General features: G+C 41.5%; 2 protein-coding genes across 9 annotated transcripts; one reads left to right on the forward strand and one right to left on the reverse strand.

Annotated features, from left to right (window-relative positions):
• The first annotated feature begins 862 nt into the window (after window positions 1–862).
• Window positions 863–46,851, forward strand: LOC113153565 (growth factor receptor-bound protein 10-like). 3 transcript variants are annotated; one of them, XM_026347252.1, is made up of 17 exons: window positions 863–1,047; window positions 3,667–3,774; window positions 10,780–10,873; window positions 19,886–20,147; window positions 20,840–20,963; window positions 32,050–32,206; window positions 34,423–34,538; window positions 36,134–36,208; window positions 36,607–36,744; window positions 36,967–37,077; window positions 37,912–38,010; window positions 38,284–38,361; window positions 39,416–39,532; window positions 39,702–39,768; window positions 39,864–39,951; window positions 40,145–40,238; window positions 41,499–46,851. In XM_026347252.1, exons 2-17 carry the CDS (start codon window positions 3,724–3,726, stop codon window positions 41,643–41,645), a joined length of 1,818 nt encoding a protein of 605 aa, XP_026203037.1. In that variant the 5' UTR covers window positions 863–1,047; window positions 3,667–3,723; the 3' UTR covers window positions 41,646–46,851. The 3 variants fall into 3 exon arrangements, with proteins under 3 accessions (XP_026203037.1, XP_026203038.1, XP_026203039.1); XM_026347253.1 differs by lacking the exons at window positions 863–1,047; window positions 3,667–3,774; window positions 10,780–10,873; window positions 19,886–20,147; window positions 20,840–20,963 and adding an exon at window positions 30,480–30,648; XM_026347254.1 differs by lacking the exons at window positions 863–1,047; window positions 3,667–3,774; window positions 10,780–10,873; window positions 19,886–20,147; window positions 20,840–20,963 and adding an exon at window positions 31,321–31,920.
• An 8,776-nt stretch (window positions 46,852–55,627) lies between these two features.
• On the reverse strand, window positions 55,628–121,320 carry LOC113154898 (triple functional domain protein). 6 transcript variants are annotated; one of them, XM_026349327.1, is made up of 63 exons: window positions 120,996–121,319; window positions 105,816–105,866; window positions 95,818–95,892; window positions 93,627–93,741; window positions 91,882–92,074; window positions 89,479–89,583; window positions 89,126–89,322; window positions 88,346–88,595; window positions 87,479–87,601; window positions 86,831–87,022; window positions 85,453–85,584; window positions 84,262–84,492; window positions 83,434–83,556; window positions 82,305–82,496; window positions 81,667–81,836; window positions 79,817–79,991; window positions 79,389–79,584; window positions 77,975–78,141; window positions 77,704–77,823; window positions 77,389–77,580; window positions 77,152–77,301; window positions 76,946–77,060; window positions 76,468–76,583; window positions 76,235–76,357; window positions 75,940–76,134; window positions 75,706–75,821; window positions 74,863–74,929; window positions 74,596–74,705; window positions 74,176–74,245; window positions 73,845–73,934; window positions 73,654–73,746; window positions 73,444–73,555; window positions 73,118–73,308; window positions 72,781–72,882; window positions 71,677–71,706; window positions 70,263–70,405; window positions 70,035–70,134; window positions 69,609–69,852; window positions 69,309–69,416; window positions 68,808–69,001; window positions 68,541–68,711; window positions 65,688–65,783; window positions 65,287–65,435; window positions 65,104–65,170; window positions 64,862–64,965; window positions 64,712–64,781; window positions 64,534–64,623; window positions 64,365–64,457; window positions 63,061–63,111; window positions 62,892–62,969; window positions 62,534–62,725; window positions 62,117–62,297; window positions 61,767–62,033; window positions 61,169–61,677; window positions 60,093–60,340; window positions 59,680–59,815; window positions 59,534–59,561; window positions 59,267–59,429; window positions 58,942–59,063; window positions 58,771–58,849; window positions 58,454–58,654; window positions 58,221–58,359; window positions 55,628–57,731 (listed from the first exon to the last, which is right to left on the reverse strand). In XM_026349327.1, exons 1-63 carry the CDS (start codon window positions 121,063–121,065, stop codon window positions 57,174–57,176), a joined length of 9,330 nt encoding a protein of 3,109 aa, XP_026205112.1. In that variant the 5' UTR covers window positions 121,066–121,319; the 3' UTR covers window positions 55,628–57,173. The 6 variants fall into 6 exon arrangements, with proteins under 6 accessions (XP_026205112.1, XP_026205111.1, XP_026205117.1 ...); XM_026349326.1 differs by having other exon boundaries at window positions 59,680–59,818; XM_026349332.1 differs by lacking the exon at window positions 120,996–121,319 and adding an exon at window positions 108,633–108,660 and having other exon boundaries at window positions 59,680–59,818.
• Between the last annotated feature and the right edge of the window lie 3,227 nt (window positions 121,321–124,547).

The raw sequence follows: 124,547 nt of genomic DNA on the forward strand, positions 1-124,547 counted from the left end.
AAATTCATACTCTGTGGACAACTGATGAATTTCACATTATTAATTGTTTTTTGTGGGGAAAGTGAGCTTCAAATATTGCTAAAATCCTGGCTAGGTTTTAAAAATCCCATTACGCCTGACAGTCTCTTATAGCAATAAGTGGTGAGATAGAGACCTTATCGCACTCAGTTATTTATAACTCCTGGTTATGACTGTAATATGCCTATAGGGACTCCACAGGTGTAAGTATGTGATTAGATTTGACGTGAAGGATATACTGGGTGCTGCAGGCTGCAGAGCAGGTACACACTGTAAAGCTGCAGCAGTGACACCAGATGGATGCCTTGACACTTAATGATTGTGTCATTTCAGCTCCCAGTGTGGAGGCCTCCTCCAAGTCAGGTCTTGCACGCACTGCAAAAAGTGTCAATCTTCACATTCAGTTTGAGTCTTTAAAAGTATAATACACTGATATCCAACTCATTCATGGATAAAATGCATAGTTCTTCCACGTTTTACTAATGCTTGCAGCTGTGCACTGATCAGCAGCTTGCTCAGATCTCAAATCTCTTTTTTTTTTTCAGCGTACTGTTGTGAACAGGGCGGAGCGGAGAGAGGAGGTTTCCTTTGGAGAGAGAGAGAGAGAGAGAGAGGGAGGGAGCGTGTGTGTGTGTGTGTGTGTGTGTGTGTGTGTGTGTGTGTGGAGAGAGTGAGAAGAGTCAGCTGGTCGGAAAGTGCAGCGTGAGACCAGTGCATGTGTGCGTGTGTGTGTCTGAATGAGTGCCAGTGTGAGTGTGGTTTATGTGTGTGTGTGTGCGCGCGTGTGTGTACGTGTGCAAGGAAAGCACTTCGGAGGAGGGCTGGGGGGGGGGTGGTGGTGGTGGTGGTGCTGGTGGCGGCGGCGGCTGCTGCTGCTGCAAGGTGAAGACAACAGAAGAGAGCGGACAGTTTTTTGGGGGGAAGCAGTTTGCGCGGAGACCCGAACGAGGACGGTCGAGGCGCGCCGAGGGCTGCTCCGCCGTGCGTCCTGGACACGATTCCTGAGCTACGGCCTGCTCTTTGATAACAGTAAGCACTTTGCCTATTTGTTTTGCAAATGAATATCTCTCTAAACTCACTGTCAACTATTCTTCACGCAGTCAATATTGCCGTTCAGTCGCTTTTGAACTCCCTTTAATGACGTTTGTATCGGCAGAGATGGCACCTTAACTGACATTCATTCGATACGAAGTGGGTAGTGTCCGTCATTTGAAGGCTGCAGAGCGTGCATCACCGGAAGAGAAGATGTTCTTGCTTTTGCACAAAGTTATTCTCCAACAGTACATCACCGCAGGCACGCCGCTGGTGATAGTGGACTAACTCCTCAGCACACCAAACTCTGCTCTAGATACTCCATCAGTGTCAAAAAAAAAAAAAAAAAAAAAAAAAAAAAAAAAGCCCCTGCAGTGGCTGTTTCATCTCCTTACTCCTTATTCCACTAATTCCAACTTTGTCAGGGAGTTATCTGAACCCACAGCACATAAAGAAGCTACCGCATCAAGGAGGATAAGCTGGCTGAGTGAGTGTGTGTGTGTGTGTGGGTTGATGGTCTGTCATAAAGCTCCATTAGCTGTGACTTAATGTAGGCTAATCTCTGCACACTGCTAGGCTTCCCCCCTGCCCCCCCATCCTTCCTTCCTGGTGTATAAAGAACACTAAAAGTCTGTTTAGGATCAGGTAACATCGAGGCCTGCAGAAGACAGGGAACGCCGGCGTCTTTCTACCGTGTGTGAGCTACAGGTGCAGATGGATGGCGTATCACCTTTTCCCGTCTTGATGAGTGAGAACTTATAAAAACCTGCAAACGTGCTGTCGGTGTCAGGATTTGAGTCAACCTGTTCTTGGAAACATGTAGGAGTGGGTGCATATTATCCCCAATCTCACACACACACACACACACTCGCACGTGTGGCATTATTAAGTTGCTCCCTGCCCCATTTAATTCTCTAGATCTCGCTGTATGACCAGTAAAGCTGAATTGCTCCCTTTCTCTGTAGGAGGAACCACAAATGTCAGCAAATGTCAAGCACTTGGAGCTTTGGCTTTGCTTTCAGGCTTATTAGCTGCACACACAATCAGCTGTGCTTGCCCTTTTGGCCAGCACTTTGATTGGTGTGAACACACACATAAGCTTATGCAAGAACATGTGAAATATAAAACCAGCCACAGTAAGTAGAAAAAAAAAAAAAAAGTGTGTAATTATCTGCAACTGAGAAGCTGCACACACATTTAGACGCACATTCTCAGTAAGCAGAGTGACCTAAAGATAGCAGAGCCCCAGTTGAAATAGTAATTAGTGGGGTGAAAAGAGAGGGAGACGACTGGGGGAGGAGGAGGACGAAGAGATATTGTTTGAACCATCTGATATCTGTTATATAATGACCTATACAATGGAGACATGCTGGGAGAGAAAGTGAAGAGAAACCAACAGAGTCAAAGAGTGAGAGGAGCTATTTAGTGAGAGGAGAGATGCAGTGTTCAGCCTGTGTGTGTGCATGTGTGTGTGTGTGTGTGGATTCGGTTTGCCGAACCTTTGTTGGAAGCAGTATCAGTTGCAGCGCTTCCCTGAAATGTGTATGTGGGCTGCAGAAATATCCATCATAACAAGTCCATTCTTTTGTTTTCCTCTTTTGTAGAGTATTCTTATTTCTCTCTGTTCATGACTAGGACATCTCTGAATTTGTTCCTCTCCTTAAAGGGCCCGGTCGATTCGATTTTTGATGGTGATCTGGGATTTCCACCAGCAGGCAAGGATAAGATGTTCCGTACAAAAGAATGAAACAAATGGAGATAGAAACCTGACTCCAAAAATGACAATAAGCCGGGCCAAGGAACCCATTTATTAGTCATATTTAAATGGATGGCGCGAGTTTCGGGGTGTAACTGCAAGTTACTGCAAAGGCAACTTGAATTGAACAAGGCATTTTATTCAATAATGCAGGAAAATATATTGATTCCCTCCAAACAGCATATAAATGGATTGCATTGCAGTGCGTGTATCCTGTTTCCAAGCACACACTTGTGCACAACTTCACCCTGCTTACTCACAGCAGATAATGCTGCACAATGCAGTGCAAATAGTCGACTCCTATTTCAAGTTGCCTCAGAAAGCTCCCCCTCCCACCCCTCCCAACCACTCTCCTCTCTCCCTTCCCCCCTTTTTCCTTCCCCATCAGTCTGCAGGTGGTGAATGGTCATGTGTTGCTAGCTTGGGGAGGGTTTCTTATTTAGTCTTAAGCCCCAGGCTTTGTTTGGGAACTGACTTGTGTGTGGCTGTGTTTACATTGGATTCGGTGTGCACATGTTCATCTATGCATGCACATTCATTTGCACAACCAGGCTTTGTTTTCTCTGCAGCAGAGAGTGGAGTGTAGGTTTATAGTCATAAAGAGCATACCATGTAGAGACTGATTTTCCAAAGTTCTTGCACATTTAGCACAAATTATAACTCTCACCTGGAACGTTGAGTCTGTTTTGTGAATTTTCTTCAGAATTCCCCTGATTACAGTTTTTTTTTTCCCTCATCATTCAGTTAATTTTGTGAATCTGTCTTTCCTCCTCTACTTGTTATCAATTTAGCCATGGTTGTTTTTTTTCTCCTACTTCCATTCAGTCTGTTTTCTTTCTGTGTCTGTGCTTCATATGCAGGGTGCCGGTGAGACCAATGGGTGTCATCCCCTACTGAGGGAACACTGAAGAAACACCATGGCCTTGGCAGGATGCCCTGACTACTTCTTACATCACTCAAACTACCAGGTAATTCTCGTAGAACTTTGCAGTCAACATATTTTTTTGTTTTTGTTCATCTCTGGCAGCTTAAATAAAGCCATAAAACCACTATATAGGAGTTCATAGCTTAATTGTTATCTGCTCACTGCACAATGTCTGTACGTCAGGGTTTCATACACTTTACACTTGAGGTGTCACTTTTTGTTTTGCAAATGTTTGCTATACAGTGTATTCACTCATATGAGCCGATATCTGACTGTCCAGCATAAATTAGACACCATTTCTTGTTGGGGACATTTTAATCAGACAGATGTTTGCACATAATACAAACACAATAATAAGGTAGGTGAATTGAAGTCTCGATGTGCACACTTTGCCCTTAAGATCTATCAGACTGTGCATGATTGAATGTCTGAAATAATATGCAGCCAAAGTAAATATAAATTAGTTTAGATGACCTTATGCTAAAAGGATCCATCATAAACTAATTACATGATTTCTGAGTCACATAGGCAACATGCAATGGCTGGAGACATGGAGCTTACGTGATGTCACTACATCCTGTCCCCTTGACAGGATAAGTAGTAGCCTAATCATGCCAAAAGTGTAGAAAAGGCTAACTTTCAGATGTTATTCTAATAAAGAGGCAGTTCACCAATACTATACTGGTTTCGAAAGGCTGATAGAGCTTATGGATGAAGTGTGCCCATCTACACACAGCTGTCTGCCTTCTTTGCGTTACGTAGACCTGAACGTTATCCATTGATTGACCTTATTACCATGCATTTTAAGATTGGATCCACAAATCTGTCAGATGAAAACATAATTTGTGATGGCCAGTCAGATATTGGAGTTCAGCTACAATGTCATGTGATTAAATATACTCTATCAGACAGATGTTAGGCTAACATTTGCAATTCGGGATGTGGTGCCCAAACAACTACACAGATTTATGTTCTGTTCAGTTTAATTATCTCGGTAATCTACTTGTAGATGTATAGTGTATGAAATCCTGATGTACAGTGGCTTGATCTGAGCTCTGGAGCCAAAGTCTGTCCCGGACAGACTGAGCTTGAAAACGGCCATAATGTGTACGCACAGATTACTTAATTTGTGCTCTCAATTTAGTTTATTTTCACCCCAGGCCACCTTCTGAACTCTGTAGCTAAATACTCTTCTATATTTATAAGTTAGTATGGTTCTATGTTTGTCAGTTCGATTTGTAGCATACCCCAAATGCATACTCTGTACTTCCTAAGAACAGTTGCCTGCTACACTTGGACACTAAGTTGATGATGGTGTGAAGCAGGCACTTCATGTCAAACCAAGAGCTAGCAGAAGCAGAAATGGTTTAAAATGCGTTTACAGTTAACTCTCCATGTTGCTGTCACATTGAGTGACACCATTCACATCACACCTATTAATTCATTGTTAAAGTAAAAATATCCATAAGAACAGGTTTGGAAAAAGGGTTTCGGTTTGGCTCGTGGTTCAGGAAAAGAGTGTGGTTTGAGTCCTCAAAAGCATAATTACGCAAACCTTTCTGTTTGTATCGTCATGTGTGCAGTGGCTTTCTGAGCGTACTTGCTTCACAGTGGTCTGGTTCAGTGAAATATGGCATCTCTGCAACACAACAGACCCACTTCCACTGTCCAGCTCCTGCAGAATGAGCCCTTTGTTTCGCAGCTTGGATTTTCTCCTCTCCAACCCTCCAGTAACCTAAAGAATTTGGCTAAAGAGCATCGTGGAGGTCTATAAATAGAGTGCTAAACAAACAACAATAACAAGCTGTGGGCTATGTTGTGTGACAAGCCTGAAAGCATGGGATTGATGGTATGACGTCTCACTGGGTCTGAGGAGACGATGGAGGTGACGTAGCCTCAGCTGCCTTATTCCTCTTAGTGGAGTTACAAAAATGCAGCCCCCTGCTAACCCAAACCGTGGGACCGCTGAGCCCCTGTTGAGCTGACATTAAGTTGGATTGGTTCATGTTAGCTTCCAGGAAAGGGTTTTGCACCAGTAAGACTGCAGTGAATAGTGAATTGAATCCCCATAGAAAACAACATTCCTCCATCCTGCATCTAGTGGAGTAAAAACAGAGTTTAATAGTTAGATGGAGAAAAGTGGGTTACAACATTTCTGTGTGTATTATATAAAGCTTGCCAGTTGACATGACACAGCATGGCGTGCACACACACACACACACCCAATGGAGTCTGTCTGCAGGCAACAACTATAGGTTCAGTGTGTATAATTTAGTTTGTATAGATAACGAGCAAATGAGCCCTCTTTTCTACATACTTATATAACGCCATACATAACTCTGGGCATGTTTGGGAATCTGGGCAGTGTTCCAGACCTGTCTCCGAAGTGTGCATGTGTGCGTCTGTCTATCTTTGTAAGAACTCTGGATCCGTGCCAGAGATGTCTCAGCTGCCAGCAGCTCTCATTTTTCCTTCTCCCTTTTCCCCTTCCATCTCTGTATGTATGAGTGTGCATTTGCAGTTGTGTGTGCGTGCACATTCACTGCTGAGCTCTAAGAAAAACCACAGTCCACAGTCTCGAGGCTCCGCTGAGTTATGACTAAAACCAGTCAGGAGTGCATCGAGAGTGAAGCGTTTAACAGATCCTCTTCTTCGAACACCAGGGTTTGTGCCAGCATTCCTGAACGTGTCTATTTTATCTCCGGTTCTTTCGTTGTGTTTTTAGAAATCAGAGGTCAGCGCCTCTATGTGTCAGCCGCCACAGTGAGAGGCTTCTGCTTTCGAGGAAGCACAGCCTTTAATGATGGTAAAATGCCTTGATGATAATGCCGTGAGCGGCAGAGTGAAAGGGGAGTGTGCTCATGATGAAAGAGGTGTCAAGAGTAGTTACGTGATGTCTATCAATGGACAAGTTCAACCAGCATTTATCAAGCTGATGAAGATAAGGGATGACTCTTCAATTTTCTACACTTCTGTAAAGCGGATGCATGGTAAACACGATCACTGCACTGCAACAGGAGTGCACTGAGAGGAAATCAAAGCAAGCCATCCCCCAGAAGAGATGAACAAGCAAGAGGAAAGGACATCGCTCAAAGGCAGCGCTAACAAAATCACTGTATTAGACCCTCGGGAAGAGCTTCAGTATCTGATTTGTTAGTACACGTGATAAATATTAAACAGATTGTTCCCATATTATGTTAAAAACAATATTCATGCTTGTAGTGTCATTGAGAAGTTTTAGCCCTGCAGCCAACCTGCCTCTATGGGTGCAGTGTCATTTCGCTGTTGGCTGGATTACGATGTTTTGTGCAACATTTCAGGCCTCCCTAAGAATTGATGTTAATAACTTCTCTGATCCCCTGTCTTAACATGGAGCATCATGATAGGATAAAAATTGGAAATTTGCCCAAGACTTGAATTTATGTCAAAACTCCTACAAACCCCAATGATGTCAAGCTTTACTTTGTATTTACATGGTATCCTACTTATTAAACATCTGCATGTTATTTGTTATTAGGAGCATGTGCTGACATATAACAAGGCTGTAGTCTTTCAGTCTTTTTCATCTTAACCAGAAGGTAGTTCATTGAACAACTTTTGCACCATGGCATGCTAACAACATCTGGACACTGTTGACCTATTTAGATAAGATGAAGAACATTGAAGTTAGGTTTGTGTTTAAAGGGCAACATAGCATTTTTTTCACCTGGCTTTCTGTGGTCCTACTTTAGGAAGTACATGTATATGAATGACATTAAACTATCCTGTGTATTCTCTATATTAAAATATCCCTCTGCTTCTAGGTGACATCACCTAAAGAGGCTTTTCAGTTCAGATAATGTCTTCTGCAGCAGCAGGTCAATCACGTATACAACTTCCATAGTATGAGCAAACAGTAATATAGATAATCAATACGGAGAAGGTTGAGGGAAGTTTAATGCTAATCATAATCATGTAGTCACCAAAGTTTTTATTTTGATAATATCACTTTGATGTGAATTTTTCATCAAAATCATTCTCCTGTGGCAGAAAAAACATACCATTTAGCTTATTCTACCAGTATTTTAATGAGCACTTTATAGGCCATGAATTAATAATCACTTACAGTAGTGACTGAGCTGTTGTGGTTTTATGAATATTTAAATATCTGACCATTGACTCACTCTTGCATGCAAACAGTTCTCACCCTTCCTTAAAAAAAAAAAAAAAAAAAACAGTTAACAAAACTAAAAAGATTGCGTGAACCTGATGAACTTTATAGAATCAATCAATTGAAAACGTCAAATAAAGTCATCGAAGGATTGTATAAACAATTCGATGCTCTTGTTGTTTGAATGATGGTCTTGTAAAAACCCAAAACTGACTCAAGCGGTCATAAAACCACAAAGAGAAAGCCTCTCTTCATCTACTGTACCACTTATACCCTTAAGGCTAGTATTATCAAGAATGTCATTTGCGACTATCATCGCATTGTGCGAAACATCTGGGAATTACTTTTACTGTGAAACCAGTGCCTAGTTTTACAAAAAAGAGCCACGACTTGCACATTTGTCTTGTCACCTAGCCACCAGTTGAATGCTGAGGTAGCATCTGCACTCAGCTGTATGTTTATGTGTCAGGCTATAGAGTCAGAGAAAGTGTGTTACTTGGAAGTTCACTTCAATGAGGTTTTTATGGGGAATGTAGCAGTTAAAGCTGACTCTTTTACTGCATGACTGCTGCACGGGGGGGGAGGGTTACTTGTAGCTATACAGTGGCAAGAATAAGTATATGAACGTTTCACGGTTTTCTGCATTAATTTGTCACAAAATGTGATCTGATCTTCATCTAAGTCAAGAGGATTAACAAATATAATGTGCATAAATTAGTAACACAAAAGAAGATCAGATCACATTTTTCCAAATTAATGCAGAAAACCATGAAATTCCAAAAGGTTCACATACTTTTTTTTGCCACTATAATAATGCTGCTGCTACTGATGTATGTTAGTAGAACTAGGACAGTGTTCTGCCTCCACACAGTGTACACTAATACACTTGAGTTCAGGAAGAGGCAATCCCAAACCTGTGTTGATCCAGAAACTGTCTTTTTATTAGGCTACAGCTTGCACCTTATGGGCAAAGACTGTTAATAACAGCTGACTCTGTAAAAAAAAATCCACCTGTCAGCGGTTTTACACTAACATGTTAGAACTTGTTTGTAAAAATTTCTTTATGGGTGTAGTAGTCGGTTTTATTTTACCAGGCTAATGCCTTCATTCTTCTTCTCCTTCAGTGAGGAAAGTGTCACAAAATCTTGCGTGAGGTTGAAGAGCCGTGCGTGCCAGGTTTATGCCTCACAATTTTTGAAACTCTGCAACCTACTGTGTGCTGCTGCTGCTGTAAATTTGACATTAACTCATCAAATATTCCCTGTACTTCCAGTTTTTATGTGTATGTACAGTATATATATATTTAAATACACTGCCCATCCAAAAGAAAAGTCACGCACTAATATTTTGTTAACCCGCCTTGGTTACGGCACACATTCACCGTGGCATTGTTTCAATAAGATTCTGCAATGTCACAACATTTATTCTCGTCCAGAGTTGCATTCATATTTCACCAAGATCTTGTGTTGATGGTGTCGGACGCTGCACAAAGTCTTCTACAGCACATCCCAAAAATTCTTAATGGGGTTAAGGTCTGGACTGTGGTGGTCAATTCGTGTGTGTAAATGATGTGTCATGTTAGCTGAACCACTCTTTTAGAATTTCAGCCCAATGACATCCTGACATTGTGGTATTGGAATATGCCCGTGCCATCAGGGAGGAATAAATCCATTGATGGAATAACCTGGTCATTCAGTATATACTAACTGCAGCAACCCCAGATCATAGCACTGCCCCCACAGGCTTGTTCAGCAGACACTAAACATCATGATGGGTACATCACTTCACCCGCCTCTCTTCTTACCCTGATGTGTCCATCACTCTGGAACTGGGTGAATCTGGACTCATCAGATCACATGACCTTCTTCCATTGGACAGTTCTAAACTCAGTTTTAGTAGTTTCATCAATCTCCTTAGATGTTTTCTTTGCAAAAGGGGTTTAAACAAAATTTGGTCATGCAGAATCAGTTGGAAAAGATGAGCTCACTTGTAGCTTGAGCAGATTTTAAGATGTAAAAGTGAGCTTATCAGGTTTGTTTCTGTCTTGTCTGTGAACTTAGAGTTATCAATGCTGTTTGCATGCTGGTTTGCATGTTTCTGACATGATGGTAAATGAACTAATGGAGTTCTGTAGATTGTTGTATCTCAGCTAGTCAGCTCTAGCTGAAGCCTGCAGGCTTTCTCTGTCAGCCCACAGGCCCTGCAGCCAAGTTGCCTTCCTTGGAAAGCTTTTAGCTGCTGCTTCTCAGAGCTATAAATCTTACTCCGGGCATTTATGGATGTTTTCGAAGCACAGAGGGGAGCTGCAAGTGTGTGTATGTGCATACACGCACAAGAGGACCTCTGACCACGAGCAGTTCCTGGAAGCAATGCTTCTGCGTTCTCCTTTTTCCTGGAAAAGGAAAGATTGAAACATTGTTTGGCTTTTTTCCCCTCCCTTTCTCTTCCGCAGATTTCTTGCCTCTAGGCTGCTTCAAATTAGACAGTGTGCGAGGAGCATGACAGTGTGTGTGTTTATCTCCAGATGTGTTAGATAGTATACAATGAGAGCTGGTATGTATCTCTTTTGTGTTTAGTTGGTTTGTTTGTCTTGAAATGCAATGATCTGTTTCACATTTGAGAGTCTGAAATCCGTTAGTGTGCAAGTGTGTGTGTCTGAGAAAGAGAGAGAGATAAATGTTGGGGGGGGGTCACAAAGTCATGTTGCCTCAGGGTCACAGTGTCAGTGGTATCTGAACTTGAAGCCTGATGTTCCTTGAGAGCAGAGGGATGAATCCACCCTTTGTCTGACCCTCTGAACTCTGTGAAAATAACATGTTGCCTTAACCTTCCCTAAAACATCTGACATCTTAAATCTGCATAGTCATCACCTTTTTCTTTCTTTCTTTTTTTTGACAGGAAAGCATGGACCGCACTTCCTCTCGTGGGCCTGAGGAGCTGATTGTTCCAGGCTTTCGGCGTTCGGCCAATCAAAATTTACCACATCACCATGGTAACTCTACTCTCTTGAATATGAACATAGGAAATGCAGCCATTAATCCTCAATCTCTTGTGTTGTAAAAATGGACTATGCTGTCTATATTTCATCTTGTTCCTTTTTCTGTTTTCCTTTCATAGTCATAATCTATGTGCTTAATGTTTTTTTTTTTTTGTCAATTTAAGCTTAATGCTTTTCTAAGAAATTCTCCCTCTGTTAACCTTCATCTTCATCTTGGGTATTGTCTCCTTTCAAGTGTTTTTTCCCTTTATTTTATTACTACTCAGCACTTTTCTGCACCTCCACCTAATACACACACACACATTCACAAGCCTGCTCCCACTGTAGTCCAAGACATTCCTTTAGCCATCATGGAACATCTTGGGAATCCTTTTGGAAAGTGGCCAACTTGAGGAGAGAATTTGATGGGACGTCTCCATCCCCAACCGTTTTTTCCCTCCCTTTTGGTGGTTAGTGGTTTAGTGGATTGTCTGGTGGTCATGCTTGTGTGAGAGTATTGTAAATATGGCTTTGTGAGCATGGGGTGAGTGGATGGGGTGTTTATATAGGCCTGTAGGTCAAACAGTGCTCAGCATAGGACGTTTATAGTAAGTAGGCCATAGGTTTGTGGGGCAGGGGATTAAGTAGCAGAACGTATAGAGATTGATACTTAAATGCAGACGGTGACACCACGTACAATCCAAGAATAATTAAAAGAGGTGAGTATATGGATTCCATTTCCTACCATTTCTACACCTAGGAGGATGGTATTTCTTAATGCAGATAATTAATAAAGCTTAGGTGATGAGGCATTTGGATTTGATTGATCAGTTCATTAGATTTAAGAAGGAAGTGCTTCTTTTTAATGCTGTGAGAACACAAAGTTGACATGAAAGAAATAGAAGCAACTGTTAAGTCACTTCACATAAACAAAAAGTGACAGTGGGAAATAAGTCTTGATACCAACAGGTGGTGGTATTGTGTATTTGTCATTTGAAAAGGGAGAGCAGAAGAAGGACTTGGTACTGTGGCTATACAATCCTTAAACAAAGCAACATTTTGCTTACTATTTTTTGATGATTATAACTCAGTAGTTGTGCAGCACTGCTGAATGTATATATATGAAATACTGCATATTAGGAAGAAATCATGGAAAGACTTTATTTATTATTTATCTTAGCGTGCAACCTATGCCACTATGCAGCCACTGTAGAACTTTGTGGTAACTATGGTAAATGGAAAATCCCCAATTGGAGTAGAAGATGACGAGTCAGGTTTAGGAGAAAGTAAATTACCAACCTTAATCCTAAATAACTCAGACTGTACTGAATTAAACCACTAATTGATGATACCAACAGCATAAGAATAAGTAATATGTGGAAAATAAGATGATAACACTGTGTTTCTATAGAGGAATGAACATTCTCAGCCCGAGAAACCCTAATTTCTAGTGCTAAAAAGGACAACATGCAGTATAGTTATAAAAGAAATAGTCAGTCTACATTGCTTCAAGGTGACTGCTTCAGTCATAAATCATCGTCAACCAGCGGACATTTTCATAATATGTTTTGTAGAAAATAACTGATCGATGGCTAAATAGAAGTCAAAGTCACCTGGCTAAGGTTTCATTTTGACTTTGCACTGCAGAGAAACGTCACATCTACCCCAATGATGGATGTGTAGTATATTTAGACCATGGCAGGCTTAGGTTACCTGCCTTTCACTGAAGCCAGGCTTGGTTGTTGGTGATCTGATGACCTGTCTTAATGTTGTATTCATGTAGGTCACCCAATGAACTATAATAGATCAGTAGTAGGTGCAGTAGTGTCACCTCCAGAGTTGTTTCACTTCTGTATTAATTGACTACTCAGTAGACCTGAACACTTTAGTTGGTTACTACCGATGCTGAGCCTTAAAAGATCTGTATCTTACATCACAATAATGATTATTAAATGGCAAAAAACATTACTCATTCACTTAATTCGACAATTTTTACACTTCATGTTAAGTGATTAAAGTCTAAGGCATCACACTAGTTTTACTTTCACTATTGTTTAACATTTAACATCTCCACAATTAAAAGTGCAGATATGCTGGCAACACAATGCATTTGCAATGTAAATACAAAAAAATTTTAAAGGAGCTGTATGTAGCACTGACACTAAGCATTTACTGGGTGCTGTATTCTAAAATAAAATACTTGAGATGAGTGTGGCATTAAACTTTGATACTAAGTGCGTTCACATGCACTCAAGAAATTGGGAAGATTATTAGGAAATCCGATTATACACTATATTATCAAAAGTATTGGGATGCATGCACATAAACTTTAATGGCATCCCAGTCTTAGTCCATACGTTTTGATATGGAGTTGACCCACCCTTTGCATGTCTCTGCTCTAATGCATCCCAAAGGTGTTCTGTCAGGTTGAGGTCAGGACTCTGTGCAGGCCAGTCAAGTTCCTCTACCCCAAACTCGCTCTTTCATGTCTTTATGGAACTTGCTTTGTGCATTGGTGCACAGTCATGTTGGAACAGGAAGGGGCCATCCCCTAAATGACTCAGACTGTACCTTTCTACAAAGTTAGGAGAATGAAATTGTACAGGATGTCTCGGTATGCTGACACCTTAAGAGTTCCCTTCACTGCAATTAAAGGGCCAAGCCCAACCCCTGAAAAACAACCCCACACCATAATCTCCGCCCCACCAAACTTTACACTTGGCACTTGCAGTCAGGAAAGTACCATTCTCCTGGCAACCACCAAACCCAGACACATCCATCGGATTGCCAGAGAGAGAAGTTCGATTCTTCGAAAATGTCTCCACTGCTCTAGAGTCCAGTGGCAGCGAGCTTTACATTACTGCATTCAACGCTTTGCATTGCACTTGGTGATCTAAGGCTTGGATGCTGCTGCTCAGCCATGGAAACCCATTCTATGAAGCTCTATACACACTGTTTTTGTGCTAATCTGAAGGCCACACAAAGTTTGGAGGTCTGTAGCGATTGACCCTGCAGACCCAGCTCTGTCACTTTACGTGGCCTACCACTTTGCAGCTGAGTTGCTGCTGCTCCTTCCATGTTTTTATAATACCACTAACAGTTGACTGTGAAATATTTAGTAACAAGCAAATTTCACGGATGAACTTATTGCACAGGTGGCAATCTATCACGGTATCACACTTGAATTTACTGGGCTCCTGAGAGCAACCCATTTTTTAAAAAATGTTTGTAGAAGCATACTGCGAGGCCATGCTTGTGATTTTATACACCTGTGGTCATGAAGATGGTTGGAACGCCTGAATCCAATGGTTCGGTGCCGCTCCAGGTAATGATCACCAACTGAGTGACGAGTGTCGACAGCCTTTGTTATGCACATGTGCTCATATAAAAAGCCGATTAGAAACCCGGTGACATGTTTACATGGCAGGTAAATGAATTCAGCTTTCTCGAGAAAGCCAACTGTAACCTGGTTACTTGAGTGCATGTAAACTGACTGATACTGTATTGCATTTGTCTTTATCGTTTCCTCATATACAGATCATGATGCTCAAACACCCTACGTGGCAAAACTGGTTTCTCTTTTAAGAGAAATAGATGTATTGATTGATGAATAGATTCCATATTTCCACTTCACAGAAAACCTGTGTGAAGAACATCATACAACTTCTGTTGATGTAGAACAGAGCTGAGACCCCTTTTTTTGGGTGGATCATGAATCAGGTGAGAACCTTGACTGAAACGCCAACAAATTCCAGCCTTCAGTTCACTTTGCGTCCTAATGAATCTGGTATCATTGGCTGGTTTAAGATGTTCCACTTGTCCTTTTCTTCTGCGTTTCATTCCATTATTGCATTGGTAGAGATTACTGGCACTTGCCAGAGATTACTTCATTCATCTTACAGACCGATTTTCCCTTTCTCCCTTCCATTGGTCCAAAGTAATCTACTCCATTGCTGGTGAATGGTGGTAGATCGAGATCGACTCTCACCTATGGAAGATCTGCCCTCTTTTGTTCCCCTGTTCTCCTATTGTAGCATCTACAAAAGCCACAATGGCTAATGATTATCCTGAAAGCTGAGTTGGCTTTAGCAATCTAACATGTCTTCATAACTATGGACAGCGTGTGACTTTGTCGACCATGATTCAGATTTGCATGTAAATGCTAAGGTGGAAGCATAGCAATGTGGTGATCCTTGGATGTCTGGCCTCTTCAGGCATTACTTTTTTGGTCGGTTTTTCTCCAGTTCTCAACAATCCAACCCCATAACTGTATCCAGTTGATAAATACTACTTTGCTGACTCACTTTTCCAGACAAAAAAGCACAAATCTCTTCATCCTCTGTCCATGAGCAGTATGTGAGGAGACATGTGCAATACCTAATAAAACTGTGTGTACTTCATAGAGATGATCTGTTTTTATGGTGCAATTGTAATTTTCTGCTTTCCATTAACAATTAGGGCCTTGTGTTTAGGAGCCAAATAGGTTCATAAAGATGAAGTGCTGTTCACAGATTTTCTATTTTATCCTTCCCTTTTCAAATAGGAGCTCATGCAGATCCTTTAGAGCCTATAACACTGCCAGTTCAGCAGTGGACGCAGCTGATTCTGCTTTCCAATCAAGCCGCTCCCTTATCCTCCTCAACTGCTGTCCTGCTCCTCCAAGGCATGCCTTTCTTTTAAAGCTGCAACATTAACAACAAGTGCAGCTCTATCTGCCTTGATCCTCGCTGAGAATTTTGATTTACATGCTCTTCATACTGTTTTGATTTGAACTTTTACTACCAACATTAGTTGTGTGCACTATTATCATCATCATCAGCATTAGGTGCCAGACAGTCATTACATGAAACCCTAATCTCTGCATCATCCATATATTATATTCATTATTAAACATAATCTTTGTTTGACACGCTTTGCATGAAACCTGGCCATGATTGTTTGATTTATTTAACTGTTCTTATTATACCAGTTTGCAACATATCTAATATACCAGCCAGTGTGGTAGTAAACTGACTGCAGTTTACTACCACACCTTTCAGTTTGTATCTTCATTTATACCAGTAAAAAAAAAGTAATACACTAACATTTTGTCAGCACCAATAAGCTTCTGCACACAGAACATTTATTCTCGTCCAGAGTTGCATTCGTTTTCGCCATGATCTTGTATTGATGATCGAGAGTTGGACCGCTGTGCAAGGTTTTCTCCAGCACATCCCAAAGATTCTCAATGGGGTCTATCAGTGTGTGAAAAATGTGTGTCATGCTCCCTGAGCCACTCTTTCACAATTTCAGCTGGATGAATCCTGGCATTGTCATCTTGGAATATACCCGTGCCATCGTGGAAGAAAATAAATCCACTGATGGAATAACCTGGTCATTTAGTTCGGGGCAGTGTGTGTGTGTGTGTATGTATATATACATATACTCACACACTGCCCCAATATATATATATATATATGCTACCTGCTAAATTAGCCAGCTCAGCATCTGTCTCAGCTTGAAATCCTTCTAGGCTCTAAAATGTCTCTATCTTTCAAAGGCATATCCAATATTTACCTGCGTTTTTTCTGTTTGTGGTCATGGGGATTTTTTGGAATGTGTTTTTTTTTTTACATTGGGTAGGATCTCTCTGTTGATCCTCTACTTTTGCTTGCTTCAATGGCTGCAGCCTGCTGTGTTTGCCTGCCAATTTGTTTCATGTCTGGCAACCCATGGTGTTGAAATATTACTGGGCAAATGGGCAGTGGGTGGGATCGCACAGGCCAAACCATAAACAGACTTTCTGTGCTGGAACGAATATTTCAAAGGAGAACATACTGACTGTAGCATTGTTGTCATAGAAGCCAATATTTCTGCATAGCATGCTTCCTTAATCTTTGACTTATCATGGTCATTTGAAAAATTTAAAATCGTAAATATCATGCATATTGTTCTTTTAAGTATATTCCTGCAGGAAAAGCAGTTTATTTGCAGTAAAAATGCCTAACGTAACTTTTTTTTATTGCCTCTTAAGGAACTCTGTTGAACTTTGCCCCTGAAAACGAAACGTCCTGCTCTGTTTTCTGACCTCCAGACTGCCATCAGAGATCGATGATTGCAGGTTGTTGTGGCCAGGGACAGAGTGCACTCTTTTAGTGTATTCTGGGATCTTACAGGAATGAATTGGCCCTGGTTGTATGGTAGGTTTTGTCGTCAGATGCTAGCCAGACTGCTGCAGCAGTTCATCTACATTCCAGGAGGAGGAGAGGGAGGAGAAGACATTTTCATGCGATATGTCCTCTGGCTTCTCCAACTGAAGCCAACAGTGCAGTGCGGGCCAAGCCAGCAATGGGAGGAGGGAGAGGAATGCCAATGATACCATTATTGTCCTCTTAAAGCTGCTCTAGGCTACATTTTTATGTAGTCTAGTCTATCTAGTTATCAGCCTAAATCACAAAGTGGACCTGCAAAAGAGAAAAACTGCACAAGTGAAAACCCCAAAACTTACAATAATTGTGATTATGATGAAATATTGTTTTTAAGTGTAGGTACTTTTCTTTGCATAGACAGTGGTGAATTGCAGATTTGAAATATGTGCAGAGAAGTCTACACTTACCATCGATAACTAAGCCAACTAACCTCTTTGCACTTGAGAGACTTCTCAAGCACCTAACACAGAGTACAGTTATGGCTGATGGGAATGCCATTAGTTTTCCAAGTATTCAGTTGGAACCAAAGCACTGGACAAATGCCTGTATTGCATGGGAATTAGCTGTCGAGACATTTACTCATAGCCACAAATGCTAGAAAAAACTTGCCCAGAATCTGTTGTAAAAGTCATTAGAATGAATCTTCTGGGAATTAAAGTAGACATGCAGCCAGCACAACTAAACAGCACTTGATAACTTTCAGTAACTTCCCTAAATCTGTTTTATTTATTATTTTTTTTGTTTCTGTGCCAAGCATGTCTTTTCTTTTTAACACCTTAAAGTAAGGGTGCACGATCTAGCTATGATGTTCATTGCGGCTGTAGATGACGACCTGACAGACACCGTTGTCTCTGGCATACTTGGGTAGAGAGGGGCAGAGTGTTTTTGCAATCTGCAACCACACTGCTAGATGCCATTAAATCTTACACACTGCACCTTTAATTGTATTGATCCATGATATGAACTGTAAAGTCGTTCATAGCTTTTTGTTCCGGTGTCAGTTTAGGAATAGCCATTCATAAATTGTCTGCATGTTAGCCTGTATCATTCTATTGGTTCAGTGTAGTAGTGCATATTTACATTATTAATGCTTTTTCAAGTGATCATGAATTTTGAAAAGTAGGAGGATGATGTAAAATGACATTATTTTTGTCATGAATGTTAAATCATGATTCTTGATATTGAAGCCTGAGGCGTCCATCTTTGGCCTTCAATATGTAATAGGAATTTTGACATTTTGATATATTGTAGAGGGAAACACATGCGTAAATAATAAAATCAGTGATGGCTAAATTTAATTTATCTGTCTCTGTTTTTAGTATGATGCATGCAGCCCTGCACTGTCATACTGTTAGGATTTACTGGGACAATTGAATAAAATATAGACGCTAATGTCATCAGTTCTACCTGTGTTTCCTCCAATTACTTGACAAGTCAAATTAAGTGTAAATAATAACCCTATCTGACTGTCCCCATGCACGCTCTTGTTCTTTTCCAACTGTGCACCGCCCTCTCTGTGTACCCCATCCCATGTCCCACTTATGAACCTCAGCATCACATGACCTTGTGTCCCAGACTGTCCTTTGTGTGTGTATGTGTGTCATACATACTTCTTTGTGATCTGAGATCAGACGCGCTTACTCCTGCTGTTTTTGGTGCAGCAGCGTCTTTTCTGCTCGGTAGGCTCAGGGTGTATGTTTCTGTATGTGTGTGTGTGTGTGTGTGCGTGTCTGTACATGTAGCACAACACATTGCTGTTTCTTTTATTTCTCCTGTATAATTACATGCAGATGCTCATCAGCACTGCATAGCGTACATGGTGTCCTAGGCTCCTCTGCGTGGGTGTGTGCACACATGTGTGTGGATGTGTTTGTGTGTGTGTCTGTGTGTGTGTGTTTTGGTGCCATACTTTGTCCTGATCATTTGGCAACATGTGCCATGAACAGGCTGGTGAATGTTCCCTGAGTGCTGTAATTTCTCCCTACAGGAATTTCAGGAATTCTGTATGTGGTGTTGGGGTGGGACGCACATAGGATCAAAGCGCTTTGGACCCACACATACACAGAGATAGCCCACTAGTACATGTTTCTCCACTAGATGTGCACTTGAGCTTGTTAAAAGTTTAGATTTAGATAATAAATTGCTGCAGACCTGCAGAGAGCCTGCTTATTCAACATCGAAGATTTGAAAAATAAAGAGCAGCTCATAAGAAGCACAGAGCGAATCTCACAGTAAACCCCGCAAATGCGACTTCTGTTAATTAATAACAAGATAAGTTAAAGACAAGCACTGACTGACGACTGCCTGGCTGACTGGCTGTCTCTTTCACTCTGATTTGGTTTGGTCGGTTGCTTGGCCTGTGGGTGACTGTTTGTTCCAACTTCCAGTGCCTGATAGACATCTCAAGCCCTCGAATGACAGGTTTCACATAATCTGACCAATGGCGAGCCAGTCAGTGAGTGTACTACACAGACACTGGAAGAGCTCCAAGTCAATGTGAAATCCAACACGAGGAGGAATGAAACTTCAAAACAAGACTCTGTGTTCTGTGTCTGTCTCCCTGCTCACATACTTGATGGTTCAGGACCACAATGTCTCTTTGGTAATATACAGTTAAATTAAAGTATATTCAGAACATTCAGACAATTTGGTTTATATACTAACTTACAGAGAGTTACCAGCCTTCATAGACTAATGTATATGAAGCCTGATGCAAAGACCATCAGCTGGTTCTTGATCGTTTTTAAGTAATGTGTCAAATATTGGTATCGACGGAGGTGACACCTAGTGGATATTTGCTGTGCTGCAGCTATCACTGTCACTCCACCTGTTTCCACAGATGATGATGTGGACCTGGAGCAGCTGGTGAATGACATGAACTCGTCCATGGAGAGTGTGTACTCAGGAGTAGCACAGGCAGACACAGCTCTGCTCTTGAGCAACGGGCATATGCACCCTACCCACCATCACCACCACCATGTGCACACTGCCTGCCCAGGACATGTCCAGGGCCACCGACGTCACACCTCGCCTCTGCCCCCTTCATCCCCCTCCAGAGAGAGGCTGCGGCAGTCTCAGCCCATGCACATCCAGGCCGTGAGGTAGACACGCAAAATGACCACACACAAAACCTGCAATGCATTTATTGTCCTGTTTTATTGTTCAGGTTAATGACAGCTGAAAGCACTGTGCTTGCAAAAGGTAAAATAATTTACTAAAAACACAGTTTTCTATGGAAAACTTTTCGACAAGTTGCTTGCCGCTGTCTTTCTTGTTCTCACTCAGCCTCTTTCTTACCAACATTTGACTAAAGAACAGCAGATCTTGGTGCTGAAAGTTGGAAATTATAAATGATGAGGATGAGATACTATTTGCTGGTTTACTGGTTCATACATGATGGTAATTACTTAGATCATTTATTTTTATGACTGTTGTTTAACGGTGCAATTACCACAATCACATGAATTGAAACATGTCCACTTGGTTTCTTAATCACTGCAAATTAAGTGAATAGTTTATGAATAGTTTATGCTGTTGCATCAACAAAAATAAATCATAATTTGGTCAGTGTTAAAATGGAGAGTTGACTGGAAGTCATTAAATCTTTACAAGAACCTTTGGCCCTACATTGTTTTTCTTTTACATCCCGAAATCTCAAAATGTTTTCTTGAACAAAGTTAGGCAATGTTTTATTCTAAGGCTAGAGGTATACCTTTAATGGGCCTACACTAACTGTCAGTCTTTTACTGCTTAGCTGGAAAAGTGACATTAGTGTGTGTGTCTCCCCCTGCAGGTGCCTGCAGGAAGAGCATCAGCTACGTCCAGCCTCTCTGCCGGCCATCCCGAACCCTTTCCCCGAGCTCTGCAGCCTAGCAGGCTCCCCCGTTCTCAGCCCCATGCAGACCTCCAACAACCACGTATGTACACCTAGTCCACCTTAGCTACACCAAGAAGCACTCACTGAAATTATACAAGGTGCTGAATTTATAGCTCATTTTACTCTTATTGAAGTTAAACAATTACACGGACATGACATCACGTGTTGCTACATATAGAATGAAAATAAATGCACGTGACTCATTTGAGTGTTACTTTTTACTTTGTGACTGATCAATACCACTGTGGTTGAGAAACATTTTGCACTCCTCATGGTATTTGTTGTCCTTTACTTGACCACTATCACGAGAGAGGCAATGGGTGCGTGTGTATGTATGCGTGTGTGTGTGTGTTTGGAAACCAGCTGACTGGCCTGTTATGTTCAGGTCAGAACAGCATGTGTTGACTTTGGCTGTGGACAGCCCTTCCTTCCATTACACAACAGCTCACTCTGGGTTATCTGACTGTATGTGTGTGTTATTGTGGAAGCATTATTATCAATCACATGTGTGCAGACACACACACACACAGAATGACAGATGTGTTTTGCCATGGAAGGAGGTGAGCGGTATCTCCAGGATGCTGCAGACAGAGTGCAGACTTCCGCAGCGGGGCTGGGAATACGGCTGGGAACGTCTGCAGGTCGGATCTCTCTGAGCCCTTTGAATCTGTCCACCGACTCCAGCAAGACAAGCACCCTTTTCCGGTTCACACGCTTCAACCATGACTCCTTAGCGTCACTGTGTATATGAGAGAGTGTGTGTCACAGCCTTGCCCTTCCTTCCCGCGGTAGAGCCTCCTGGCTCAGGAATGTTCCATCCTTCTCAAAGATGTTTTCAGGATGCCCACCCCGAACAATAAAAGTTATTTTAGATGCACACTCACTCACTTGCTCTCTCTACATGCACACACACACACAAACACACACAGGTGGCATTATTCAGTTCACATGCTCAAATGCACATGTGATAAGGCAGAGAAAGCAAAACATTAGACTTGCATTGTGTTGACATCATCTCTCAAGGCCTGGAGTCAGACAGCAAGTTTGCCCTTTGTACAAAGAACCCTTTTGTGCGTGTGTTTGAGTCTGTGAGAGTTGAATAGATGTTGCATCAGCCAGTACTAGTTATAAAGAGGAAATGCATATGTATTTTGTTGATACTATTGTATTGAGCCAGTTTTAACTGTTTGAGTTGTTCTTAAAAGGTGCTCTATTGATAATTCATCACTCTTAGTTTTATGCATACAGATTTTTTTAAATATATTATTTGCTTCCTTATTTTATGGCAATTATGGAGGTTGAAGTAGTCAGGAAATTCTTGCAGACTCCTTAATGGCGCAAAAACAGGAAGATGGTAGTATTCTTCCAACGCGAACAGCGATAAAATGCTGGAAGCAGTAAAAGGCACATGGAAAAATCACTTCCAACATTCCATCGTGTTTATAATTGTCAGCAAAAGAAAAATTCCTTCTAGCTGAAGTAGCAGAGGAGGTGGCTGCGAGACAGGGAGACAAATTTATTTCAAGGTGCAAGTGCTACATAATTACAGAGTTGTTAATTGGTATCATTTTCTCAGTATTTATATCCAGATTTATTGAACAATATAGAACATTGTGGTTTTTGTATCTGATGCAAATTATCTGTGAGATTTTAAATTTAAAGTGGGAAGTAGTATTAAAAAGTGTCCAGTGGCAACAACAAATAGCTCTACTACTCTTGGGTTTTATTTGTAAAGATTACATTTGTTGTTAAAAAGCACACAGCAAAGTTCAGAGAGCTGTCTACGGGAGCCATTTCAGATTTGAGACAAGAGGCAAAAATCAATTAGAGACACTGCACAAATACTCAGAAGATGTATCTTAATGTATCTCAACTTTGGATCTAGTTGCATCATCATCTCTTAATTTCAATGGATTCTTTAGTTCATGACTAAATGGCTGCAAAAGTCATGATATTCATTCTCCACAGCTATACTTCTATAAAATCTTCTCTGACCAAATCAAGTTCAGCAAAACCAGTGGCAAACTCACAGAGGTCAGTGATTCGGTTTGCATGCTGTGTCATGTAATGTCATATGTACAGTAAGCTAACAGAAATGCTAGTGAAGGTTGAGTACAGCATAAATATGCATGGGTGACTGCAGGTTAGTTTAGTTATGCAGTCTGAGGAGTGTTTAGGATGTCTTATACAACTATGCAGACGAGACTCTCAGACTTGCCGTGAGTTGGTCTACAGACATAGTTGCATTGTATTTGCATTGGCATGGTTTTATCGTAGGATCTCTCTCCCTCCAGCTGTGGAGTTGGAAGTTGGAACATTCTTCACTAAGCTCCGTTTTTTCTCAAGGGGATACACAGCTTATATTATGAGCCTGGAGAACTGTGTATGTGCGTGACATGTTCTTGGCCTGTGCTGCCATGATAACATAAAAGGGATTTGTCCTGAGGGTATTATGAACAATCTACCGTGAATAGATATTATGACGCTGCATCTATGGCACATTTTGGAAACAAGTTTAGGGGCCATACTTATCTCATTGTAAATATCATTTAACTCTTTAAATGGACTCTGGGTGGTGCTGAAGCTAATTCAATAGTCTTGACGACAGTTGAAGATGAACTCTAATAAAGGCCATTTCCCACACAAATTGTGGCAGACTTACACCATACAGTTCAGTCATGTTACCAAGGCTTTCACAAGGATTTGGTCAGGTCCTGTCTGTCAGCACTGGGCAAATGGGTTTGCTTTGGCATCATGACTGTGGCTGTAACGCAACTGCTGTTTTTATTTGTGTCCAGAGAAACAGCATCATGAACATTAGGGACAGCAAGAAGCCCCAGTGGTTAAAGAGACTGTCTCTCAGCCAAAGGAGTCAGGTTCAAGCCCCATTTGTTGGCAGGCATCCATCCTGCTGAAGCAGCTTTGAGCAAGATGCTGATCCCCATCCAGCTCTGGGTTCACTGTTCTGTAGCTTACTCTAACCTCTGACCTCCCTGGAAAGAGACAAGAGAAAAGATTGTTCATATAAAAAAATGGATGTGAAAAACTCTGTTTCTCATAGTTTGTTATTCAGTCTGTGCTCTGATTAATGAAATATTTGGAGCTTGCGAAATTTTACAAAAGTTATAGACAAACAAGAATCATACTTTGGTTATGTCTACAGTCTGTGGGGTTGGGTGTTTTTCTTTTCTAGCTGTGCCTGGGAAAATAATGTTCACTTTGGTCCAGGTTGAAATATCGAAACAGCTGGATGAACTGCCATGAAATTTAGCAAAGGCATTTGGGGTTCCCAGAGGATGCACCCTAGAGACTTAAATGATATTCTGACTTTTTCTTTTGTAGTTTTGGTGGTCCCCTTAATCTAGTGTCATCATCAGGCCAAAATTGTGTGTTATGCTATTTAGTAAATGTTAATATGCCATTAAGTTATTCAGAACTAAGCCTCGTTCTTAGTGTTTGGCTAACTGACACCTCAACATCTCCGCTGACATTTAAATATGAAGTGTTTGTGATTTGGCCAATACAGCAAAATATAGAATGATGGTTACATATGTGCAGCAGTGTGCCATGAAACTAAATTTAAGGCTAAATCTAGGAGTCACACACTCTCTCTGTTTTGGACTCCCACCTCCCCCTTCTTCCGTGGTCAGTTGATCTACTTCTGCACGCAATAGTCTCCTGACCCAGTGCAGTCACATCAAGTGCATGTAGGTGTGTGTATGTGTAAAGATGGCAGTGAAAGGCTGTTCGCCGGAGTAGGCTTTTAATGATGTGGTTATGTAAGCTCCATTGTTACGTCTTACACAGATTAACATGCTTTACTGTAAATTGAAATTTAACTGGGTGCAATTCAACAAAGTTAGACACACAAGTCTCTGAATACATGGCTCTCTCTCTCTCTCCGTGTGTGTGTGTGTGTGTGTGTGTGTGTGTGTGTTTTAAAGATTTACAGGGCTTTTTAGTTAGTGCTGAGTAGTAAATGTTGTACATGCTGTGACAATGTGATGACGCAACTTTGTAATTTCTCTTTCACTTGTTTGACAAACACATGGCTGAATGTGTTGTCTGAGGATTATGTGTGCCATTACTGTCAAACTAGACCTTGACAGTAGATATACATGGGTTTTCAGTAAAAACCATACAAATGTCACCAGATAGTGCTGATGTTATCAAATATCCAGGTGATTTTCTTCCAGTTTAAGAGGCAGATATTCTGATTGTCAGGGTCTGATTGCAACACTGATGGAACCAGTGTAAAATGTAGCTCTTAAATGGACATTAGATTCAGATTTCATTCCTGAATCATCACATTCATTGTTTCTTGGGATTTTATCAAGTGAAATCAATTATACGTTCTCATGTGACCAAACTACGCAGCAGGAATTAATTACACTATGCCATGAGGGATGGAGAATTTAGCTTTTCCTGCACAGATAAATTACATGAAAAATTATGTGTATGGGATATGGGCTTGGAAAAATAAATTACTGTGTGAACTTGCCTAATAAATCTACCCAAGTTCCTTTTTTAATTTGAATATCTGGCAGGTCAAAATTTTACTTCTGTTCTGTTTTACTGGATCAATTTCACTAACATCCACATGACTTTATTTAGTCCTGATTTACGGGTGAAGTCAAAGGATTCCTAGAACTGAGTGCTGCCTACACTGTGTGTGTTTGTGTGTGTGTGTGTGTGTGTGTGTGTATGTGTGTCATGCCGTGTCAGTCCTGGATTGTGGACATGCAAGCCTCTCTGTGAGGTTATGTGCTGGCGCACCAATGAGGTAAAATTGAGTTTGGCCTGTCTGCAGAGCTAATCAGCTCTGTCTGGCTTGAAACCTGACCACTCACAGACATGAAAGACAAGTGATGCTGTAATACCCTAGACCAGGGTGAGACGAGTAAATAAAGATTACACACAGCATAAGTTAAAAGTTTTTTAAGAACTAGAACTTGCCTAGTGATTAGTGCATCACATTCACACTGTTTGTGAAATGCTTCTCAGGATCCCTCAGTTGGGGGACTTTAGAGCTCAAAGGGTTTTGATGGAATTACACTTTCCTCTGCCTCCCTTATATTAAAATAAGTCCATGCTTCTAGCAAAAAAAGATCTCAGCTAACATCATCATGAGTTTTAAAGCTCAGATGATCTCATCCTACTACAAAGGTTGTAGCCTTTGTTCACCTGCGGCACCAGTAATCCTCCAGATGACGACATCTAAACTGAAAAACTCCTCCAGATGATGTCAGCTAGAAGCAGAGAGTAGGAAGAGGGAAGTTTGATTTAATGCACATGTACTCTCTAAACCAGGAACTAAAGGAAGCAAGTTGAAAATCTGTTAAGTTGTTCCCTGTGTAAAATGGTTACAGAGTTGAATGGAATAATGAGCATTTCATAAAGCCTACCATACATAACCAGGAAAAAACAACAAAAACAGGCTTTTTTAAATAATTTGTTTGTAGTACGTTAACACTAAAGCTGTGTAATAAACCTTTTTTGATTAACAAAGGCAAAAACACGTTTCTGTAGGAGTCAAACATGTAGAGTGTTGCATGAGTGTGCAATTCATCGGCGGGCAGCAAGTAATGTCCACTCACCTGATGTAGACCTAAATATGTATATGCCTCATGATGAAAAGAAGAAACCACATTTTTAAACCAGGCTACAGTAAACATGGCTGACTGACAAATATGTGAACATATTTTGAGTCCTAGTAGTGATTTTCAGTGGATGAAAATAGAGCAGTGAGATGTATCCCTTCCTGTAGTTCAATGTCTGTAGCATTGTCTGTCATGGCATAACGAGGAAATCTACTGTAGGAAACAAATACCAGGCTTGGTCTCTATCATACTTTAACATACAGTGGGAACCTTTTGGAATTCATGGTTTTCTGCATTAATTTGTCATAAAATGTGATCTGATCTTCATCTAAGTCAAGAGTATTAATAAATACAATGTGCCTAAAATAATAACACGAATAAAAACCTCCATAGTGCTAGTGGAAAAAGTGTGTGAACTCTTGGAATTAATAACTGGTTGACCCCCGCCCCCTTTGGCAGCAATAACCTGAACCATGCTCTTCCTGTAGTTGTGGATCAGACCTGCATATTGCTCAGGAGGAATTTTAGCCCATTCTTTCTGCAGAACTGCTTTATCAATGTCATAATCCTTAGTTGCATCACCTGACTTCTACAGAGTTTCATTTGACGTACAGACATTCTAAATGGTAAATCCTCTGTACTTATATAGCACTTTTCTACCTAATTGGTACTCAAAGCACTTAACACTGCATCTCATTCACCCATTCACACACACAAGCACAGGCTATGCAGCTGATCTTACTCACCGGGGGCAACTTGGGGATCAGTATCTTCCCCAAGGACACTTTGGCATGTGACATGGCAGTCGAGAATCGAACCACCGCTCCTATGATTGGCAGAAAACTGCTCCACCTATTGAGGCACAGCCACCCCATTCTCACATTACTGTATGCTGCATAATTGTTTGATACACTTGGGAATTCATCTTCCCCTCAATCACTGCAAGCTGGTCAGGCCCTGATGCAGCAAAGCAGACCCAAATCATGATGCTTCCTCCACCATACTTTACGATTGGGTTGATGTTTTCATGATGAAATGCAGTGACCTTTTTATGCCAGATCTAGTTTTGAGTGTTCTTTCCACAAAGTTCAATCTTAGTTTCATCAGTCCACAAACCATTTTGCCAATACTGCTGTGTAGTGTCAATGTGCTCTATGGCAAACGTCAGGTGTGCAGCAATATTCTTTTTAATAAGCAGCTGCTTCCTTTGTGGTGTCCTGCCATAGACACCCTGCTAGTTCAATGTTTTACCGACTGTAGACTCATGAACACAGATGTTTTCTTTGATGTTTGTCTTTGACCGTCACTCAGGGTTGCTTCTTTACCTCATTAAAGAGTGTTCGTTGTGCTCTTGGGGTCATTTTGACTGCCCACCCACTTCTTGCTAGAGTAGCCACAGTCCCAAAGTGTGTCCATTTGTAGATTGTTTGTCTAACTGTAGACTGGTGAATTTCTAAAGTCTTTGACATTACTTTGTAACTAATTTCCAGCTTTATGTAAATCCTCTGATAGCTTTTGGTCAGGCATGGCTCACATAAGCGTATTTTTCTTGTGCTCGTGTTTTTTGTCAATCAGTAGCTCTAGTCCACACCTCCAAACTAATTTTCTTAACTTATGCTAACACCTGACTGCATTTAGATTTTTAGAGGTTATTATCCTAAGGGTTCACATACTTTTTCGTCTCGCTTTTATGGTTGTTCTCAATAAAGACATGAAAGATCAGCCTTTTTTGTGTCTTCAGGCACATGATATTTGTTAAATACATCTTGATTTAGATGAAGATCAAATCAATGAAAAAATAATACAGAAAATCACAAAATTCCAAAAGGTTGACATACTTTTTCTTGCCACTGTATGTGCGCCAATATTTTAGAATGATGCACAATCAACAGTGAACATAAACCTTTTTGTTCTGTTTTAGACTCTACAGTTATAGTGTACAACATTATCTCCCCCTTCCACTCTGATCTGATCTGTGGAGGTTGTGTTACTATGGCAGGGGTCTGCTCCGTCTTAAAACATCCAGTTCACTTATTGTGTGTGTGTGTGTGTGTGTGTGTGTGTGTGTGTGTGTGTGTGTGTGTGTGTGTGTGTGTGTGTGTGTTTGCATATTGCCTGATAGGTTTAGGGGCCTATAAACCTCTTGGTCAAGTGGGCCTGACCCTGGTGCAGATTACTGTGTTTGACCTCTGACCCCCTACACACAGTGCTTGTGTGTGTGTGTCTTTGTTTATATTGATGCTGGTGTCTGTCCATGACCCCTTAGTCTAATATGCTGCAGCTCCAAGTCCTCTTTAAGTGTGTGTGTGTGTGTAGGCATAGGAGACCGATATCCCTGTACAGTTCCACCCCTCACCCTCCACTGGTGGAGAGAGAGAGTAGGGATGCGGGGAGGGGGAAACAGAAGGAGGAGGAACAGGCCACGGTGGGTTAAATTACATCATGTCAAGATAAAATCAAGTAAAGGGATACATAACTAAGAATCTTTACACTTTCCATGTTAAAACCATTATTAGAACGTTCGAGAATAAGTGAATGAACACATGAAAACAGAAGAAACTGATGGAAAAAGAGGAAAATGTGTCCTGCTGACTCCATAGGACACACAAAGGGGGATTGTTATTTCCCCTTTCACCAACACTACTGTCTTTAACATATGCTTAGCTCGTACAAGATCCATCCTCACACGCACATGCACAAATACACACTCTCAGCAAGAACCTGCTGTTCCCCAGGTGGCCACAACACTACCCCATGAGATTGTAGGGAAAAGTTGGGCAGCAGAGTGAAAAACCTGCTGGAGCTGGTTGTCATAGTTTACATTTTGCCTTCCTCTTTTGAGAACGCGTGTGTGTGGCTCATAGTTCTCTGTATTAGGGGCCAGCTGGGTGCCTGTGCTCTACACATGAGCCTGATTATGACTCAGTATTGCATTACTGACATTCCTCCATAGGTCTCCCCTTTATTCTCTTTCTCTATTCCTCTCCCCCCTCCCTTCTTTTCTGCCTCTCTCTCTCTCCCTCTGTGTCTACCTCTCCTGAGGCTGGGCAGATTTGCTGAGCAACCACCTCCCCCCACCCTTACCCCTCCCTTGACCCCCTTTGCAAGGCCCAAATGCCCAACACGTGATCCATCCAGCTTCGGATCAAATCACCCCACCGTTTCTATTTTTTTATTACGACATCCAACTGCCTTCTTTCCAAACCTTGAAACGCTCAGTGTGCGTTACACATGTTGCTTTGGTCCTAACACTCTCGTATAGTATTTCACATACAGCTGAGGAGGAGAAGAAAGAGGAAGAGGAGGAGGAGAAGTGGGAAGGAAGGAGGGGGCAGAAATTGAAACCGTCAGGCAGCTCAAAGAAAATGTCAGTGGATGCATAAGAATAAGGGATCTGTGTGTGTGTGTGTGTGTGTGTGTGTGCGTGTGTGTGTGTGTGCGTGTTCAGTTATTGGTTTAGTAGTTTGAGCTTGTTCCCTTTGTCCATGTGCACGTGTGTGTGGATTTGTAGGCGTGCTTTAGGGGGAAAGACTTACTTTTTTTGCAGCAGCATCGGTAGAAAAGAGCTGACAGTGTTTTGTGGGGGCGAACATTGGGTTGGATGGGGATGAGGGGGTTGAGGGATTTGAACGCAGCCCTGAAGATAAGAGCGTAGAGTACGTGACAGGTAGCAGCTCACCGTTTAAAAATCCCATACTGGGTTAATCCAGTGTGAGGAGGGAGGAGGAGGGAAGACGAAGGAGGGAGGAGAGGAGCCGCGGTTCATACCACTCCTCGCAGCTCAGCCTTTATGCTGCCCAGCACAAGAAGAAGAGGCAGGCTGTCTCTCTTTCGCTCTGTCTCTCTTCCACTCTCGTCCTTCCTCTGTCACTTCCTCCCTCCTCTCCCCTCTTCCCTCTTGCCTGTCTTGCATTCTCCTTGCCAATCTGTCCCTCCCTCTTTCTCTCTCTCTCCCTCCCTGACTTCCTTTCCTCCCTCTCCTCCTCCTGCCCTCTCCCTCTCTCTCTCTCTCTCTCTCTCTCTCTCCCTCTCTCCCTCTCCCTGTCTCACTTTGTCACTGGAGAGCGTCTCAGTGTGAAAATGCCATCCTGCTCTCCAGACTGTTGCCTCTTTCAGGCTGTGGAGGTAAGAGACTTGTGTCTGTGTGTTTGTTTCTTATCTGGACGTCTGTCGTGAGATCTGTGTGTGTGTATGTGTGTGTGTGCGCGTGTGCGTGTGGTTATCAGTTTGCAGCAATGAGGATCTTTGCATCACCCCCCCCACCCAGCATTTGTAAAACTTTTCTCCAACAAAACTCATGCGTCATGCGTTTACTTTTTTTTTTCTGACGGGGGGGGCGTGTTGGAAGAGAGGAAGGAGTCTTCGGGCTTTGCAGGGGCACGGAGCACTGTGACGTTTTTCTTGTTGCATTCTGAGTCTGTCTTTGCGTCGCTGTGCTGGTGCCTCTGTGTTTTGTGTCATTTCTAGGCCACCGTCGCAGTTGGTTTTTGCCGTTTTTCGCGTGTTTCCACTTCTCTGTGCCATTGCCCAACTTAATTTTCTGTGCCCAGCCCCAGGCCCTCGCCCATCACCAGCTTTGCGTCTTCTCTCGTGTAACAGTTGTTAGCTGGTGGTTTTGAGCGAAGTGCAGGGTAGCAGAATCCCTGCTGTGGACGGAATATGTTATGTACGTGGGTGTGTGAGAATATACACACAAACATACACACATGCTATATATAGAATATCTTTTTTATGTTTCAGTGTGTGTATGTGTGTGTGTGTGGCTTCGGGCACTTTTCGCAGTTCATTTTCTCATATTAATGAATGTGTTTGCGTGTTACGCCGCATGAGAGAGCGAGCTCTTGTGTGGTGTGTGTGTGAGAATCTGCTCATACAGTGGTGTGAAGCAGCTGGTCTGTGGTTATCTGTACAGCAACACACTCAGAAGACAAAATCACACACAGTTTACATGTTGCTTTGGGCACTTGGCTGAAACGACTCAAAATGGCGCAACAATGGGAGGTACTCCCGCTTTGAACTGTACCCGCTTGCTGCTCCCACCGGTGACATTTTAGGGACAAAATGCAACATGTGCAAACGCACCATGTTATTTCACTGTCCAAGTGTGTGAAAATTAGTTTTTTCTTCCTACTTTTACGATTGTGGATATTCCTCTGTGTGACTGAAAACGTGTCATTGTGGGTTGTGCGCAGACAGGTTTACATGCGTATTCGGGGACATGCGTGTGAGTAAGTTTGGTTGAGCTGTGGACAACAGGGTTGAGCTGAGAACACAAGGGTTATCTGACTGTTTTTGGACGTCATCTTTGTTTATTTTAGCGTGTCGCATGGCCGGGCGACAGAATAATGTGAACAGGACGTTTCGAGGGTGAACTTGTCAGAACACCTGGTTATGGAGGTAAACGTAGACGCACATCTATTACGTTTTTCAACTCGGGACACATCACGCCGTAGACTTTTTCATGCTTGTGAAAACGCGATTTTCTTACGTGCACATTGCCATCATTATTCTCATGTGTGTTTGCAGATAGTGAAGGTGTGGAGCGAGGATGGGGCCGGCAAAGTGGTGGAAATCCCAGCAGACATGACAGCCAGAGATGTCTGCCAGCTTCTGGTCTACAAGAGTCACTGTCTGGACGACAACGCCTGGACACTGGTGGAGCACCACCCCATTCTTGGCCTCGGTAAGGATTTGTGCATTGGGGTGTTTATGTACATTCAGGTGTGGTTCGATTTTTTTTTTTCTTAGAGGCCAACTGGAACTAACATTTGACATTATTAGGTTTATTTTTCCAGAGGACTAATTTTATATTTATAAGATTTATACCTGCCTCAAGACATCAACAACATATAAAGCTCAGGAGTATGTTGCTGTAAAAAAAGTAATGTAAACCCACTCATTTGCTTTGCTTTCCCCCGCGTATGTTGGTCTGTACTGTTTCTTGTGTGTGTGTGTGTGTGTGTTCTGCTAGTTTGCAGGTGTGTTTCAGGGTTGTTTGTATGCGTCTGTGTCTGTACCCCTTTTGTGTATCTCTTGATGGGTGGAGACTCTCTCTTGTGTTGGCCCTTCAGTGTTTATGTTCACTTGAGCTTGGCACGAGAGTTTGTATGCCTTCTATAGGCCTCGGGGACTGAGGCGCGGTGGTCATAGGATTAAGCATTTTTCATGTTCTGCTCACATGCCTGCCCCTTGCCAAATAATTCACCAAGGGCGGGTGGAAGGAAAAGGGAATCAAAGAAACACATTTCTAGTGTTTTGCTTCTTCACTTTAGCTGCGTCTGTTTTTGAAGCTTTATGTATTTCTTTTTATTTTTTCCTCCGGGTCCGTCTTTGTCCTTGGTTAGGCTTTCCTACACCCAAGTTGTATTTTTAGAGTCAAAGGATCGCTTTGTGCTTTGCTGCTTGATCTGGGTTTCTGGAAAAAAGTGCACTGGAGAGATGGAATGTGAGGTGAGGAGAGGTAGGGAGTGAAAAAGAAGGAGAGAGGCAGAGAGAGGGGGAAGGGCAGAGAGGCCTGGACTAAAAGCGTCATACCAGAGCTGCAAGGAACCAATCGTAGGTCTCTGTCGGACGAGCCCCTAGCCATGCTAGCCAATCAATTTTTCCATATCCCTCCACAGGAAATTCCCCAGCCTGTAGCCAGCGTGCTCACATATAGGGAGCTGAAGCATCTCCACCTCTGAAGTGCAGCTAGAATACTGTTTCTTTAGCAATTTCACCACAATGAATGCACTCAGGTAACTGTGCGTGTGTTTTCACACAGAACTGGAACATCTTGTCGTGATCAATTTCTAATTAGCCTCACTCTGAGATTATATCCCCTGAACTTCCAGAAAGAGGAGAACACGCACGCACACACACACACTCACACTCACACTCATAGAGAAAGTAATTGAACCTCTTTGGTGCACGGTGAGCAGGTTAGGCCTGTGTGAGCTCTTAATGTGGGGTTGTGTGTTTGTCTGTGGCTTGTACTTTGCTTATGGCTTCCCTGCTCTCAGCAATCAGCCTAAATACATGACATCATCTTCCTGCAGTGCCCCCCCCCTCGCTCCCCCCCTCTATTTCATACCACTCCACCTTCAGCTCCTCCCTCACATTGCTTCTTTTTTTTTTTTTTCACAGCCCCTCCTCATTTACCTCTTATTCTCTTGCTCGCGCCTTGGTATTCAGGGATTTATGTTGCTGTATCCGTATCATTGTATATATACTAGAATAAACAGTGATGCAGTGGTAAATAAAAAGGTGGAGAAACTATGACCTCCACTTAATGATACTGAAATCCAGCATAGTCTCAGCACAGTTCTGAGCTTTCTTCTCAGTATAGGATGTAAGTATGCTCAATTTCAATTATCATATGAGCATGTACATGTACTGCTTACTATGACCTCTCTATGACCTTCATGAGTGAAAAGGCATAAAAGACAATGCACAGATTTTTAGGACATATGGCATCAGTTTAAACACATTTTCACTTGGATTTTATGTTACACACATCAGAAAGTTGTAGTTGTGGTTAGAGGACACTGTTCACAACCACTTAATGTAAACAAGGTCCTTTGGTGACAAGGACATTTCAGAATGTGCTTTCAATAATAAAAATAGAAGAGAGAAAAGAGGGGAGAGCGAGGTAATGCATGCAAAAGAGCTGCTTAATATTCTGAAGATGGTAAATTTTATTTATAAAGGAACAATGAACAATGGAACATGAGTTTTTTTTTTCTGAATTTGACCTACTGTGGATATTCAAATCTTAATAAATGAGAGTTTAACCAATGAATAATAAAAAATCCAACAGCCGTGCAGAGTTTACAGTCTTTGCTTTGCTTTTAAACCTGTCACTGAGGACAGCTCAAAGATGTGATGGCTAACATAGTCTGCCTGTGTCTCCTCGTACAGAGAGATGTTTGGAGGACCACGAGCTGGTGGTTCAGGTTCAAGCTTCTATGAGCAGCGACAGTAAATTCCTCTTCAGAAAGAACTATGCCAAATATGAATTCTTCAGGAACCCCCTGGTGAGTCTCTCACATCACTGAAATGACCTTTCTGTGACTGGTTTGATTTAGCACGCAGCCCCACACATACACACTGTCACATACACACACAGATGGGGTTGAGCCACTTTTCCAGGCTTGATAGCTTTGAATTAGGACTGCTGGCGAAATTGCATGCTCACATTCAAAACCTTCGCATTTGATTGTTCTTCTGGTCCTCTGTAGGTGGGTCGCGTTAGTGCAGAAAAGCAGCGTTTATGTGTACCTCACCAATGAACTTCCACGTTGATCCACACTGGTCCAAACAGCAGTTTTCCACAGACAATCATTTTTAAAAGCAATGGCTATAAAATAAAATTATTTTTTCTGAGCATGACAATTCGAACGAATTGACTCTTTTTATTATCAGAATTTGATCCATTTGGTTCAAAATCATTTGGAAAGTCTAGAGCTATGGGATTATTTATTGAGATATTTAATTCCCATTTGTGCAGGGAGCCAAGATGTGCGATGATCGTGCTTATGCTCCATGGGTGCAAAACACAGAAACATGAGGAAATTCTGTCATTTTTATTGCTGGAATCCAGAAGAATGATTTTTTTCCTCTTCTGAGCAACTTGCATAGGAACGAATGAGCGCCAATGTTTAAATTTGGTATCCAGTTCTCAAAATACATTTATGTATTTTCTACATCTAATACAAAATAATTTCACACGAAACCACAAATGTCAGCTTCATAGTGACAGATGAAAAGGCAGGGTTAGTGTAAGGAGGCCTTGCATAAGGTCCCCTACTAGTGGAAGGCCACAGCCAGTACTTGAACCCCGGTCTCCCGCATGGAGGGTACTACTACACTATCCAGCCATTTCTCTTAAATCATACTGTAATTGTGTACCATAGCAACAAATTATATCATAAACATGCCGTTTCTTCCATTAACAAGACGGATGGAAAACCTACTTTTGCTTTAACTTTAAGCCTTTTTTGGATGAGAGTTTGAGCTAAATTACAAAATGCAAAGCTGTTCATCATTTTAAGGACACAAACTTGCCTTTGACAGCCAGCGAGTCAGCGTTAGTTCTCTTTGCGTGGCATCTTTTGCTGATGTAGACTCAGCGTGGGGCTCTGCTGTTACGTGCTGGCTGAGTATACGGTGACATTACTGCCGTGGTGATTTAGGTAAGTGTCAGTGCCAGCAGGTGACCTCAGCTCTGTGGTAATGAGTACAGTAAAACACCAGAGTGCTGGCCGCGGCCTGTCAATCACGCTAAGAGTAGCGCTGCTGGCGAAAGGAGATTACATCAGCGGGTGAGATCATACTGCATCTACTCCCAGGCTGGATTGCTTTCTAGATCTCTCTCTCTCTCATCCGCCACTTTGTCTCTGAGTCCTTGTGCTCATCAAACACACACACACACACACACACACACACAGAAAGAGAATCGTATTCTGCATAGAGAAACACTACCCCACTCTGAGCTTGCATGTGCACTAAGTGGTTTCTAGTAACCGCTCTCCTTTTCTATCTCTCTCTTTCTGTCTCTTATCTTTTTCTTTCACTCATTGTTGGTCTCTCTTTCCCTCTCTCTCTCTCTCTTTGTGTTTTTCCCATCCAGAACTTTTTCCCTGAGCAGATGGTGGCTTGGTGTCAGGAGTCTGACGGCTCAATCCCTCAGTCACAGCTCTTACAGGTGAGGGGATGATTCACTGAACGTGCACATTACATCAGCAGCCCTAACCCCACTAACATGTAGGGACTTGATTCATTACGTAGCCCCTAAGTGTTTCCTAAATCCTTATTTCCTCTTGCACGAACAGCAAATCCTAGACACAGGGAAAGCAGCCTTTTTTTAAATGTTTTTGTTTTAATTTTAATTGAACAATTTTGACCAAATTACACACATGTAGCATCTAATATCTGCTCATTGCATTCATTCAGCGCTGTTAGTGCCAGATTTTCAGCAATATAGAATACAGAACCTAGCTCATAACAGTATTGAGGAACATGTCGTTTTCGGCGATGGTAGAAGCAGACGCACAGTTCCCCCTGTGGCCATATTCCTAAAAGATGCTCTTATTTTTTCTGCAGAACTTTCTAAACTCTAGCAGCTGTCCAGAGATCCAGGGCTATCTGTACATGAAGGAACCTGGACGCAAGTCCTGGAAGAAGCTCTACATGTTCCTGCGGCGCTCGGGTCTCTACTACTCTACTAAAGGAACATCCAAGGTGATAATATTACTGCTGTATTGACACTCGAACGGGTGCATAGGAAACTTGGTAGATTATTACAGTAGCTGACACACTTTTGTTATGGCTGTGTCTTATTTTATGTTTTGTTAAATGAAAGCAGAAGACATGTCGATCATATCAAATAGCTGTTTGCCGTTCCATTGTTGCTGACAATCCTGTCACTCCCCCTTCAACCTCTGCCTCCCTCTGACTGAACAGGAGCCGCGGCACCTGCAGCTGGTGTCAGATCTGGAAGACAGTAACATCTTCACCATCATCACGGGCAAAAAACTCCACAATGCCCCCACAGACTACCAGTTCTGCATTAAGGTAACAAACAGGAAAACGGATTCACCTGCTTTTCCTCTACATATATTGTATCGTAGGTGTGTAGGTGTGTGTGTGTGTGTGTGTGTGTGTGTGTGTGTGTGTGTGTGTGTGTGTGTGTGTGTGTGTGTGTGTGTGTGTGTGTGTGTGTGTGTGAGAGAGAGAGGACATGGGGTTTAAAACTACACAGTGGGGGTTCAAACACACTCTCAGCACATTGTGTCTCACACCAGGAGTTATCTGTGGTAGGTCACCTGCTGATCTAGGATAAGCCAGGATGGCACAGGGAATCTGGCCTGTCTGACCCTGTCTCCTCTCTCCTACACACTCACACACTAGACGACCAGCGTGTCAGATGCTGTCAGCAGGGGTCACAGTGCAGATTGTGTAAGGGATTTTACTTGGCAGCTGGGGGTGGCTGGATTGTTGCTATGGTGACATGAATGAATTTGCTGGTAGGGGTTGCATTTGAGGAGCAGTGTCTCTAATGTCCTTGTTACTGGTGGAAAGGAAAGAGAAGCACCGAAGCCTGTAGCTGAAAAAAAAAAAAAAAAAAACTTTTCTGCTACTTGTGTATTTTTGAGTACATTCTGAAACTTATAACTCAAATTTTAATTTCTAGTTTTATTCTGCGGTAAACAATTAACTTGAAATTTCAGTGGGGGGAGAAAACAAAATTCCAACCTGTGTTACAGAACACTTGCAGGCTTGCTTTAGCATTGTCACATGTTTTCAGGTCTCTGTATGCAAAAAAAAAAAAAAAATTCCAAAATCACATGTTCGTGATCTGTGCCTCATTAATTTAACGTCCCACTGTGTCTTCTGTTTGGTTGACAGCCCAGTAAAGTGAGGAGTGACTGTAAGGAGCTAAAGATGTTGTGTGCGGAGGATGAACAGAGCAGGACTTGCTGGATGACTGCCTTCAGACTGCTCAAAGTAAACCCTTTACTATTATGTGTGCAGGATGTAACTTCTTATTGTTTGCTACGAAAACAAAAGCTTTTCAGTGAGAATCATCTGTTGCATATTTTACCTTTTAACCCAATTCTGTACGGTGTACAACTACACAATTAACCCCAATGATAGTTAGCACCCCACCTTAAAGTTACGCAATAGTAATATTCCCTTTTCTTGAAGGGTCAACAGAAATAACATTTCCAACATTTTGGATTGTGACATAATGCCGTTTCTTCTCTCCTGTCTTCACAGTATGGGATTGTACTGTATCAGAACTACAATGCCCCCCAGCAGAGGAAAGCTAACCTTTTGCCTCTCTCGGCACCCGTGGTGAGGATCTGCTCTCTGACATCACCTTCTTACAACCCCAGTGCCCCCCCCCCTCAGCCAAGTCTAATCCAGATTGATCCATTAATCAGCTGATGGTGAATTGGTTCTCTCCATAGCCTCACTTTTCTAATGAGGCGACACCACTGGCAGGATAATTTCATCAAACAATTTGTTAAATGCAGAAATGAATTTCTATTTAAACTATTATTTGTAAACAGCATTATGTAGTAAAAGGCTTAGGGTCCATATTAAGGTCAAGCTGCAAGTACATCGAACACATAACATCTTATCGCAGAGTTATTTTAAAAAGGTGGGCATTTACATAATACTCAGCACAGCAAACAGAAACCCGTGTTACACCAAAGCTAATCACCTTACAGCATGAGGTGTAGAAAAAGGTGTCATAAGCTCCTTTGAACAGATTGAATTAAAATTAGTCACACATCTGCAGAATCCACACAGTTAGAACAGAGTTAGCATATCTAGTGCATACTGTATGTAAACTTTATTGTGAAACATAAAATACAATATACATGAGATACAAGTATAATCACAAATCTTAGTATCTTAGTATTACTTCATTACAGCCAGTTAAGGCTGTAATGAAGTATGTGCACTCATATGTTCAAGGAAGCACAGTAACATTGGCTATCGACAAACGGTTTAATTTGATATGAGAGTTCTTCATAGAGGTGTTAGTGTTTTTTTAAAAAGATAAAAGATAGTGATTGCTCATAATGAACAGAGTTGGGCTTTGGTTGGGTTTATTTCCAGCTATGGGTGCAGTCTGAATAATAAATTAAAAGGAAAACCTGAATAATTTCAGAGCCAGAAAGCCTAGAGAGTCTTGTGCTTTTCCTCAGAAGGAAACTTGACTGAAGTGGGTCTGTGTGCAGACAGGATTTGTCATGCCCCAGTGAGTGTGTCTGACTTGTTTGAGCTTTGACCCTTCTTTACCCCCCCCCCCCCTCCCCTTCACCCACCTCCTTGTGTTCCTGTCTCCCCTTTCCACTCCCGCTCCCTACCCTCCCATCCCTGCACCATCCCTTAACAGCGGAGTGTATCGGAGAACTCCCTGGTCGCCATGGACTTCTCCGGACGGACCGGTCGCATCATTGACAACCCCGTCGAGGCCCAGAGTGCTGCCGTGGAGGAGGGACAGACTTGGAGGGTAAGAAGGAGTTAAGCCTCAAATGTGCTAAATGGTAAACCAAGAACCCCATTACTTAGTTTTTACCAGGTGTTAAGTACTTAAGTTAAATAAAACTGGGCTACATTGAACACATCAGGTTTGATGTGATTTTCTCTCATGGTACATGTTGGTCATTTCTTCCACTTAGAAACGGAGCCAGCGTATGAATGTCCTGGGTAGCCCCAGCCCTTTGCACCCATCTTCTCTGAGCACAGGTACTCTTCACTAAGAACACTATCAATCAACATCAGCAACAACCTAAAGATCAGCACACAAAGTGGCTGTGATCATATGTTTGTGTGTGTTGCAGTGATCCACAGGACACAGGTGTGGTTCCATGGTCGCATCATGAGAGAGGAAGCCCACAAAATGATCATACAACAAGGCCAAGTAGATGGGTAAGATAGACTGTGTTGGGTGGAAGCGTGTGGACTGTTAGAAAACAGCTCCACTGGATTAAGAAAACAGCTCCACTGGATTAAGATAAAATAAGGTTTTCTAAGAGACACACTCAAGTAAAATCACTGTACTGGAGTTTAGTAGCAATGCTGTTTGTATTTCATACTTTCATGATCATGTTCTTTGTGCCAGGTTATTCCTGTTGCGGGACAGTCAGAGTAATCCCAAGGCATTTGTGCTCACCTTGTGCCACCACCAGAAGATCAAGCACTTCCAGATCCTACCGGTCAGTGATATAACACAACATGACCTCAGCATTGCAGGAAATCTGTCATCGTCACTGTTGAAAACCACTCAAAGTTGGCAGATCCCTGCTGTGCTCTCACAGAAAATTACACATCAAATGCCAAGATTCAAAATCATCAGGGCATCAAGATTAGCTGTTCTTACATACCGTGTTGTATCCTAGTAACTAAACTACGGTCGTAGCCTCAAAGACCAGCTGGACATCAAAGGTTTTCACACAATTTCCCAAACCACATCCTGCCTTATTTAAGATTTTAAATTCGTTTTTTCCTTCCTTGCAGGCAGCCATCTGTTTGCATTTATTGTGTTTAAGTACAGAAATCAACATCAAATGGCTTAAAGGGCCTGTTCACTCAAATTAGAGAAAAAACATATTGTCTCTCTTACATTTACATTTGGATGTAACACTTTTTTCGGCTTCGGCCTTGGCGACTTACAAGTGAGGTACAAGGCAAGCAACTATCTAAGTCAAGGAGAAACCTAAAAACTTAGAAGTAAAGTGCTCTAGGGAGATCTGTTTCCGCTTCATGAGGTTTTAAGTGCAAGATTTTGTTTTATCGATTTATTTATTTAATATTTAAGTGCAGAGAAAGTTGCAGAAGAGTTCTGTTTTCAGCATGTTTGTGAAAGTTGGGAGTGAGTCTGCTGAGCATGCAGAGGTGGGTAGGTCGTTCCACCATTATGGAGCCCCTGAGCTAAAAAGTTTAGCCTGGGAACCTTTGAGGTGAGGTGAGGTGAGGGGACCACAAGACGTCATTCACTGACAGAGTGCAGCAGATGGGAGGGATTGTAGACCAGAATGAGGGGGTTCAGGTAGGCAGATGATGTTTGAGTTAACCAATTGGTTGGCATGGGTCAGGGCTTTGAACCTAATGCGGGCACCTACAGGAAGCCAGTGCAGAGATCTGAAAAGTGGTGTAACGTGTGTCCATTTTGGCTGATTAAAAATGAGAAGTGCTGCTTCATTTTAAAATCATCTGGAGGGGTTTGATAGTGCATGTTGGTAGCCCCGTCAGGAAGACATTGCTGTAGTTGAGACGAGATAAAATCAAAGCCTGCACAATGGCTCTGACACCTCATCTAGTCATGGAGAGAGTTTTGGTTTTCAGACACTGCCGTGTGAAGATACTCTGTATACCTTGTGTACAATAACAGCTGTACACTTTAGCATGTCTTATTGTAACGTGATTGCTAACTGTCCTCTCTTGTCTCTCTCTCTCTCTCTCTCTGGGGTCTGAAGTGTGAAGAAGACGGTCAGGTGTTCTTCAGCCTCGACGATGGTGCCACCAAGTTCACCGACCTGATCCACCTGGTGGAGTTCTACCAGCTCAACAGAGGAGTGTTGCCCTGCAAACTCAAACACCCCTGCACCGCCGTGGCCTTGTGACACTCCACACCCCCAATCCTCTATCCCCTTTTTTGCACACCTCTCACCCTGAGACCCCGTCCCCCCATCTGCCCCTCCCTCACCAACACAATGAGGTCGAGGAGAGAGAGAAAAGTCAAGTTTTGGGGATGAACAACTCGGCAAGATCTGACATTGGAGGTTTGCTGTCCCCAATGCGCTGTGCTTTTCTCCGCCTTACCGCCGTTTGGATGCTTGAGAGAGAAACGCTTGGACAGTCCAAGCATTGCAGATAGCGGACCCGGCAGTCGCCCAACTCCTGCAATGTTGCAAATGGAGACTTGGTGGATTTGTCATTGCCGTTATGACCCTGGATAAAGACGATAGATTGTGAAAACACAAAACGGCTAAGATCTGTTCACAGGAGTGCTGAGGGTCTCTTGGATAGACCCTCTCCCTCAAAGTCCCTCACCCTTTTTATCCCAGAACCTCCCCCTTCCTCCAAGCCTGATAAGCTGTGGTGCCTGCCCCACCCTCGCCCCCTCACTACTGAGGCAGGCGGGGAGCGCCACCCTCTGACTTCCTCATCGATCATCAGGGATGGACGGGAACCTCTCTGGGTCTTATCAAACTTGATCTAGGAGTTTTCTCAACCTGTGCAGTCCAGTCTGGATAAGCTGACACCCTGTCCCCGCCCCCTAGCACCCAAGTGGACATGACGTAGCGTCTCCGCTGTGTCCCATCCCACAGTCCCCTGGTGCAACCCGATCCCGCCTCCACACTAGCTCAGAGAAAAGTCGAGAGAGAAAAGAGAAGTAGCTAAAGGCAAGATAAGCAGAGAAGTGGCGAGGATTTGCTGAAAGGACAGAGGAATGTTTGTTTATCAGGAAGGCTGTCACAAGCCTCTCTTGTAGAGTTGATTACTTGATGTCATTTTAATGCTGTTTTATTACTGTTGATTAAACGCAGAACTAGTTTTGCACTCCTGGGAGGACAGACGACAGCTGTTCTCTCTAGCTAAATGAAGCTGCCTGCTACCCGTTCGTTGTCCTCCTCCTTCTCCTCCACCACCACCCCCCCTCTGAAAAAAGCATGCATGTGAATTTCCACCAGCTCTGACTGGATTACAGTGGCGTGGGAGCAAACACAGTCACGGCTGATTGTGCATTTCCTTTCAGAAAGGTTTGGGAACATCTTGACCTTACGCGTGGTTCATACCAACGTTACCACACCGTGGTGAAAACCAACGTGCTCATGAACCGGCTGCAGCATCTCAAGACTGTGAGGAAGAGGGGGAAGATGGTTGAATCCTGAAAAGCGTGCCCACCCCCAAGCTTCTACCATTTCAGTCATTATTTTAAATCAAAAGGGTTGCATCTATTGGTGAAATTGTCTTTGAATGTCATTTTCTTTACTTAGTCTGTTCTATTCTCACTGCTTGCACATTGTAATTATCTTGATTTGATAAGGATGGGTTGGAGCTGTCATGTTTGGATTCAGACCACTGTTCCCCCACTCCAGAAAAGACAAATCAACAAAAGCACTCCCATCATTTTTTTTTTTATTATTAATATTTTAAATATGGAATTGAACAAATGACTTGAAATGTGAACTCAGTTGACTGCATATCAACACACAGCTGAATGAGTTTCACTCGCCTTAAGTGAAAATTGTGAGCCTTGAAATTGAAGCTATATTAAGATGCACATACAAGATTTGAAGAGGCTGGACCAATATTTACGGTGTCATAGGATTACGTTAAAGCATTAGTGCAACATGGAAGTACTATTAATAATTTTCTCGTTAGTTAACAGGGAGATCAATGCCACTCTCATGCCTGCATGTTAAATATGTTGCTACCATCAGCAGCTAGTTAGTTTAACATAAAGGCTGGAAACCACAGGAAACTGACTATCCTGGCATGTTTTTGGAAAAGACTATAAAACTGTTAAGACATTTTTTATGAGTAACACAAACCCTAAAAAATGTCTGTTTTTATTATCAAAATTTCATCCATTCACAGACTTGACAATGATGCTAATGAGCATAGGACCAAAAAGAAATGTGTGAGATATCAACTTTCATAGAATTAGGCACCATCATATAATCCTGTTTCCAGTTATGCTTAATACATCCAAGGCCCTGGAATTGCCAAAAAGGTAACATAATCCACATGCCAGCACCTCTAAAGTTCACTAACAAGTCATATTTTATTTGTATAATCCCTACAAAAAACAGCTTAAACAATTTCTAATCATCAGCTAATCACTGTAGCTTCATATTTGGGTGCAGAAATATAAGTAGTATCAATCTCATGTCATCTAAGTCTTGAAAAAACAATTTTTATTTCCCAAAATGACAACTTCTATATAGTAAAAATCTACTTGAACATGGACAGAAAACAGCTACTGATGTAAGTCTGCTTTTCTTGTTGGGTGACGTGTTTGTCTTATTTCAGCAGCTGTCAAAATAGTCGAAATATCATGTTCATATATATTCAACAGCTGCATTGGAGTAGTTGTAGTGTCAGTCAGACAGTAAGGGCTTCATTGTTGAACATCTATCTTCCAACAATCATGCAGAGAGAAGTGCATAATAGTAAAGCTAGAAAGCAGTTTTAGTACCAGCATTACACCATCAAACATGTTATGAACTCTATACTAGTGATCATGACAGAAATTAATAATATGATCGTTATTTCAAGCAAAAATGCCAAAAAAAAAAAGACAAGAAATTGTTTTTTGTCTGACATAGTAAACTGAATATCTCAAGGTTTTAAACAATTAGACAGACAAAAAAAAAAACAATATAAATAATTGCAATGGATATTTTTATGTTAATTTATACACCAACACTCCAGATAATATAACTTTGCCAGCTCTGTGACAATATTTGCTTACAAATAACATTATCATGCCCCCTTTTTAGTTGCTGAAAAAGATTTTGGGAGATGAAATGAAAAGGAGGAAGGGCAAGGTATACTAGGAAAAGATCACCATATAAATGACTTTAAGAATAGACATTTGGATTTTTTTTCACTTTGGTGCCCCCTAGTGGCAACAGTTAAAAATGATGCTCTAAGTTTCAGAATAAATAACAGCACATAGGCATCATCAATTTTCACTGGACTGGCTTACCTTTTTTATACACAAAAATGTTGCTGTCAGAACAACTACATTTCCACATGCTATATTCACATGACAATTCTATGCGTAGCAGCTTTAATAGATCATATGAGTACATGCTCTTCTTTTAATAAGTCTCTCAATGGCCTGCCATCTCCTAAAAGAAAATTAAGCATCATATTTGTAGGAATGTACAACATGAAAAGATGGTAGACATTTTTGAAGTCTCCTCGTCTTTTCCTTTCCTCCCCTGCTGTCGTGTGACCCAGCGAATAAAAAGCTGCAGGCATGTGACCTAACACCTGCTTAGCCTCAGCCTCTGCTCCTTCACCCAACATCCATCCTGTGGCAGATTCACAGGGTGAAAGGAAGGCCTAACTAAACTCTCCCTAAGTACAAGGACACACAATCCACTGCCGCCAGTGGTCCACCAATCACCTGACTTGACTGACTCACCAGCTCTGTGCTCCACCAATCAGGCCTTTTCTAGTCAGCCAGGGCAGACTCTCTCCAGGGATTGGATAATGCTTGAACCCCCCGCCCCTCTGTCCCACCTGTGTCCAGCCTGTAAGCTATGACCCTGTGGTGAATGTGTGTGCGTGTGTGTGTGTGTGTGTGTGTGTGTGTGTGTGTGTGTGTGTGTGCGGATGGCCAGACTGTTATATTCACAATTCAGGATTGCTAACTCTGCTGGTAATCATACTTGCCTTTTAGAGACAGTAAGAGGAAGGTTGCTTGCAAGTTGGGTAAAGTCAAGCGTTGCCATGGATTTAGAGGTGACAGGAGTTTGGCCAGAGGTATCCCAGCATTCCCAGTTGGGGTTCTTTCCTGTCTGTCAAAGAGGAATGCGAAGCCACATCACTATGGGTCAACGAGAGACGAATAACCCTCCTCTCCTCCTCCTTCTTTTTATAATCACTGTGCTACAATGCAATTCTATACACAAGTCCAAGTATATGAAAATACCAGTACACAGTATCATTTGTTTTCTAAGTATGTGAAGCTATGGAGAACACGTAGATTTAACACTGTACCTAGGTCACAGATCACTATGTATGGGGCGTTATGCTTTTGCTCATAACTCCATTTAAAATGAAGAATTTATTTTGTCCTTTTTTTCCATTATTTGATTGTGTGTTTTTTGACATTATTGTGTTTTTTTTTTTTTTTTTTTTTTTCTTTTTTGGTTTGCCAGAATATACCACAGTATATACAGTATTAAATTAAGCTGTCTATTTTTTTTTTCTTTTTTTTAACGAGATCAAACTGGATTTTTGACACGTGTCAAATTTCAGACCATCATTTATGTGTATAAGCTGACAGGCTGACAGAGCCTTCAACTCTGCCAGTGTCCAAATCTGATGTCATTTTCTTTCAGAACTTTTGAATATCCCCTCTTATCTGTCTGCCACATCTCATTCCACTCATTTACTTACAAGAAAAGCAAATGTTTGGATATTAATCTTACACACATACACACAGACTCACACAGTGGGTTTTCATGGAGAGCACACAGACACTGACACTTAACCTCTGGGGATATTCTTAGCAGCTTTTGTACCTTTCATTACGAGTAGTGCAATTATATGCTATTACGCAAAAGGATTGTTCATTTCACTATGTCCATTTATGCTGATTTTAAGGTGCATAACAACATTTTTTAATCCTTTTTTCTTAACTCAGCCTATTCTTTCAGCAGGTGCCTCTTGCTTCTGAACAGTAACAAGTCCTTAGTTGCCATCTATCTGCTCACTGCATTCATGTACAGTTAGTTGTGACTGTGAAACATAATACCTACCATAACACTTCTTACTGGAAGTAAATAATAATGTCAGGACAAAAAAATGCAAACAAGTCCTGCTGACATTGGTGACTCACAGTGTATGTGCAAGTGAAACTGACTCAGTGTTGGTTGTGTTTTGAAGGCATCATACGTCAAACGTTAAATGAACCTTTTTTTTTTTTCTTCAGATAACCCCACTGTGCTTTGCTTCATTTTATCTGTACAACTCCTGGATCTACATTGTATCCTGTTCAGGTATTTTTGTACAAATAAGGGACTGATATATTCTCTGTTTATTGGAAATTAGAATAAAAGACAACATTGCTATAAACCAAAAATGGCTAGAGTGGTGCTGTGCTATCTTCTCATTCCTTGGGATATCTTCTCTCCTAAATATTCTGTCATACCATGTGGATCAGATCACAAATAAAACTCATTCAGACAGTCAACCTATCGCTCATATGCTGTATTAAACCATGTTATTACAAAAATACTGGCAGTATTTAATTTAATTTAATAATATCTATGAAACATATAAGATAAATAAAATTGTATATTTAATTTAAAATAAAATACAATTTGGTCATCATTGGTCTTTTAAATTACAATAGTTTATAATAATGTTTGTATTTTTTATTGTATTATTATTGTATTCATTTGGATTAATATGAATTACCTGCTCATGGGAAGAAATACAAAAATTCAGGGACCCATATAACATAACCATAATAAAAACCCGACACATTAAAAATAAATATATCTGTTTCTGCAGTAGAAGAAGTAGTCAGATATTGTGTATTTTATAACCTAAACTACCAGTACTACAATGTAAAAGTGCCCCATTATAAGTAAATAAAGGTAGCCTACAGAAATATCAGCAAAATGTACTTAAAAAGTACATATTGATACTAATACTATATACTGTATGACATTATTAGATCACCTCTCCAGAAGGTCACAAGGTACATCTGAGGGGCTGTGAGATGATGATTGATGCAAAAGCTTTTGATTATATGAGAGAGACAGGAGAATAGCCTGTCTGACGGCTCTATAGCAAGTCTGTTTCTGGTCTTTATATTTTATTTATGTCTTTAATTTTGGTCATTCTGTGTCTGTTTCTACTTGTTCTACATATCTTTTTGGATAGTTTTAGGTCATTTTGCTTAATATTTGGGCTGTTTTGTCTCTATTTGAGATTTTTCTGTATCTCGTTGTGTTCATTGACTGAGCTGGGAGACAAATAGGAACACTCACAGGCCCTCGGGTCCCTGGGCCTGTGCCCTCAGTAGGCCCGCTCAGTGATCTGTTCGTATGCCAGAGGTTACAAGCCCAAGCTGGGAAAACACAGACTGGTGCTACTCACATGAAAGTGCTCTGTTCCATTTAGTGTCTGAGGAAAAAACCAGCAGAGCCAGCAGACTATGCAGTATAATAACAGCTGGAACTGGATCTCCTAAAAGGAATAGCACCATCATTCATGTCCAGCTGTGACACAACAAAATGTCGGCCATGACAAAAGGCCAACAGAGTGTCTTTTATAAGATTTCTTATCTAAAACATAAAAGTTTAAAGTAATAATAACTAGTGTTTTTCTCTACACTAGTAATAAAGTGAAACCCCCCGCCCCCCAGAAAAGTGGATTTAACTAAGCAAATAGGTAAGAGCCTCCCACTGGATAATTACAGCATGGATGATTATGTTTCAGCTGGCAGCAACTTATTTAATCCTAACTAATGCAGGGAGTAGCTTCTCATTTCTTAAACAACTAGGTAAGAAGACACATCCTGTGGCCATGGAGAAGATGTTAATCTGTTTCAGAATGGTCAGATTATTGGCATCAAACAAAGGAAACATCTAAAGAGAGAGATGAACTACTAACACTGGGTTAAGAACTGTCCAATGGAAGAAAGTCATGTGGTCTGATGAGTCCAGATTTCCCCTGTTCTGGAGTGATGAGAGCATCAGAAGAGAGGGGGATGAAGTGATGCACCCACCATGCCTGGTGTCTGCTGTACAAGCCTGTGGGGGCAGTGCTATGATCTGGGGTTGCAGCAGTTGGTCAGGTCTGAGTTCAGCAACGTTATGTGTTTAAATAATGAGATTTTTTGACTTATTCCAAGATGACAAAATTTGAAAGAGTGGTATAGGCAGCATGACACATCATTTTCACACATGGATTGGCCTCCACAGAGTCCAGACCTCAACCCCATTGAGAATCTTTTGGATGTGCTGGAGAAGACTTTGCCCAGCGGTCCAACTCTCCCATCATTAATACAAGATCCTGGCAAAAAAAAAAAATAATGCAACTCTGGACGAGAATAAATTATGTGACATTGCAGAAGCTCATTGAAACGATTCCACAGTGAATGTGTGCTGTAATGAAAGCTAAAGGCAGGAACAACGAAGTATTCCGTCAGTGTATTTTCAACGCGCTCTGCACAGCTGGGCGGCCCATGCTCTGCGCATGCCCGTCGCTGCACTGCACACCTGTAACCTGAGCTTTAATGAGAGCAGCCACCTGCTGCTGCTGCTGCTGTTCACTTAGCGTTAGCATAAGCCCGCTGTCGTTTAGCTGGACTGTGGAGACGGAGGACGAGTTTTCACCGGGGACAGAGATTCACCCAGTTGCACAGCGAGGTATGTGTTTCTTGTTTACCGGAGGAATACTGTACTGCGCTAAAATGAGGAGCGTGATGTCCCAGAAACCCCGAACCCAGAAAGGAGCCTCCACAATATTGACAGTGTGTCTGTTCGTTAGCTTCTCTCCTCGGGCTCCGTGTAAAATCCTCAGCACTCTGCTGATATGGTCATGTCTATACATCCCGCTCTGTCTCAGTCTCCTCATTTCTGCTCAGTCTGCCTTCGTCTCCTCTCTTCTCTCCTCTGTCTTCTCTCCTCTCCTCTCGTCTCCTCAGTCTTCTCTCCTCTCGTCTCCTCAGTCTTCTCTCCTCTCCTCTCGTCTCCTCTGTCTTCTCTCCTCTCGTCTCCTCAGTCTTCTCTCCTCTCCTCTCGTCTCCTCTGTCTTCTCTCCTCTCCTCTTGTCTCCTGTGTCTTCTCTCCTCTTGTCTCCTGTGTCTTCTCTCCTCTTGTCTCCTGTGTCTTCTCTCCTCTTGTCTCCTGTGTCTTCTCTCCTCTCGTCTCCTCAGTCTTCTCTCCTCTCCTCTTGTCTCCTGTGTCTTATCTCCTCAGTCTTCTCTCCTCTCGTCTCCTCAGTCTTCTCTCCTCTCGTCTCCTCAGTCTTCTCTCCTCTCGTCTCCTCAGTCTTCTCTCCTCTCGTCTCCTCAGTCTTCTCTCCTCTCCTCTTGTCTCCTCTCTTCTCCTCTCGTCTCTCCGTCTTATCTCCTCTTGTCTCCTCTGTCTTCTCTCCTCCTCTGTCTTCTCTCCTCCCCTCTCATCTCCTCTGTCTTCTCTCCTCTCGTGTCCTCAGTCTTCTCTCCTCTCGTCTCCTCAGTCTTCTCTCCTCTCGTCTCCTCAGTCTTCTCTCCTCTCGTCCTCTCCTCAGCTCATCTCTCTCCTCTCGTCTCCTCAGTCTTCTTCTCCTCTCGTCTCCTCAGTCTTCTCTCCTCTCGTCTCCTCAGTCTTCTCCCTCTCGCTCCTCAGTCCCTTCTCTCCGCTCTCTCCGTCTCCTCAGTCTTCTCTCCTCTCCTCTCGTCTCCTCTGTCTTTCGTCTCCTCTCCTCTCGGCGCCTCCTCGGTCTCTCTCCTCTCCTCTCGTCCCCAGTCTTCTCTCCTCGCGTCTCTCAGTCTTCTCTCCCTCGTCGACGCAGTCTTCTCTCCTCTCGTCTCCTCAGAATCTTCTCTCCTCTCCCTCGTTCATCCTCTCCTCAGTCTTCTCTCCTCTCCTCTCGTCTCCTCTGTCTTCTCTCCTCTCCTCTTGTCTCCTGTGTCTTCTCTCCTCTTGTCTCCTGTGTCTTATCTCCTCAGTCTTCTCTCCTCTCGTCTCCTCAGTCTCCTCTCCTCTCGTCTCCTCAGTCTTCTCTCCTCTCGTCTCCTCAGTCTTCTCTCCTCTCGTCTCCTCAGTCTTCTCTCCTCTCCTCTTGTCTCCTGTGTCTTCTCTCCTCTCGTCTCCTCCGTCTTCTCTCCTCTTGTCTCCTCTGTCTTCTCTCCTCCCCTCTCATCTCCTCTCGTCTCCTCAGTCTTCTCTCCTCTCGTCTCCTCAGTCTTCTCTCCTCTCGTCTCCTCAGTCTTCTCTCCTCTCGTCTCCTCAGTCTTCTCCTCTCGTCTCCTCAGTCTTCTCTCCTCTCGTCTCCTCAGTCTTCTCTCCTCTCGTCTCCTCAGTCTTCTCTCCTCTCGTCTCCTCAGTCTTCTCTCCTCTCGTCTCCTCAGTCTTCTCTCCTCTCGTCTCCTCAGTCTTCTCTCCTCTCCTCTCGTCTCCTCAGTCTTCTCTCCTCTCGTCTCCTCAGTCTTCTCTCCTCTCGTCTCCTCAGTCTTCTCTCCTCTCGTCTCCTCAGTCTTCTCTCCTCTCGTCTCGTCTCCTCAGTCTTCTCTCCTCTCGTGTCCTCAGTCTTCTCTCCTCTCGTGTCCTCAGTCTTCTCTCCTTTCGTGTCCTCAGTCTTCTCTCCTCTCCTCTTGTCTCCTGTGTCTTATCTCCTCAGTCTTCTCTCCTCTCGTCTCCTCAGTCTCTCTCCTCCGTCTGCCTCAGTCGCCTCTCCTCATCGTCTCCCCTCAGTCTTCTCTCCTCTCCTCTCCTCAGTCTTCTCTCCTCTCGTCTCCTCAGTCTTCTCTCCTCTCCTCTTGTCTCCTGTGTCTTCTCTCCTCTCGTCGTCTCCTCCGTCTTACTCCTCTTGTCCTCTGTCTTCTCTCCTCCCCCTCATCTCCTCTCGTCTCCTCAGTCTTCGCTCCTCTCGTCTCCTCGTCTTCTCTCCTCTCGCTCCTCAGCTTCTCTCCTCTCGTCTCCTCAGTCTTCTCTCCTCTCTCTCCTCTCCTTCTTTCTCTCCTCTCGTCTCCTCGTCTGCTCTCCCTCCTCTCGTCTCCTCAGTCTCTCTCCTCTCGTCTCCTCAGTCTTCTCTCCTCTCTCGTCTCCTCTGTCTTCTCTCCTCGCTCGCCTCAGTCTTCTCCTCTCGTCTCCTCAGTCTTCTCTCTCCTCTCGTCTCCTCAGTCCTGCTCTCTCTCGGCTCGTCGCCTCAGTCTTCTCTCCTCTCGTCCCTCAGTCTTCTCTCCTTCGTCTCCTCAGTCTTCTCTCCTCTCGTTCCTCAGTCTCTTCCTCTCGTCTCCTCTGTCTTCTCTCCTCTCGTCTCCTCAGTCTTCTCTCCTCTCGTCTCCTCAGTCTTCTCTCCTCTCCTCTCGTCTCCTCAGTCTTCTCTCCTCTCCTCTCGTCTCCTCAGTCTTCTCTCCTCTCCTCCTCTCCTCAGTCTTCTCTCCTCTCCTCTCGTCTCCTCTGTCTCCTCTCCTCTCGTCTCCTCTGTCTTCTCTCCTCTCCTCGTCTCCTCAGTCTTCTCTCCTCTCGTCTCCTCAGTCTTCTCTCCTCTCGTCTCCTCAGTCTTCTCTCCTCTCCTCTCGTCTCCTCTGTCTTCTCTCCTCTCCTCTCGTCTCCTCTGTCTTCTCTCCTCTCCTCTTGTCTCCTGTGTCTTCTCTCCTCTTGTCTCCTGTGTCTTCTCTCCTTTCGTCTCCTCAGTCTTCTCTCCTCTCCTCTTGTCTCCTGTGTCTTATCTCCTCAGTCTCCTCTCCTCTCGTCTCCTCAGTCTTCTCTCCTCTCGTCTCCTCAGTCTTCTCTCCTCTCGTCTCCTCAGTCTTCTCTCCTCTCCTCTTGTCTCCTGTGTCTTCTCTCCTCTCGTCTCCTCCGTCTTCTCCCTTGTCTCCTCTGTCTTCTCTCCTCCCCTCTCATCTCCTCTGTCTTCTCTCCTCTCCTCTCGTGTCCTCAGTCTTCTCTCCTCTCGTCTCCTCAGTCTTCTCTCCTCTCTCGTCCTCAGTCTTCTCTCCTCTCTCGTCTCCTCAGTCTTCTCTCCTCTCGTCTCCTCAGTCTTCTCTCCTCTCGTCTCCTCAGTCTTCTCTCCTCTCGTCTCCTCAGTCTTCTCCTCTCGTCTCCTCAGTCTTCTCTCCTCTCGTCTCCTCAGTCTTCTCTCCTCTCGTCTCCTCAGTCTTCTCTCCTCTCGTCTCCTCAGTCTTCTCTCCTCTCCTCTCGTCTCCTCAGTCTTCTCTCCTCTCGTCTCCTCAGTCTTCTCTCCTCTCGTCTCCTCTGTCTTCTCTCCTCTCCTCTCGTCTTCTCTGTCTTCTCTCCTCTCGTCTCCTCAGTCTTCTCTCCTCTCGTCTCCTCAGTCTTCTCTCCTCTCGTCTCCTCAGTCTTCTCTCCTCTCGTCTCCTCAGTCTTCTCTCCTCTCGTCTCGTCTCCTCAGTTCTCTCCTCTCGTCTCGTCTCCTCAGTCTTCTCTCCTCTCGTCTCCTCAGTCTTCTCTCCTCTCGTGTCCTCAGTCTTCTCTCCTCTCGTCTCCTCAGTCTTCTCTCCTCTCGTCTCCTCAGTCTTCTCTCCTCTCGTCTCCTCAGTCTTCTCTCGTCTCCTCAGTCTTCTCTCTTCACCTATCCTCTGTCTTCTCTCCTCTTGTCCCCTCTGTCTTCTCTCCTCCATTGGAGGATTGTATATGGTGCAATAGCCACGAACAGATACAGAGAGCGGCTAGATCCCAACTCAGAGGACCAGTGTGGTTTCTGCTCTCAGACGGAAACACTAGAACATATATTTATTGAATGTCCCAGGCTTTCCGTACTGTTTAACCTTGAAAATTTGGTTTTATGGTCTTGGGGAGGATCTTTCTTTAAGCTTGTTTATTTTCTGCCTAAAATACTGTGCAGAAAAAAGACTATATACACGGTTCTGCTAAATTGGCCGGTATTAAGGAGGTGGTGTCGGTTCTGGTGGGACTGCTTAAGACCAGACATGCTTATTATCAGCTGACATACAGTTTAGAGGCTTTTAATCACAGATGGACAGTGGGGGATGTTTTATGCACTGCACTGGCAGAAAGTGGGGAATTTAGAATTTCCATTAATAAAAATGTTTCTTTCTTTCTTCGTTTTTGTTTTTTTCTTTATAAACTGATGATTTGATAGAGGTCGTATTTTTGGATTGTCATATTGTACATTAAAGTTCCACTGTGCATGTACTTGACCCACAAGCCCGACTGTTTTCTATACTCCTTCATATTATTCCTTTTTTCCCCTCTCCTCTTTCCACTCACCTCAACCGGTCGAAGCAGATGGCCGTCCAGGTTTCTTCAGTAAAAGGGAGTTTTTCCTCTCCACTTTAAACTGGTGCTCCTCTAGGGAAATTGTTTTCTATATAATATACACAGTAATATATATGTTTTCCACATAATTCTGTAAGTTCTTAAACCTTACATTGTAAAATGCCCTGAGATTAAATGTAAGAGATGCTACTTGTATTAAACTATCCTTTGTCTTTCCTGTATTAAAGTTTGTCTCTGCTTCTAGTTTTTCCCTCCAAGCTGAAAAGTTTTTCCACTTGAAATATTGACACTTTACTACAGGAATTGCAGAATTCAATGTAATGCTGTTTAAAATACACTGGTTTCTTAGTGAGGTACTTGCATTTTCTCTTGAAATCAATCGATTGTTAAATGACTTGTTAAAAACTGCTTTGAGTCAGATTAGTTGAAATATTTACGACTGGGTGGTAAAATCTCAAACGACGTGTTAATAACATGCTGTTGCTTAGTAGCTACAGTATGTTGTACAAGAGAGGGCTCTACTGTATATAAGGTAGATTACCTCTGTACATTTTGTACACTGATCAAGCTGTCTGCAGATTATGAAATATCCTGATTTTAAACACACTTTAATGACAAGCTTTCACTATTTGGGCAAATTATGTTTGTCTTTGTTTGCACAGAGATATGGCCTCAGTGTGAGATGTGAAGGAGCTGAATCAAGTGGTTACAAAGAGAGAACAAGCGTGTCAACAAAATGATTGTGGACTAGGTCAGAATTAAAGGTAAGAAAAATGATTTTGTGTGTTTGTGTATAACTGGTCGGACAATCATCCATTAGAGAACACTTATGTCATATTAATAACGTGCAGGTTTATTTTCCATAGATCCAAGGTCAGGCCACCCTAATGTCTGTTAGATAAAATTAGGTCAACAACTATAAAACACTATGTGAATATCACAACCTCGATTATGCACATAAAAAAAAAAAACTACTACATTCGTCATCTTCCTGGTGGCTTGTGAAGCTCTCCTTCACTTATGTAAGCAAAGAGCCACTTGAGGGCAGTACAGACCATATTTCTGACTAGAACTTAAACGCAACAGAAAGCCACTCTAAAGACTTGAGTACTCGCACAGTTATTAGGCTGCTGCATCATAACCTTGTACTGTTTTTATAACAGCCAGTAATCATTTCTAAAACTGTCACATATCATTGTTAATGTTGGTCTTAAAAATCCAGGATCAGTTTTCCTTTAATTGGCAGGTGTGAGTGAGTCTAACCCATTCGCTGATCTGAAAAGAGCCAAAGAGGGGGCAGATTGTCAGCAACATGTCACTCAGTAATGAAAGGTGTAGGTGGAAGTCAATTGTATCTCTATAAAAAAAGTAGCTGTTAAAATAAAACAAATAACACTTAAAGAAACAAAATGTCAAACATGGTGCATGTGTTTATCGTGTTTAATTTTCAAATAACTGATGGCAAAACGAGAATATTTACAAGAAGGAAAGAATGTATGATCTGTACAAAAAATATACATGCAAAGATTAAAAAACAAACAAACATAGCAAACATGTAATTTATGAAACAAATGAAACTGAAAACAAACAATGGAAAAAACTAAACTGAGGTATCCAGTCCAAGTTTCCTTGTTTCCAATGGCCTGTGCACACCTTTTAAAATAAATTAAAAAGTAACCGACGACTGATTTTAGGTTGGATCAGTTTGAATGTGACACATTCAAGCCCTATACTGGATTAATGTACAGTTTGTTAGCTATAACATAGCTGTCTTAACCTAAAAATCACTCTTTAGTTGCTCGTACTGTGTAAGTTTTTTTTAAACAGTCATTTATGGAAGTAATATTTTGGCATCTGTACATAAAGTTGGAACATCATTTAGTAAATGATGCTGCATTCTGTAAATTACACAAGTCTGTGACTTTCTCTCAGCCCTGTTTTTTTTTTTTTTTAAATTATGGGGCCCAAGAGATGAAAGATGTTCATCCCATGTAGCAACTAGTGTAAACAGTCAATTCATAGATTACCTAACTCAAGTGAAATATAATCACAAGAAAACATTTATTAAGTACTATAAAGCTAGAGCAACTTTGGTGTACCAATACTACAGAGGCATACAGTACAAAAAGTGTTAAATTATTTTTGATCAAACCATGATTGTGGATTGTGACCTCTAACACGGCCTGGCCTGGAAGTCGTAACACTCAAAGATCAAAAAAACACCAACTACCAGCAGTGCTTGCAGTACCAAGTACATGCTTTTCTCTACATTTATTACAGATACAACAGATGTCTTCATAAATAGTTGCATAAAATGTTAAAGCCGCAACATTGCACATGATAATCAAACATAACATACAATGAGTGCATTTACAGTAATTTGTCTTCCTCTGCCTCCACATTCACTCCCAACTGATTGGCAATCACTGCTACTACTGAGTCTCTAGCAGTCTCTCGTCCTGCCGTCCAAAAGCAAGAGTTCAATGTGAATGTGAGAGCAAAGAAGTCAGAAGTCTATATACAAGATAAGGCTTAAACATCTCTGCGCAACACAAGTTTGTTCTAGGAAAAGCAAACAATGGATGTCTATTGTTTCTTCTCAGATTGGACATTGCAGCATAGTTACTTGCAACATTGTCATCGTGGTATATTAGATTAGGTACATTATGTAAGCACAGCCATCAAAAAGCTCTGATCACATATAGAAATGTCTCAAAGTCAAGAAGCTCAGTCACTGTCTACAGAGTCCAAAGTAGCACAGCAACTTTCATCTGATGCTCATTTTCTACATTTTTCTTCTTATGGAAATGTAGACACAGTACTTCTGCTTTCTATACATTGTTTTTATAATAAAGACTGCTTCTCAAACGTATGTGAGTTACAGATTTAGTGTAAAAGAGCAAAAACACAATGTCTGTGTCCCTCTAGCAAAAAGAGGGAGGGCAGCTCTTAGCGCTATCACTAGCTTTGTTGGCATCACTTTCTCTGGAAAGCTCTGCATCTGTGCAGTGGTGTCAACTGGCTCTTCTGATCAGCTTTAACTCTTGCAATGGAAAATAAATAACTTTTTTTTTTGTTTTGTTTTTGATTTTTCTTCAGTTAAGTACAAAATCTGAGTCGAAATCAGCAAGCAGCAGTAGACAAGGGCATCCGTTATTTTATGTGAGTGGTGAGAACTCTGTTCTCATGGACTCAAGGACTGATTGGCTTAAGACCTCAACAGGCCTAAACTTAATTGGTGAAGGGGCTCCAGGACTTCAACATTAACATTCTGTGAAAGAGGATAAGATCAGCATTTGTAATTCTCTTCCTTTTGCATCTACACCGACAAGATCCTTAATTCCAGAGGAACTTGCAGCCCCTACAGCCCCAGCACTGGACAACTAAAATATATCCAGAAATTGTATTTTTTCTGATCTGATCACATTTGGGAGGCAGTGTGGATTAGAGGTTGTTTTAGAGTTGTGAATCTCTCCTCATTCCTCAAACTCTGGGCTGAAGGCGACTTTGGATGAAATTCCTGATTCCTCCAATTGGCCGGGCGTCAGTCTGGTGTTTTCTCCTGTCTATGAAGGAGATGAGGCGGGAGGTGTCCAGGCATCCCTCTGCTCTGACTGGGCCATCAGCCAGGCCGGCCTGCAGCCATGGCTCCTGGAGGCAGAGCCCGGCTGGAGGCCTTTTGCTGGGATCATACCGTAAAAGCAAGCAGACAAAGTCCCGGGCTGCCTGGCTGACGCCCTGGAAGTAATCCTTGGGAAAGCTGAAGTCCAGACGGCAGATGTTCAGACAGGTTTCCTCATTGCTCTCATCGAGGAAGGGGGAGGCACCGCTCAGCAGCACATAGGTCACCACACCCAGGCTCCACAAGTCAGAGGTCAGTGACACAGGATCGCCAAGGACCAACTCTGGGGAGGCAAACTCAGGACTGCCCAGCAGAGGGTGAATGTAGTGGGCACTGTTGAGCTGGACAGCATCACCAAAGTCTGTGAGTTTGACCATTGGCTGGCTGCTGGCAGAATGGGCCACCAGCAGGTTCTCAGGCTGGAACAAGAGCAAAGAAAAAGTCCAGTATCTGCATCAGTCTTGATTACTTAAATATTACTTCTTTAATACTATGGGTAATATCATGTTTGACTCATTGTGGAAAGTAAGAGTGTCCAACTGCAAGCTGATCCATTCAAAACTTTAAATGCACAGTGTGACCTCCACATAGAAAACCAAACAGAATCTTGACAGAAAATATTTTACTTTATAAGGGTCAAAGTTTAGCTTCAGTTCAGTGAAGACAGGAAGCATGCTACTTAGAGGATGACAAGAATGATCTACCAGCACCTCTACAGCTCATTAACTAATAATTATCAGTATGAGTCTGCTAAAATCATATTTGTCTCAAGGAGTACTATTAGACTTCTCTGTCTAGTCAGATTCTGTTGCCTATAAGAGGCCTTAAACAATGTACAATATATATATATAACGTAAAGTATTAACATTCTACTCAGTTACATGTATAACAATAATAACAACACTTACTTTAACATCCAGATGTGCTATCCTGCAGTTGTGAAGGTAGTGTAAAGCTTCTAAAACATCCCGTAGGTAGCAGGCCACTTTCTCCTCTGTCAGATTCCCCCAGCTAACAATGTAGTCCAGCAGACGACCTTGATCTGCCCTAAAATTTAAAATACAAGTGTTGAGAAGGCTTATAAAATTGAACTACACGTTCATAAAATTTTATTCCAAAACGTGACCTCTCTTTTACTTACATCTCCAGGACCAGGACGTAGCTGCTTGGGGTTTCATATGTGTCAATAAGACTGACTATGTGAGGGTGTTGGAGCCTCTGGAGCAGATTGAGTTCCTGAGTCACCCGGTCCCTCCTCATCAGCTTTTTGTTCACCTGTTTGACAGCTACTGTACGTTTAGTGCCCTGGTGGTCACAACGCTTGACAACAGAGAAACGACCCCTGGTGAGAAGAGAGATTTCAGATTACAGATTTCAATCGTGTCAGGTTGAAAACACTGATGGGGGGAAAAACAATCCACTAATCTAACCACTTTAGTATTAAGGTGGGTGTATTACCTTCCCAGTTCAACCACCTCAGTGTAGTGAGACTCAAAGTTGTCCTTCCAGCTCACTCGGATCCCATCAGTGGACACAGCTGAGTATGAATAATGTTCATAGATGGCATCAACAATGTCAAGTAATCTTTACAGCAATGAAGTTGTTTAAGTTGTGTATCTGTACTCTCACCTATTACTCTGAGGCTAGCTGATGACATTATGCTGCCAAGCTCATTTGTGGCAACACAAGTATAAACACCATCATCCTCAGAGGCAACGCCAATTATCCGCAGCGTCGCTTCGCCCGTATCACTGGAACACACATTAAATTGCACCCAATTTGAAAATTAAAAACCTTCACTATTAACCATCGTCTTTGTTGTTAAAACAGTGAACTGTGCTGCGGCATATTACAGAATGTCATTAATATTCCCCTAAAAATCTATTCTGTAAAATAGAGCTTTTCAACCCTAATAACAAGACACTGGCACAGTGATATTCAATTGTTTTCTTACCTGTAGGCGATGTTGAAGTGACCATTACTGGTGAGGTTGCTCTGGTTGGGCCCTTTCCAAGTGACAGTGGCCCGGGGGCGACCACAAACCTTACACCTGAGGGTGACGCTTTCTCCATTGTCACATGTTACATCACTCAGTGGTACTAGAAACTCTGGAGGAACTGAAAGGAAACATAGGAAAGATTATTAAATATTTGAATTCAACAGTAACTTTTATAAGACACACTTTTTGTCTTAGTACACCTAATCTGCTGTTAGAACTCACCATCATAGATGTAGTTTGGGTTTAGAAGCTGGAATAAAAGAAGAATATGAGATGTTAAAAAAATGTAAAGATGTAAAAATGCTGAAGCAATACAAAAGCATTGTATTAGAGCAGCATTATACAATAAGATCTGTAGTGATGCTTACCTTTACAGAAACTTTATTAGCAAGGCCTTCTCTGGATTTCCTGTAACCATTTTCCAGCTTGGTGTCTTTCTTTACCTCTTTGTCTTTCTTTTCAGACTTCTTACGGATGCGCAAGGATGTGTGCCAGGATGACTTTCTACTGGGAGAGAATATTTGCAACCAGTAAATAGTTTGGATTTCTAATAAAGGGTATGGGTTCTAACTGACATGGTAAACAATGGGATTCCTCAGCTTATTATTATATTATAGTATTATTGATATACATAATACTGTTCACTGCCCATAACTGTTAACTTCAGTCAACTACATACCTCTATGTGAATGGAGTAGGAGTGTTAAAAATGTTTCTGTAAAAATAATGTTTCTGTAAAAATAGAGTTGGACCAAATGTGTGAGAAATTCAGAGTTCTTACTTGATAGATCCCTCTGGGCAATCTGGGACGATGGCTGAGGTGTGCCCCAGCACAAATCCGGGGATCCAGCCCTCAGCAGCGGGGCCCTGCTCAGTAGCCGCCCTAAATACCAAGAACATGTTTTGCTGGTTGCTGGCCAAGATCTGGACCACCTCACCCTGTATAACACTGATCTCATCCTCCTTCACAGCCATGTAGTCCTGGGTCACCAACATGGTGGATACGCTACTGCTGCTGCTACTTTCACTCTGCACCAAGGAAGGAAACATGGGAAAAAAAGGGTGAGAACAAACTCATAAATTTAACGTTAAAGCTATATTCTTTAAAAAAATGTTGATACAATAGTAAGACCAGATATTTTAAAATCTCTAAAACAAAATTCAATAAGAAAAGTGAATTGCTTCTGGTGAGAGAAAGAGAGAAGTAGCAATGAGGCAAAAGATACACTGAACACAGTTGAACATAGCTGGCTGTCCAATGAAAACCACCTTTGTAATAGAGTAGGCTGAAGTGCAAGAAAGACTACGGCTGATTCCTTTTGCAAAAAGGCAACTGGGTAAAGAAAAGCAGGAAGAAGATGATTTCCATTTCCTCATCTTTGCTCTGTAGCGACAGGCAAAGACAAGACAAGGTGCATTAGATTGACTGAGAGGATTTCAGTGCGTTTGTAGGTGAAACCACAAATGTTGGAGGTTAGTTGCAAGAAAAATAGATTTGAGTAACACGCCATGAAGACAGGGGGAGGTGGAGGACGGCCAAGAGGAAGTCAAGTGTTAGTATAAGCTTTGTTAGGACTAAGAAATCTAGAGACAGTCTTGAAAGGGAATCGCTGAGGAGTGAAACAAGGTCCACTAGAGGGGTTTGGAATCTGAAACCATGTTGACAAACAGTGGAAACCTTTGATAGTGATTCTCTAAAAGCTAGAGAAAATTATGTTTAAGAGCAGTGAAGGTTGTCAGAGATATGTAGTAGGGGACAGATTAGTAGCACTGACTGCAGAAGGACAGAAGGCAGACAGGTCTCCTTCTGCCTCTTTGTTAGTTGGAGCAGCACTTGGTAGCAGGTTGTAGTCTTACCCCATTACTGTGGGTGGACTGGATGGACTGCTCACTGGCTGATGAGCATGTACTCATGCGGTCTGCCTCCTTGCTGTGTGTGGAGTGTCTGTGGGTTTGGTTCGCAGATCCAGAACCAGTCTGTATCTGGTTTGAATTCTGTCGGACCAGACTCTCTCCTGCCTCCCCAGGAAAGGTGAACGAGCCAGGCCGGCTGGCTGGGGAGCCTGGCATGGAGCTCCAGAATCCAGATCCGGACTTCTGCCCGGGGCTGGGAGGAGGAGGAGGGAGAATGTCCTTGCCAAAAGCTGGAGTGGCCAGCGGGGAAGCCATTGGGGACACGGCTCCTGGCCGTTGTTTGGATGTAGGTGTGGAGGGCAGAGGCCCAACCGTGGCACGGGGAATAGGGGCTACAACACTGGCAAGAGTGGGGGTCTGTACTTGGTCCTCTTGAATTTGGATGGGGCGCTTGCCCTGTGGGCTGCCCCCTGGAGGGAGCAGGGAAGGAGGAACAGGTCGAGGGGACGAACCTGGATCATAAGTGGGCAAAACTCACACCTCAGTGACATCTTTCATTGTGCTATACAACACAAAGCTTAGAAATGTAGATGTTCCATACCTGATATCTTGCTGGGGCCATCTGGGTCGGCCCCAGGGTGGTGGCGTAGGGGTTGGGGCAGACGGGACGGCTGGGGTATTCTGGATGGCCGGCGAGAGCCGGCCTGGGGTCCTGAAGGGATGGAGCTAATTTGGGAGTTTCCACTTCCAACTGTAGAGGGTGCATTGGATCCACTGCTGCCTCCACTTGGAGCTCCCATGCTGCGCACACATGATCCACTGCTTGCCCCTACATGGTTCCTCTGATACTCTATTGGTGAGGTCAGAGCTGTGATACAAAAGAGGCAACAACAAACGTGTAGCAAATACTTCCTCATATAAATCATCATCCCTGAGTGATTGTGTGCGTACCATTGAGGAAGTTTCGTTGACTCTCAAGTATCTGGCTGATCTGAAGGGTCCAGACCTCACGCACCCCTGGGTGAGAGGAATGAAGCACAAAGGACTCCACGGTGCCATTGGTTGATCGAGAAGTGAGAATGAACTTACAGGGATCACCTTCCACATTCTCTTCCAATCCCAAACAGCTTACCTGCAGGATTAAACAAATTAATTATCTGATAGAAATTAAATCTCAAAGGAGATGTGTCCTCTTTAAAACCAAGTATTCTTTCTAAACTTTTAACATTATTTTTTCTCATTCCTCATTTATATAACTGTTCCATTGCATAGAGCTTAAGACATCAACATTTACAACGACAGATTTTCATACATCCTTCTCTGATGTTAGTGTAGCAGTGCACACTGTTGCCCCCTTGTATCTATTACCTTGATGCTGTTCTTGTAAAGGAAGCCAGGTAAGGAGAAACCTTTCTTCTTGTCGAGGGGTTCGCTAAAGATAACTAGCTGTTCAAAGAGGAAGACTCTTCTCTCCTTCATCCGGCCAAGCAGACCACCCTCTGGGTCAGACACCATGAAGGTATCCTGCAGTAAAAGGCGTCCCTGAGCCACAATCTTTCCCTGGAAAGAGAGATGAACAAAATGGAAAAGAAAAGACAGGAAAATAAGGTGTTGGAAAGAAAAGGGATAGAGTATTGAGTTAGCTAAAGACAGGTTTAATACAGGCCTTTAAGAGTATGTATGCATGTCTGTCTTAATGTATTGCATAATTAGTGAAACCTCTTACTTCGAATCCCTGAAGCCGGCCAACATTCATCATGTCATTACACCTTTTTGGCACAATGCACATGACCTCCACTGCTTTCTGTAAGAGTCATAAAATGTCCAATATTGATGGGATTCCTGAACATGTTGTACTTACTATAAACTTTTAAGAGCTGTTGTTCATAGCCTACCTCCAACTCCACAGACTCCAGCCCGGCTTTTTTAGAGTGTTTCAGGAAATCCTAAACAGAGCAGAATATTGTATTGAAAGTAAACAGACTTTTACAATTTACACTTTAACACCAGTGTAAGTGATGGTGTTATTGCAGAGATGTACATTACCCCTCAAAAGTTTGGGATCACTTGCCAATTTCTTTGTTTTCCGAAGAGAAACACATTTTCATACAATTAACATACACTTTCATCCTTTTCACAAACAATTAATTGGATGATTTTTTTAAAATTATCTACATTTTTGCATAGAGGCCTATTAATAGCAGTTATTACTCATCTGCATCAGTCTCCTGATATGACTGCTAATTCAAGGTAATTATTTTAAAAGGCTAATTGATCATGAGAAAACCCTTTTGCAATTGTGTTGCACAGCTGAGAACAGCAAACAAGGCTGGATTTTAGGTTAGTTTAGTATCTGAACATCAGCAGTTGTTGTTTTACAGGTTACAATAGCCACCAATAGCCAGAAAGAAAGAACTTTCATTAGAGACCTGTCAGTCTATTGTTACTATTGCTACTCAATGCTAGAGAAACTGAATCTAACAGAGACTGAAAAAGGAGTGGGAGGACTGATACACAACTGTGCAAGAAGACAAATATTTGTGTGTAGTTTAAGACAAGGACATCTCACAGGCCTCACAGGTCCTCAACTGGCAGCTGCACTAAATAGTACATGTCAAACACCAGTGTCAGCATCAACAGTGAAGAGGAGACCTCAGGATGCTGGACCTCATAGCAGGAATGCCAAGAAAAAGCTATATCTCAGACTGGCCGATATAAACAAAAGACTGAGACCTTTAGTTAAGCATGGTGGAGGCAGCGTGATTGTCTGGGTGCTTTGGAGGTGGCAAAATAAGAGATTTATACAGAGTGGAAGGGAACTTGAGAAAGGAAAGCTATTTATATTAATTTATCTATCTATTGCCAGCTAGAATGCCTAATGTCTGCCAGGCTGATTGGCTAATTGCGGCAAAAGGGTTTTTCTGTTTATTTTGTTTGAAGAACACATTCATCATTTCCATTCAAATCATTATTTATAACTCTGACAATGTCGCCATGTCCTATTCTTTTGCTATATTTCCTATTCAGACTAATTTCATGTGTGCTTCCCTGGAAAACAATAACACTTCTCAGTAATTCCACATTTTTTAAGGACAGTAGACATTTAAATAAATAAGTGATATACTATATGATAATATGGATGCCAGAAAGAATAACAGAAGCAGCTCTGGCACTTGCTGCGTTACCGAAGCAGACTAACCTTGAGCAGGAGCTGGTACTTCATGATCCTCTGGACTGGCTTAATGAGCAGGTCTGTGATCTGCAGCCTGTGTCCAAGCCGCTGCTTCAGGTCCTAAATAGAACCAGGTGTCAGTGGAGAGACTGGCAACTACATAATGTATGTCACATGATTTCTGAATAAGGCTTACTTCAAAGTAGGTGTCAATGTACTCTGAGACGATGTGCTCTGACTTGGGCTTGTTTTGACAGTAAACTACATACATGTTCAGTCTCCGTTCCTGGATTCAAAGAGCACATACATTTACACCATGATCAACTGTATACCAGCAGAAAGAGCAGAAGAAAGGAAACTGGTTGCTGACGAACCTGTTTAAGAAAGAGTGGACCTAGTTTGTCTGGGTCCTCCAAACATTTCTCCAACTCACAGAGGAAGAAGCTGGAAAAAAAAAAAACAGGAGAGGGAAATAAGCCACTTCACCAGTGAATCTTTATTCTCCACATGTGCATACCACCTACTCTTTGTGCCAGTCGTAGATCTGATGAATGTTGCCAAACACAATTTTGTCTTTCCCCTTCATATCATCAGGGACACCTTCCTCCTTCATTTGGCTCATGTAGCCCTTAAGATTGAGAGAGAAACACACATTTACAAGAGGGTATCTGTAAAGTTCTGCAAATTATTTAATCAAAAAATCCACTAAATAAACAAATAAACATTAATATTTTCACATCTAATAACCACTAGTTAGTCAACTCACCTCCACCACCATGCTGAGGTCTCTGACGTAATCTCTCTCTGTCTCCACCAACTCAAGCAAAATATAACTACAGCACAGAAAAAAAGATCTTTGCTTCAGAAACCATGGAATATAGAATGCCATTGTAAAAGTCATCGTAAAACACCTCAATGTGTGTAGCACCAATAAAGCCAATTAACATACTGTCTTTTCTTGAGAATGCTGGTTCTGCGTTCATCCAGCTCTTCCATGGGCGAGGAGGAGGAAAGGAGGGAGTTATCAGACGGGTTGAAGGATGGAGAGCTGCTGTCTCCTTGTTCTACTGACAGAGAGCTGGGTCTGTCCTCCAGAGCCTACACCAGGAGTAAAGGTGGGGGAAAAAAAAAAAAAAAAGAATGTTGACTAATGTGAGTAAATGCTTAGATTGCATCAGTTAATATAAATTCTATGCATTATATTTGATGACAATCTATTCTCAAGGAAAAATCTTAAAACAAGAAAGTGGCAATAAGTTTTGAAACAAATGATCCCTGTTAAGTCAACAAACATTACAATTTCAGATCTGACACATGATTAGTGTGATCTTGTTTTCTCTATTTTCGTACCATTTTGCTTTTGACCAGCTCCTCTATGGCGCTCACCAACTCTGCAGCACTTGGTGTCTCCGAACTGGATGGACGGACTGACAGGCGAGAAGAGGTCTGCACGCAAATAAAAACAAGTGAGAGGAGAGAGAAAGAACAAGCAGAAGAACCTAATTATCTATGACATACAACAAGCTGTTAACTATAATTTTGCTGTTTGGCTGCTTTGAATACAGCCAAACACTTATAACTGATACAAGCTTTAAATAATCATTTAAATACATATATTTTTTACCTTTTACATTTAAAAGAGCAATTCCTGAATATCTGAAACTAATATTCTTATGTTTTCTGTGAGAAATGCAGTGCTAATTGAACCCATGAATGTGAACCTACAATTGTCCATAGATGGAACAGACAAAAGACGAAATTGTTTAATATTAATTTATGGTTAAAGGTTAAGCTTTGATTAATTTCAAGTTTAGCTTTAGTTAGTTACTACTTTATTTATGAGTGCTATTGTAAGGGAATGTTTTGTTTTAGTAATTTGTACAAAGTTATGCTTCCACTAGTGAAACCCCAGTGCCAGGGGTTTTATAGTTAAAGGCTGAAGGTTAAAAACAAAGTGAAAAGGAAAAGTATGTGAAATTTGAAAAAATATTAATGAATAGATAGAAACATGAGGCTGAAGTTGGGGTGAATAATAGTAGGAAATGGGGGGGAGGAGGGGTGAAATATCAGAAAATAACGATGAGCAGAAATTTAGAAAAAAGTGATGTTTGAATGATAGATGTTTCCACGGCTTCCTAGGTGACGAGGAACAGCCTTTAAAATAAAGAAAGGATGCTAACAGAGCGGAGAATGAAAGAGACATATGTAGGTAAGTATGCATATACAGTATAGTTCAGGAGACTCTCACCCTTGCTGTGCTGTGCTTCAAGACTTTCCCCAATTAGGTTTTCTGGGTGAGGCTGTGTGCCCTTCTGGCCTCGCCAGCATTTAGAGATGCCAATTACTCACATGGGTAATGAGGTTAACGCACAGAGGGTAAAAGGGAGATGACGACGAGCGGGCGGGCAGGTGAGGGAAGGGGTAGTGAGGGGTCCAGGGATGATGGGAACAGGGGGACTTTTGAAATTTTCACCTTTATAATTATTTTCCAGGGTAGGCGCATCCTCGGCTGACAAAGATTCTTTCCGACTCTCATTTTTTTTTAAATGTTGGTTACTTGTTTGTTTTAAACTTCACTTACAAACCTCACCAACATTTCAACGTTAAAAAAAAATCTATAGACAATAAACATGCATTCTTCCTGTTGTATTCCAACCAGCTCAAGGCCTTTTAAAATTTCCTGAAATTATATAAACCTTGGGCCAAATTAGGCATACCTGCCCTCTGATCTACACAGACTGAGAAATGTTCCCCACCGTCCTACATTTAGGGTTAAGAGCTAAATGCATCCTCTATATCTACACTTTTCATTTCACTTCATGCCCTTGCTTAGCTGCCAAGTGACGCTGCATTATAGTGATGTGTTGAAGACACAGGGCAGAAGGTGAACTTTTATCAGTGAAAGGGAATAAATCTCTGCCTTAAAGAAATTCAACAATGTTTAAAGAGTTACAAAAGTTAGAGTGATTTCTAGGGGACAGAGTGGTGTATTTTAAAAAGAAGAAATTTAAGTCTAAAAAGCTGCAAGCTTCATTTTCTTTCAATCTAGAAACAGTTGTAGAAACCAAAGAATAAGGCTTAAGAAAGTTGCATCTAAAGCTGAAGAGTAAGAGGAAAAAAAGAGAATTGAAGAACTGTTTGAGGGAAGAGACAGAGGGGGAAGAACAGGGCATTTCAGATGGAGAGGAATGGAAACTGAGACAAAGCAAAGACAGGACATAAATCAAGATAATGCTACAGTATGGCAAACAGCAAACAATACAACCAGGAAACAAAACAAAAGAGAAACAGAAATTAGTGTCAGAGGGTTCTCTGCTTAAGTCGAAGAGGAGACCTGGACTGTCTAAAACGTTTCATTGCTTTCTGCTTTAGAAGAGAATAGAAGAATAGATGCAGCATGCCAAGATATGCATAACAGAAAGGAGTCTCTTAAACCTGTAACCTACTGGGAAAAGTGAGAGACTGAAATATAACCTACAATAATTCTAAATTATAAAAGCAATGACAGAGAAAACCTGGACAAGAAATGTTTTTCTCTAAGATGATCTCAGTGCTTGAATTAGCCACAGCCAAATGAATACTTGCAGAATATAAAATTCAGTGTTCAATTTTGCACCAAATGTTTTTGTCACAGTTCATACTAAAATCTCTTTCCTCCGTTGACTTTTGCACATTGTCTTGTACAAAGTGTGAATGATTCAGCTCCTTTTTTTACTGTTTCACTCCGAGTTCCACAATAACTTAACACAGAGAAAGAACGTGCTAACAGAGCTGTCAGCGATCATAGGTGGCTTTTCTTTAGGACTCACCTATATTTTACAGAAAATCTACAGAATTTACAGAATATCCCAACATTTACTAGAAAACCAGGGCTACACTGCAGCAAGAGGATCAGTTCTGTTAGAATTACGTATAAGCATTGGCAGTTTTGTTCAATATCATCCAACATATGACGTGTATGTCACCATTTTAACTTAACTAAATTTGATTCCAAATGAAAACATCCAAACATTTAGGAACTTTAAACTAACTTTCCCTCACAAGTAAGTGTGAACACTGTTTTGATCCCAGTCCCATATCATAATTTCTCCCACTTCTAGTGTTTTAGTGGTTCTCCTCGTCAGCGTGTTTGCCTATCAGCCTTGTCCTTTTTCTCTGATCCCTCTTTTCTGTCTCCGCCTCTTAAGTCCTGCTTTTCCTCACCTTGTCGTCCTGTGAGTCTGGCTGTAGCAGGCTGTGCTGCTGTATGGCCATAGGTGGAGGCAGAGGTACTGAGTCAGCACCCTCCTCTCCCTCCTCCTCTCCACAGCTCTGCATGCCTGAAGAACTGGATTTGGACAGTGTGCCGCTTGACAAACCCTCATTGCGAACTCTCTGCAATGCACACAGATAACAAAGCAGATATTATCACACAATACTATACAGAACTACACAGGAACACTGTACATGGATGGAGGTTTATCCACCCACCTCCTCCACAGTCTCATCCTGAGGTGTAGCAGCACTGTCATCTGAGTCTTTCTGGGAGCCCATCGTCATTTCCCCGCTCTTCCTGACCTCACGGCTCTTCTTGTGCTTGTGGGCCAGCTTCTTCACATGGCCATCTGCCTTGCCACTGCTTAGCCGACGCACTGGGCTGGTGAGCCACTTCCGCAGAGTGTTACCTGGGAAATAAATTAAACTCAGTTTGCTGCTGTGTGGATGATGATTTAAAACGTACAGTAGAATACAAGTGAAGGGATACACCTTGGGTTATTATGATTACTTCATCTTCTATAAAATGGCTAACTGTTGCCAAAAATCTTTTTTGTATAGAATACTAATACCCTGCACCTTATACAGGGAAAAATACTTCATTACTTAATTTTCTTGGCACCATTCTGATGTAATTGTCTTTTTCTGAGTTAATGTGGTTGTGTTTTATATGATTTCAGAAAGACATAATTAAAAATATGGCACAGATGACCATACCTGGTCGCTTAGGTCCTGGTGATGTGTGTGAGCCAAGGCCATGACCAGGTTGAAGAGTAGCAGATGACCCTGGCATGATGGAGTCATTGCTGCACACTGAAAGAGTGTCTGTGAAAAACAAAACTGTGTTATGGTTCAAAATTTTCTACATGACATCTACTAAGTTTTTGTTTCACTTCCACTGCAGAACACACATCTATCAAAACTGTGTGCCTTATTTACATTTAGTTATTTGGCAGACACTTTTATCCAGAGTGACTTACAAGTGAGGTACACTTTACATCACACCGCATTTTGTACCTTTGTGGTTGAAGATGCCCTCCATCTCCATGGACGACCTGGAATGGGCAATGCACAACATGGAGCAGGGCACCAAGCCCTCCTGGGCAGGAGAGCGGTCGGTGGTCCTGACAAGGCACCAGTCGGGCTTGTCATGACAGCGCTCCAGCACCTCCACTGTCTGGCCACGGCGCACTGTCAGCTCATTGCTGTTGCTGGCCATGAAGTCATGTATCACCACAGTCAGCTCACAGCCACCAGAGAGCTGAGGGAGAAAGATAATCACTAAGATCTGGTTTCCATGTGAGATTTGTCACAGGAACAAGAGGCAGTGATGCATAATGCTAGATTTGAAACATGCTGAACTTGCAGTATTGTCTACTAAACTACTAAACTGAAAATATGCATCTTGGCTATTTCTGGTGATCATTGTGTAAAAGTTCTCACCTTGTCGCTGTCCAGTGTGTTCTGTGAAGTGCGGGATGCAAGTGAGATGGTATCTGGTTGGCTGCTGCCTTCACCCTGACTGTCCAGATCCTCTCCATCCCTGCCAGACACACATGATCAATAAATGGTGTAATAATGGCTAAACAAACCTAAGAGTGTTTAAGGTTGATTTGAAATTAATTTCAGTGCTCTCATTAAATCTTCAAATTGTAGGTGTGACATATTTACCTTCGCCCTTTGTGGTGCTTGGCTGTACTTGGTTTTGGGATATGAATGGGCTCCTTGAGTGCTCCTCTAAGGTGAATGGTGCGTTCCTGGATCACCTCCCTGATGTGCTTGATCCAGTCCTGTTTGTTCTCTATGCTCGATGCCTATTAATGTTGACAATGGAAGGAGTTTAAGAAGTTAGAGTTATCAAGTAATCAACTTCCTTTGGAATTCTTGTTTCACTCTGTGCATTTCACACAAGTCTGAAATGACCTCTTCTCATCTCTTATTAGGTTAAAGAATTCTTCAGATTTCATTTTATATGTGGCCGGTCCAGCTGCTGACCACTACAAAAGTGGTTCCCAAAATCTTTCAGCTGTATCCCCACAGTTTAACCCTTTATTTTTTAGTCTGCCCGTCACAAAAAATAGTCACCACGCTGATTTGAGTAAGCAAATAGGTAAGAACCTCCTACTGGATTATTACTGCATCAATGAGTGTTTCAACTGGCAACAAGTAATTTAATCCTAACTGATGCAGGGAGTAGCTTCTCATTTATTAAACAATCGGAAGACACATCTTATGGTCGTGGAAAAGATGTTCATCTGTTTCAGAAGGGTCAAACTATTGACATCAAGCAAAGGAAACATCTAATGAGATTGATGAAACTACTAAAACTGAGTTAAGAACTGTCCAATAGAAGAAGGTCATGTGGTCTGATGAGTCCAGATTTACCCTGTTCCAGAGTGATGGGCTCATCAGAGTAAAAAGAGAGGCGGGTGAAGTGATGCACCGTTTCTACTGTACAAGCCTGTGGGGTCAGTGCTATGATCTAGGGTTGCTGCAGTTGGTCAGATCTAGGTTCAGCAAAATTATGTGTCCAAAGAATGAGGTCAGCTGACTACCTGAATATACTGAATGAACAGGTTATTCCATCAACGGACTTTTTCTTCCCCGATGACACGGGCATATTCCAAGGTGAAAATGTCAGAATTCATTGGGCTCAAATTGTGAGGTTCGGCGGGGAAGGACACATCATTTTCACACACCACAGAGTCCAGACCTTAACCCTATTAAGAATCTTTGGGATGTGCTGGAGAAGACTTTGTGCAGTGGTCCTACTCTCCCATCATCAATACAAGATCTTGGCGAGAAATGAATGCAACTCTAGACGAGAATAAATTATGTGACATTGCAGAAGCTTATCAAAATGATGCCACGGGGAATGTGTGGTCTAATCAAAGCTAAAGGCGGTTCATATGAGTCTGTGACTTTTTTTTTTAAACGGGCAGTAACCTTCGAGATATATGTGGTGTTGACCAGTACCCATGAATATTTATGGATTCCTAAAGTACTGTCCAATAAGAAGAAGAGTTTGTGTTTCAGACTTGTCAGAAATGATTGAGGGCTGTGTTGGGGGATAGTTTGTACTCACCATCGCTCCATGTTTGGATCCCTGACTTAGCTTTGAATTTAAAATATAAAATGGAGAAGTTCACTGGTTTGGTTTTAGAAGATGTACATGACATTTTTTTATGCTGACAAAACTGTTTGATGTGATAAAAACGTACAACACTGATAATTTGCCTTGACAGTGTAATGAAAGCCAATTAAATCTGTAACAGATTGTAATGGAAGGTTGTGTGCATGTAGGTGTGTATGAGAGAGAACACGTGTTAGTAATGAGACACATTTCATTTACAATGCACATACCACATAACAGCTTCTCAGCAGTTAGTTTGGTAGGCAGCATGTGTTATAAAGTTACTCAGAGTTCAATATGTTAGGATTTTGGCTTCATGCTGTTCCAACAGCTGACACAACTTTTAATCCATCTGCGAAAGTATTCCAACTTAAAACACACAGAAGATGTAGGGTTTAAAAATTTCTCTCAGAACTAAATAAATTTATGTCATTTCTTACTCCTACGATGAAGCTGAAATCATTAAAAAGTGTATTTGTTCTGGTACAGAGATGGCTACTCGTCACTTTGATAAAGTGGCTCTGAGCCAGGATGGGGGATTGTGGGCGTTCAGGAGTTGAATCAATGTCAGCAGCGTTGGTGGGAGCATGTCAGCTTACAGAGAGAATTAGAGATACAAACATCCACAGAAAACACAGCCCCAGATAAACAGATGTGCCCGTGTTTGTTAAAGATGAAACTAAGCAGAATCCTACTAGAGGACAGAGGATTGCAGATAGAGAGGGTGAGAGACAGAAGATAGAGAAAGAAAGAGATCAACAAGACAGAAGGAGTTTGTTACTATGGAAAGCTTCTTTGCCACCTTGATGCTGCTCATGCAATCAAACAAGACAACAGAGTAAAAGGAAATGAAAGTAGGAGAGAAAACTGGGCTGGACTGATAAACAGTTTCTGACACACTTGGCCAGCACCAAACACACAAATTAAAATTAGTTTGATTACATTGATCTATAAAAAAAAATTGTATGCTTTTTAGTCATCAGAGATTTTATTTTGCCTTTATCAGTCAAACCCAGGAGAATTCAGAAGAAACAGGAGGGAGGAGTGTATGTTTACCTTGAGCACAATCTTGTTGTCAGAAGTTGGAGTGCGTCCAACCCAAAGAGCAAATTTACAGGGATCACCTTCAACATGCTCCGTCACCCCCAACTCTGATGTCTGGTTAGGGAGAAAAAATATACCAGAAGAGGTTATCAAATATCACAAGTGAGCCAAGCAACAATCTCTAAAAGATTTACTTTGTCACTGCAGTACAATGTGTATTTGAAATCCTCTTGACAACTGAGACTTAAGATTGAAGTGTTGATTCAAGTAGTTTCAATTAGAGCAACCTGTATTTTTTATACTGCAGTAAAACACGAGGTGCTGAAGAACGTAACCATCATCTACTTACAAAAAGTTTGCTCTTGTAGATGTATTTGCTCCGGCCATTTGAGTCCTTGACCTCCTTACTGAAAACAAGAGACATCTCGAAGAGGAAGAGGTGGCGCTCTCGACCTTTACGTATTAGAGTCTTTGGATCCCATACCTGGAATGACTCCTGGAGAATGAGTTCACCCTGGGACTCAATGTTTTCATCAAAACCTGGAAGACGCATGGGGTGTTAGCATGAAAATTCTGATTTATAAAAAGGAGTAATTTGATCAAGGTAAAAATTGAAGAAAAAAAAATGACAGAAAACATATTAACATGAACAACAAACTGTTGTGTGTTAATAACCTTCCAGCATAGAGAGATGCATGGCATCGTTGGCTTTCTTAGGAACACTGAGCATCACCTCCAGGCCATCCTTGATCTCGCCTTTTCCTTCTTCACAACAAGTCAGCAGCTCCTAAACACACACACACACACACACACACACAAAGAAACCATGACAACAGGAAACCATGGAGATGGAAACAGAGCAGTGAGATATATATGATGCGTTACCTTCAGGAGAAGCTGATATTTAGTAATTCTCTGCACAGGTTTGATCAAATACGAAGAGATGGAGTTGGCCAGTCGGTGTCTTTGTTGAATTTCCTGTTAACAGGCACAAAGAGGAGCTCAGTGATGTGGTCGGATGGAAGCGACAAAGACCAAGGTTTAATTTAATGTTAGTGGCCATAGGCAACACTCACATCGAAGTAGTTACCAGCGTGTTCTAAGATGAGCTGGGTGGAGTCAGGTTTGTTCTTACAATAGTTCACATACATCTGGAACTTATCAGCCTAAAAGAGGAGAGAAACCGGTTACTGTCTGTAACTTGAAAGATGTTGAAAAGTGACAGTGAATGATTAAGCAGGTTGTTTACGAAGATACAGACAATGAATCATACTTAAAACATCCTATGTCTGAGCTTAATGAGTAAAGTTATTTCGGAAACATCACAAAAGCATTAATCTAAATGTCTATTGATACAAGATACAATACAATATTTTAACTCAACGACGGCATTGAGTGCACACATACCCATGTGACGAAGCAGTGCCCAACATCCTCAGGTAGCTGCTCATATTTCTCCAACTCTTTGAGAAAGATGCTGATAAAACAAGGAACGGGGGGTTGAGATGTGAGAAACAGCTTTATAACATGACAAGTATTCTTTCAATTAAAAGAATCTGTTATAGAAATACAATTCAATTCAATTCAATTTTATTTGTATAGTGCCAATTTACAACAGAAGTTATCTCAAGGCACTTTACAGTGTAAGGTTTAAGACCTTACAGAAAATATTTATACAAAAAATTATATACAGAGAAATACAGTTTAAGAAGTCCTATAAAGTAACTTTCCTCAGTATCTGGGTCTGATTTTAACTTGCAAGTCTAGTTTTAAAATTCAATTTGCCATGCATTTCAGTTCTCAGACAGTTCTTAAAGTTGTCCTTACTTGTGGTGGAATTCATAGAGGTCTTGCATGTTTCCAAATATAATGTGCTCCTTGTTTATGATTCCTGGAGGAATCTCCTCCACTCCGCTGGTCATCTCCCACAGGTAGGTCTACATGCACAGATGAAAACAAGATTTCAAAAATAACAATTCTTCAACTGGGTTCTGATACATTTTGACATTTAGCGTAAAAAGTTGTGTTGTGGTTGTATTGCACAAGTCTGGCATGAAATAGGTTGACAGTGGTGGGTTGTCAAGCTGAACTCACATCCATGCACTCCCTCAGGTCTCGCACGTAGGCTTTTTCTGTCTGAATCAGCTCTGCCATGATGAACCTGAACACACAAACACACAATTAGTACTTGTCATACTCATCTATACAGTGATAAATCGCCATGCCAACAGTTTTTCTTTTAGCCAGTCTCCTTCATCCATTTATACTAATAAATAATGAAAGAGTTACGGCCTATAACCCTGGTCATAAAGCAGCGACAAATGACTGAAATCATGGTTATGATTTGTGCAGCCCACATAAGATGATGCAGTGTCCTTTTTCTTTGTACTACATCTAGATGCATTTGTTCTTTTGTGGAGCCTGACTTTTATGGCTGTGCTTGTTATGCTGGCACAGCAAAGAATAGGCTGATGTGTGGAGGAGGAAGTTTAAATCATGTAAATCTATCATGCATGTACATGTACGCAGTGGTCCATCAGTCTCTTATTTATGATCAGTTACTACTATAGACCATGTAGGGGTTTAGTGTTGACAGTGGTGTTGACAATGACACAGACTGGCAGGTATTTGAACCCGTGACCTTCTAGTAAGACTCAGTCTTAGTAACCACTTGGCTACTGAACCATTAAGTCATTGAGTCATTAATTACTGATGCCTTGGGGCAATGAAACATTTTTTTCAACAGGAATAAAATGCAGTAAAATGCTGACTTGCTACTGTGCATTTCATATGTAAGCACAGCACGTACTGTTCAGAGGTGTTCAAACTAAATGCCAAGCAGTTTAAACAGTGTGCACTTTTTAATCTGTTGGATTTTAATTGGCTCTTATGTAGTTGGAGCTACATAAGCTACATAAACACAAAGTGGTGACATACTCCTTTCTGCGTGCCGATTTCCGTTTTTCTTCGTTTAGCTCATGGGCAGCGTCCCTCAGCTTGACCTCTGACCCTGGAGCTGTGGCTGGGATGATGTCCAACTGGAGATCTTTACTCTGAGACAGAGAGATTAAAGCATCAAGTTATTTAAAACAGTCACATCACAGATGTGAGAATGTGAATTTGCTGATTTTCTACACCTATGACCTGCTGCCAAAACACTTGACTACTTACAGCCTTGTTCGAGTCTGAGGAAATGCCGAGGGCTTTCTCCAGGCTGCAGCGATACTTGTCCATGCGCAAGGAAAAGTCTCGGTAGCGTTTGTCCACAGCTGTGACCCATTTTTTGATTTCTGCAGCGTGACTGTGGCCTTTCTCACAGAAACCATCAGCCAGCTGGATCAGGAGCTTGACACGCTCCTTTGTTTGCTGAGAAAGGGAAACAGAGAGCGTGTTACATACATACATACATACATTCATACATACATACATTCATACATGTAACAAGCTGAGTGTGGCTGAGACCAACCCTGGCTGTGATGTGGAAGTCTTCGTGCTCCTTTAGCAGCTCCTGTGTGTGGTGGATACTCGAGCCGGTGGAGGTGTGTGTGGACAGGTAAAACTCGCCGGTGTCATGAATCCACTCCAGAGCCTAAACACACAGAAACACACAAGAAACACATGGCAGATTCCAATGCAACAGCAGTGTATCAGCGTGAGTGTGTAGCTAGTGTTTTTCCTGTGTTCGTGTGCTTCATGTACCTGCTTGGCGCTGCGTTCGAACACCACGTACTGTTGACACTGGTCCAACCGTCGTTTCCTCATTGTCCAAAAGTGGAGGACACGATTCTCTCTCTGCAGCAGCTCGTTGAGGATGTCTGAAACACAATAGAAACACAGAAAACACTCAAGATTCAGACATTCAGCAACCAAACACACCCGCACAACTCAAAAGACTTAATCGGTGCTGCATACATAACAGGAACCTCAATTTGTTTTAGAGCTTTTCTGCCTTTAGACATGAGAAGAAGTACTCTAATGAATTAATTCTAATTAATGTGACTGAATTATGTGCAGTTTTTGAAGTCTGCAATTTACTTAATCAAGTTATTAGTCATTTCAAAAATTGTTAATTTACATTTGTCTTAGCAACTATAATTCATATGAATTGCTTCTGAAATAGCACATGCACCAAGTAGTAGCTACTCCTAACTTATGCCAAGTAGTTCCTGATACTCACTCTTAACCTGTTGTTCTGGTGCTTTGACGTGGCTCAGCATCCCAGGCATGTTGACGCTGTTCCTGTGCATGTACTTGAGGAAGACGTCTGCATTTCTTCTGGCCAGAGTGCAAGCCTGATTCAAAGATTAGCACACACACTGAGCACACATATGTAACTTGTGACTTTGTTCTGGTTTGATTCTGAATAGTGAGTGTGTATACTACCTTGAGGAAAGCCTCCTTCTGCTCTAAGTGTTTACTGATCATGGGAGTGACGTGGTCCGTTTCACAATTGGGTCCCAGTTTGTCAGCTCCTCCGCACCAGTCTTCCTCTCGCTTATACTCCTGCTCCAGACTCTCCAACACACTGCACACCTGTGCGGAGGAACACCATCAGTCAGTGCCTGGGGAACACTGATCAGTGTTTTTTGGCCACAGGAACAGTAGGATTGTGGTCTCTACCTGTTCAGAGGTCTTGTAGAAGGCCACGGAGGCGTTGACCAGCTTGAGCCTGTCTTCCATCTTCAGCATGAGCTGCTGCCAGTGAGAGGCCACACTCTCTGCACAGTCTCTGATCAGGTCCATGTCATAGTGGTTGGCCTGGAGCAGAGCCTCTGCTTTTTGCTGAACCTGCAGGGCACTTTGGTGGGTTTTCTACAGAGGCAAGATGTGGGAAGAAAAGATGGAATTAGATTAAACAAGATACTGAGCAATGAACAAAATCTACCATCAGAAAGCATAGCAAGAGAAACTGATGGGCCAAAAACCCTGACTCACCTCAATGGCATGTTGAAACTGTTCATGTTCTCTCTGCAGTTGTTCAGCTTCCTGCAGGGAGCTGGCAGTGATCAGACCAGCGTTCAGCATCGACTCGCCATTACGGATCCATCCCAGAACCTGAATAAACAGAGGGAAGCTGTGATCGAATGTCATCAATTCAACTATTACAGTACATTTAAACAAACTGCAGCTATCCCAGCATACTGTTCCAAAATGTTGACTGCAGATGGCGCCTTTTTCCAGCTTTTCATTTAACTGTTTGTCCTACCTGTTTTACTTCAGCCTGCAGGTGTCTCAGCTGGACACACTGCTCCAGGTGCCTGCGATGCTGCTCAGCTGCTAAGTCCAGCTCTTGCTGCTTTTCATGGAGGAACTCAAGAAGGTCCTGGACTCTCGTAGCCATGTCAACATCTCGGTCGCACAGCAGCTCCACACCTGGAGGACGGAAATACAATCACACTAGTTCTGAACAGCAATGCAGAACAGGAAAAAGTTTGTAAACCCTTTAGCTTTTTATCTATTTCTGCATGAAAATGACTCAAACTAGTGACTTTAGTGACTTTATCTAGTCCTAAACTACATACAGTAAAGGGATCTCTTTTAATTAAACTTGACCAAATGTTTTACTTGTTCATTTACTAAGAAAAATGATCCAATCTTACATATTTGTGTCTCACACAATTGTAAGAACGTCTAGGATTATTGATTTGGTTCATTTGCAAAGGAAAGTAGAGTCAGTTGTTTTATTTAATAGGATGATAATAAGTGTGAGTCTGGGAGACGGTGTCTTATTAAGGAGAAATTTTACTATAAAAAAAAAACCTTGTGCCAAGGTTGCTCACCAGGTTGAAAAATATTACAAAAGACATTGTTACTAATACATTTGTAATTCCACCAGTTGAATGTCAAGCAGATGGTGTACAAATAAACATTAAACACCATTGTCACCTTCCTGGGCGGTGGCTGACCAACACATATCGCATCTAAGAAACTGGAGGCATCTCTTGCAGTAGCTAATATCCGTGTTCATCATCAGAAGAACAGTAAACAAAAATGTTCATGGCTAATGGACGAATGTTCTGAGACCAAAGTCAAACTTCTAGGCTTCAATAAAAAGCTAAGAACTTCTATATGAATAAAGTTATCAGTATGCTCCAATACACGTGATGTGATGTAACCATTCCTTGCGCAGTTTTAGAGAGCACCTATTAACATGTGAGATCACAGGTGAGCTATTATAGTTAGTGAGTGGGTGCCTCTCATCACAAACACTGACCGCATCTGACCCGTGCCACCTACACAATATCAATATTAAACTAATGTAGCCAACACAGGAATCTGTGCAGCAACAGTGAACATTAGCTGCATCCTGTTTTCACCCTCAGCTGGATGATGACCGATGTCTGATGTGGCAACCAGGTAACAGTCAAACATCTCTTCACTTCTACTTTACAGCACTTGAGATAATACATTCTAGCACACATGAGGACAGACACAGAACAGCACAGAAAAGGAAAGATGTTCTTTTAAATCTTGATACCTGAAAATATTTTCTATAAAACAACATAAAAAAAACAAAAAAACAAAACAAAACAACACAGACAGATGGTATAAATTTTGCAAATGCTTTTGTGCTTCTATAGACTACCAGCCAGCCTCCATGGCGTGGGGAGTGTACTCACCAGAGGCCTGGACTTCGTTGACATACTGCAGCAGTTCCTGCCCCTGGTGGATGACATCAAAGGTGAGGTTGTTCATGGTCAGGGCCTTGTCGGCATGGTGCTGCAGCCTTTGCTCAGCCAACGTCAGGTCCTCTGTATCGAAATCATTCATCTGACCCGTTAACTCCTCGTTCCACGACTCCAGGTCAGAGATGATCTGAGGAAGGACAGGAGGTCACCTACATGTTGAATATTTACTAACAGTGCTGTAAGGTCCAAGGTTCACAGGGGAAAGAACTTGGGAGTTTATACTTACTGAACCTGTACAACCAAGGAGCAGTGTACATCTTCAATGTATTACATTGTCTCACGAATCAATTATTTTCAATAATTTTTCAGTTTTTTTCCCACTCAGTGAAACACACACTCACACAGGGTGCGATACTCACATCAATAGCGTCCCTCTCGAAAATGCGGAGCTGCAAGAAGAGCTCTAGTTTGATCTTTCTCTCCTGAAAGAGCTCCTCCATCTGGGCCTGGGCCTCATCCAGCTGCTGCAGGACACTCTCTATGTGGTTGATGGAGCTGTTGTGGGGCGTCTTGTTGCTGGAGATTGCAGAGTCCCTAGAATGGAGACACGCCATTAAGCAAGAAGCTGCCAGCGGCAGTGCTGTGCACTTTAAAAAACACACAGCTATGGAGACACTTCGTCGGGCTCGATGCCAAGCAGGCTCTGAAAACTGCTGCATAGCACAGCCTGCGGCAGTTTCTTCATCTCTAATCTAACAAACCAGTAGATTAGAAAATGATACTAATGACTATTTAATTTAAACTGCAGAAACATCTGCTTGAAGAAAGTCAACATATTATCACAAGTAAAAATTCAATTTCAAGTTTGTAGACCACATTTCTAGGTTAGAGTTTCTTTCTATTTCTTTTTTTGACCTGTTTTTTGGTTGAAGTTTCAGACAGTTGAAAATTACCAAAACAACCAGCATTGTTTCAGGTATTACACAAGACCAGTTAGGGGCACGCCAAGAGTGCCCGTCTATCCAGTCAAAGAATTGTAAGAAACTATTTCTGCTTGATTATTAAGTTTTGCAGAGTTTATATTTACTGTAATTTGATAATCACTGATCTAACTCTGATACATGCATAGACCTCAGAGTCTCAGTGGTTAAAAGTGGGTGGGAAAAGTGAAAGAGATTGTACAGATGCAGATTTATCATGAACAAACAGACAAGGGTGTTTACGGAAGGCGAATTATGAGTAAGCAAAGACAAGGGAGGTCAGATACTGATTGGCTTAGGGTTGATTATTGGCGTGACAGATGTACTCCAACGCTGAAATACTAATTCATCAATGCACGTGTTCTCGCATGAGGTATGTCCTTGCTTAAGCATGCATGCGCGCACGTGCAAAAGGTAGAGTTACTGCTGTCTCCAGGGGAGGCTGCCACACAATTAGACACACACTTATAAAAGCAGACTTATGTAAGAATTCACTGTGGAGCCAATACACCAGGGAGAGGGAGATGGAGAGAAAGAGAAAAACAGAAAGAGAGAAAAAAGGGGGTGGATGAAGAAGGAGGAAGAAGAGGGACTGGAACATCCTCTGAGTAAAAATAGAGTTTGAGAATGAAGGTCAACTGGATCCACCTCCTCCCATCCTCCTTGCTTTCTTTTTTGGTTTTCATGTATCTCATTACTGTCAAAATTACACTGATGCATATATTTAGTTCTCTTCACTGTTTACACTGTTTAATTCCAAATCTGTGCATGTCCTAAATACCCAGCCAGAGCTCTGTTCAGTATCAAGACTCAATAAGAGAAAGACTAAATGAGGATGATTTTGCTAGCAGACTAAGTAATGGATATTTTTTCTTCTTCTTCTTAATTTTTATTCTCACTAATTGACTCAAAGAGATTCTTTTTCTTTCACTGCTGCTGTTTCTAAACTAGGATGTTAAGGCATCTGAAGGAAGGGTTGGAGTCAGTTTACTGCTTCATTCAACCAGTTCTAGTTTTGCAGCTGTGATAACTTTAAAATTTTGACAGGAACTGAAATTGAAGCTGGTTTCAGATCACTGTGAGAGGGGAATTACCATTTTTAGTTTAGTTTTTCATGTCTAATAATATATATGTTTTGATTTAGTTACACTCTAAGTTTTTGAACACAGACACATTAACTCTGTATATATTAATCTTCCGTCGCTTTCTGGTTAATGTCTTTATCCATCATTTGAGCTTGTTTTTACTTAGCTCTGGTCTCAGTTTTAGTCAGGTCTGTTAATCTCTACCTGAGCTGCTGGATGAGGTCCTCTCCCTCCTTGATGACGTTGACAGTGACCTGCAGTGTGGTCTGCTGCTGCTGGCCAAAGCGTTTGATCAGATCTTGAACGGCCTCCACTGACTCAGCGTAAACATCGTCCAGTAGCTCCTTCTGAAGCTCCTCCAGCCAGGTCCAGAGCTACAGGAGGAGACGTGTCAGGTAAAGGTTTTTAAAAATATGTTACATTTTTTTGCAGCTTCAGCTGAGATATTTCTCAAGTGTTCTTCTGCCATGGGCATTATTGTAAATGTCATATACTGAATTTAGACAGGTGTTCTACCATCTCACTCTATCAAAGTTAAAACATTTAATGGGCTAGCAGAGAAGCTTAGTATGCACCTCTCTGAAATGTTGTATACATGCATACAAATACATCAGAAACAGAAATTTGCTATGGTCACATTGCAATCCATATAATCTCCAACACTTACCTTCCCTCAAACATAATCATTTAACATCATCCATCTTTGTGACTAACTGGCTTAAAGCAAAGCATTTTATCTGATAATTATTTCCCTCTTGCTTAGAGAGGGCTGTAAAAGTGCTCATCCACACAAACACACAGCCCACCATCCACTTCAGTGTTACGTCATCCTCCCTGCCCACCTCTTTGACGTGCGTGTGGAAGGCGACAGACATGTCCAGCAGGACTTTGCGCTGCTCCACGCGGCGAACAAAGTCTTGGATTCTGTCTTCGAGCTGGTGGGCGGCCTGGTAGATCTCCTCTGGGTCACACTCTCCCGTCTGGGCCAGCTGCTCGGCCGCCTCCAGCAGCTTGTCTGCATTGGTGTATGTATTCTATACCGGGGGGGGGGACAAAGAGAGATGGATTAACCCGAAAAGACAATGTATTGCAACCTTATGTTTTAAACACGAGCAGCGAGACACAGTAGGGGCAAAGAGAAACTGAAAAACAGGATATGCTCAAGACATATATATACTGATAGTCTGCGATAGCGTGCTGCAGAGAGATAAGTAGTGAGAGGAAATAGAGACGGAGTGTGGGTGAAGAAGAGGTAAAGAGAAAGATAACGGAAATAAATGGCTATATTGATGTGTGACAAAGGTTGATATTAATAATTTCTGCATAAAGCTGATCTGTAAGTACCCTTTACAATAACCTCCCATTTAAAGATGAAGATTTTCACTTTATTTTTACATTTCACTTTAAAGCACCAATACTCTAATACAATTCAAGGTCTAGCATTAAAATACGTAATGATAAAAATGGCCCCTGTGAGTGTAGTATGATAAATCATATATTACGATTACTCATGCCATCACCAAAACCAGTTGAAAGTACAAATGGAGATTAAAGGAAATAATTGAAATAATGTCAACTGACTCAACAGTCTTTTCATACCCAACATTACATATAATATTTATGTCTAATGTCTAACTTTTGTTAACATTACCAAATTTTGGTGAAGTGCTTGTAGCCAATTAATTTAGCATTACAACATTACCCATCATAGGCTATTAACATAGACTTCTACGTATATCAGGACATGGGAAGCTAGGTCAAGCAGATCACGCTGCTGCTACTGCTAATGAACTCCCTTTTAAGAAGAAGAATGTTATTTTTTTATTTATTTTTATGCTCTTTAACAATTCAGCTGTCTTCAGCTGATAAGGTGGAGGAATAACTCTTTTTGTTTACATGATAGAACATCACTACCAATCATCAGCTGGACCCTGACAGAAAAAAAAAAAAAAAAAAATCAAACTGAGCTACCTGCGCCACTTCTTCAAAGTCCTCGTGTCGTTTCTGTAGGGCTCGGGCTCGATGGAGGGACTTTCCCACACCTGTGTGTTTGCTGAGGAAGGCCTCCCCATGGTTTTCTATCCAGTCCAACACCTGTGCAGTGAGACAGAAACTAGGAAATATGCAACCACAAGGGGGTGCTCTAAGGTGGTGGTTGAGCCACAAGTGATGCTGGTAATCAAAAGTGTGCCAGAGAAGAGGACTGATCAAAATAATGATCAGCATTGTGTGAAGCCTTGCTATGAACCTTTTCGTTTTACACTGCTCTCTCTGCAGTCTGCCCTTCACAGCGTTAATGGATGCATTACTGAACAGCATCTGCACGGACATATGACCCAATTCAGTTGCCATAGAAACAGTTACCATGTCAACACACTTAGAAATTCCTGTGATTTTTGGTCAGTATGCAACTGTATTATCATATTGGGCCATTTGATCATGGCATGCTCTTTATACTTGTCTTTAAGCCCTTACTCTGCAGAGCACATTTACATGACAGGCATTTATCCAATGTTCTTTTCCACAGAAATGCATGATGAAAAAAGGCTCTAGCAACTTGCTCAAGGACATTTTGATAGGAAACATGCTCGCTGCTGGGATCTAACATTCTATTAAAAGTACAGTTCTTCAAACCAGCTAGCTACCCTGCTATTTTCAAATTACTGTCTAACCCTGTCATGATATACTGAAAAAACTAACAATTACATTTGGTCCAGGAATTACCATGTGCTTAATTGAAAGCCTGCATGCATAAAAACAAAAACATATGTAAAGTATTAATGTGTGAAGTATTAATACCTGCTGGACGTCCTGCTGAAAGACACACAGCTGTAGCCGCTGATGTAGCCGCACTTTGCGGTGTTGCCAGATGTTTTCCAGTTGTCTCTGGTGATGTAGTACCTCGTGGATGATGTCCAGGACATGGTGTACTGCCTTTGAGTAATTCGCTGATGCTGTCAATGAATCAGCACTTCCTGGAGTCAGAGGCCGCTGCAGCTTGTCCAACAGGGCTTTGCCATCTTGGCTCACCTGAGGTTAGAAAAACGAGAATGATTTCACTTATAGCGACTATAGATATGCACAATGATGAAATGTAACCAACAGATAACTGACATATTAGTGCTACTACAGTGCAAATCCATATTGTGGCAAGAAGAGGGCGAATGTGTGGCCCCCAATGTTAAGCATGGAAGAGGCACTGTAATGGTGCGGGGATGCTTTGCTGGTGGCAACGTTGGTGACTTAGTCAAAACTGAGGACACATTTAAGCAGCACAGCTACCACATCATTTTCCAGTGACATGTCATCCCATATGGTTTCCAGTTACTGGGACTATCATTTGTTTTCAAACAGGACAATGACCCCAAACACACACCTCTAGGTTAGGGAAGACCTATTTGTCCAAGACACAGAGTGATGGAGTGCCGCATTAAATAGTGGCCTCTACAATCGCCTGATCTGAATCCAATTAAGAGAGTTTAGGATTAGATGGACTGGAGAGTAAAGGAAAAGCCACCAACAAGTACTCAATACTTGTTACATATAGAAACTCAAAAAGAGAACTGACAAATGAAAGTGCCACAAAGGAGGAATTAGTAGGAAATACTATGAGTTTTATATATATATATATATATATATATATATATATATATATATATATATATATATATATATATATATATATATATATATATATATATATATATATATAGATTTTGGCTGATAAAAGCTTTTTTATTTTATTTTTTTACTTTATTTTATGTGAAGGTGCAGAACTTAATTTTTAAAAGTTTATTTTTACTAACAGAAAAGTTACCACGGTTACCATTTGTAAATGATGTTCTAATAACAATTAAACCATAAGATCCATGTTTTAAGTATGTTGTCACATAAATTTGAAGGCATGCTTATGCATATGTTTTGGTCATGTATCCAAATCCTTTTGCACATTTCAATTTTTCCATTTAGAAGTATGAAGTATGATGTTACCTCGGAATAGGCAGCGGTGATGTGTTCGTACAGGCCTTGGTGATGGTGGATGGCATCTTCAAGGTCTTGTAGCTCGGAGGGCAAATCCACCTCGCCACACGCCTTACACCACGAGTCCACGTTACTCATATACTGCAGGGGAAGAAACATGCGCTTACATTTACACAAACTGCCAAATAGATATAAAGCATTTTACATGAGAGTGTGGTGCTGTAAGCATCCTCGTGCTCTTGCCAGGAGTCATGTTAGTCAGACATGCCAGACCTTTCAACAAATCAATTTGAGGAGACTTCTTTACTAAAACTGGGCTTAAACATGTTACATTTTCATTGTGTATGGCTATGAGCACTTTTTCAGAAGAGTCAGCTGTGAATGTACTGTTCGTTGGCCTCCGTGGCTTCCTAGAACTTTCTGTACCCCCTGTGGAACGGAAAAAAAAACTAAACACATAGACTGGCTCAAAGAAAACGCCATTTCATTTCTGCCTCTTAAACATCTTCCTCATGATAATTAGAATAAGATACATGAGCAGCACAAAGACTGAGCTTCTTTGTATGTGTGGGGGATAAAAGGTTGGGGTGAAACCTCTGGAAAAAAGCCGTTTCTATTTCAGCTCACAAACATGAAAGGCTGAACTCATGACAGCAATATTCCAGGTCGGAAAAGTCCTACCACCCATTTTCCCTAGTTGGGATTATGTTTGTATTCTTTTTCAAGCCGTGGATCATTCCACAGTGGCCCTACTAATGAACACAGGCAGAAAAAACAGCAGATAACAAATGTTTTACTTACATTATGCACATTCTTATGTAGATATATGTTAATGGGATGCATATACTAGGTTTTATAGACTTAATGAAGCCAAATGTTTTTTTTTTAAACCCCAAAGGTGCTTAGGTGCATCCATTGAAACAGTTAAGGTCAGTTCCTCAGCTGGCTCCAAAGGTACATCAATGTGAGTTTTACTAAATCGAATTCCCACTTGGGTTTGCTTTCTTACATTAATTACACATACAAACTAGATTTGTAGTTTTACAGTTGGTTTTGGTGGGACTACTTAATAAATGCTACATTTTATCACTTTTTATATTAAAGAGAGAGATAAATCACAAATTGTCTGCAAAGATCTGCTCTTTTATTAATATGGGTAATATTAATAATATTAATATAGGTAGAAACATTACTTGGGATCATGAACAAACTGATTAGAATATGAGTCTAGACAGACATGTATGTAAACTGTGGTTGGTGGAGGCATAAAACTGCAAGGTAGTAATGCCAGTTCCCTAGATTCTGACATGTTACAGATTAACCTAACTCAGATTAATCAGGAGTAAAAAACATAAATAATCCATAATAATGTTTATGTCTGAGTCACCTGGTCACACTTCTGGTGGAAGCTGGCTGACATCTCCAACAACGTGCTGCGTTCGTCCAATGCAGCGGCAAAGGCCTTCCACTCCTGCTCCAACTGGCCTGAGATCTGCTTGATCTGCTGAGAGGCGTAGTGACCTGACTCCAGCAGCCGGTTTCCCACTGACATGATGCGGTTAATATTTACGTACACGTTCTGCACATTATGACATGGGGAAAAGGGGAGACATGATTAAACAGAGGGTCGGGTAAATTAAGCACTCAACAGAGGGTGACAATCAAAATGAGACAGCTCTACTGGACAGATAAGGCTTATACGACCACTGGCCTGTCACCATTGTTTCTTATCCACAAACAGAACCTCGATCTAGATTGACTCCTCGTCTCAACAGTTTCATAACGGTTACATAAGGCTTACTGTGGGTAAGGAACAGAATTACTTAATATTTGGATGTGCAGCTACTATCGCGCATAAAATGTGCAAGTGCACACAAGCAGAGGCAGCTCCAAACAAACACTCAAACACAGCACTAGAGGTTGATTCTAAGTGCAATATGGGCTTGATCGTCCAAGTGGGTGGATAAGCATCACCTACTGCTGCGAATCTGTGTGTGTGTGTGTGTGTTTGTGTGTTTGTGTTTGTGTGTCTTACCATGCAGTTCATCGCAAAGTGATTGTGCTGGGTTTGCAGCTCTATGGCATGCGGGTGGTTGTTGCCGATGTCAGTGTAGCCTGCCAGGAACAAACCCTTGTTGTGCATGATCCAGTCAAACATCTGACACACAGGGAATGACAGAACAGATACATAAACACACAGCACACACCATTAACTTTCACAGATTATTGCAAGAGCAGGTAAAAACAGATGGTTACGACTTAGCCATGTGGAGAAACCTCAGTGTGCTTGTGTACTGCTGCAGTGTGCACACAGTTGTCATCATTCCAGAACACTGAAATGGACTGCCTCTATTAAGACTATCCTCTCAGGCTCTCCTAGAGAACAACTTGTGGCCTATGGTGTCCTAGCAACAAGCTCCTACTACTGCAGTGTATCCAAGACTGCAGCTCTCTCTGTTGCTGCAACCTGCTATTTTATTCTACTCACTCAAACATGGATCTCTGAATTTCTCTCCCTGTCTCTTTCTATTTCGTACTGCAGCTGTCATCACCTGAGCTATCAGGGTTGGCAGCCAGAGTAATTGGCCCTGTACCTGCACAATGTCCTATCATACTATGGAAGAGGGTGAAGGTGAAATAATTTAGTTTTTAGCTCTCAATTTATCTGTGAAGTAAAGTTTAAACCCTGCTTAAGGGCCATATAAACAAGGTAAGGGTTAATACACACATGAATTAATGAGCTCTCCATACACAGCATCAATCAATGTTTCTCTGGTGGTGTAATTAAGTTTTTGTTTATATTGGCAGATGTCGGAACAGCAGATCAATTACCAGCTATACCAGTTATAGATTACCACTGCTCACGCTGAATGAAACCCTGACTCCCATCACATCTACTGACCTTCTCTGCATCCTGTTCGAACAAGCGCAGCTGGAAGCACTGGTCCAGCTGAAGCTTGCGGACATGCCAGGACTGGTGAAGGTGCTGTCTGGTGGAATGCAGCTTGTCCAGCAGCTGAGTAATCCGTGGGACCAGACCCTGGGTGTCAGCATTGCACACCCCACCACTGCCACCGCTGCCGCCACCGCTACCGCCACTGCTGCCGTTACGATTGGAGAAGGACTCGCTGCTCTGGATGCGCTGGAGCAATCTGGGGATGGATTTAATATGTGGGTCAGAGTCAAAGCTGATTTACTCATTCTAGTGTTTCAGTGAACTATACATACATGTAAAATGTTGCAGTATACGAGAAATGTTTGACTGGAGAAGCACAGATATACAATATGTAACCATTTATTTCATAATTATACATTTTCAGAGATCACATTCTTGTAAACACCTACAAAAATACTGATGCAATTGAGAAAGTGTGTTGAGGTTGACATTTAGAGATGTGACACCTTTCTTAATGTTGGACACCACCTCTTTCATTCAATCTTTAAACTTCTATATTTTGTATTTTTCAATTGTTATACATGTGAACTATTTTTGACCATCTAGTTGCCCCTAGCAAGGAAGAATAAAAGAAGCATTGTGCTGCATACACTGTGCGTAGTGTTTGCATAGCTGTAAAAAGGAAGCAACATGTGGACAAAGAATGGAAGTTTCAGTTTTTAACCTACTGTTCATAGTCATTATTTAAGCGAAAAAGAAAAGACAGATGCATTTCTGTGTTATTACCTCTGCCCTTCAGTGTCCAGCTCCTCTATAGGAGCTTTAATGACTTTTTTCTTCAGGGTGGCATGCTCTTCAATCATCCTCCTGGCTCCTTCCAGGTCTTGAGGAAAGTCTTTCCTAGACACAGTTTCCTGCATCTCCTCTAGTCGGGCCAACATCTGAGTGGCGTGACCGGAGAACTCCTCAAATGCCACACGCACCTGGAAAAAGACACGGCAAGTGAAAATCTAAAAAGTAGACAACTGTAACAGTCGGTTTTCATTAGGTCTGCATTTGAATAGCCACTGGAGATTGACAGATCAGGCAATCAGCCTGAAGTACAGCCCTGACCGACAGCACGGGGTGAGTTATCTGACCTCTATCCATTCTTCGTGGTTGTAGTCCAAGCTGCCATCGAAGTCCGCTGTCAGCTGGGAAGGGTCCACAACCTTTGTCAGGCCCTCTAGTGACACCATGGTAGTCTGAAAGGAGAAAGTGGAGGAAAAATATTAACGAGTGCAAGGGATTGAAGCGGTTTAAAGCGGATTTAAGTTGATTTCAGTAAAGTGCTCCCCAATCCCAGTGTTTCTTTCTGCCTTCAAGTGCTGTTGAAAATGTTATTTAGAAAATGAGATCGAGCCCTAACTCTCAAGAATTAGATTTTTTTTTTTAAGTGGCAGAATTCCAAAGAAACTACATAATTAATCACTAAATACATTAGAACATTTTATCGTCATCATCCTGCTACTTCAGCACACTGTACCTTCTCTGTAATAAATTTAAAAGAGCCACCAAACCATACTTTTTACAGCGTGCACAGTTGTGTCACAGATGCTCTCTTCTACAATCGGAATCAAAGCACTTTGGGACAGTTTCTGTTTGATCACCTCTGACTATGTTTCACTTTTCAGTAAAATGAAATACAAGTCCTCTCCACGCAACAACTGCATATCACATTATCAATTTCAAAGGTACTGTTAGGAAATGTCTTCCAGTTTGGTTTCAGTGCCTCTGTGTTTCTGCTAAGCCACCTCCGCACAACACCCCCACACACATGGTCAGATGGCTGGAGACAGAATGATATCTAGATGGCTTTGTGCAGGCTAAACAATGCAGAGACACACTGGTGTCCTTGGGTAAAAAAGCACAGTGGCTCTTGCCAGGGGAAAACACTGATGACTGCTGAGTTCACTATTGTTGTTCATGTTATTTGATTTGTACTCTTTAATTGTTGAATGATGAGAAGGAGAATCGGTTTAGGCCGTTTCAGTGGTGTTTTCCTCCCACAGGATAACACAATTTATAAACCATCAAAATCGAGGTTGTAATCTACTCTCTGCTTTCTTTGGTTCTGTTTTGATTCAGGGAATGGAGAGAAATATGTCCTACCTGTGGTTTTCATTTTACCAAGCAGGAAGAAAATAATGCATAGACATGCTGCAGAAACACTCAATGCCAGATGTAAAAGACAAGTGCCCTGTATCAAATTTGCTTAAATAATGCAGGATGATAACTTTATCCAGCCTATAGAAATCTTAATAAACGTACAAGGTGCACATGAGGTCAGGTACAAATGACAGGCAGGCACAAATACAAATCCACATGTGGTGTATTTAATCAATGGCCGTGTGGTGATATTTCAGGGGAGATCACTGTAACCTGCCCTGTGGCATCTAGCTATTCCACCTATCAAATAATCATTACAGTGTCATCAGACGTACAGTACAGTGGTTTGATGTGTGTACAGAATCAGAGCAACATCCACACCAGTGCATTTACTCACACAGTGACAGTGAGAGGCTAACAGGAAAAAACAAAAACAGTATCAGAAATGTACTCTATAGAGAAACAGGCTCCACAAAGGCTTATGCAATATTAACTGTCTCACTACTATGAACGAGAGGCAGATAATTATCATAGTAAGTGAGGCATTTTAATGACATATCAAACAAGAGGGTGGAGAACTGCTATCAAGTCCTCATTAGAGGATATTTACTTTAACAAGCTTCAAATCTATATTGTTGCTAACTTCGAAAGAGGAACCCCCTCCCCACCCACTGATATACCAGTGTTTGTTAGGTCACACTAGCGAACATTTTTGATGTCACTTGAGAACCAAGAAACGTTCAGAGCTTAAAAATATGTGTGTTCTTGTGAACGTGTTATTAAATTAGCTGTGAAAAACGCTCAACTGACGGCGTCACAATCACTCGTCCCTCGTGATCTGCTTGGTGCTGTTTTTGGGTTGAATGTGATGAAATTTTTCCTCTGTTGAGACAGCTGGCTGGTGATGTACTCATCCAAAACAGCAGGGAGAGGAAAATAATGAAATGTGCTGACAATGAGCAGCTCGGGGGGGGGGGGGGGGGGGGGGCTGGGGGTGTGTGTGCGGATGGACAGCAGTCCTTTTCACAACTCAGCTGACAGCACAGGAAAGGGATAACAGTTGACATATTCCCCCCCCCCCCCTATTTTAACAACAATTTAACATGCACTTTAATTCTCCATATCTTTTTTGAAGATATAGAGTCCAATAAACAGCATAAAATTATATAGCAACTGTCAACACTGGCATGATTAGGAAGTATCATATAGTAACAAAAACACTACTCTAATTCTACTCTGGCATTTTATTTATATTATTAAAAGTCATCCATTTAGCAGTTTACTAACCATGTTTGCACCTTGTCAAATGATCACAGATGATTAACTAAGCAGTAATAAAGTAATAATTTATTGTTGTGTATCACTGCACAGTAGAGAATCTGAGAGAATCTCACCTCAAATTCGAACTTAGAGCTTCCAAAGTTGGTCCTCTGCTTCTGCCAAAAGTTGTCTGGTTTGATGATGAGAGCGACGTGGATGCAGGAAGGAAACGACTCCTGCAGGATCTTCAGCAGGGGCTTGATGCTGTCCCACTTGGAGCCGCGCATATCAACGATAACCGTGAAGCCATGCTTACACACCTCCTCGCTGCAATGGATAGAGATGGATGGTCGGCGGGAGTGGGAGGAATTAAAGAGAAGAGAGGGAGGGGAGGAAGGGAGGGTTGGTGAGAGATTTGAGACAGTATAATCCAGAGAAAGGGAGCGTGAGAGAGACAGAGAAAGGGGGACAGATGACAGGCGTGGGAAAGGATGAGAGAGAGATGATGGAGTGAAAAGAGAACACCGAAAGGATAAAGATGAAAAAGCAAAAAAAAAAAACAGACAGAAAAAAAAAGAAAATAAACACAAACAGCGAGATGACGCATTTTCTATACTGTGAAAAGCCTACGCAGCAAATACACAGCCCACACGCACACAGACACCCACTGACTTGCACATACATCCACGCCCACACAGCAACCTGCCACGAATGACTCAAATGTGTGCATAAATACAAAAATACTAATCACCACATTAGTGCATCATTAACCTTCTTTCCCTGCTCTGGCTGACATTATTTTCGCACATTCTTACACACACAAAAAGGTAAACTACCTCAAAAGCCCAAACAAAAATCTGCTGTAGCTATGAAAGCGCTTACAAAAAAACATCATCATGAATTAAGGAGGAAATATTTTGTTGTTAGTTCAGCATGTCTGCCTTTCCCACCAAACTACTACGGCTGGATTACAATTATATCTTTTTAACATCCTTCTATCATTGCACATCTAATTACCTCCATCCTTTTTTCCAAACCTCTCTCTCTCTCTCTCTCTCTCTGTGTAAGAGCCTGTCAGTAGATAGCCCGTGTGCATCAGTGTGCAGATGTTGCCTTTCCCAAAATAGAACGCCTTTGGTCACCAAAAACCGCACAGTTGGGAGAGATGATACAGATGCAAAAAAAAAAAATGATATGATGAGAGTGGGTTTTTAAATGCACGAGATGATTGAAAAGAAAGATTTCCAGTGAAGTCACTCACGTTTTTTATGTGAGAGATGCCGAGATGAGATGGATGAATTAAGACGGACGGATGGATGAAGGTATTAATCAGTTTAAAGTAATGAAAGGAGGAGAGGAGAGATGTTTACCTGTGAGGTGAGGAGCTACTCGTCCACAGTAACAACTGGTGCTGCTGCACTGCCTCAGCTACTGCGACACTTTGTTTTGCTTTCACAGACGTACACACACACACTCGCTTGCCTGCTCCCTCGCTCACACACCTCCCCACACATGCGCTCTCCGTCTCCGTCAGTTTTAATTCCCTCCTCCCCTCCTCTCTCCACTGCTTTTTCCTCTGCTGATCCATCCTTCCCTCTCTTAGTTCAGGCGTTCCCTCTCTGTCTCTGCACCTCACTACATCCTCATAACTGATTTTTAGCAGCTCACAGGCTAACAGGGTTTAAATGATTTCTCACTCCATTCCTCTCTTGCTCCTCAACTGCTCATCTCAGTCCTCATGCACTTGTTTGTTGTTGCTTGTTTTAGTCGGTGCTGCTTCTTATTCTTATTTAAAAAGATGACAACACACGCACACTTGCTTTACTCACACACACACACACACACACACATCACAGAACAAATGTAATGGGTGTGTAACCTAGGGATCCCGGCGAGGTAGGCTATCAGTCTCCTCAGGTCATCAGTTCGTATTCTGTCGTGGTTGCTGCGTGATGGAAACGTTAACACGGGACCCCCACGTCTGTCTCTGCCACCTGAGTAGAGCAAGAGCATGATAGACATATACATATATGTTGATTATTTATATCCATTTTGCTAGGTTAAATGTTCAAAGAGCCCAATCCCAATATTCTTTTAAATGCTAAAAATCAAATTGAAGACAGGCTACGTCGCTGTCAGCAGATATCTCACAGACAGGTGAATGATAGTGTACTTTCATTATTAATCTGCATTTTGACTTCATTTGTTAGGTGCAGGCTAAAATCATGGAATAAAAGATTAATCTTTTGATCTCAGAGGTCCAAACACAATGCAAACTATGAGTCTTTTAAAGATTGCTGAAATCTGTGTTCAAAACCAGTAGGATTTGTTCACCTGATACCATGAATGTGTGTGATAAATGTAGCACTAAATATATCGGGTATTTGCTGAGATATTTCACAGGGCAACTGAAAATGCAAAATTTCATGAAAATGTAATAGTTGTTTCAATATTTCACTCAACAAACAAAATGACCAACAAAATGAGCAACAGACAGACTATAGCTGTAGCCTTCTCTAAAGCTCTGCTGTGAGCATGGGTAAACATATTGCATATAAATAAAAACCAACAGTGTTCCAGCATCATACACATACAGGCTAAGTGCATAGATTACTGGATGTTCTGCAGTATCAGTGTGCAATGTGGAATTCAGTATTCATTATTCCTTCAATAGTCTCCTTAGACCTTTTTCTAATCTTATTTTGTCATATTAATTGGTAGTTGATGCTGTTTTTAGTACATGGTCCCAAGACTGAAACATGAATATCTGATACTGCAACAGCAACATTTTGCTCTCGGTTCTCAACCAGCAGCAGAAGCAGCGAGCTGCTCCACTCACGTGGGAACTTGTAAACACAGGCTAACTGTGCTCAGCCCACAAATTAGTGAGTTCAGTCGGGTTGCTGTGCGCCTGTAGGCTCGACCCAGCTACTCAGAGGAGAAAATCAAACGCTCACGTGGCAAACAGGCAAACATGAGTGAGGGCGAACATGGCCGATTTATTAAGGGGCCTGATTTGGGATAATAGGCTTAGCTAATTTACCCTCTTTTCACCAGCGGTCCTTCCTCCAATTCCCTCCCTCCTTCATTTCAAAGCCAATTACACTATTACTATGGGATGCAGTAGCTGACAGTAAGTCATCTCCATGGCAACGCTGCTCTGTTTCTCTCTCTCTCAATTTCTGTGTGTTTGAGTCATCATCCTCATCATTGTGATTCTGCCTGTGACCTTCGCTGCACAAGAAGACCAAAGAGGAGTATTTACATGGCGCGTGCACACGCACACACATTAACATTCAAATTTTTTATTTTATTTGGTACAGCTCAGGTTCACTGTACAAAGTAGTTTTTAATTTGGATCTACATAGCTTCATGTCGAACTCTCTCACACACATATACAGTACACTTACTGTGTGCACGAGATGAATGTTTCTGTGTGTTGTACAAATAATCCTGTTGGATGTTCTTGGCAGTCTATATCTCGAGCTGGGCCTCCTGCAAGTTTTCCCTGGCACAAAACGACTGTGTCTGTTGAGCTTCCCTTGGATGGGGTAAAGACACAGGCAGCTGTATCTCTCTATTCTGTAGTCTTGCTGACTGAACAATGGATGACTGTGTGTCTCTGTGTGTTGTTTGCAGTCCCTGTGTGTGCATGTGAGTGATGATGGGTCAAGGGTTAAGTATCTGCACCTCAGTCTGACCCTGTCAGTTTTTACAGGCAGTGCACAGCTTATTATTATTATCCACACTGGGCTTGTGTGTGAGACATATACACAGAAATCAGGAGAGAGAAGCTGTGAATGTGTGCAGTTTCATATCTAGGGGTTGAGTGAGTGAGTGAGCGAGCGAGTGTGTGAGTGAGTGTGTGTGTGTGTGTGTGTGTGTGTGTGTGTGTGTGTGTGTGTGTGTGTGTGTGTGTGTGTGTGTGTGTGTGTGTGTGTGTGTGTGTAAACCAAGGACTCCACTTCATGTTTCATTAGCCTTGTCTACTGTGATCAGACAGTCGAGGTTGGCAGACTTGTGAGTGAGACTAGACACACACTCGCATTCACAAACACACATAATCTTACCTGACAAAAAGGCAACTTTTTCTTTGAGGATGGGAAGAACCTCCATCGCTCTCATCTCCTCATTTCTCCTAAAACCTGGATGGAGGGAGAAGACAGAGAGGATGACAATTAGATTTGAATGGAAGAATAAAAAAGAAAACCGTGTGCTCTTTCTTTCCCATTTGATGAACTTTGATGACTTTTTTTTTTTCCTTGAAGGCAGATTATTTGGGACAGAGTGGATTTTGTCCACTTGTAATCTGGAGAGCTGCAGCTGCAACACAGGGGATTGAGCCGCATTTTGGATTGAGTCGCAATTTGGATTGCTTGCATCGTGAGAAAAAAGCCAGAAAGATTCACTCTCTCACTCAGACACGCACACACTGAAAGCAGAGAGACTGTGGTTGGAGAAATAGTAATGGGGAGACAAAGTGAGGCCAAACTCAGGGGAAGTTCAGGGAAACAAAGAACTGTTGTAGCTCTTGCTTTAAAGAGGTGAAATCGGGTAAAGCAAGATTTCACACCACGGGCCACTGCATTTCTTATCAACTGGATATCTTTAGTAAACACTGAAGATATTTCATCTAGTGAATAGATGGGTGATTTATCCACACCCACCACTAAGTGTTAAGTGCAGAAAAAAGCTGCATTTATGAGGATGAATCAAAAGTAAACATTGACAGGACTAATACCCTTTTTCCACCACGGCATGTTGAAGCCAGTGCCTAATCTCCATCTATCCTTAACCGGCTGCCTAATTCAGAAGAGCTTCTGGAGCTTCATTGACATGAAAGTGAAACAGCAAAGATCCCTCTGTAAAGAGATGCAGTAGTCCACCATTTTTGTTGTTGTGCTTGGTGCTAGCGTTGCTGGGAAAGTGGAGAAATAAACAGACGTGTAAAGTCACATAATGAGGTGGGGATTGGAGAAGAGTAGTGCAATGTGTTTTGCATGTATTTGTTCAAATAAATGTATAAACCAGTACTCACAAAATGGAAATGTTGGCCTGATGATGATACGTCTGATGATAAGTTATTCCAACTAATCTCGCAAGGATTGTGAATGTCTGCACCAAATGTCAGGGCAATTCATCTAACTGCAGAGAACATTTCACTTAAAACCACAAATGTCAGCCTTATGGTAACACCAGAGGAAAAGTCTGGGGATCACCAAAGTCACTAGGATTCAGATCTTCAGGGAGCCACAAATGCCTGCGCAAAATGGAAATCCAAGGACCAATTGACAAGCAGGCATTACAATCTACAGAGCTATACCTACTTTGTTTACTTCAGGAGATTTTCTAAATAACAACAACTGTCAGAAATTATATATACAGTATCATTCAACCAATTGCCCAATTGCACAGCCTTAAGAGCGTACATATCATGAATGCTGACTCTTGTTTGTTTTCCGAGGATCTCCTGCACCTACTGGTAACTTGTTTGCCATGTAGCAATAAAAAATACACTAAAAACTTGGATTATTCTGGTTAGTCACATTGTACTGCTATTATTTTGAACAATACTGTAGTTATTTTATAAAGCTCTCTTTGCCTTCTCTTGGACTACTAACCTGTGTGATTTTCCAATAATTAAATGTCTGATAGCACCAGCTCTTATTCAGTAACAATCACAGTATAGTGACTGAAGCTTCAGTTGCATCATAACAGTGCCGACTAATGCTGGCAATGTTTCTTGGGAAAGAAAAATCTTCTGGCACAGCACACACAAGGACTGGTGTGTTTTACATACCGGTTTGCCTGGGACAAATCCCTATAGCAATAAAAAATAATAAAAATAAATAAATAAATTAAAAAAAAATCTATAGTTTAAACTATACTCATAGTTATATCTATAAACTATCACCTTCTAAATATCAAGCTGGATCTCATGGGTGTGACTGTGCCAAACATCCCCCTGCTATCCTGCTAATATTCTGTCACAAGTGAATAGATGGCGAACACGAACATAGAGGTACACAGAACGGACCCAGATTTTGTCCTTCAGACCAGACAGAGGTCTGGTTTGTGTGACTGATGACCCAGACAAGTCATATTACCCAAGTGTCTCTTTTTCTCTCGTTCCATCTGTCATTGTCGGTGCCCCACTGACTCCTCCTTTTTATCCTGCACCTGGGTATTAGAGCAACATTCCTCCTCTGTTTTCTATACAGCTTTTAGGTACATTGATCAATTTGAATTCTTTATATTTTAAACATGAAAAGGAAAGAAAATTTACATACAGTAATAATGAGACATCACAAGTCTAAATTGTCGCACAGCGTAGTGATGAACTCCTGAGAACACAACTTAGTGTTGTAGCATGTATTACATAACAAGTACAATGTAAAAGTGAGGACTGTCTCTCTGTTGGCCTTTTACTATTGTTATAATGCAAATTTGCACACACACCCCTCTCGGGCACTTGTAGTGAATTGTTCTCCAGTCTCTGCTCTCAGCATGTCGTCGTATTTACGGCCCTATGCTAATGAGATGCTAATTCTCTTCTGCCACCAGAGGTGATGGATGGAAATCAGGGCTTGCTGCTATTTTTACTCTTCTTCTTACTCTTCTTCTTTCTCCCGCTCATCTGTCTCCTGATCTCTCTCCCTTAGGGTGCCACAAAAAACAAATTAATGTGATCAACTACATTTCCCACTGCGCTCCCGTTGAGAGTTAGCTTGTAGTTCTTTATAGATGATGCATGAGAGGAGTCGGATTCAGGGACAGAGCTCTTGCTCTGCCTCTATTTGTGGGATGGACCTGTGAGCTACCTTTCATTTTCTCTAAAGGGCAGAGGTGTCAAATTAGTTTCATTTTTGGCCAGCAGATTTTTGTTCTTGTGTTTTGAACAAATGTCAAAACATCCTGAAACATGACAACTAAAATCTAAAGATAATAGCTTGTGTTGGGCTTTTTGTTTGGCATTTTAACATTTCAACAGTTAGTTTTGCCTGACTAATGATTCAAAGCCCCAGGGTAAACAATGTAAAGTGATACTGAAGAGAATTTCATAAAATCTTGTGAAACGTTAACCAGTGAATAACCAGGTTATGATGAATTCCAATTCAAATCTGCATGATTTTGCTAAATTTACTGTGCATACATGGTGGGGAGATAAAATTCACAAAATACATATGAGAAACAAATACATTTTCTATCTTATCTTTACAAGCAAAACTCACAGACTATTCTGATAAAAATTATATATATTAGTGAAATATAAAAGTCCATAAACATGATTTTGTTTTGTTTTGGATTGTTGGTCAAACTAAGGATGTGGATGTGTTACCTTGTTTGTTAAGAAAGTGCAAGGTTTATATATAATTGTTACTATTCTCATACAATGCATGTATTTCGAGGCCATTGAAAGGAATCAATGTCAGTATTCCCACCCCTGCAGTGGGCACTGGGGACCCCAAATGAAACGCAAAAGATTTTGTTTGCCAGTTGAACTGCATTTCTCTGCATAATTGTTTTTCTGATTTGAAAACCGTGTATAAAAAAAAGCTATGAAAGCAGAAATGAAACATGAGCAAGCATACAAAGCATTAGGCTTTCAGGGGCTTTCTGCTTTCGAATATGGCTACTACCTCCCATGATAGCTACTGCAACTATGAAGCAGCTCTGTATTTCTAAACATCATTGTTGTGTCAAGCTAATCTAAGGATTGCACATACTTAGGATGAATAACAACATGCACACAAATAGATAAGTCAGCATCTTTTCACCGATGGATAATTTCCTCTTTTAAAAGACACAGTTTGATATTGCCTACAAACTTGCTGTCTGATTGGCCAGCTGCCACCAAGCAGAAGGTCAATGAAAAACTTAATGTTGACGAGATGACAAACCAAAAACCACTGTGTGTACGCGTGTGTCTGTGTGAGGGAGGGAGATAAGAGTGTGTAGAGCAAGAGAGCACACGTTTTATGGCTGTGTGGAAAATATACCGAATCACTAGATTAAGGTCTGCCCATCTGCTACATCAATGTGGTATTATGTCTGATAATACCTGATTGTGATGACATATTTCCATTAACTAACCTGATAATTCATAGTTTGGTACCAGCTCCAGAGATGTTGATCTGTGTGAATTTGTTTACCAAATACAAAAGTTAAGCTAAATGCACAGATACATCACTGTGCTCTGCAGTGCTGTGGTGGGACTGGAGAAAGTGGCACAGCAACTAAATATAGAGTGGCCAGGTGACACCCACCCTTGTTACACGCACACACACACACACAAGCGAAGACAAGGAGTGTTTTCTGGATGAATGGTGCAAAAAAGAAAAGAAAAGCAAAAGGAAACGGGAGCTATAAAAATTATGTTTTTGTGACATAATGAGACGTGTCATCGTCATAACTACATTGAGGGAAAAAAGCGTGACATGTGTGAAAAAGGTTGGGGGGAATAAAGCAGACAGTAGCGAGGGACAGAAGGAGAGTGAGAGTGACTTCATGGTGGATCTAAAATTGCCACACTTCCCTAGACGAGGCATTGTACCTGCCAGTGGGATGAGGGTGAAGCCAGTCTGAGCGTACCGCCACTTGTGATTGGTTGCCCAGCAAGTCATGCTTGATAATTCTCCCATAAGAAATCCATAAATTGTTGTGGAATCGGCCTTGCTTGCTGAAAGAGAATTGTAGGCTGCTGCTACCATCAGTTAATAATAGACTGACTGGCCGATGTGCTGAAAGGATCCCAATCCACTGTGGGCAGAGGCGCAGCAACTAAGGCTAATCCTGGGATTCCTGAGGGGAGATATTCCAATCCAGCAGACAACCAAAACCGCCAGTGTTGGTGTTGTCTACACATCCATATGGAAAAAACGGTGCAAACGTTTCCAAGCAGAAACACAACACATCAGGCTAGACTATGTCACTGTGGACTGTGTCAGTGTGCACCTCAAGTGGCATTAGGTGAGCTGCTAATCTGCCTGTCTTTTAGAAAGGCAAGTAGCTGGAGGTAATCCTCAATGTGTAGGAGGGGCAATAATTATAATATGCCTGCACTGCGTTTATGTGCCCTGAGAAGATGCTTAGAATGATAAGGAGACTTGAGCAGGAGCGAGATATAAAATCAAACAGACATCATAGTTTTTGGTTGACTGCTTTCACTCTACTGGAGGTATTAACAGTATTAGATTATGGTTTTAATGGACAGTTACACATCTATATGCATGTTCTGCAAATATACCCCAAATACAGCATAAAAGCTAAAATGTCACTTTTTCACACAAATGTTTAGATTTTACATTTAGTCATTTGGCACCATGAGCAAGTTGGGGTTCAGTGTACAATGACGATTCAACACAAGGGCCAGACGAGCTAAAAATTAAACCATTATCCTTGCAATTAGCAGCCGACTCACTCCACCTCTTGACTTACTGCCACCCCAAATATGTGATGATATGCTACGGTTATAGAGTGAATATAATAGTACTGTATTTTTGTTTAGGTGCATAAGAGATACAACTGTCTTTATTGTACTCACCTTTGTTTCTAAAGGTCTGTTATTATAGGAATATAGTGCATTTCTCACACAGTTCCCTCAAAATTGTGATAAAATATCTTATAAACTGAATATAAGTTCCAAACATGACTGGACAATTTATACAAGATATATATAATATGTAATTTCGGATCATTTGACAGGCTCTACTTTGATGCACTGTAAGCAAAACAAAGTTGATTTCTGCAGTGTACATTCTGTCTCTCTGTGTCACGTCATGCCTCCTGCACGCTCTTCCCAAACTGACTATTTGCCCCAAGTGAGAACACATCTTGCACAGACGCTTGTACCTGATTCTCTAGGCAGTGTCCTGAGTGCATAAACGAAAACAGCTTGTGATAGCTTAAGAAAAGAACATCATATCATTTTTATATTATATTAGAATAACTGGCTTAGAAATAGATTTTTATGAAATTATTATACATTATACATCATTGTGCTCTGTTCATTAAAAAAATCTTTCTTTAATCAAAAAAAGATTTAGATGCTATATCTCAAAGCCTAATTTGCTCTTCATAAGGCACAGAGGAGTGAATAAAACAATTTACTTTTCTTAATGCAATAAAGAAGCAATCACAAAATAGATGATAATGTGACATGTGCTTCAAACGAAAGCACTGATGTGTGTGTGTTTTCAATATTGATGATGTTGGGAGACTGAAATTAAATAAAAAAGCTTCAACAACATCTTCTCTGTGTCTCTAAAGACAGTTATATTTCACACATGTTTAGTGACAATGTAGACAATAAATATGTAGATTCCGGGCAAATTAATGCAAGTAAACAGAAAGCTCATGTTTAACTCTCTGACATACTGTATATAAATATGAAATGTGAGTGATATTTCATGTTTTATTTATAATCAGCAAGACATTAGCAACAGCTGAGGAGGTTATTACCTTGTCCATGATGTCTGAATTCAGAAAAACTGACATCTTCCCAAGAAGAGTTTACTCTCCAAAAGCTGAGTTGAACAGTTCTTAGCAGGGAGCTCATTTATCCCATTTATTAAAAATGCACTAGATATGAACAAAGTGAGTCTCAGTACAGGTCACTGGTCCTGTATGAGGCGGGTAGTGGTGAAACACAGCAACATCTGATTCGGCTACACCCCTCACTGAGAAGGGGCAAGGGATGAGAGGGAAATGCCAGAAATGTCCATCGTGCTTTTCTGTATGGAGACTACAACTACATAGTCAGTGCTTATTTTAGATCAGGACTGTTAGTGGGTTGTGTGTGTTAGAATATGTCAACACACAGCACACGCCACAGTGGCTTGAGACTTGTAGGGGCCTTTAAGAGGTCAAGTGGGCATTAGACTGGCTGATGCAACAAAGCAGTTTAGTCAACAGCACCACTGCAAATCAGCCCCAGAGATATTATGACAAATACTTCAGGGAGGGGCGCATTGGGTCTGGTTCCTGTGCTTTAAAAAAATATATAGAGAGAGAATGCAACAGCTGCCTGGACCCTAACAGATGGGAAGAGCGGTACAGTTAGTCAGAGGAGGGAGAGGGAAGTTGCTTACATAACACAAAAAGAATGTACTGAGACACACACACACACACACACAACACACACACACAAACACACAGACACACAAACACACAGACACACACAGCATCTTCCTTATCTGATTAAACAACAGTTACACACAGGAGTAACCTCATATTGGCTTACCCGCAGCTGACTTGGACACACTGGTTCCAAACCAGCTGTACGGGTCAAGAGAAACCAGAACCATGCACATGTGTGTGTATTCCTGCATAGTTGTGGACTTCCCACGTTCACTGTGTGCCAGAAATTCCTTGCTGAGGGATGTGTGGGAATGGCAGGAATTCATTGAGGGAGTGGATTGGAATAGGGCATGTGTGACCTGGACCCCTGACCTATATCCTGATCACACTGTAAAAAGCCTGGTTAAGGAAAATTTAATCCTGGATAGCCCACATCAGTGCTGATAGACTTGGCGTAGTTTTATTTGATCGCATGCTTATTTTATTCATGAACCCTATGCTGTTTCACTGTGGGAAATAGAACGATTTGAATTTGACACTTCGAAAAAACACTTCGATTTCACTCGCTATGCATGAACATGTTTTATGCTTCCCATGGTGTAAAGCTTATTTGGAAGGCATTTCCTTTTCTAAAACAAATCTTTGCTATGGAAACTACTATATTATATGGTAAGAAATATCTTCACTGGTGATGGGTCTATGAAAGTCTTTACCTGGCTCAATGCTCAGTCAGTTGACTGTGAGCTAATGATAGTGGCGGCAGATTTACCATTAAATTTGTACTTATTTTTTAAAAACAGGGTAGGCCTTACTTTCACTTTCTTTGTCTGTCATTGTTTCCTTCTCTCGCTCACCAATGGACTCATCATCCTTCTCATAAAATTAACCCTGCATATTAATCTCTAATCTCTTTACAAACAACTGTCAGCTTTGAGGTGTTATTACACAGAGTGTAACACTGTCTTATTCATCTTCTGTCTGTTGGCCATCAGCCTATTTCACTTCAGATAGGTGGCACTCTGTGACTTACAGCAGCAGTTCTGATTGGCTGCTGCAAGAGGGCATTACCCTTCTTGACAATGAAGAAATAACAAGATCTGATCTGATTGGCTGTTCTTTTGAGACCCAGCTGTGCTACTCTAACAATGCACCTACTGTAGGTGCAGCTGGCACCGAATATGCTACTGTACACACACACACACACACACACACACACACACAAATGGGTAACAGGTTACCACCTAAGAACAAGTAATTAGAGTCTACTGTTTCATCTGGTGATTGAGCAATGAATCCATATTTGTACTCATACGACGAGCTGAGCTTGAGTAGAATCCTTCTCAAAAACATGGGTATTGTTTCCAATTCAAGTAAACGAAGACATTTTTAAAAGATATATCTGTGTAGCACCAATTTCATGCTGCATTGAAAATCAGGCCTTGTTGATGAGAAGGGGGTATCATTATGTAGAAACACTAAGCGATCGAACAGTGCAGTCTCTGTGTTTGTTTCCAGTCTACTCAGACTCTCTGCGTCCTTCCATTTTCCTCTTTTTGTCCCCAAAGCGGAGTTCTGGTCTGGAAGAGAGAGCAAGAGTAGAAGCGCCATCTTTCCTTTACCTCCGCCTCTTTCTGTTCTCTCCATCTATCCAGACCTCTAATAGCAGGGTAGGCTAACTGAGCGAGAAACAGGCCAGGGTTACCCCAGCGACCCAAACACAGCAGGGGAGGAGGGGAGAGGGAGGTCTAAAAAAAGTCAGAGAGACTGAAAGAAAAGGCAGCTTGTTATAAGTGCCAGGAGTTCATTTGTCTGGGTCTTTTAGTGTCACCCGATCTCATTCTGTCGATTGTGACAAGACAGAGATAACGTAACTATACCTATATTCCAGTCTGAACAAATAGACTAGCTAGCATGAAATTCCAGGTTGTAGAATGCAGCTGACTGAAGATTCACACAAATTCAATTCAGATATATTGGAGTACTACTCTACAGGGGAGACAGGAAAAGAAAAAAGTAGCATGAGAAATGATGATGATGGAAATACACAACCACACACACACACACACACACACACACACACACACACACACACACACACACACACACACACACACACACACACACACACTCCTTGCAAAGCACTCTTCAGCACAAGGTCCAGGTCAAGGTCCAGCGGCATTAATGTTATTACATAACATCACTGCTGCACCCCCTCCATCCCCCACTCTTCAGCCACCCAGTCAGACCAGTGGTTAATAAGGCTTGGCCATCATCTTGGACATGCCTAATATTGTAACCTCCTCTTTACCAGGAAATGATAAGTGGCAAGCACCAGGAAGCTTGAAAGAAAACACTGTCTGCTTTACCCAACAGCTTTAAACAGTAACAGTAAAGCCAAGCATCATCTTGATATAACTGTATTCATGTTTTCATAGCCTTTTTCTGCAGGCACTGGAGCTGTCTCTATCAAGACCCTGGGGCTCTGGAGCAACCTGCCAATTCAGTGTCCTCCTTTATATCTAGGGTTTGAGTGATTTTTTATTTACTACAGCCGATATTGTTGATACATTTAAATCAAACCTGTTACAGGTCAAAAATTTGTGTGCCCCTTTATTTTAAAATGGAAAGCTTAATCCATGAGGCATAAACCTTCCTTCTCACTGTTTGATGTGGGAAAGCAAACTGAGAGACTAACTGAGGAAGAAAGCAAAAGGAATGTGAAAGGTAAAACGTCAAATTAAGTTATATATCTCATCTAAAAAGGTCCTCGCTGTTACTACGCAGACAGGTGCTACGGACACAATTGGTGAACATTGTAAGTTTGAGGAGAGTGAGGCAGGAAGAGAAGTTAAGTAAATGTGATAGTTAGAAATGATTGTGCCAATGACCTCACACTGAAATATTAATGTGCAACCAGCTCTAATATGATAATATAATAAAATACACAATGTTATAGGATTTCCACACATATAAACACACATTGTTTTACCTGCTATCTGACTGGATACATCTCCTTTCGACTCTTTAGGGAGGGATCCATCTGCAGGCACACAAATGAGAAAAAAAAGCAATTAGTTATATTAGAAATGAAGAATAAATGTCCTTTATTCTCATTGAAATTATAACAACAGCTAAAGGAACAAATGGACACAAGGATGAAAGGAAAACTAATAATATAATACTATAAACTACTAATGACATGTTGGCTAACCCAACAGTTTAATTACAGTTCTGTGTAACTGACAGATCATTTGTGAACAGCATGTTCTGCTTACACTCAAGCAGTGGATGCAGGGGTCATGTTTTCAGCAACCTATAACTCATGACCAAGGCCCACTGGCTTCTCAGCCCATGCAACAATCGGCCCATTGATCCAGCCTATAGCCTGTGTGTGTGAGAGGCTGCCGCCGCTGCTGCAACTGAGGGGAAGATACGGTCACTGTCATGTGCTGTCAGAATGTAAACAGGCTGGCCAGTCGAATGGCTGACTCAGTGACACATGCTCCCTGACTATGTCTGACTCAGGCTTACTCCTTCCTGTTTAACCTTACAAAGCGATGCATTAAGATACAGAGAAGTTGGTGGTTGTAATGAAGATAGGATCGGCAGTGTCAAGTATCTAATAATAAGTAATAGGATACTGTTTAATATGTTATGTAGTAAGTGCAGAACACATAGAAAGATTTATTAAAAATCCCAAACTGATGATTCTGTTTTGGCATAAAGATATTCTGACATTAGCATGACGGAGTCACAATTAAGTTAATTTCTTCAGTCACTCTTACAAAAATTTGAATTAAAACAGCTGTGAAACCTGCTTTTCAAGTGACTATCAGATTACATGGAGTATCTTGCTCACATGCTTGCTCTTTCGATCAGACACACAACAGTGGTCCAACTTCTGCCAAATTCATGTCATGTTGGGCTTATAGGAAAAACATCCACTCAAGATGTCAACAGGTTGCATTTATCAAATGAAATAAGAGTTTAACGCTGATAGGGACAAATGTTACAGTCCTGTTTGTTAGGGGTTTAGAAAGCAACATTATCTGTACAATTTATTATTAGTAAAAAAGGCAATGTGGCATATGACAAAAAAGGTTATAAACACGGCAAACAAAACCCATAAAGAGTAGACAAAAGGATCAACAAGGTACAATCCTAAATTGGTGTAAAGAAAATCAAGCAGGTTTTACAGTGGAATAAAGAACTTAAACACAGAACAAAACTGAAAATGTTCCCAGAGTATATTTATATTAATATTTGTTTTTCTTTTGTTTTGTTTTTTTGAACATGAAGGAATATTTTCTTATACCCCTCTTGAATCTGCTCCGTTAATGTAAACTCTATGTACAACATAAAAACTTAAAACAATAAATCTGATATAACATTAACTTGATATTAGGGCTGCTCTACACCACAAATAGGAAGGTTATCTGCGGCCAGGTTCAAGACCTCATAATAGTCTGCCTTTGTGATATAATCGAATTAGTTACATGACAACTGACTCTCTTCCTCTGTGTTAAAAGACAAACTATCTTACTAAACAGCTGTGCGACATTTTGCTAGTGGCAATTTCCATTAATGAACATATAGCAGCACAATTCACACAAAACTATGCATGAGCAAACTTGCTAGCAACGACTGCCAGTGCCACAGGGGCTCGTGTTCATAGTGAGAAGCTCATAAACACGGCATGGGAAAGTTGAGTTAAGCAATCAAAAAAGGCACCAAGATCTCAAGGGAATTTTCTCCAAAGCCGTGTACCTGGGAGAACTTCACAGAGAATGAATGGGATGAAGGGGAAAAGCAGGGGAAAGAGAAGGCAAGAGAAGGACCAAGCAGCCACATACCTCACATATTTGTAATGCCAAAGATGTCCACTTAAGCCACAGTATTCGACAATGTAATAACAGACTACAGTGGTGATTGCCCACGTCTTATCGCTATCTAAACAATAAGACCTGCAGCAATGCCAGGAGTCAAACACATGTATAAAAAGAAGAAAACACAATATACTGCATGTGTACATAGAGACACACACATGTAGTTATGAATGGAGGTTTTTTCCTCTGACATCTGGCTGTTGAAACAGTAGGTTAATCCAACCACACACACGCACGCACACACACACACACACAGCCAGCTTTGATAAAAAGCATAGTAGTATAATATAGTAGTATAGTCTCGCCACCAAAATATGGGTTGTTTGGTTAATGTTAAACAAGTCACTCACACACACACACACACACACACACACACACACACACACACACACACACACACACACACACACACACACACACACACACACACACACACACACAGTTGAGAAAACGTCAGAGCAACGGTCCAATCTCATAAAACACCCAAGCTCTCCTTTCTCTAAAACATGCAAACAGTCTGATACAGTGAACTCACCCAGACCTCAGCTTGTGTTGAACACTGCCTATACTGTATCCTGAACCCAGCTCAGTTCCACAGACAGCTCTCTCTCGTCCCAACACACACTGTTTCTGTCTCTGAGCCCACATTAACACAAGATCACCCTTTCTGTGGGCCCCTGCCTTCCCCTTCTCGTCAGGCACAGTCATGGCTTGACTCACACCAAAAAGGAAAGACCCCCTTTCATTTAAAAATACCTATTGTCTGCCTCACACTGACTGAAATGAGGTGTGAGGTGCAAAACAATGAGTAATACCCCTTCTGTCAAATCCGTCGTGGAGAGCGTAGTGGTAAATATTGCTGTAGGGGTTTAGCGAGCATTTAAAAGTCAACATGGACAACAAATTTAACAAGAGATTACCTAAGGGATCGGAGAGGATCTTTGTTGCTTGGTGTAGGTGGTGAGATATCCAGACTGAAACTTGTGAAGCAGTATGCAATACTCAACTCAAAGAGATAATGAAAGAGTTTTGTGTTTTTGTTATCTTCTTTCAGAACCAAATACTCACTACTGTGGTATTTATGGACTGCACTTCCTAGAGATAAGTTACAGTTAGCCTGACAACGTGTTCAGAACAATGCCATCAGTTTCTGCAGATTTTTGTGCAGCTTTCATAACAGAGATCATGCAACTATCTGATACGCTGGAGCTCGATTACTGATACTGATTAGCAGATCCTTTACTGGATGAATGTCACCAATCCATATTAAATATTGTTTGTTTGCTAATTACAATATAAAAGTAGTGTCCGTCTCAGTCTTTAGCACTGCAGATATTTTATCTGCATAAAAATGATTCTAATACAATACATACATCCTGATGTGGTTTGATCATGTTAATTGTGATTTTAGGACCAGTTACCCCACAAGCGTGACACAAGTGGAAAAACCCTGTTCACAATAGTGATAATAGTATCCAATCTTGTGAGTATACCAAATAACACATGCACAATGTCTTCATCACGATTGTGGTGAAAACCACATGGAACATTATTATTATTTTTAAAATTCGCTCAAAGCTCAAATATGCAAAGCCGAAAGTATCAAGCGTGCAGCCGGATCATCTTCATTCCAAACAAAGTTGAAACATTACACACACAATAACTTGTACATCATCCAAGTATCACTTAACGATAGATAATAAATCAATATATAATCAAAAGCAATGATAGATGAACATTAAATTTGAAACCGTTTAGTCATTAAACCAACACAGGTCCAGTCTGATGCTCATGACTGACATTTTTCTATCCAACCATGTTATCTGCTCTCACCTGGGAAAAATAGTCCTATTAGATTCTGTAGCCATGATGGAAAACCAGGCTCTTCTCCCAAAGATTGAGACTAAAGGGCATTGCTTTAAAGTGTTTGCCTGGGGACCTCTGGGACCCTCTCAAGGATCTCAGCACTCTGTATCCTTTGCTTTTAATACACAAAAGGCCACTGACTGTGATGTTTACTGTGGATCAATTCCTCTCAGTTATTGGCCCTTAGCATGGCAGTAAAAAGGGAGGGGGTTAAAAGTAGCCAGAGCAAGAGGAAGAACAAGAAAGTGAGGAAGATGGGGAGGGCAACAGTGAGATAGCAGTTTTGAATGCACTGGAGACCCAAAGAAAAAAGGAGTACAATGGTCTTTCAGGACTTGTCCTAGTTTGGTTCAGCCTCTCTCTCTCTCTCTCTCTCTCTCTCTCTCTCTCTCTCTCTCTGTGCCTTTTTACTCTCAAAATAGGAGCAAGGACCATTCTGGCAAATCATTCACACTGATCCTAATCAATTGCAAGCCGATTCTATTGTTTTACTGACCTCTTTCATTAACTTGTAGAATCTGTGTTACCATAGCTTGGCACTCGCAACCACACTTTCTCTTTCTCAGGTCTCACTCTCTCCCAGTCTTTGAATTTCCCCAACTCCTCCACTCCTTTCTCTTCCACCTGCACTAAGACTTCCTCATTTTCCTCTAGCAGGACAATGAAATCATTCACTCACTCCAAGGCTTATTGTTTATGCTCCTCTTACAAGAATGCGTAAAAATTATTATCTGCACACATGGTTTCACGACCTCTAGCAACCTGCGCTCTCCTCCTGCTCCACTCCAACCTACCTCCTGTCTTCTCATTCTTTTCCGTCTTCTCTTCATTTTTCTCTTTGCCCCCTCGATTCTTTTCCCTCTCTCGTTCCAGCTTGTTTTGAGAAGGCAGCAGCGGGGCGGCAAATTTTCCCCGAGCTCACACCAATTAGTTAGCACGCCGGAGAAATTACAGAACGAGAGCACGGCAGATGAAGAGAAAAAGTGGGACAAGCTCCTTTTTATAAACACACAGAGAGGCGAGAGGTTTGCATATGTGTGTGAATTTGTGTGTGTGTGTGTGTGTATACACTCTATGCGTGTTGTTATGAAGAGAGGAGTTTACACAAGCCAAAAACTATTTAATTTAAACACCTGACAAACAACCTAACCCCTCAGTTCCCTGGCTAATGGTCTAGTAAACTATATTTGAGATAATAATAATATATTTTTAAATAACTTCTATCCAGGAGGGTAGAACAGTGGTAGCAAAGGGCAATTGTCGTTCAGTAATTCACTTCTAATTACATAGTCTTAAAGTGAGTGTGTATAAAAAGAATATTTTGTTCTGCTTGACCTGATTCACAAGTATTTTGATTGACAGCTTGTTGCGACATTAGCAAACTTCTGCTTTTTTATTCTGGCTTACTTTTCTAAGTAGAACTTGTGCCACAGTAAAACTTTGGTTTAATGCCTCTGAATGTATTGTGTGATCTACTCCTGAACTGAAGATCACAGAAACCGACCATCACTATTAGCTCGAATCAGCCTGTGTTCTTATCTACTCCCTGTCTGGGTGGTAACCTGTGTCTGTGTGAGTGGAAAGAGCTCACAGCTAGCACAGGTCAGGCACCGACCTGGTTTACATAGGCCTGCTAGTAAAGACATAACACAGGTTAGACTTTTTAGCCGATTCAACTTGTGGTAGCTGTTGTTGTCAGTCTGATCTTTTATGATGGATACAAAAAATGGACTAAAACATGTATTTATACTGCAGAGTGGTGCAATTCTTGTAGAAAAAATATCTATCTTCAATAAGTGTGATGATATTGGATGTGTTGCTGAAAGCTGTCCTGCCCTTTAAAAACACACACCAGTTTTGGGTTTACTGGTTTCAAAAAGCACTGCCTGATGTGAACCATGCCTCACAGAAGAGAGAGCTCTCAGAAGACCTACGATAAAGAAGGGTTCACATACTTTTTCTTGCAGCAGAACCAAAAGTTGGAATGCATGATTAGATTTCTGCAGCTTTTTAGACTAGTTAAAATAGACTTGTTAGTATCAGTAAATGTTAATTATATTTAAAACGAGGACTGATTACCACACTTTGAAAAATATTTCCCAATGAAGGATGAACTACTGTCCAGCATCAACCAATGTTAGCAACAGTCTCCCAAGCGCAGCATGCAACGTGGGTTTGTTTTGTCTCACTGAAAACGTGGCAGGAGGCAATGACATCACTGTGGTTTCAGGTGTTCAAGAGGTCTATGTGTGAAGTGGGGTCGTTTTCAGGGTGCACTGTTGGCTCTAGTTGGACCCAGTCAGCCGCTTTTCAGCTGATTCAACTTGTTGCATTGGCGGGAGACCCTGTCTGCGACAGAGACCACTCTTGGCTGTAAGACTTAGTGAATCACTACATGAGAAGTATTATTCACTACGCACTCTGCATCTTCTATATAGCTCTGAGATTGCAGTCTGGCTACAGTTTGTCCACAAGCACTTACTTCCTCTGCAGGTTTCCTGTGACGCCTGTGGGGACCAATGTTTACAACTAATTTAGGATCCTTCGCATTATAAAAAAAACTGCACCTAAAATTCACCTACGGTAAAGTACAGTGTTAGACTACAGTATTTAGCAAATACCCAAATGTGCTAGACTTAATAACAGTATACAAAATAGAACATCAGTAACACTTGCATGTCTCTGCACTAAATAGAATAGTATATATATATATATATATATATATATATATATATATATATATATATATATATATATATATATATATAAATCTGATAAACCAAATTTTCATGATAAATTAATTCTTTGTTCCTCAGATCTGAAAATAACTTTACTTCACTTAAATGTCCTATTTTGTTCAACTTGCAGTCCAGCTGCTATAGAGTATGACATATGACAAAATCTGACATTTGTGATGCTGGAACTGGTACAGGAACTGTTTTGAGATGTCTGGTTAAAAAAAAGACAACAATTACACTTGGTTAACATGTTCCTGAAGAATTCCCAAAGCAAGTATCAAAAAGGTATTGGTAAACCACATTCTGGCAAATCCACCTCCTGCTTCACTCTCTACATCTTTACACCTACATATGAAAACACACACACGCAGTAATCCCACAGACTAAACACTAGATTAGATTAGTTCAGTGTTTGTAATCCAATGAACTCGCACCTCTGACATGCCTAGCGCTGTTAGAGCTGACAACATCACGCCACCAAACACAAACAGGGACACAGACTTGTACTGCTGCCACTAAGCTCTGCTCTCAAGCATGTCAATTATATAGTCCTGTTAATGGAAGCAGATTTGTTGTTAAAACAGTCCTTGACCAGTCTGCTTTCCCACACACTCTATACCTTCTCTATGATGACCTGCAATCTGCTCACTATATTAATAACATACTGGTCTCAAAATATTGTATTCTCACATTTCTGCTGCATTGCCGCTGCTTATTAAATGCATTTTTGTAATAAGTGACAGACAGGGACAGAGACATTATTATTATTCAGTTCCCTTTACACCCCAAACTTGTCCAACCTCATTGGTAAACAGTTGCAGGCCAATCTTCACATTGCCATGCACAGCACATCCAGAGAAAGACAAAACTTGTTTACAGCCATCTGACTATCGGGGAAGTGAAGGCTGTTTCCTCTGAAATGCAATCTGGATGTTTTTGTTCTGGTTTAAGGGTTGTGTTACTGTGCGACGCCTAAAAGTTCACATTGACATCATAAATGCTTTGGGCTACAAACAACTCCGGTGCTGCCATTCATTTTACTTCATGGCAGTCTTTGGCTTCACTCACCATGTTCTGATTGAAAAATGACAGTGTTTATTCTAGCCAAGCATGTGGGCCAGTTTTTCCTGACCATTTTTGCTGCGACCCCAATCTGTGTGGCCAAGACTTCTTTCCCTTCTTTGTCTGTTACCATAGCAGTCCCCCAAATCTTATATTTGCATCAGTCATTTCTTCATTTACATCAATAACCCTGAATCACCTTCATTTACATGAAGCAAGATTTTCCACCTGATTTCTTGCTGGTCAGCATTTGTAGGGTGCTTATCAATTTTTAAGACATCTTAAAATTTCCACATTTAGCCTGTGTGTGTTTGATTCCAACCATTAAAACTACTGTGGTTTACCCAGTAAACTGTTATTGTCCTGCTGTCATCACAAGAAATTGACCTCATATTACAATATTAATTGTACAGCACACTGAACAATGATTAAAACTATGCAGGCAAATCTTGAATTTGCACACTGCATAGACGGTATATATTTTATTGCCAAAATAAACCTAACCCAGTGAGCAGTCCTTACACTGGTCATATGTGTGATATTTTGGGGTTAGTGTTGAATTACCCAAAAAACATCACCTGACGTTACACTTTCCCCTCAGCCAATGCATAGTTCTAGCATCTTTTAGCCCCATCTTTTGGTTTTCCAGACAAACGTTTTTGCTTTAGTTCACTGTCAAAGCTTCAAACACCCATTGCATACTACCCTGTGTCTGCCCAGACAAAGTTAGCAAGCAGGCAGTGAACATAGTGGAGTGCTTAACAGCTGGAAATCCAGATGTTTTCCTCATAATTTAGTGAAATCAAAAGAGCGTTAAAAAGAGAGTGAATTTTTGAGTTACATTCACTATTTAATCAGAAAATCAAATCTGATCAAGGCTGGCGTCAGCTAATGCTGTCATTTTCCTCATTGACCTGGGATTAGATGTTCAGGAGTAACAGTTAGTACTGTAATTGTTTGTTGTTAATATAACTTTTTAGAATCTGGCCTACTTTTAGACTAAGCTTTGCAAGTGGGCATATTTGCTGTCACATAATTTAGAGTAATAGTGGATCCTCTAAAGACTCACTGTCAAACATAACCTTGGATGTTTTTTTCCCCCCATTCTGAGCACTAACAACCATTTTCTGTTCACAGGCTAGGCGAGCTAATCCTGATCTGAAGTGTCATTCCTCGTGACGAACTGAGACCTTGGCAGTCCTCTGTATTTGAATGCTAATGATTTACCAGAACCAATCATATTGCCATGTCCTTCAACGGATGACACTTCAAACAACTAAAATAAATAAATAAATAAATAATTCTCGCACTCCAACTGACCTCACAGCAGATTGAGGGGATTTGGCTTGCTCTGCTAGTTGTAATCTGCCTTTAAATTTTAATGTACCCGCACCTGTTATTAGGGATGAGAAAGAAAATGTGTTTACTCAACTACTCATGGGAAAATTAGAGCAATTTAAATTATTTACTCTTTGCAAAACAACTGATATTTTCAGCAGTTTGTCCAATTTTCTCCATAAACATATTTCGTAGAAATAATACTGTTATAGTAGGTTCAGCAGATGGCTGGTAGTTGTATTATGTGGAATACTTTTATGTCCAAAACAACCTATTTTATATAATGATGCACCCCCTTAAATTTCTATCATCACCCACATATATCAATGGGACTTTTAGTCTGTGCCACTTGTGGTTTCCAAGTGCCTGTGAGGCTGGTCTTGTTACCATGTGTTCAGGGTTGTATGCGTTTCATTTTAAGAGATGAATGCCTTTCTAACTGAAACATCACATTTTTAATGCCACAATAAAGGGAACAGTTCGAGTAGAAGGAGTGTTTTTTCCCTTCCACGTTTTAGCTTAATCTCCGGGTCTATCTAAAAAGCTTTTTACCCGGCCATCCATTTGCTCCTGAATGAACCTGCCTGGCTAAATAAAAGGCTAAAATCTCATAACCATAATCTTTCCCTCCAGCTGGCTTCCATTTTTTATGTTCACTTTTCTCTCTTGCACAATAGCACAGTTACTCAAAAGTTCATGTAGTGCCTGATATCTATGTGTGCTTAAGCTAAAAAAAAAAAAACAAAATGAGACATTTCTGGAAAAGCAACAGTAAATGTAGTATGCTCTGACCCTAACAGTACAAAGACAGGGAGAAGACGGGATGGATGAGACAGAGATGTGGTCAGTGAGAACGGCAAATTGGAGAAAGTGCTTGTGTGAATAAGTGTGAAAAGCAATCGAGAGAGAACAGGCTCTGCCTACCGCAGAGTCCTTTGTACTGAAACCTCCTGAGTGTGCAAAAGCTTTACCCTTCTTCAACCCGAGTTTCAAAAAAATGTATACCTCGGTTCATTCATTCTTTAAACAGTAACTGCATGTATACTGATGAATTTAAACTAACTGAAAGGATGAGTGATATTTTAATATATAATAGCCACATTCTGTCATACAGTTCATACTGGCCTAGGATGCACAATGCTGTTATTTTCTCATTGAATACCTGCTACTGAATACCAATCTGATACCAGGGCTTTCTTTAACCCATTGCCTCCTGCCACGTTTAAATCTGTACAACCCAACTTGGAACTACTCTAATCTATAGCTCTAAGGATAAATCATAGCTACTGACATGTACCAATGTTGAACTGCCACATCAGACAAGGTGCATTCATAATATAGGAACAAAAACAGAGATGCCACTATCTTGTAAGTTGTTTTTCAAGAATCACAACATACTTTTTAGATACCTGTTAATTTACTTCATTAATCTCACTTATGTGTAAAAAATATAAAGGAACCCCTTCATACGTCGTACATATAAAGTTTAGCTGAAGCACTCGTCAGCCTGTGAAAACGGCTGTTTTCTATGTATTGTGAGTGACAAAGGGAGTTTTGAATACTCTGATGAATGATATCTTGGTGATGTCATCATAGGAGATATTAAAGCTGCAGTATTTAGCAGCATTTTTAAAGCCTTTCGAGATTTTTTGGAGCATGTTTTGCTTTGATGTTTTATTTCTGTGATTACATGTTCTGCCAAGTGCAAAGTAAGAACAAAATCTATCTAATCAAGACAGGAGCCAAATGAAGTGACAGCAAACCAAGCCTTCATTCATTCATTTGTATTGATCTGTGATGCACCAATCCTCCTGTTTACTTCCACTTCATGGGATGATAAAAGAAATCTGCTTTGTATAGCATTAGGCTTTAGGCCTCTGCTCAGCGTCTGACTTGGCAGCTTTAAGCCTGGAGGACCTCAATCAATCTCCATCTCCTGGATCAATATCCATTAGTCTCAAAAAGTGTGCATGCATGTGTGCGTGTGTGTGTATGTGCGTGTGTGTAGTCCTTATCCTGGGTAAATGGGCCTGAGTCATAAATGCAAGCTCTGGATCAGATTTCTCCCTCTTCCCTGCTTGTCTGTTTCACTCATTTCTCACGCAAACACACATACACGATACACGGTGATGCCCATTCAAACATACAGTCTGACCTTATGAACGACACATTGCTGCCTCCAAACATTCATTCATGAAGACCTGGCAGTGCAGACTGCATTTCTTTTTTCCCCACTGTGAATAATATCAACGCTAAACCAGCCTCTTAGTCATCAAAGTAGTCAAATATATGTTTGGAGTGGAGTAACATGATGACTGACAACGTGCCACAACAAAACTCCCCATTTCAGAGCTCTCCGGCCTAGGTATTGATTCCAGTCTGGAAGACAAGGGAGAGAGATAGGGGGGGAAGATTTGTTGTTTTAATTTTTTTTTATTAGTTGTCATTTTGCATCAGGAAGGAGAGGCTCAACATGATGCAACCAAAATGAGTAAGGAAGGAAAACATGAGACAGACATTGGTGAATGAAAGCCCAGACAGCAGACAAGCAGAGGGAGGACATGGTAAAGACAAAGAAACCAAATGCCAGAAAAGGACAGAAAAAGAGATGAGGACAGCACTGATGATGGAGGGGAGAAAAAGCATAGCCCGTGGCAAGACACTCAAACCTGTGCATGTCAGAACAAGATTCCCAGATCTATGAGGAGGAAGTTCACAAGAAAAACAAAGAGGCGGGGAGCTCGAAAATGACACTCAAAACTTCTACCCAGCTTACTGTACAAAAGCAAGTGGTAAACTATACATAGTTAGTATAGGTTTCACTACTAAGATTACTGATGATTCACAGCCTAAAACAAGGAAGTTGCACTTTTAACTGCTTTTGAGCCAGAGATGGTTATGAACAATGTGAAACAAAGGCCATAAAGACAGTAGCTAAAAAAGACTGCTAGAAGAATTCATAAGTATCCATAATAAACCAACTCACTACACACTGTGTGCACGATAATGAACATGGAACAGTAATTGTTAGCCAAATCCAATGTCATGTTTACACTAAATATCTACCCAAAGTTATTATTATGTCAGACAGTAGGTGGTCTTGTCAGTCACTGTCCTGTTGCACTCAGTGACCTCAGCACACTTCCAACATTAGAAGCACAGAGCAACAATCCCACCTGAGAAAATGTGGGTCATGGTTAACGTAAAGACTAGCTGTTTACGACTGCAGCACAACCATCACTCATAATCAGTGCCAACTATAGCTTGAAATGTGTTTTAGAAAGCAAAAGATATGTTTCTGATGGATCTTCACATAGGAAAGCAGCTGCTGATAGCAACGATAGTCAGTTATTGGTAGTTAAGCTCCAGCAAAAGGTTTAGCTTTAAGTATAATTGTAGATCACAACAACATCAACTAGGTTAGAGCTTGTTGAGTGTAAGTTAAGATCTGAGGTTAAAAAAAGGTTAAGGATAGTGTTTGAATTGTGCTAATACTTTAATCTCTGCCCATTACTAACCGAGAATGTTTCAAGTACAGATAGGCCTGAAATTTAAATATTTATTTGACAACCACTGTTAACATAGAAATCACTTTATTATGATTTTACAACGACAGTGACTGCCATCAAAAGTTTTTTCAAGATCCTCTATTGTGTTCTTGTATGTTAGAGCTTTTTAGACATTCATTCAGCCGTAGCAGAGCCACCACTACTAGAAAGAGCTCAGAGCAACAAAAAGTAATTATCTGTGTCACTGCTTCCCAGAAACATACAAATAAAGATAATATATGGTTTAGATGCTCTACTGGTAAATAGAGCACCATTTCCTAAGATACAAACTAAAACTGCAGCAGATGGCCTTGTGGTAATAAGAAAATGAGGCATATCTAAAAATTTTAATTATACAACAAATTAGCAACAGATCTGATTAACAATGAAGTGGAATGGCTGCAGCTGTGCTGCATCAACAAAACACTCTCAAAGTGTGATTGCAAGTGAGTTACAGGATGCCACTCGCCTCTTTCCCTAAGAGAAAGCCATCAGATCAGCTCAATACGGATACTGAACTTCCCTCTGTGGCTTATTATCTCGCTAGACACAAAACCACAGGAGCCAGAGGCTGCGTGTCAATACTCTGCATTCTCGTCCTTGTTTACACCCCTCTAACTGTACTTCGAAATCTCCATTTTACCACCATGATGGTACACATGACAGCACACTAGAACAGTCAGTAGTTTGGCTTATGAACAGCACACACACTGCACAGTGCTTTACACCGTCTTGTGTGAAACACAACTTAATATGAAGAACGCTTATGCACATACTATCACAACAAATTAACCTACAAATGCCACGTGTCGGTGAAGATTCTCAGTCATCCTGGTGAAGTTATCTGGAAGTTGAGTCATGATAACTGGACTTCCTCACTGTTAGGTCAACATCTTTCACTAATCACCCATGTGGCTTTCAGAAGCTACATGGATGAGTAGTGAAACGTCCAGTTGCCATGTCTAAACTTCCAGACTACAAGTACCACCTTTCATATGCACGAGCAAACATTGGTGGGTAGAGAAGCTTGTTTTAAGGACATATAGGCATTAATTAACATTGGCTGCTAGATGATAATGCTGACAGACATGATATCAGGGACAGTATCTAATTCACTGCCTGCAGTCAGTTACACAGAGCCTGAGGGTTATCTGGCATATCAATGTGCAACCCACAGGCTGACCAGCTTTTTCATGTCAAAGACCTACAATAGACAGGAATTTAGCCAGCATTAGACCATTTCATTCTACTGTATCCCACAAAACGCCACTTAAAAAAAGCAGCATAAATATTTCTGCCACCTGTACAATTGTTTACACTGATTAATAGTGGTGTGTAAATGACAACAGATAAAATATATACCTGTATATTGGTTCACTATGCAACCTCTGCTGAGTGAAATAAAACCAATAATCTTACGTTTCTGCAAGAGCAGGGCCCATGAAATTCACAGTTTATGAGCCATTGTTGTGAAATCTGTGCAGGCCCGGGTTGGGACTTCAAGTCACAGTCCATGCTGACAAATTAGCCTACTTAGCTAATGTTAGCAATATGTACATGTAACTGGTCAGCATCCACCCATGTCTACAAGCAGCAGTTTAGTTACGTGTAAATAAATCATTGTCACTGCCCTGTGGTTTTGCCACAACCAGCAGACCGTGATATTGTTTTTTTTAAAAACCTGCCCAGGCAGGTATGTTACACAGCTAGCTTCTCCTGTACAGTGCACACCCAGGCTATATGTGCCACGCCATGTAACGTTATTGTTTACATAGCTTGCATGGTTGTGCAATTTTTGACAGCAAAGAAAACGACAAACAACGACTCAAAGGGATTGTGCAATAAAGTAAAACAGAAATGATTTCTCTTTTTACTCAATACACTAATAGGCTGTTTAGATACACGGCAGCTTTGTCAACTCACTGGCAAGCTAGCAGTGCTAAAGTGGCTAGCATTTGTTAGCGAGAGGACAGATCCACTAGCTTACAGCCTAGCATTTGTAGCTAATGTTAGCACCAGTTAGTAACTGTCCGAGTCCATTATCGGACAGCCCTGACCTGCTTCTTTTCTCGTTTCATCAAGGTCTACTGTCACCCACCACATCCAGACTCAAATAAGCATCCAATGTGCCCATCAAATAGTGTGTTTATTTTAATACACCGATCGCTTTGATTCTTTTTTTGTGTCGGGCTTGAGTGTGCTAGACAAGATGTATTCGCGGTTCCTATGTTCCTATCTTCCTTATCCTAACGTTTAATTAGTCATACCTACATCCTACATCTTGCTTTTATACGTTGTCACAAGTGGTAAGTGAGTTTAAATATTGCCTTGGAGACATCAAAACACACAAGCATCGATTTTGAAGAAAAGAGCACGGAAAGATTGCGAAGCTACCAAATCTAGAGGATCATGTCCGAAGATGGAATTCGGACTATTAGCGCACTAGCTAACGTTGCCCGGCTACACAGTCTGGATGGACTGGTGTAGTTAGAGAAATGCATTAATGAAACACATTTCCACGGCCGTGCTGTTCCTTATTGCTGTGCACTTTGTTTGTGTCAACAGTGATGAAAACCATCGGTTAAAGCTTTACATTACACTATGCTTCGCTGTCTGATTCACAAAACAGACAACACGGACGGTAACAATGTCCCTCATGTAGCTGGACCAAAGGAGGCAGATCTCCGTGAAGCTCTGTCCGACCTCCCAGACACATTTTTTTTGGGCTTACCGGACTTCAAGAACGGCGATATGTCGCTGGCGTCCTTCGTCGTCTCCTCCGCTCCTTCCCCGGAGCTCATGGCTGCCACAACCCGAACCCGGAGCTCAGTATCTCCCGAGTAACGTCAAATCCTCCAAAAACCGACAAAAAAGATGGCACCAAATCACTTCTGTCCTGACAAAGGCGTCATTAAAGACACACGGACGGTTGGGGTGACTGGTAGACGCTAGCAGTGCCATCTGCAGACCTCCATCTTGGGGTAACGTAATTGGAAACGATCAGCCGGGGGCACCGGGTTCCTCCTCGGAGTGGAGCCGAGGGGAGAGTCGCTCTAGCACGGAGAAGGGGGGGGGGGGGGGGGGGGGCCGGGTCGCTGCTCGGTGAATCTCCGTCAGATTTCGGAAATGGGCAGACAGTAGGTCAACAAGAAACGACGGCGGTCACTGTGTGCGCCTGTGCAGCACTTACAGTGAAACGTGGTGCAGTTCTAAGCAATACACCCAACAGTTCTGTATAAAAACACAGAGTGAATAGCATCCTATACCGACACTGTCAGCTGTGATAATTATGTGTCTGACAAGCTTATAGGCTGTGTAACTTGAGCTGCCTGTAGCCAAATTAGGGGAAAACATGTTTTGGTGAATTTTACAGACGACATATGAATCATGCGGGCCTGCTGTTCATTGTAAAATGTAGGTGAATATTGAATTACTCATACTAAAAGGGAGGAACAGAGTGATCGGTAAGTGAAGTCTCCCGGATACAATCCAAACACAAGAGGTCAGCTGTTTTGATCGAGGTTGTTGCAGTCCTCTCTCTCTCTCTGTCTCTCCCTCTCCTTTGTGATCTGAGCTGTCCTAATAATGCCACCTGCTGGTTTGGGCTGGGACTGATGCGTGTGCTCAGTGTCTTTGCTGTTAGGATATAAAGATATTACCACCCTGATTCCAACATGCAAAGTAATTATCAGCAGCTGTTCAAGAAACTATACCAACTGTGCAACAGGTGCAACAGGTGGTAAAAACTCCTGTCTAGTGAACAGCAGGTACTCGGTTTGAATCCCGCAAGTGCTTTTTGCCTTTTTTTTTTTTACTTTTCCATTTTCCCCTGGTGTTGTAACACAGTAGTTTGAATCTTATATCAATTTGACATCATCCACGAGTGAAACACAACAAGGAAACCAAAGTGATACATGTCAAATAAAAGTAACTACAAGTTTTGAAGAAATCCTGTAATCCTGTAATTATGAAATTAGACAATAAATAGGCTATTTATGAGCTATGTAAAGCTCTGCTCGAATGTTATTTAAACCTCCTGTCTTCAAAACAATTGTTACACAAGGGTTATATTAATTAACTGTGTTCTACTCTCCTGTTTGCTGCCACTTTTCTATATGTCATTTACATTAGTTAGGTTAGAGTAGAAAAGCTTTTCAGTTCAAACAGCCTAAATGTGTGGCCTATAATGACAAATCAAAACTACTTTAAAAAGAAAGTTTAAACACTATAATATTATTTAATAGTTGTATTACATATTATACATTCATTCATATAATTGTTGAGAATGTGTTTTGATCCTTGCAAGCAAAAGAGAGTTTCCCTCTGTGTGTGTGAGTGTGTGTGTGTGTGTGTGTGTGTGTGGCAAGAGTGGAAAGGTTAGATCAAATATTATGTTGAATTCAATTCCTGCTTTAATCAGTGCTTGCAGCACATTGACTGTCTTTGCAAACAGCATTAAAAAGTCTCAGGCTAATGCTGCCCACTTTTGGATTATTTGCTGCTAATGCAGTGTTTGTGAGTCTTATGTCGGTGAGTGAAATCCAGGGTCATCCAGTGGCCTCCTCCTCCCCTAGAAAGGGAACATACAATCCTTCTGGTAATGGGACCATCACAGCATGGCTGAAAGCTCAAAGTGCTTTTGACAAGTAATTCACACATAAACACAACACAAAGTGTTCGAAATGGTTTCCAGTTACTGAAAATGCAGATATTGACTAAATGTAGCAGCAGATAGTAGAGTGATTTATCAGATTCCATTATACTGTCATTTTATAAGTCAGACTCAACAACCTTTTGCTGAATAATTGAACAGAATTCCCAATTAAAGCTTGCACACTTTGATACAACATGAGTGTTTTTATGTCAGACATCACATTCAATGTCACAGCACTGAACTACCTACACTACTTTTAAGGTATTACTAATTGCTGATGTATTACTTGTCATGTCCAGCAGGGGGGAGGCTGGTCCTATCAATCAGCTCGCCTTCTGCTGGGTAGTAAAATGTGTAAAAAAAAACAAACACACACACACACACACACACACACACACTGTCAAACTACATTGTCAGAACTGTATGGGCGTAGTTTGGTGAGATTTAATTGACAGTTGTCTCATATCAAACAAACATCCCCACAGCCATCATCATGATGTAATGATTGTGAATTCCATTTCAACACAGTACACAGTATTTCAAATCATATTGTATTAAAATTATATTGTAAGACACGTGAAAAGAAAAACGAAGCCAGCCAGCACAGTGATGCTGCGAAAGAAAAACTGAATAGTGACAATGGAATAAAAAGCTGACAGATTTAAATTCTGTGTCTTCAAAAATGTACATATAGAGTATATATGTGACCTTTTTTAAACAAAGAGCTTGTAAAAGGAAAATATGAGATGTTTATTAGAACACTTTGGTGAGAAACAGGTGCCGGCACTGTGTTTCTTCTAGCTGGGTATTTACTTTTTTGAGATTTTATAACACTTACTATGTATTATTTGAGGCACAAACCAGACCACTGTCTAGCTTATTTGCTTTCACTTACACCCCACCAATACACTGGGCAGCAGAGGGCTGGATATTCTCCCAGATGACATAAACTGTCTCTGTGGTAGCAGAAAAAGACCCTTCACAGAATCACGGCACTTGAAGCAGCGTTCCAAACAACCACTGACACCCGAACCTCAATAAATGCCAGAGTGCTTGTTCTGAACAAAGTCTAAAACAGTAACAAGACTGCTGTTTTGGTAGTGAAGAAAATCAATACACTGCAACAAGAGAACAGGCAATAAAAGTAGCCATTACTAAAGCTGTGGTTATAGCAGAAGAGCAGGTTTAAGGCTCACAGTGTCAAGAAGGGACAGAATAGTGATTTCACTGTTGGAATTTGCATACCTGATAGCATGGATATAGCTCGCAGAGCTGGGAAAAGATGAAAGGATGGCAAATCCAATTCATCATTATCCAGTTCACCATGCAAACCTATGGGGACATCATCTGGTGTCAATCCAAAGGTGCCATATCAAAGAAGATGTCTCCCATGAGGGATAAAAAGCAGGAAAGGCTTAGGTCAGGTCAAGGAAGCAAGAGAGCAAGGAGGCGAGGCTTTCTTTGATGAACCTAAAGCATTCATTAATGGAAAGAAAAAAAAAAGATGGAGATCAGTGAGTAATTACATCTATGGTGTAGGATGTTGGGGCCTTCAAATGTTCACTACGAAATCGTCTGATGCAGCAGAGAAAGATACAAATGAAAACACGGCTTAATAACACTGGCAGC

This window comes from Anabas testudineus, chromosome 11 (assembly GCF_900324465.2).
Source record: "Anabas testudineus chromosome 11, fAnaTes1.2, whole genome shotgun sequence".
In the NCBI taxonomy this organism is placed as follows: Eukaryota; Metazoa; Chordata; class Actinopteri; order Anabantiformes; family Anabantidae; genus Anabas; species Anabas testudineus.

Excerpts from the sequence above, each read along its gene's own strand:
- LOC113153565 (XM_026347252.1), top strand. The coding sequence starts at position 3,724 with ATGGCCTTGGCAGGATGCCCTGACTACTTCTTACATCACTCAAACTAC. Across the intron at positions 36,745-36,966 it reads CTACTAAAGGAACATCCAAG|GAGCCGCGGCACCTGCAGCT; the intron begins GTGATAATATTA and ends CTGACTGAACAG. Across the intron at positions 39,952-40,144 it reads CAACAAGGCCAAGTAGATGG|GTTATTCCTGTTGCGGGACA; the intron begins GTAAGATAGACT and ends TCTTTGTGCCAG.
- LOC113154898 (XM_026349326.1), bottom strand. The coding sequence starts at position 121,065 with ATGAGCTCCGGGGAAGGAGCGGAGGAGACGACGAAGGACGCCAGCGAC. Across the intron at positions 62,034-62,116 it reads TCAACGAAACTTCCTCAATG|CTCTGACCTCACCAATAGAG; the intron begins GTACGCACACAA and ends TTTGTATCACAG. Across the intron at positions 59,819-60,092 it reads TGCCCAGAGGGATCTATCAA|TAGAAAGTCATCCTGGCACA; the intron begins GTAAGAACTCTG and ends ATTCTCTCCCAG.